At 45.0% G+C, this 110601-nt stretch overlaps 1 protein-coding gene across 1 annotated transcript; it reads left to right on the forward strand.

Annotated features, from left to right (window-relative positions):
- Window positions 1-16661: 16661 nt before the first annotated feature.
- SH3BP4 (SH3 domain binding protein 4) lies at window positions 16662-72465 on the forward strand. Its single transcript, XM_066575704.1, has 5 exons — window positions 16662-16747; window positions 57108-57311; window positions 64451-66801; window positions 67659-67847; window positions 71017-72465. Exons 2-5 carry the CDS (start codon window positions 57194-57196, stop codon window positions 71239-71241), a joined length of 2883 nt encoding a protein of 960 aa, XP_066431801.1. The 5' UTR covers window positions 16662-16747; window positions 57108-57193; the 3' UTR covers window positions 71242-72465.
- The last annotated feature ends 38136 nt before the right edge of the window (window positions 72466-110601 follow it).

Below are 110601 nucleotides of genomic sequence, written 5' to 3' on the forward strand. Positions count from 1 at the left end.
CATTACCCATTACTCAAGTGTAATATACAGAAGAAGTTAGATTTTACACGATCATCTAGGGCATAGCCCGTTTGTCAGTCCTCTCCCTAAATAGACAACTATCGCAGTCCAAACATACTGACTTTCATCCCTGTGGGAAATGCTCTTTCTGTCCACTTATCATGATGCCCCTACATTTGTCAATTCAGTGGACAGGAAAATGTATCAAATAAAGCAGGAAATAAAATCTCGCAGCACAGGCGTTATATATGGAGTAAAATGCCCCTTGCCCTAAGATATATATTGGTAAGACAATCCAAGAGCTTAGAAAAAGCATTTCCGAACACCTGAGCTCTAGGAGCACGGGAATAGACACCCCCATTGCAAGACATGTTAATGGATGTCATGTTGCATTCATAATTATATGTTATATTGTCCTAATTGTCAGGACCTATCTACGTGTCTGTGGGAAATATCAGACTTACCCCACAGGCTTAAGCTCCATTGGATTGTTCTGCATGAGTAACAGTTAAGATTGGAAGATGCAAGGAGGCACTCCATATGATTACCTTAGGGACTTGTCCTGCATCATTAGCTTTCTCTCCATTGGCCACTCAGCATGCAGTGTCTCTCATTGGTAAGTCAAATGGAAGAATCCCTCTGTCATGTTATATAACACATGTCATTCCGGTGGGTGTTTCTTCCCCTTTGGGCAAATTTGGTGTTAATTATTGTTAATAATCCAGGTGTACACCCTGGGGCACTTTTTGTATACTTCATGCATCCTATAAGACCATGGTCTGAGGCTCTCCAACTGTTGCAAAACTACAACTCCCAGCATTCCTTGACAGATAGAGGCTATCATACTTCTGCAACAGCTGGAGAGCCACAGACCACTGCTGTATAGGAAGCAGATCCTTAGGACGGTATGCTTTGCAGCCTTGGCAACAATAACTGTAACCATGCCAAAATAGCTCTACACCTCACCCTTTTCCTTTCCTTTTCCAAATTCTGTTGTTATACCTTATCAACCAGTGTTAAAACATAGTCATCTCCAGGAAATATCTGACTAACACTGCATGTTACAGACATACAGATAAGTTTATGGCTGATTAGAGATGCTTCAAATGTAACCCCAAAAAGCCACATACATAATTAAATGGGAAAAAAATCGAAAAGACTTGCCCTACAAGGCACAAGATATTTCAGAACACTCCTGGAATGTTGGCAGCACCCCAGAGACATCTCCTGTGCCAAAAAGGCAGAAAGTTTCAACATAAAATGTCAAGTATAACTTGCGTAGTTGGTAATCCTGCAGATTTACAGTCAGCACAACTGCACGTCTTTACCTTAAAAAAACCCTGCATGCTTTATCTTTCTACAACATGAAATTGAGGTTAAAGGGGTTGTCCCGCACCGAAACGGGCTTTTTTTTTCTTCAATAGCCCCCCCGTTCGGCGCGAGACAAACCCGATGCAGGGGTTTAAAAAAAAAAACAACGGATAGTACTTACCCCCGCGCTCCGGTGACTTCTTACTTACCTTGCGAAGATGGCCGCCGGGATCTTCACCCACGGTGGACCGCAGGTCTTCTCCCATGGTGCACCGTGGGCTCTGTGCGTTCCATTGCCGATTCCAGCCTCCTGATTGGCTGGAATCGGCACACGTGACGGGGCGGAGCTACGAGGAGCAGCTCTCCGGCACGAGCGGCCCCATTCAGAAGGGAGAAGACCGGACTGCGCAAGCGCGTCCAATCGGGCGATTAGACGCTGAAATTAGACGGCTCCATGGAGACGAGGACGCTAGCAACGGAACAGGTAAGTGAATAACTTCTGTTTGGCTCATATTTAATGCACGATGTATATTACAAAGTGCATTAATATGGCTATACAGAAGTGTATAACCCCACTTGCTGCAGCGGGACAACCCCTTTAAATTAACATGACTATAGAGTTTAGCACAAATGGCAGCTACAACATTGTGGATAGACATGTAGAGAAAGAAGGCTGCTGCTACAACTTGGAAAATGGAAGATCAGTTACCCTTCTGTGTTTCACGTGGTTTTCCAGGCCTAAGGTATTGATGTTCTTTGCTTTTACAGTAAAGAACCCCCTTCTATGTCGGTGTAGAAACCTTCTTTCCTCTAGATGCAGAGGGCGCCCCCTTGTTACAGTCACAGTCCTGGGGATAAACAGATGATGGGAGAGATTTCTGTATTGTCCCCTGATATATTTATACATAGTTATTAGCTCGCCCCTCAGACGTCTTTTTTTCTAAACTAAATAATCCGATTTTGATAACCTCTCTGGGTATTGTAGTCCGCTCGTTACGTTTATTAATTTAGTTGCCCGGCTTTGAACTTACTTAAGCTCTAATATGTCCTTCTTGAGTACCGGTGACCAAAACTGTATACAATATTCCATGTGTGGTCTGAACAGTGTGTTGTGAAAAAGAGCAATGTTCTTGTCTAGACCTCTTTAGATGCACCACATAATTCTATTTACCTTGGCAGCAGCTGCCTGACACTGGTTGCTCCAGTTATGTTTACAGTTAACTAAAATCACCAAATCTTTTTCCATGTCAGTTTTACTCAGTAATTTCCCATTTATTATGTAATAGTAACTAGTATTGCTCACCTTGATTGACCAGGTGATAAAATCTACCGGATCTTGGCCAAAGCGAATCAGGTAAGTCAGACCCAATTTTTGGCGAACATCTAGTTGTCGATGATGCCTTCTACAGAGGTCAGCATGCAGTCAATCAGCAGACAGGACACCTTGGTGATGTCACCAAATGTGTCCTCCATGTTGAAAATGAGCAGCAGTTTTATTGGATGTCTGCATTACATGACCTAGCCATATATAACATAGGCACAGTGTAACCAGCGTCCATTTTACAGTTGTTTTGGGGGAAGATATTCTACAGAGGATATATTGCTGCTGGTATGAAAGCTTGTATACTGGGGTTATAGTGGAGGGACCAAAGAGAGAAGCTGCATCACATTTGTATGCCTATGTAAAACATAGATTGGCTTTCTTCTCCTCACTCGCTACAATTTTTCCCTCATTTTTCAAAGTTTAATCTTTTTACTATTTATATACTTGAAGAACAGTTTAGGGTTAGTTTTATTCTCGTTGGCAATGAGCCTCTTTGTCTCTCCATCTTTGCTACTTTTATTTGCATTTTATATAATTTATGTTTTTGTCTTTTAGTTTTTTAGTTTCTTCTTCATTGCCTTCTTGTTTTAGTAGTTTAAATGCTTTTTTGTAGTTTATTGTACCCATTGCATCTTTATTTAGCCACTGTGGTTTACTCCTGTTCAAAACCCTTTTACTGCTGCTGCAAGGTATAAACCACTCACAGTGAATATTAAAGATACTTTTAAAAATGTATTTTTTATTGTCTGAACTTAAGGACATCTCTAAACTGATTGAACTTTGTCTTCCTGAAGTGTTTTTGTTTTTTAGCTCCCTGACAGAAAACTCTATTCAGTAACAAATAGAAATGTATTATATTATGGTCATTATTTCTTAGGTGTCTCCAAACCTGCACCTCTATTATTTTCTCAGGTCTGTTGATTAATGTTAAAGGGGTTGTCCCGCGAAAGCAAGTGGGGGTATACACTTCTGTATGGCCATATTAATGCACTTTGTAATGTACATTGTGCATTAATTATGAGCCATACAGAAGTTATTCAGTTACCTGTTCCGTTGCTAGCGTCCCCGTCTCCATGGTGCCGTCTAATTTTCAGCGTCTAATCCGATTAGACGCGCTTGCGCAGTCCGGTCTTCTTCTTTTCTGAATGGGGCCGCTCGTGCCGGAGAGTGGCTCCTCGTAGCTCCGCCCCGTCACGTGCCGATTCCAGCCAATCAGGAGGCTGGAATCGGCAATGGACCGCACAGAAGACCTGCGGTCCACCGAGGGTGAAGATCCCGGCGGCCATCTTCACCAGGTAAGTAAGAAGTCACCGGAGCGCGGGGATTCAGGTAAGCACTATCCAGTTTTCTTTTTTAACCCCTGCATCGGGTTTGTCTCGCGCCGAACGGGGGGGGGCTATTGAAAAAAAAAAAACCGTTTCGGCGCGGGAGAACCCCTTTAAGTCCAAATGTCTGTTCCCCTGGTTGGATCCTGCACAAATTGGGAAAGATAATTATTAGAGTTGAGCGAACATACTCTGCTGAGCTTGATGCTCGTTCGAGTATTAGCGTACTCGATGGTGCTCGTTACTCGAACGAGCATCACGCCGTGTTCGACCCCGCCCCAGTTTTTGGCTCCTCCCCGCTGTGATGTGCCTGTTTTGCCACCCCCCCCACCCCCCCACCCCTCCGCCGCTGTGCGCGTCAATGGCAAATTTTTTGTCCGGCAGGCAGGGGAGAGAGAGAGAGAGAAAAAAAAGAGCGGCACTTCTGTAGTCAATGGGGTTCGTTACTCGAGTTGAGCTCTCGAATTTTACGAAAAGCTCGACTTGAATAATGTGGACCCGAGCATTTGGGTGCTCACTCATCTCTAATAATTATCTTTAGTCATTGACAGAAACTTGTTTTCCATATGGAAGGGGTGCAAAACTAATTTTCACCAATGGCCACATCAGCATTCACGTTGTCTTCAAAAGGCGAAATAATTATTGTAAGGGTCCATTTAGACGGGACGAATGCCTGACACTCGTCCCTGTGTGTCGTCGCTCCCGTGCTGTTGCACAGGAGCTATTAGTGCTGCCTCGCTCACAGAGCAGCTAGCAGGGGAGCGGGGTGGCTGCAGGAGATTTCACTCCTCGCGTTCCCCTGCCCCTTCCCATTGACATAACATAGGGGCCGTTCAGTACTGAACGGACGCTATTTACACTGAATGATCAGCGATCAGCTAATAGGGAACTATTAGGTTCATGTGACGCTGTGTGCATGTCATATGACGCTGCCGGCGCATCATGCGCTGTACTGTGCATGCGCGCCGCTACGGAATGTGGGACATTGGGCAGCGGATCCGGAGGTGAGTATGGGGTCTCTGAGGGGGCGCCGTGATGGACTCTGCTGTGGAATTCCACTTGTGGAGCCCATCACGGCCGTGGGCACTAGGCCTAAACCAGTCCACAGACAGTTCAGGGCACAGCACAATACTACAGTATAATATACACATCAAAATAACACACAAAGAAACATTTAAAGTAATATGTACACAATTTTCATATGGAAAGCGTATGATTTACCCCTTCCCTCCTTACATACTGTATCTACCCTGTTTCCCCGAAAATAAGCCGCGTCTTATATTAAATTTTGCTCCCAAATATGCACTACGTCTTATTTTCAGGGGGTGTCTTATTTCGCCGCGGCAAATCCGTCTGTGGCCGCTAATCCCTCAATTGGCCAGCTGTGTGGACGAAATTTCGTCCACATGGGACAGCGAATCTGTCACGGCAAAGCTGGGAGAAGCCGGTGTTGTGGTGCGGATTCACCGGCCACAGAAACGGAAAAGCGTGCAGCGAGGTCGCTTCAAAACAAGCGGCTGAGTGCCATGGGTTTTGAAGCAGCACTTTCCCGGCGGAAATCTCTCTGTTTATCGCTGTGGCCAAACTGCGAGATTTCGGCTGGAAATACGCTCTGTGAGAACCCAGCCTTAACCCCTTAGTGACCAAGCCTGTTTACGCCTTAATGACCAGGCCAAATTTTGCAAATCTGACACGTGTCACTTTAGCATGGAAAAAGACCAGAAAGGTTTTGCATATCCAAGCGATTTTGACATTGTTTTTTCGCCACATATTGTACTTCATTTAGGTGGAAAAAAAAGACCGATAGAATTTGTGTTTATTTATTAAAAGCGCCAAAATTGGGAAAATTTTGAAAAAATCGTCATTTTTTCACATTTCCAACTGCAATATCTCAAATATGTGCAAACATAATATAGAAATTTTTGCTAAGATTTATATTTCCATCCGTTTACTTTATTTTGGGCGCACATTGCAAAAACTTTCGTTTTTTTTTAACCATTTAGGAGACGTACAAATGTAACATTACTTTTCAGCATTTTGAGGAACACTTTGTTTTCCTACACCAATCCAAGATTGGAAAGGCTCATAGGAGTCAAAATGATAGATACCCCCACAAGTGACCCCATTTTAAAAACTACACCCTTTAACGTATTCACTGAGGGGTGTCATGAGTATTTTAACCCCACAGTTTTTTTTCAGGAGTCAATGCAATTTAGAAGAGAAAAACAAAAATTTCATATTTTTGCAAATATGTCATTTTAAAGACAGGACTTTTTTCTATAGTACACATGAAAATTAGGATTTGCACCCCAGAATGGATACCCCTGTTTGTCCTGTGCTCAGAAACATACCCATTGTGGCCCTAATCTTACGTTTGGATGCACAATGGGGCCCAAAATGAAAGGAGCAATCGGTGGCTTTCGGAACAGAAATTTTGCTTGAAGGAGATTTAGGCCCCATTGCCCACTTGTAGAGCCATTGAGTGACCAAAACTATGGAGAACCCCCACAAGTGACCCCATTTTGAAAAGTAGACGCCTTAACGAATTTATCTAGGGGTACGATGACTTTTTTGACTTCACAGTTTTTGAATGAATCTAAGCCAAGCCGAAGGAAAAAAAATACGATTTTCATTTTTTTGGTAATTCTGTCATTTCAAAAGCAGTTTTTTTTGTACCGCACATATATGAATGAAGACTTGCACCCCAAAATGGATACCCCTGTTTGTCCTGTGCTCAGAAACATACCCATTGTGGCCCTAGTATTACGTCTATATGCACAATGGGGCCCAAAATGAAAGGAGCAACCGGTGGCTTTCGGAACAGAAATTTTGCTTGAAGGAGATTTAGTCCTCATTGCCCACTTGTAGAGCCATTGAGTGACCAAAACGATGGAGAACCCCCACAAGTGACCCTATTTTGAAAAGTAGACCCCCTAACGAATTTATCTAGGGGTATGATGTCTTTTTTGACTTCACAGTTTTTGAATGAATCTAAGCCAAGCAGAAGGAAAAAATTATGATTTTCATTTTTTTGGCAATTGTGTCAATTTAAAAACTGTTTTTTTTGGAAAGTGTACATAGGAATGAAGACTTTCACCCCAAAATGGATACCCCCATTTGTCCCGTGTTCAGAAACATACCCATTGTGGCCCTAATCTACTTAAAGGAAACATAGCTAGGCCTATAATGGAAGGAGCACCCGTTGGATTTCAGGGTACAACGGAATAAATTCCAGTCCCCATTGCCCAAATGTAGAGCCATTGAGCGTCCAAAACTATAGAGAACCCCCACAAATGACCCTATTTTAAAAACTAGACCCCTTAACAAATTCATCTAGGGGTGTACTGCATATTTTGACCCCAAAGTATTTGAATGAATCTAAGCAAAGCAAAAGGAAAAAAAATTACAATTTTCATTTTTTTGGCAATTTTGTCAATTTAAAAACTGTTTTTTTTGTACAGCGTACATAGGAATGAAGACTTTCACCCCAAAATGGATATCCCTGTTTGTCCCGTGTTCAGAAACATACCCATTGTGGCCCTAATCTACTTACAGGACACATGGCTAGGCCCATAATGGAGGGAATGCCCGCTGGATTTCAGGGCAGAACTGAATAAATTCCAGGCCCCATTGCCCACTTATACGGAAAAAAATTTGACTTCCTAAAAATAATCCCCCCCCCCCGACATCCCCATTTTTTGGCATTCCCTAAATATTAGATAAAGGTAATAATATAAACTGCGTTTTATGTCCGAAGACAGGGGTAATTACGGAGGCTGGTTGGGTTGGGCACATGGGGCAAGAAAACCGGGTATCCCCCCCCTCCTCTCATGTATTTTGGGGGGTATTTCGTAACCTCAGCGGCGGGGATGGGGTGTAGAAAGTGGCGCTGTGAGGCTTTGTAATCTTGCTGCGGTGCAGCGGTCTCACAGAGAAGGCGCTCAACAAGCTGCTCCTGGAACTGCAGGAAGACGAACGTTCCCGGGGCTTCTTGTAAATTACGGATTACAGGTAGCGGTCTGAATAACGCCGGGCTCACGTAGCCGTAGGCGGAATCCGCTTGCCAAGGCCTGCAGCGGATCCCAACTGTGAGCCCGGCTGTGACCCTGCGTACGGTTGCGTAATGTACTGCGCATAACTGCCTACTCACACAGGTGGTTTTTTGTTTGCATTTCCCGTGCCGTCGCTTAGAGATGACTCGGGTACCCGCAGCCCGTACACAATGTGTTTGCATATGGGCTGCGGGTATATCCGCGGTCATAGAGCACAAAGGGCTCTAGGTCGCAGATATTCGTGGTAAAATATAGCATGCTGTGTTCTGTTTCGGCGAGTGGATTACGTAATTCCGACCCGCTAATTGGGGGGAATTGTGTAATCCAATGCATGCGATTGATCCGTGGATTACCGCTGATCAAGCGCATGCAGAACCCGTAATTTCTCTCCGGTCATGTGTGACCGGCCTAATGTTAGTTCGCTACTTTATCACGTGACCAGGGACCGCTCAGCGAGGCCGCCGGTCACTGCTCCAAGCACTCAGCGACCATTGGTCGCTGGGAGCAAGAAGATTTAAAATTTCCTGGGCTTCCCGGCTCCTGCGAATGTGTCTGGCATTTTGCCGGCGGGCGCATGCGCAGCAGCTGGCAGGATCCATGGAGGATAATCGCATCTGGATTCAAATGTGGAAGCCTCCGAGAAGATGTTTCATCTCCCCCAACCGATCGCATCGGTGAGGGGAAATGAAACTGCCACTTTTTAAAGAAATGCATTAGATAACGGCGATCACGTGACCAGTAACCGCATACCGCGGCTCCCCGTGACATCTCCAGGCTCTTGGCTACCTTTTGTAGCCAGCAGCAGGGAGATTTTATATTTCTTGGGCAATATTTCACTTTTGCGCATGCGTCCGCCATCATGCTGACGGGTGCATGTGCCGAAGCTGGGGTAAGGTCCACGGATCAACATCCCACCAGGGAACAAATCCGGGACCTTGGGTACGTAATTTCATCCCCCCTTACGGATACGATCCATAAGGGGAGATGAAACTTTAACTTTTTAAACTTTTTTTTACTTTTAACTTTTTTTTTTTTACTTTTTAACTTTATATGATCACCGTTATCTGATGGATAACGATGATCATATGACTGGAAACCGCATACAGCGGTCCCCAGTCATATCTCCCTGCACTTGGCTATCTGTGACAGCTGGGTGCAGGGAGATTTTGAATTTGCCGGGCTCGCCGGCTTCTGCGCATGCGCGCCGCATCGGCACATCGCAGAAGCCAGCGGGGGGTCCCGACACCAGCCGGAGGACATCGGCGGACCTGAGGTGAGTATTTTCACCTCCCCTCATGGATCCGATCCATGAGGGGAGGTGAAACTTTTCTTTTTTTACACTTTTTTTTCACTTTTCCGCGATCGTCGTTATCCATTGTATAACGGCGATCGCGGTACCGGGGACCGCTCACCGCAGTCCCCGCTGACATCTCCTGCCTCCCGGCTACCTACAGGAGCCGGGAGCCAGGAGATTTTAAGTCTCCCGCGCCGCCGGGCCTTCTGCGCATGCGGCTGACGTAATGCCGCCTGGCGCGCATGCGCAGAAGGACGGCTACGGCGCCCGGAGCATCGGGACAGCTGGGAGTCGTGCGGCGGACCTCGGTGAGTAATTTCAGCTGCTCCGATGGATCCGATCCATCGGAGCAGCTGAATCTTTAACTTTTATTGCACTTTTATTTACTTTTTTGCGATCGGCGCTATCCATTGCATAGCGCCGATCGCAATGCCGGGGGGGGGCTCCGAACAGCCCAGGATGACAGCTCCATGCTGTCAGCTACCTGCGGACACCGACAGCATGGAGCTGTCACGTCCACAGCCCAAGGGGCATTATTCTCTGCAGGACACATGTTTTTACGTCCTCAGAGAATAAAGCCCACTTCGGGAGGACGTAAAAACACTATGGGCTGGTCGTTAAGGGGTTAAGAATCACACACAGGTTGCCTGACTCACACACAGAGCCATAAAAAAATAAGGGCTGTAAAATAACGTACCTGTCTGCAGACAGAAGTTCCTGTACCACTTGTAAGCAGGGATGGTATTGCAGCTTCTGGCCACCAGGGGGAGCTCATCACAGCAGACATGTACAACAGGAACAGAACGTACAGTATGGACTTTTTCAGCCAGCAAGGGGAGCTCACAACAGCACTCTCGTACAGCACAGCAGGAACAGGATAACAGCAGACTGTCTACAGATCTACCTATACATCTGGAGGTAAGAGACAACGGGGATGGCAGCAGGGGACAGGCCTCTTGACTTGCCTGCACACTTTACTATGCCTTACTATCGGGGGGTGCCTTATATTTGGGACTTCTGCAAATTTCAGGGGGTGCCTTATTTTCGGGGAAACACGGTACTACTGGATTGCCAGGAACTAGAAACACTTTATATACCCAAACCAACTGACACTGCATATGCAGTGAATGGGTATTAGTGTATCTTGACGCCATGGGAAGCTAGGGGTTTGACAGGGAAAACACCCCTCTTACAATCCTAGCTCCCCATAGGGTCAAGAGCAGAAGGTCCTGGAAGGTGCTAAAGGGCTGCTATGTGACTGAGCAGCCTTCTGCAGCGAAACGCCTGTCCCCCACCGCCTAAGGTTTTTAAAGTAACATTGCCACGACGCTGTAGGCTCCAAGTTCTGCTCCTCCTGGAGGTCTATGCGGGCGCGACCTGTAACTGTCAGTCGGCCGCCGCTGTAGGCTCCGTGCTCTCCTTAGGCAGTGTGCGGGGAAGAGGACGCATGTAAGCGACTGCTGTGCAGCGCTGGCGGCTCCCTGCGCCTGTGTGTGTGCACGGCATATTTAAGTTACTGAAGGGCCGCTGCTCTGTCCTCCCTGCTGTGCATCGCAATACTACTCATATGTGGGGCTGTGGGGCCCGCTTCACGGCAGTCTGTGTCCTGACTACTGACGACCCCGCTCTGCTGGCTTGTGGTAAGACAGCTGGGAACAGTTATTACGCTTGGCCAATCCTCCCCTGCTACCTGGCTCATTGCTTAGGACCCGAAGAGCCATAACTGCAGGCCACCAAGCCTTCAAAGGACTTTCAGCTGCAGCATAACGTTAGTGGGCTGCCAGACCCTGAGAGGACCAGAGCTCCGCAGCCAATCAGCATCAGGGGGCGTCCTGGTGGCGTCAAGATACACTAATACCCAGCGATTGCTAACAGGAATTGAAAGCAAGGCTGCAATTAATGCTCTATTACATTTTTATTAAAGGGATTGTCTGGGACTTTTACTGTTGATGACCTATCCTCAAGATAGGTCATCAACAGTTGATCAGCAGAGATCCATTTAATGCTCGGGATCCCTGCCAATCAGCTTTTTGTTGGGCTGCTGTCAGTGTGGATAGCAATGGAAGCAGATAGCTCTGTAAACAATGTAACAGTCCAGGTTGGTACAGCAGGAATAGTTCCCACTAATTCAATAGGACTTGACTGCAGTACCAACCCGAGTCACCACAATGTTGACAGAGCGATCTGCTTCCAGTGCTGTCCACACTGACAGCGGCCTGGTGAACAGCTAATGTGTAGGGATCCTGAATGGCGGACTTGATAACCTTTCTTGAGGATAGGTCATCAATAGTCTAAGTCCTGTGTTACCCCTTTAACTTTTTCTATGATTATGTTTCTAGTAAACTGAATTTTACCTGACATTGTAAGCACAAGTTTGGGACATTCTCTACACTCCTTTCTTATGAAGTCACTTTCTTCCTGGAGACAGTCCTAGTATTATGAACCTTCTTCCTGCAAGCAGTCCAGGCAATATCTGTTTCTTATTTCCTTTATCTTATCTTAGACAGTTTCTGCTACAGAAACCTTTTCTTCTGTAGTCTGACAGCTAGGACCACCTGACCTTGAAGAGTTGTCATTGTAATCCTGAGTACCACGCTTCATATATTGGTAGATATGTATGTCAGTGGATTCTGGAAGACAGGATAAGATAATGATTGTCATGTTGTTGTGTTAAAACACCCAAAACATAGTGTAGATCTCAAAACAAAAATGTTTGTTTGATTTGACTATGATTTTATTTAAAATAAATGTTACATTAAAAATCACTAATTAGTCTTGAAGATTAAAAAAAAATTGAATCAAGTAGGAGAATGGACAACATAATTTGTGTCAATGAACTAGCCACTGAAATAAAGTTATCCAAAGTGAACATTGGCATACCTAGCATACAGGCGGGGTACGTGATTGCTATGCAGTCCGTGGTGGCAGAGTGCCCAGCACTGAACTATTTGCTGCTATCATATCGGCTACCTAGGATTTATACAGCTCATTGAGAGTTTAATACTAGCTGTATAAACCCATGTGAAGTAAAGTCTCTCTAGTGAAAACTTCATGAAGTCAGAATTATGCCATTAATCAAGTCTAAAAAAAAGAGATCCCCTTTACATATGTTTTATGAAAGTATTCAGAACAGAATTTTTGCAAGTAGGAAGGGATTCTTGTGCTGCTCAGACTGGCTCACAGGTGAATCTAGCAGTGGGCCATGAGCCAGGGTGGGCCATCTGCCTTCCATCCCTTCATCCCCTACACAAGCTGAAAACAGGGTTTGCATATACTGCGTGAATGGGAGTCTACCAATTTCTGCCTGCTGCATTCTCCATGTACTTCGGTGAAAACAGGGCTGCACACAAATACAGCAACATTCCTATTAAAGTCAAAGCAGAATGCAGCGGTGAGGAATTTGTGCATGGGGATCAGGTAATATTTGCATATAGCTGTACAGGGACCCCAAGAATGAATTTTACTGGAGCGCTCTGGGCATCCCGGTCCGACACTGACTGTACCATTAGCTTACTATGTAAATGATCCATGCTGCAGTTTCTGCACTTTATCTGGCTGTATCATTTAAATGAATGGAGCAATAGTGTGCACACGTGACCATTCATTTGGGGAACACTCAGCTACCCTGTTCTTGTGATCCCAGCAGTCGGACCCCACTGAGCAGATATTTATGCCCTATATTGTGGATAGGGACTATGTTCTTTTCATGGACAAACCCTTTAAAGTATTAATCTGCTATACTAAGGATAGGTAGTTCATAGTTGATTGATGTGGATCTGCCGCTTGGGATCCCTTACCATTTAGCTGTCTGCTGGGCTGATTTCACTGTGTATGGAGACGCAAGCAGGCAGCAGCCTGCTTCCATGCCAATCAACTTCTGAGGATATGTCATGAGTACATCAAAGCTGAACAACCCCTTTAAGAGCAGGTTTCCCTTGTTACAAGCTTTTAATTTGGGTGCATAAAAGGGTTGTTACTCCACATTCCACAGTTAGGCCTTGGGTCCATGGGCGGGTCGAATTCCGCATGCAGGAGCCCGCAGTTGAATCCAATCCTGCTCGCGGCCAAGGACCCTGCGTACCTGTTTGGGTCTTTTATTTTCTGTACTGCAGACGTCTGCGGAAGTGTCAGCCGGCGCACATATGCAGTACAGTTTTTTTTCTTTCAAACTCCTGCTTTCCCGCGGAATTTGTGGCCTATCCACAATATCAATTGCAGATAGGTTGTGGATCGGACGGCTTCTATTGACTTCAATCGAAGGCGTCTGTGCGGGAGTCGCAGCAAAATGGAGCATGCTGCAATTTGTTTTCCGCTACAAAAGGTCCAAAATAAATCTGCATGCTTTAATTCAGCTGCGGACGCCCATGCTTCCCTATGGGTGGCTTGACTAGTGGATGTTCCGTGCCGATGCTCAGCGCGGATTCCGCAAACCAAATCCGCCTGTGGACATTGGGCCTTAGTAATGCGGAGCTCCTAATCATACTGAAAAGATCCATCCAGCAGGGGATTTGGGTGGCTTTACACGGGACCACCGTTGAGTGCATAAGCATCCCAAGACTTTCACACAGAAGCGATAGTCGTTCAATGAATGAAGGTGGAACGCGGGTGATCTCTTCCGACCGCCCGCATCCATGCATTGTCAACAGTCAGTTGTACAAAGATGAATGACTGTCAAAAACTAGCTTAGTTTTAGTGAGCTTAAAGTGAATAGTTACTACTAAGCGATTTCTCGCTCAGAGCCGTTCCGTTCTATATTTACATAGCACAACTGTTGCTGAAAATCGCTAATGGCAGCGATTTTTCAAGCAATCGCTGTCCTGCGTAAAGCCACCCTCAGGCTGTGTTTACACTGAATTATTATTGTTCAGGAAATCGTCCAAACAAGCAAAAGTGAACGATAATCGTTCTGTTTAAATTCACCCAAAGACGAATGAGAATCGTGAGGTTCTCACTAGAGATGAGCGAGCAGACTCGCAATTACTCGATCGAGCATTGCCCTTAGCGAGTACCTGCCCGCTCGGAAGAAAAGGTTTGGGTGCCGGCGCGGGCGAGCGGTGAGTTGCAAGAGTCAGCGGGGGGGGGGGGAAGAGGGAGAGAGAGATCTCCCCTCCATTCCCCCCTGCTCTCCCCCACCACTCCCCGCCCCCTGCCAGCACTCGAATCTTTTCTTCCGAGCGGGCAGGTCGAGTAATTGTCCTTAGCGAGTATGCTCGCTCATCTCTAGTTCTCACTCATCACTCAATTTCAGTTGGCATAAAGATCAGCGCCAGCTTGTGCACTTCCCATGCAGTTTAAACACTGATCATTTAGTGTGTCATGTAGGAATGTGAAACACTGAACGGCTAGTGCGCAAGAACTGCACGAGCACTAAACACGCTGATCACATCACCAGCTCGGTCGCTCGGGCATTATGAGATCCTCAGCCCGTGCAAAAGGGTCATTAGCTTTGGAGACTGGTGGGGTATGTCTCCAGGGTGTTTGAGTGTTAGGTGGGAGGGGGTGCCAAGAAGCCACACTGGAATAGGGATGGCATTTCAAAGGAATTGGACTGAATTGTATCATAGCCCCTAGCATTTGGGGGCTATTGTTTTTTAATGTTCATTGTTGTACTGTATAATTAGTTTTTGGTGGCTGGTAATGGTAGATTAACATTTTTTTTCACCAAATTACTTTTATGTTTTAAATTAGAAATACATACCCCTAACTATAATTATGTGTACAGTCATTTGGCATCTTGCGTCCCCTAAACAGCATATTGTAGCTGACAATGCTATTGTCAATGGGATCACAAAAGCTGATATGTTGCAACCTTACAATGTTCCACTGCATCATCATCATGCTTTCTAACATTGTGATATCAAAATAATAAATTGCCCCCACCCGAAATGTGACATGTACCTGATATAGATGCAACATTTTCTAAAACATCCTCTTTCAGTATCACCATAATAGCTATGGCAGCCATACTTTCCCCGTAAGTGTTAAAAACATTGCTGCAAATTTACTAATGTCCATGTGCCAGAATTCTGGCTTAAAATGTGCCCAAAGCTGGCATAATTGCAGCGCACTACATTCATTTTATGTTTTAGATACTTTTACGTCCAGCTGTCAGTGACAAATGTATTTAGAGGCGCAAGCATAGATTTCTAGCATAATGTATGACAGTTTCTGGCATGCATTATACTGACAGTGACAGGCTGCATGCGGCCATGCCCCCAATTGCTAGGCCCAATTTTTGAAAAAGTGCCTGGGCCCGGTGTAAATGCCTGAAAAGTCACAATTTTCGCACATGCAGCAAACATTTGCCTCCATTTAGAGAACAATGATCATTGGGCACTTAAGTACCCGACAGTCGTACTGTGTAAAAAGATTCTAACCGATGTGCGCAATCTGCTAGGTCCAAGATTAACTATGTGAGTGCACACACATTGCTGGGTATAGGAGGCCGCCAAACACGGAGGTGATGAGTGCCGAAGTACAGCAAAAAGACTAAACTACTATATGCAAATTTTAAACATCTCGGACATTTTATTGACTGCTACATTCCAGCAGGTTATGTATATACATATATATGTGTGTGTGTATCTACCTATCTATCTATATAAGGTAAAGTCCACCGAGTCAGACTGAGTCCTAAAGTGACGGTGAAGGCTGAGTCAACCTTGAGTCGGCTACCTGAACGCATACATACACACACACATATATATATATAAAAGCTCTATATGTTGGCTGTATAACCTAATTGCTGAATATGCTTCTTGTGATCCTGACAGGTCCAACTGTTGGCTGTTGTACAAATACGCCAGCTACATTGCACATTTATATGATTTATGCGATTCTTGGTGTGGTTACACATCTCACCTACAAGGGTCCCGTGGCAGTTTCAATGCAGTTACTCTGTTATTTTGGGATATTTATTTTAATTCTTTAACCTCTTTTATTAAAAATGCAATTTATCAAGACACTTGGAGAGCTGGCCGCTTTTCTTGCACATGATACATATGTTGCATTGTGAGGCAATTGTGTATCCTGACTTTAAAATACTGTGAACCAATGTGTTCTTGCAAATCATTGAGTGTTTTCTTTACTGCAAGATTGATTGCAACATTTGTTTCCACATTTCATTTTCGATCACTTTTTTGTATTAAATTCCATAGTGTATGAGCAGGTCTGCTTGTCAAACACAAGGCTGCTGGTATCAGTCTGGTAACCTGACCCTCCAGCATCAGGATTCCTGAGACAGATTGTATCTGCTCTACAGGAGTTAATAAGGATCACAAACATCCCCCACTCTGGCTCCACCCCCTGGGAGGGGTCACCATTGGCTCCTCCCACTCCCCCTCTCTAAGCAGCTGGGACTATTCCCTGGGCTAGAACACAGCGGAGAGGAGAGGATGGGGCGGCGGTGACCCGGGATTAGAGGATCCCCGGTGTAACGGAGGTGAGACCCTGATCCACTGCGGTGTACGTGATGACTCCTGTGTCTATAGTGACGGGCATGTAGTGGGCTGGCAGCTGCAGCGTAGATCTCATTGCTGACTTGTGTCTTGTTGTGCATCTGTCATGCTGCTTCTTATTGCCCCCCTGTGGGGTATCAGCCGGCTATCTGTCTCTGTAGAGGATCGTGCGTGCTTCGTATTCCACGCAGCAGAGCTAAGTTTGTCATTTGACACAATACTCTTTTTATAGATCACATGTGGAAACATTGTCTTGTCTTCCCATAAGAGTTAAATGACAAATACATCTCTGCTACATCTGTCCCCAGACTTTGCATGTGTTTAAAAAAAAATGGAGAAAGCACAAACCTGTAGATACATGTTTCTGGAGATCCCTACAACTTGGGACAAAACAGCGATCATGGGGGCAGGCATTTTTTTTTTTGACTTCCCGTCAGTGATTCCATTGAAGAATGTAACAGACATCCTCTCCCTAGGCTGATAACAGAGAACAATAGATTGCATTCAACTGCATAGTAATTGTTGATAACCTTTTGACTTGGGGTTTAATATCTCTTTAAGGCCCGTTAAAGATTTTGGCATCATACAAATTGCATGAAGGAAGTATCCGGCACGCTCATGCCATAGGAATGTCATTGTGATTCCTCCCATATGTAGATACCTTGGGGGCAGAAAGCAGTAGGGTTCTTACGTGGGTACATTAACCTGCTGGTAGCGGATGTCCGCAGAACATGGCATTCTGGAATTTTTTAATAATTTTGATTATGCAATCTGAAGAGCTGAAGTTCTGCTTAATGGTAAGTAATACAGTATATTTACAGTTAGCTGCTGCTCATAGTCCCTTCCACAATGGAAATGCAGTTATTAAAATGACTCCTGATTTATGTCCTACCTGGTTTGCAACCAATCCCTTTAACTCTACAGAACATTAGTGACCCTTCGCCCGCTGCCAAAATTAGCCTCCTCTCAGTAAATGTTTACTCTTCCTGCATTTCTTTACATTAATTGCCTTCTCCCAGTGTTTGCATGTGTGCCGCTCTCCCGCAGGGTCAGGATTATTCTGGTTGCAGTTGGATTAACTGTTATTTACAAGGTACGATATATGCATATAATGTGTGTGGTTGCTTGCTGTATTACATGTCTTCGTGCGTGCGGTGAACTTCTTCCCTGGCTTGGTCTGTGTGTCAGGTTACTTGGCCTGTAGGACTGAGCCTCTGGTTCCTGAGTGTTACACGTAGCGATACGTTCTAGCGATAATAGTATGGGAACTATAGGAGACTTGAATTGCTAGAAAAAAATATTACAGGTTATATTACTTATACTCTTGATTGCCGTTTTGACTTTAATTGAGAAGTGATTCTTATGGGCCATAACGATCATGGACAAGACCCTCCTCTATGTGACTGGCCGAGTTGGCACTTTAAAAGTAAATAACATGACAGATCAATGGATGGTATAGGACTGATGCCAGAATGCATCAGGTTCCATCAGTGCTGTCTTCACATTGGGAGACTTTTCAAACTAGTATTTTGCTTTCTGCTTTGCTGATCCGTTGTGGGAATAGCGAAACGGAAAGAAAACGCTTCCATTTTCAAGCCCACAGAAATGCATTGGTCTTCAGTTTCAATCCATTTCAGTATTTTTTTGGTCTCATTTCAGTTTTTTACACTGGATCAAAAGTGCAGACTGCTACGCTTTTGTTTCTAGAATAGAATACAGATGGATCCTTCCCTGTTTTTTTTTTTTTTGTTTTTTTTTGCATTGTCCTCAATGGGAGGTGGATGGAACTTGAAGACTGTTTTTCATTTCCAGTTTTGTGTGTGGTGGTAGATCTTCAATGAATTTCGCTCAGTAGTTAGCATTGTTGCTTTGCAATGCTGGAGTCCTAGCTTCAAAACTCATCACGGGCAACATCAACTCTACAAAACTCCGTACAGCCATGACCCTTGGCCAGATTTGAACCCGCAACTACAGCAGTGCTAACACCTGAGCCATCACACTTGTTCTTTCCGTGCCAGAGAAATAGAATAGGAAGAAGAATAAACACCAAGAGAACATTGAAAGCCAATACAGACATCACCCTTGGTCAGATTTGAACCTACAATTCCCACACTGCCAATCTGACCAGGGGTGATGGCGTAATCGAGTTTTAAAATTGATGTTGCCCTTTATGAGGTTTGAGCCTAGGACCCCAAGCACTGGAAGGTAAGGGCTTATTCACACGGGAGTATGCGTTTTTACGTTCGCCCAACGGCGACGTAGAAGCACGTAAACGGGCGCACGAATCTAACGTTTGTGCGCCCATTCAGATGGCAGGGGCCTGGCGCATATATGCTGAGGCTGCAGTGCCATTGGGCATGGGGAGACAGTTTAGCCCTGCTGAGCTGTCTCCCCTTTCCCTCCCCCTTATTGGCTCACCTCCTCTCTCCTCCCCTCCGGCTGTTTGCAATGGGAGGGGGTGGAGCTAAGCTTCTGCCCCCTCCCCTTGTCCGCAACCAGCAATGGGAGGGGCAGAGCTTAGCTCCACCCTCACTTCACCCATTGCAAACAGCTGGAGGGGAGGAGCGAAGGGGGAGGGAGTTAAGCAGTCATGCTGCTAAACTCTCTCTTACCTCCCTTCTCCGGCCGCTGTCATAGGCTCCCATTGTAGTCCATGCAGCAGCCGATGTATTCCAGGTAAAAAGATAGTTCCAGGACTATCTTTCCTGCCCGGCGCTATATTGGCCAGCCATGTAAATAAGCCCTAACTGTTAACCACTGAGTCATGTTCCCTGAAAAACCACCGCCACATTTTAAATGGTGAAAAAAGGATGTAAGTGCAAGGCCTCATTCACACGAACATATGTGTAAAACGCTGCGTGGATCCTGCAGCGTTTTATTGGCCTATGGAGCCGATTATCGCCACGTATGGCAGCAAGTGCACTGCATGGTAGTGTATCTCACCCACGGTGCCATGCGCAGTGAGACTTGGTTTTTTTTTTTGTTTTTTTTGTTTTTAATTCCCCGTTCTGCCTCATAGCGGCGTTGTGCATGCAACGTCGCCATACGCAATGTAATGTTGCATATACTACCCATAAAAGTATCGGGCTGTTTGCACATGATACGCAGTGAAATAGAGCATTCGTCCATCTTTTTTTTGCACATGTTACTCGCAATGTTTACGCGCTAATGTGAATGGATCAATGAAAATCGCCACGACAGAGTATCCATGGAATACAGGCTGTGATTGATCTCAACATGTATTATGGCTGCGGGGCAGCAGCTGCAGTCTATCATTAGGCAGAGGAGTGTTCTTCATTCATCCATATGTCTAAGGGCTCCTTCATACGAGTGTAAGTGTATTTTGGTCTGTGAATATACGGTATATGCATGGACCAAAAATTGCCTATGTATCTGAGCCCCACTTTTTAAAAAAAATTCTTTTTGCAGACGTAACTGATACATATTTACGTGCACAAGAGAGACCATTCATTTCAGGAGCAAGTATGCAGTGAATACTCGTGTATCATATATATTCACTTTATATTTGTGAAGTCCCATTGACTTCAATAGCCTATTTCAATATGTAATATTAACCAAAACTGGACACTTTTTTCCCCCACTCAACCTGAAATTGCATGCAAATTATGTACATGTAAATAAGGGAGATGGAATAAAACCTCCACAGTGCCACCTATTGGAAGGCAGCATTCCTTCAAGCCAAAGTTAGACTCTTTATACAAGCCCAGTAACAATGATTGGGAATTAAAAGCAATGCCAGGCTCCATGCACAGACAGCTGTTTCAGGTGTTACAAGGCTTGTATAAAGAATCTAACTTTGGCTTGAAGGAATGTTGCCTTCCAATAGGTGGCACTGTGGCGGTATTATTCCATATCCCTTATTTGCATATTACCCAGAGGAGCATGAATGCCCTTTTGAGTCTCCTCACTCACAGTCTAGATGCTCTCCCTAAGGAGAAAAGATAGCGTCATTTACATGTGAATAACCCCACTGAAATCAAAGGGTTTTATTCACTGCATATTACGCACGTATAAAATACACGGTGTATTAATGCCTATATAAATCCAAGAAACTTGGACCAGTATCTCGCTTGGAAACTTGCAATTCTGGATGCACGCACAATGAGTTTTTTGCTTAAACGCATTGCCCTGCATCTATGTACTTGTGATTTTTCATGTGTGTGAAAAGATCGCAAGTGCTTCCAATAGATTTTTTTTCCCCTTAAGATCCCTTAGGAGGAAAAGGCCAAAAATGCTGTGTTTTTTTTTTTTTTCTTCTTTTCTTTCTTTCTTCAATCTCCTAGCTGCGAGCGAAGAATCGCTCATGTGAATGAACGCCCTGAAATCAATATGTTACTAATATGTGCAAGTTCCATCCATATCACTATTAGATGCAACTCGCATGTGAAACTCGCCAGTGTACGTGCACCATATGGGCCCATTCAGACGGCCATATATTTGACCTGTGCGCTGTCCGTCTATTCCAAAGACAGCACATGACCCATAATTATAACTAAGGCTATTCTCAGGACCACTTTTTCACATGGAGCGATGATCAGTGCGAAAAAAGTCCCTGTATGTCCTAATCTCACCTGCTTTCATGGGTTAGAATGGCACATACAAATCGCAGGATCCGTGTGCGCTCCGATGTGAGTTGTGCACATGTTTCTCAAGTGCAACTCGTATGTTGGCCTAACGCACTTCGAACCTTTTGCAAAAAAGCGTAGACCCAAAACAAAATGGTCCGCTACCCACAGTCCGCTTCCAGCTTTAAAGCATGAATGTTGTCTGATCTTTTTGTTTGCAGTGGTTTTATGCATGAGGCTTTCGGTGTGAATAGTAAAAAATGACATTTCCTGATTTCCTCACCTGACGTTCTCCATATATCCACGTTTTTTGTTGTTAATATCCATCCTCGAAGCATTCGGTTTGAACAGTGCCTTACAGCAAAGAGCATGAGTCATGTATCTAGTACCACGGCAGGAACAGATCCTGACTTGGTAGATCAAAGGGGTTTCGGAGGTGTCAAACAGCAGCCGCTGGTATAAAACGAGCCGCTGGCTCCAAACCAAAGCTGCTCCCGTTCTCCCCTAGACTGAGCAATTAGCGTTCAAACAAGTGAAAGTGAACAATAATTATTTGTGTAAACACATGCGAACTATGACCGATTGTTCACTTTTCGTTTGTCGTTCATTTTTGGCAGGTGTAAAAATCGGCGGCTCATTCGCTTATCGCTTAAACAGCGCTCATTCGGTCCTTCTCATTGACTTGTACAGCGAATGTAAACATTTTCTCGTTTGGACGAGCAACGATGTATCTGCCTGTCTAAACAGGCTGCACGAGAGTGAACGAGCTAGCGGTGACGTCGCCCGCTCATTCAAACGGCAATCGGCTCATTTAACAGAACCCTCAGCTTAGAAGTTGCAGCGGTGACGTTGCGCATACATGTGACCGCTACAGCCAGTCGCCTATGATCAGGGCGCACAACGTGGTATATGTAGATGTGCTTGTTACCCATGCTGGGCAGTTGGTCACTGACCGATGAGTGCGTTCGCTTCCTACGTAAGACTTATATGGCATTTTTTTGTTAATATAATGGAACCGAAAGCAAAACAGTGATGTGAACGCAGGCGAAGTGGCTCGTAGAGTTGTTTCCGGCACATTCGTGTCCAACGCCTTAACTACGCTCGGACGAGCGCGATAATGGGGTCGTGAATTCCCTGCGGATGCAAGGTGTTTTTATGTCAAAACAGCCTCGCATTACTTCGAGGAAGAAGCGATCCTCTGCTGCGGACGATCGCAGAGTTTTCCCATTGAGACATCACATCATGTGCATCTATCGTGTTGTTCGATGCTGCTGCCGGCCCTATTGAATACAATGAGGGAGCATGCACAGGGAGAGAACATGCCACGAGTTGTTTCACGCAGCGCAAAGCAGGAAACCATTGCTCATGTCTATGACCACTTGCAAAAGAATGGGGCTCACATTTGTGCGTTCTTTTTTTTTTGTTTTTTTCCTGGCCCGTGTAAAGGCAGCTTTAGGCCGGCTTCACACAACTGAGCTGGATTGCTCATGTGGGATCTCACAGTGGATTCCGGCTGTGAAGCTGGCCGGTGACCACGCCGTGTACCTGTGGTTTCTGCATTGCCTATAACTGCTGCAGCTCGCCGCTGGTCATGCGCAGTACAGATCTTTTAAAAAAAAAATATTTATATGTCCTGTGCCGTCGCTTAGTGATGACGCAGAAACCTGCAGCCCACACGCAGGTTAATAGAGTATGAGCTGCGGGTCGGACAGCCTCCATTCACTTTAATGAAAGACGTCCGCGCCAAGTCCACAGCAAAATAGAGCATGCTGCAATTTATTATTATTTCCCCCCCCGGAAAACACAATTTGTGTCCACCAGTATGGGCAAAAAAACTAAAGTACATTCCTTTCAATGCGTGCGATTTGCTGCGGATCCTCCGCGCAGACGCCGATCGTGGATTCCGCAGTAGGAATCAGAATGTGAAGCTGGCCTTACGCATATGTCTACACAGGTGGCAGCAGACCTGCAGTGTAAAATCCGCATTAAGCCCGCAGCGTTTGGTGGAGAACACACCCCCTCATTTGAAGAGGTGAAATCTGCACCAAAAATTCAGAGCAATATAATTGACGAGCTGCAGTTGTAAATTCGTGTCTGCAGCACGAATGAATGAAAACAACTGGTATTTAAACCATGCGATTAGTGAATGAGTCAACAATTTTTATGCCTGCGTAAAATGAATGAAAAAGTGACCAGTGTGTCGTTCGATTGTTGGCTGCGTTTACACTGACTGGATATCGGTCATATTTGCTCGTTCGAAGGACCTTGAGGCCTTATTCACACAGGCGAGTGCGGTTTTATTTTTTGACAGCTAAAAACTGATGTTTTGGGGGTTTTTTTGACTTTTTTTTTACATCCTTTTTTTTCAACGTGCATGTGGCAACGGAATGCGATCCATTCTTTCATGTTGATGAAGAAAAACGGAAGGTGGCCCAATTGATATTTAAAACTCCTATTGAAGTCAGTGGTGCGTGAAAAATAATGCGGGTTTTCTGCTGCGGAAAATTCGCCACGTTTTTATAGTATCAACAGTGCGGATGAATTTCATCCCCACGCTACGGGAAAAATCTGCAGCATAAATTAACCTGCGTTGTGGATTCTATAAATCGGCATGGTGTCTGTTTATGCTGCAGATTTTCAGCCTTCAAATTAGGGTGTAAAATCCATGCGTTACAGAGAGATTTTGGCGCAGATTTTTTTTACGCGGATCTGCACCAAAATTTACTGTTGGTGCAAATTCACTACGCATAAATATACCCTTAGGCCAGCTTCATACGGACGAAAGCGGATTTGTGTGTGCAATAGCGCATTGGCCGTTGCATGCCTTAATGTACTTTTCATGCGTGTGTTTTAAAAAAAAAAAACCAAAAAAGCAACCATTCTTCCATTCGTTGAAATGGGCAGTTAGTGTAATTAGTTCAATATGTGCTATTTCCCTACGTAAATATACAGGAAAATGGAGCAACATTCCCGAGTCGAAATCTGCACCATTGTGCGGATTTTGATCCCAAATCACCTGCTGCTGATTTCGGCCTGTCGCTCCGTTTGCATCGCACTCGGCATCCCCTGACTGCAGCACATGGAACAGCCCTAAAATCCCTCACTTGGCAACCGCTACTATGCACTGCAATCGCCGGTCAGGTGATGCGCTTACTTCACATCACTTGACTGGCAGTTACAGCGCTTAGTAGCCGTTGCCGGGTAAGGGATGTACGCCTCAGTGAGAGGCAAGTTTGATTGCGGGTTGAAAGGAGCGTCCGGCCAAAAGACGTTGCAAATATGCAGCTGATTTCAAGTAGAAAAATCAACGCAGATGGTCCGGATTTTAACGGCTTTGGATGTAGACATGCTGCAGAAAATCCGCAGTGTTCCCGGTACGAATAAATGTACTCTTTGGAGGCCTTTTCCAAAATCTGTGTTAGGCCGGCTTCAGACGGGCGAGAAAATCGTGCGAGATTTGTATATTGTGAGATACTCAAATATAAACCCCATTTTTTTGAATGGGGTCATACACATGCGCAGTGTTTTTCCGCATTGCACTCTAATGTGGGAAACCAATCACGACATGTCCTATTTTTGGGCGCGCCCTCGCATCGCAGCTCCCCATTATTTTCAAAATCACATGTTGGTGAGGGCAAAATCGGGCCGTGAATCACTCACCCATGTGAAGTTAGCCTTGCGCCGCTGTGTCACATGGCGTCTTTAAAACGCCGCACTTCACGATTTTGATCGGTGTTTTTGATAGCATGTCACTGCATTTGACAGCTTTTTTTTTTTTTCTACGCACCCGATCATTGTGAGCAGACCGCTCTTGAAAGTGGCATAACTCAAAACACCGCATTCTGCGAGGCCTCGTTGAAATCAACGGGAGTGTTGTACCGCGATTAGCGCTGCCTTCAGAACGTCGCAGTAAAAAGCGTCCTGCGTGAGAACGGCATTAGGATTCGATCGCATCCTAGGGGATCAGGAAAGCTTTCACACAGGGTGGGATCCAAGCCATGTTTTCCTCTCAATGATAGATCCCTAATACAGTCGTGTTCCACTTGGTAGGATGCCGGGTTTATCGCATTTACCCTACTAATAGGCCTTAAAAGTTGTCTTCCCAGGTTGTAAAGCCATGGCGATGCATTTACTGCTCCAGTAAAGCTGCTGAAATTAATTACCTCCGTCTGGCTGTGGTAATTTCCTAAACCTGCAGGACATGACAAATATGGAGGCTCCTGGCCATGTAAAACTTGCTTCCACACCTGCTTGTTAGCTGCTCAGCAGAGCTGGCTCTTCATGCAGGAATTACTAGTATGTTGGATACCAGAGCCGTGTAGTAGCGCACGCCTGTGTAGTAGTAGCGCCAGCTGTGTAGTAGTTGCGCACGCCTGTGTAGGTAACTGCAGCCTTTTTTTACCTCACGGTTCATTCTTGGCTGTCCTGTGTTTTGCGTAAACGAAGCTCACAAAGCCTGAAAGGGGAGACAACAAGCGGATGTCAGGGCAGCAGCAGAAGTCTCCATGGTAATGGAAGGCCCAATATCTGGCTAGAGCAGTGAAGGGCTCTCTGGAGGCTTTATAAGGGCAAATACATGTATATTCACTGTCCCGGCTGCTCCGTGACGGTACAATAGGTAGACTTGCAGCTGTACATGGATTAACACATTCCTTGCAGTTTATGGCCTTTGGTGTATTGCAGTGTAATCTAGTTTTGCCGGTATTTGATAGGGTTAATGTGGTAACGTATTTATATAACGATGACTACGGCCTCCTGCCAGGATTGTGCTTTGTTGTACTACAGGCGCAGCTATTCTCCTCTTCTGTACTGCTTAGTCTTCGTAAATAAACCTATTTTGCCACGTCCCCGGTAGTGACATGTGAAGCTAAGCACCTGCGGGACACTGCTTCCAGACAGAAAACCAACTTTTTTTCCCCCATCCATTAATTGTTTTAATCACCAACACACCTGGTGACAGTTCAGAATTTTTTTTTCCTTTAACCATTTGGTGACCACCAATATGTCTTTTTACTGACCTCACTAATGGGCTTTAAACTGGCACAACCATCTTTACTGGCTTTACTGACAACCAAGCTCCTGCTCTAACTGCCAGTAGCAGAGAAACCTCAGATCGTGACAGGTGAACCCCGTACATGTCACAATCAATAGCAACTGCAGCATGTAAGCAGATGCCTGTTTTCATTCGGCACCCCGCCGTGCGATCACAAGGTACCAATGGGTTCACATGTTGGTCAGAGGCCTGACAAAGCCTCTATGTCTTGCCATATAATTCAGCCTATTAGACTCGACCTCTAGCAGAATCTAATGGGCTGATGTCAAGCACAATAAGGGCTAATGCCCACGGCCGGATTTCCGTCGCGTGAAACACAACGGAAATCCGCGGCGTTACACCACAGCTATTAGCTTCTATTGAACCTAAAAGCTCAATGTTCACGCTGCGGGATTCCACCGCGGAATTCCGTAGCGTGAAATAACCCGCTGTCCTATTTGCCACGGGAATTCGCGCGACTGACTTCCATTGTAGTCAGTGGAGGCCGGCTGTCACGCTTTACTTCCGCTGTAGCACAGCGCAAGTATAGCGTGAATTTCTAGGGGGCTTTTATGTCTTCTTCCCAACAAAAAATGTAGTAAAAGTTATAGAATGCATTATATGTATCCCAGAGTTGTTGCCATTAAAAAAATACAACTCGTATCACAAAAACAAGCTCTCATACAGCTATGTCAATGAATTATGGCTCTTGCAATGCAATAATGAAAATCGCTTGGTCCTTAAGGCAAAAATATAGTCTGGCCACTAAGGAGTTAATTCAGAATGTCTGAATAAGACCCCTTGCACACGGGTGGATTTGCATTGTGGAATCCGTAGCGGGCGTCCGCACCAAATACCTTCCATAGCATGCTATGGAAAAGTGATACTTCCTGCACACAAGCGGAAACCAATTGCAGTTTCCGCTCCTGGAAGAAAAATCACACCACTCTCCATTTTTGAGCAGGTTCCAAGACAATAGAAGCCGTCCAATCTGCAATTGATACTACAGAAAGGGCGTGGATTTTTTAAAGCAGGTGTTTACAAAACGGTGGTGGTGAGGATGTCACAAATCTAATGACATCAAAATCTTCCACCAAAGGTCACGTAAAGGGGTCAAACTGTGGTGCAAGAAAAAGCCTGTAGGCTAGATTACTGCAGCAGGTAAGACCGGGAGAGATGTGATAATGTGTATGACCCACTGAAGACTCCAACATGTAACCCTTAGGCCCTTTTCACATGGCAGTTTTGTGGTTAGTTTTTGTTTGGCCAAGGTGTGAGTACAGAAACATATTTCTCCATTATATTCCTTGGTGATGGTTTCACTCCTGGTTTTGGCTTACAACTACTAAGCAAAATACTGCCGTGTAAATCTAGCTTTACGGCCCTTTTACACAGATTATCATTCAAAAAAAATCGTGAAAGTGACCGCTAATTATGCAGTCCAAACGCAGCCAACAACCAACAATAAATCATTCACTTTTCATTCGTCATTCACTTTATGCAGGATTAAAAGTTGTTGGCTCGTTCACTAATCGTTTGGTTTAAATACTGATCATACAGTCGTTCTCATTCGCTTAGGCTGGGTTCACGCGTGAAGATTTGATTTGCGCATTCCAAGATCGGCACCCGTGCGGATGATACAAGGTAATTTGTGGCCATTAAAAGGCATCACCTTTTGCAGCTTCACTCAGAAGTGCGGGTAAGAGTTGTAATTGCCGAGAGCGAAATAAAAATTGCATGCTCTATTTTTGCGCAGATGAAGTCAATAGATGTGAGTGTTCAATCTCCCACAAGCAATTAACTTGAGATCGGACAGAGATCTACCGCGCAAATAATATGCAGTGCATAACGTACATCCGTGCGGAAAAATGCCTGCATCTCTGAATGTGAACGACTGAGCCGTTTCTGGTTTGAACGAGCCAACAATGTATCTGCCTGCCTAAACAGGCTGCCTGAGCGAACTGACATCACTCACTCGTTCAGACGCTAATCGTTTGGTGTAAATGAACACTTGGGCCATTCTCACACAAACGTTTGTGGAAACGCTGCCTTGTTTTAATGCGTTCTACAGTGTTAAGAGCTGTGTTTTACAAAGAAATGCTGAAAAATAGAACATACAGCACTCGATTTAGTGTGCGATACAAACTGCGCTAACGCGTTCGTCTGATAGGCTCCATTGAAATGAATGGTGGCTTAGAACGGCATTTAAACAGCACGTTAAACCTTGTTTAAAAAATAAAAGGCTGTGTGACAATTGCATTGGACCTGTTTCTCACATATTTATGTGCGTAATATGGGCATATCCTGGAACAACATGCATCAGTATTGTATTTATATTTGAATTCATTGCTATTATAATCTATTTGGCAAAAATAAGTAGTTTTTATTTTATTTTTTTTGCACATTGGGAGTTTTAATTTAGCTTAATAAAACTTTGTTTTAAACTCCGCTTGCGTACTGGACCACTTTTCCATTTTAAACTATGAATGCAAATAAGAAGACCTCTATTCAATCACTCTTCATAGACATTTATGGGTCTATTACAGCCATAAAGAAGATGCGTTCTATATTTCAAATATGTGTGAAGGTACTCTAATAAGGCTGCTTCAGGTTGAGTATATAAAACGCACGGGTGAGTGCGATATCGCGCTTGCCAATGTGCTTTTTGCACACCGATGGGAGGCTTTTTTAAAATTCAGAAGTGCCTAGCATCACTGCTCTGAAACTGCGATCCTCAGACGCGTCTTATTACAAGGGTTTCCCATTGATTTCAATGGGAAACGTTGCATTGCATTGTACTGGCATGTATATTGCAAGGCATGCGAGTGCCATATAAAGTCCCATTGAAAGCAGTGGGTGATGCGTTCCGCAGAAACGCCCAAAGATAGAAAATGCTGCAATTTTTATCATGCAAGGGAAAAAATTGCTCATGTGAATGTCTAGTAAAAAGAATTGAGTTCATATTTGGGCGTCTTGCAACACATAAAACTTGTGTGAATAAGCCCTAACAAACCTAAAAATGCAGATGGTATACTGCTAAAGTATACTCACCTGAAAACGGCATTAGGCCAATTTCCCAGGAATGTATTGTAATACGTCTGTAATTTGGACATGTTACAGACAAAATTGCAACTCCGTATTTGCATTCATTGGCATTATTTTCTATTGTGCATATACGGATCTGTAACTTTCCCTCCTTCAAAATTTAGAGGGACCGTTATGATACCAAGTGGGCTGAAGGAAGTAGCGAGCAGTCTGGCCCTGGCGGACATGAAGCCCGGGCGCGCTCTGCTAGTTTTAAAAGCCGTCCGGCTCTTGTCGGCAGCCAAATATTGGGCTCTCATACGCAATGAATGAACATATGCCAGTGTGAATGTATCAATGAAAATCAATGCACTTTCATTGACTTTATTCAGCATGTATATTGCGCATGTAATAAGCAATGAAATGATGCTTGTGTGAGCCTGCTCTTACTCTGGCTGGCTGCAATATTGCTGTGCTTCCACATCTCCCACACCACTGGTTCCTATGGTTAACCTACTGATCCCCTCGCACACATGTGGCAGGAAACCGTCCAGGAGGTGAGAACGAGCAAATATTTTAAAAAATAAAACAGTGACACTGGCTTGACACCCTTGGTGACTGTTTCCCAACAAGTCTTGATGGCACCCCAACAGGTCATGTTTTCAGGATTTCCGCAGTGTTGCACAGGTGATGTAATTATTCTCAGTGCCTCAGACATTGCCATAGGTGTTCTTATATAGTATATCCCAAAAATATGACCTGTTGGGTTGCCCTGCATTTGGGAATTGCTGCCCTAGGCACTGGCCCTCCAGTACCTAGTGGCAAATACAGCCCTAGCTCTGTGTATGAGACCTAATAGGTAACCTTGGAGCTATTAGGAAAATGTCACGTGAACAATTAGAGGTTTTGAATAAAATAAGACCGCTAGCCTAATGAGGTAGATACATGTGCAGGCCTATATTTATGCTTTTGCATCATTTGGCTGATCAGTATTGTTTAATGTTTCCTCTTTCCACTCCTAGAGCTAATGAACATTGGTTTTTCTGCAGTATTAGGAAGCCTTGTGTGCGTCTGCCAGTCTGCTTAACAGGATGGCAGAGCCTCATGCCAAATCAAGCAGCTGCTAAAGGCATATGCTTACCGTCCAAATTGTAGTTAGCTGCCTTTAATCAAAAAACTAATCTCCATGCAATGATGTATATACAGGAATTTAGAATGATGTTATTGCCCTGTTTAGGATTAGTTTGCTTTTGTATTCTTTGTCACATCTCCATCAACCAGTTTATATGGAATCTAGTCTGTATACTTTGTGCTGCTTTTTGGGATTCCTGGGTTTTACATTGTTTCAATACATCTTTGTTTTTGTTTTTTAGTATAAATGTAGGAATGTGTATGGTTTATTTTTTATTTATTTTACATTTTTCAATGCAACCTCTTTGAAAATGAGGAGAAAGTGTATCTATTTGTATTCCTTGATGTTGGGCTAATCCTCCTTTCAGGATTTACTGCAGGTTTAGGGGTAAATGGCATTCCAACAAATGTCCATACAATTGTCAACAGTCTAATATATCTTTCCCTTAATTTTATGATGGGTATGTTGTATACTCTGACATTGCCACCCATGGGCAAATACCGTAGCTTGTCTATGTAGTTCACAACTCGCTTATTGATTTCTGAACAATATGGGTGATTGCAGTCAGCCCAAATCACGAAGGCCATGTGTAGAGCTGGTTGTATTCACCCTAAATAATCATGGCCAGGGCCTTGCCGTTTTTTTTCAGCATGACCTTCCATCCAAGGTCAACAGTCATCGGGTGGTTCTGGTTTTAGAATCTCAGGGAAAATATTGCTTATGCTATATTTACACTGGTGAGAAACTTGTGTGAGTTTCAATACGGTGCATATGGGTGACGTTGCATACGCAGCTTTGCTATGAGACAGAGCAGGGAATAAAAAAAGTTGCATTGCGCATGAAAGCGTGCGTATGATACGCTGTGATGTGCAGTGAACTATCACTAACCACCGGCTCCCAGTGCAGTAAAATGCTGCGTCACCCCGAGCATCACTGGGACGAGCTGCCAGACTTAGTTTGACCAACGAATTGTCCCGTGTAAATGGGGCATTTGAAGCAAGGAGATGAGATTAGGATCTAGAATTACATGGAATACGGCGGCGGGTATCCATGTAATTGCTAAGCATCGGCGAGGGAAATACAAACAAAAAAAGGTGTACTGGGTATAGCAGCCCACGTGTATAAACGGTCATGTGCCGTACAATGTTGCAGCCGTATGTAGGGTCGCGGCCAGGCTTACGGCTGGATTTCCAATGCAGCTAGGGCTTATTTTAAAGCATTTACAGTGGGACTTCCTACTGTAAGAGTAGCATCGCACTGCACGAAAACCATGTTTTCATGTGATGCACCACATAGGAAGGCTCCATAGGAACACATGGCCTGCAAAAAAATTCCAAATTGCGGCTGTATAGAACATGCCATGATTTTGTATTCTAGCAATGTTGCCGTTTAGAAAACACTGCTCATGTGAAAGAACCCATTGAAACCATGGGCTTTTCATACACGTGCTTTATAGCGCTGTTTCATTGCTACAAGATCATGCGATTATTTATTTATTTTTTGTAGCCTGTGTGAAAGCGGCCTATGGCTGATCTTTGACATAGATTCTGTAGCGAAATCCATGTCAAATCTGACATGTGAACATACCTTACAGATTGTATTGCATTTATGTACGGTTGAGGAACGCTTAGGGACCAAGGCCTCATCGAATCTGAGCGGGAATGGGTTAAGGTCATTTAATATGAAGTCAATGGAGGTTGGGATTGATTATAAGGCTGCTTAAATCAATGTCTATCAAGTTCATTGCAGTGCCAGCTGTGAGCAGGTTGGAAGGTGCTGGAGGCTGCTGGGGAGAATTTACAGCCCTGGTGATGACAGCTGATTGGACAGGAGAAAATGGCAGGAAGAAGCTTGAGGCTGGGTTCACACCAGGCGGATTTGCCGCGGAAATTCAGTCCAGAATTTCACTGTGGCCGCAAATCCTGGGTTTAGCTGGCCATGTGGACGAGATTTATCAAAAATCTCGTCCAGATTCCCCGAATGCAGCATGTCAATCCTTTTTTTTTTTTTTTTCCCCATTGCGGCCGTGCTGCTCTCTAAGCACGGAAAAGCATGCGGCTAAGCAGCTCCAAAACCCATGACAAAGTGCCGCAGGTTTTGAAGCTGCGCTTTCCTGGTGGAAATCTCGCGGTTTTTCATTGTGGCAAAACCGCAAGATTTCTGGCGGGATTCCGCCCTGTGAGAACCCAGCCTGAAGAATCTTTCTGAAAGTCAATGACATAGCAACAAGGAGCTGATTAGTGGGAGCGTAGTGCTGGAGTGTGTGTTGAATATTATAAAGAAGTGTCAGCTGGGGGGGGGGGCCTCCGCTTTTTTCTACAGCATCACACAATTATCCCGCCCTTCCGCCCCATTTTTAGTGTTTGTCCATCCTTTTAGCGAGCATCTCTAAATGGGGGATTGCCGCCGGGTGAGCAATTAAGGTGGTTTAAAGTTTGGTGATTTGATAGTAGACCTAAGTATGTAGGACTGGGTCTACTTCGGTATATATTTATGATGAGTTGTGTTAATTGGTAACCCCCGTTTTAAAATAAATGTCACGGCCATTAAAATCCATAAGAGGCGTCCGTGTCATATATTCTAGGTATTGTTTAAATGGAGCATAAGATTCCATGTCTCTTTTCAAGCATAAACCTTTAATTTGCTTTATAGTTTCCAGTAACATTCACTCCATGTGTTATTGGCCGAGTCGCCGCCATAGCGTTCCTCCGGCTTATATGGAGTTGCCTGCTGTTGTACAGTCATGTGAGATCTCTGACTTTAGGCATCTCCCTGCAGTAGCACCTCATTAAAGGATTGTGGTGCTTGTCCAGGCAGTGTGGGATCCTGGAAGGGAGAGGGTGCGGGTACTCCTCTTTCTCTTTTGATGAGAGGATTAAGGACTGATTCCCTTGCCCTCTGAGATCTTAGATCCATCCTTTTTGCTGCTTCCGAAATAAGTTTAACCTTTTGCTGTCTGGCAGTTTTTTTACATTTTTGGCTTACTACCAGCTGCAGGATGAGACTTTTCATTTCCTCAGTACTCATGTTGTTTATATAAAGATATTCTTAACTTAGTACATTACTCATTGATGTAAACGTGTATTATGCCAGGCATTTTCTAATTCTTGCCAGCCCTTTTACTAACTGCATCTAAAAGCTCTGAAGGTTAAGCTGTCATTAAGTATTTTTATTGCAGAGTGATGTTGTATTAATATTTACCTCCTCAATGATGCATAGAATGTTCTAGAATTTCTAGCCAGTAGTCTTTGCTTTTTGGTCTCTCGCTTGCTGGCAGCTCTCTCCTGTTGGCTTGAATTGGAGTGAATTGAAATGTCAAGCACGGCCACTAATGAAAGTACTGTGCCTAGCAAACAATCAGCTGATTGGTGGAGGTCCAACTCCTGACACCCATGCCAATCATGCAACATCGCGCTTCTGTAAAACACCCTTTTAAGGTATGGTCACACCTTGCGGAACTGCTATGGATAATCGTGACCAAGCTGTTTGAACTCAAGGGCTGACAACCGCATCAAAATCCAAAGGGGTAATCTCCAGCATGAATTGGCATGCTGTAAATGTACATTTTCAGCACAGGTCAACGTATGCTATGCATATTTTTCTGCCGTATGTGGATGGGGTGTACTGAAATGCCATAGACATTCCATTTTGTACTGTAAAATGCTGCACAGCTTTCTCTCAGAAGTAAGGAAGTTGATGGAACTTGGATTCGAACCTGCACACCAGTGTGCTAGAACGGAAGGCTGCAAGATTGGGGCTGCAGAGACTTAATCCCTGTTATTTCTTCTCTGTGCAGATGGATAGCAATATTGGCATGTGTCAAGAGAGTTGGGTTAACGGCCTTTGCAATTAGGTGTGAGAATTACGAGGTGGGCAATAGACAACAGGTTGGAATTGAGAATCCCATACATACTGTCACTTGTGAAAGGTGGCAGAAGCCCTTTGTGGAAAAAAATGTCACTGAGAGTAGCACTCGAACCTCTCTGCAAAAATAGTCCAGAATTTTGGGGAGCGAGGGAGATCTCTGCCTCTGAGTCAATGACTAATGTCTAGGATTTGGCTTCCGTACGTGGAAAGTTGATGCGTCGTCATTCCAATGCTTATTGTAGAACAACCTGTATGTGTTATCCCCTCCTTGGTATTCCCAGTCCTTTTTGAAGGTTGAAGAGGACTGGGTAGATCAGATGGTTCTTGTATGTCCAGTTTGACACACTAGACCTTGGTACCATACGGTACACAGGTTAATTAAAAGGCGTTCCATTAAGATGGACAGTAACTGCTTTCAGGGGTCCGTGGACCTTCTCTCTCAACTCCCATGACTAATGTGAATAGTGGCTCTGCTTGGTTACTCTTCTTCCCAAGATTGTCAGACTATTCCTTAAAGCAAAGAACACACAGTACCGATACATATAAAGCTATAATTGCCAAGTTACAGGGTTGGTATTCTAGTAGGCAATCTGCTTTACGTGAACTCTCAGACTTGGAGGCAGCTCTGAAATTGGGGTCGGAAATTTCAATCTGGCTTGTTGTCAAACACCAGCAAGTCAATAAGTCCACTCTGAACTTCTTAATTCGTAACCAATGGGAAACAAAAGTATATTTGATATTCTTAAATGGAGCAGGCATTTTAGATCCTCTTTATCCAAGTATTTGTCTACTTGCTAGGTGCAGCCATTGTTGGTATTGCTTAGTTCTTTTTCAATGGAAGGCTTTAAGCTAGGATGTGTATTCGCCATGGCAGAAAAAGTGTCAGAGGTTACCCTGGTTCACGTGCACCAACCGTGGCTTACCAAGACCCCAGAGGATTTCATTTAGTGTCTATAGGGCAGACTGAAAACTGCCTACCTTGAGGAGACCCATATTGAACTGGACATCCTTGGCTATCTTTGAGATCCTTCATTGTGTCTGGTGAACACTGCAAAAATACGTCCTTTTTATCTAGTCTACATGGTGCATATCAAAGCTGTTTATTACTTTAGGATCACCTAGTGTGTTAAGGAGTTGGTTCCAATTTTTTATGAAGAAAGCGGGTACTGTTGTAACGCTTAACACTTGCTCCATTAGAAGTACAGCAGCTGCTTGTGCTGCAGCCAAAGGGGTATCCTTCCAACTAGACCTCCTGGATGGTCGTTTTAAGAGATCCTTTAAGTTCTACTGGCGGTCTTCTGAGGCTAAACATCTTGAGTTTGAGTCTGGGTTACCCCCTAGGTGTGTGCTGTTCTACTTACCAGTTTGTGCTTTGGCAAAACAGTCACCAAGCGCTCGGTTCGGTTTACAGGAATCTATGACCTACAAATGGTATCTGCTCTAGGGATAAGGACTGCCACCTAAGATAGCAACCCACTCTACCTCCAACCCATGGATTGGCCTTGGGTTGTCCTACGGTTTGGTGACTGTTGGTTCCTTTCATATGTTACAGGTCAGTCAGTGAGCCAGATTTGCCCAGTCTGAAGATGTACGAAAGTGGTGGAAGTTGACATCCTTGGTTTTTCCAGCCTGGGATTTAAAACTGAGGGATTTTTCTAAAAGTAGACCTAAGAGGAATATAGGCTGTATTCTCGAAGCATGAGTACTCTTCAGCAGGCTATGTAGTAGTAATGTTCTGTTTTCCTTCTTCAATAAAGTCTCCTGAGAATCTCAAGTTTTTAGTGTGCCTTCTCACTTCTAGAAATTTTCTTGTTCTTTTAGGCTGAATTCACACAGACTATTATCGCGCACGAGTTCCGTCCTATTGCGACATTATTGATTTTTCTCTTACATTGAAGCTGCAAGATTGAAAGATTGCTGCATGTGTTAGTTTTGAGGGCAATCACCCACAATGAATTGCTCATTAATTTCAATGGGATCATTTAAAAAAAAAATTGCATTGTACTCGCATGTCAAGCGCGATATGATTTCTAACATTGAAACTATTAAAATTAGAGAAGTTGATGGCCATCATGACTCATTGGGAAAAATTTTCAGGAGGCTGGGTGGTACCAGCCAATCAGCTCAGCGCAGACTACTAATGCACAGTGTGGTTCGGCTGTGTTGAAAGATAGACTAGCAGCCCCATTAAAAGATGGGTCTATGGCCCTAGGCACACAGAGAGGGGACTAGGTAATATAAACCGCCCCTCCTGCCGGTCCTCAGACAAACTTGTTCAGCTGTAAAAATACACTTCACTTTTTTTTCTTTCTTTCAAGATCAGGACTCGTTGATGAAAAGAATACTGTAGTACATTTTGTTATCTTGAACAGATGTTCCCATCCTGAAACATGAATGTTGATGGATTTTCTCTTGTGGTATGCAAATGATAGGTGGACTCTCTGATAGGCGGTGCGCTTCCAGCTCACGTCTGGGCTCTGTTGCCTTTAACCCTGCTCCCTGGAGTTTTCACTGATGCCTCCAGCTCTGGATGCTGAAAACCTCTTGCATCTTAAGTATTCTGCATCTGTGTCGCATTGAGGGATCTGGCTTGCGTGGCGTGACACAGTGAATGACATCGCGCACATGCACCATACTTGCTGTGGCATATGATACTTGAAACGCAAGACTTCTCCATAGGCCATAGGTGGAGATGGCAATCAAGACTCCAGGGGGTGTGTTCAGAGGCAAGAGATGGGAAAGAACCAGAGGTGGACGTAAACCGCCCATTAGACAGTCCATCTGTCAGTTGCATATCAGACGGGAAGCGTGTCGATATTCTGGATAGGTTCAAAATAATGAAGGTATCATTCTAATCATCAGCAAGTCCCACATCTTACAATATAATTAGTTTATACTGCCAAAATGAAGTAAGGCTTCCTTTTAAAAAGAGAAAACATTGATGATGGGTCAAGAATCTGCAGATAGTATCTTAAGGGCAGATTCACGGAACGCATTTTACCTTGATTGTGATAACTTTCTGCACCGTGATATCTCAACCCATTAGAAAGCTATTGCACTCAACATAACAAGACATATGGATAAATTAACCTCCTATTTCAAGCACAAACATGAAGCGATATATATCCGTATATAGTGGATACATTACCAGTGGATATAAGTAGCCAACTAAAGTTCAGTTACTTTCATTGGCATCAGTGGGGTGAAACGACCGGAAGTTTGTGCATTGGCGGGCCCACAGGCGCTCGCGAAGGGGAAAGGCAGAACAAGGGTGCTGGAAACTGTGCGAAAGAAGTGATCTTAGAGGGCAGACGGGCGCTTCCAGAGGCCAGAAGTGTACATAGTCATAGTTGACATTTTGATGTATGATGCCCCTAATTGTAGCCAGAAAACGCAACGTCCATGGTAGCCACAGCAAACTGCTGTGCACAGTCAAATTATAGACTTTTTTTTAGTATGTTTGGATGTATGTGTATATGTATATCATATAATCACACTGAGAGCTCATTCACACGGGCATATGAGTAAAATATGTGTGTTAATTATTTTGTTTGTTTTTTTTAAATTCACCACTCTGTTCAAAACGGGAGTTCGTATAGAAATGGTGACCATGCGCGATGTATTGCGTCTGGACAGCATATCATACGCTAGGAAACTATACATGTTCCAGCACTTTGTTTAGCACCTTTTTGGGACCAGAGTGTCAAAGTGGAAAATCTCAAACCTCTCTTGTGCGTAGTCTGGAGAATTCACTGTAGGGATTTCCTCAAGTGACGTCACATCAAAGAGGTATCTTTTTATTATAATGGTGTAAAAAATGCCCAGAGATCCTGATGTACAAAACCATTTACAATATTGGAACAATGTTTGTTTGCTCCAGTTCCAAGGGCGTTTATGGTGTGCTTCACATATTTGAGGCTGCAGGGGCATTTGAGTAAATGAGAGCTGCGGTTGAAGAAATCTCTCAAAATACGGCGTCCATTTTCATTCTCTATGAAAATCTCTTCTGTTGTGACAGATGTCTAGACAGTGTTTACAGTTGCGTTCTCCACACCGAAATGAGCCTTTAAATTGGTCCACTCATGGTAGACTGTAATCTAGCCAGTGATGGAGTCTTACGTTGGTGAAGGCGGGAGAAAGTTAACATATTTCTAAGAGTTCTATTTCTCAGAAAAGCTACTTGGGGATAAGCGGGAATATTATCTATTAGAAAGAGGTCTCGACGTAGTGTCCCCCAATGTTAAGTATTGAAACAAATGACAAACTGCATCCTGGAGCAATGGTCCCTAATTGATCCAGACCTCTGCAGGCCACTGTTTGGTCTCATGATTAGGCTCTTAGCTGAACGTACTCTTTTGGGCATCCCTTCACCCTAAAACTATGTTTAAGAATATCTGATTGTTAGCTAAACTCCTAGTGCGGTTCCTCCCAACTCTCCTGAACTATCCCTAGAGAATGTTTGGTTTCCATTTTTGTTGCCGGACAACTTGAAAACTCCAAGTAGCTATTTACATCAAAAGCTTTAAAATAGGTCTTTCATATGCATCTGGCTTTCGGATGTGTACAATTGTAGATCCAGAAAGACCATTTAGCTGGCATTAATATTCCCTGAAATTTCCAAACCCCAAGAGTTCTTATTAAGACTATTAAGACCTAAAATCTTAAAGGTCCAATTTGGGACCATCCTATATAATTAGTCATCAATAAATCTATTATAAAACCTAATGTGTGGGTCAGTGATCTATTCCTCAAAATCGCCTATGTAAAGATTTGTAGAACTAGGTGCAAATTTTGTCCCCATTGCAGTCCCTCTAGTCAGTAAATACAAAATTATAAGTAAAGTGAAGCGAATGGGGTTTAACCTAAATATTCTTTGAGTAGGCATCAAGGGAACTATTTATTGCCAAGACTCCCTTCTTGGGGATATTGGTGTAAAGCGATTTGCTATCAAGGGCAGCTTAAAGGTAGGAATTCTTCCACGGGATGGCTTCAATCATGCTCAAAAGTTGAACAGTACCCTTCAAATAGGCTGGTGGATGAATGACAAAGTGCCACAGTTGATGGTGTACATATCTTGACAAGTTGCTTATAATTGAACCTAACCCTGCTATAATCGGGCAGCCCGTAGGGTTAATAAGGGACTTGTGAATTTGGGGCAAAAAATGAAAATGAGGTTTCTGCAGTATTGCAAGTGACTTCTTAATTTCAAGTTGGATTCCCGTCAAGATTTTATAATAGTCATTGTCGCCTAAAATTATTCAAGCCTCCAAGTAAAAAAAAATCCCTATCCCCTATCCCCACAACCTGCACTCCTTTACTTTATCTGCATGTTTAATGATTTCTCTGTTTACCAAGCTTTTCATGGTTGTCATCTGGTCCTTATTTAAATTATGATTGAATTTATTTTTCCTTAAGGCTGATTTACACAACGATTATCGCTCAAATTTCGTCCAAAGGACTGCTTTTGAGTGATAGCCGTTGCGTGTAAATGTGTGCCCATCGTGCACTTACCGTGCACTCTTCGTACATCGCTGAGTTCAGCTCAGCATAAAAGCAGTCGTCCCTGATTAGAGGGACGGCATGCTGTGTTCTCTGCGGGCAGCGCTGATAGCATTGTATGCATCCTGCTGCCCACTGCAGAACAAAAGCGATGTATTTAGAGAACAGACTACCGGCTGTTCTCTAAATACATGCAAATGAAGCACGTTAGCTACTAATGGGCTGATTAGCCCATTAGTACCTAATGCAAAATATCACTCAAAACTGTCAGTTTCTGACGAACTTTGAGCGATCATCTTTGCGTCTAAATGGACCTTAAGATAAAGCTTCGCTCATAACCTTATTGTAGAAACTTTCAATGAATGGTCCTTTATTTTCCACAGGGTTACAATGGCGTAGAGGCTTTAAATTTGTGGCACTAGGCTCTTCAAGCATTAGTTCTATAGCATCCTCCAGCTTGATATGGCGAGTCATTCAATTTAACATGGTGTGTAATGATAAGGATACGATTAAGAGAATCCGCAAAGGTTTCTATAGCAAATTGTCTACGTAGAGTAAGACTTCTAATGAAACAATTCAAACAAGTCGGGCCAGCTTGAAGAACTAAATGACAATCCTACGTGGATACCCTCTTCTAACGCATAATATTCCCGCTCACCCCCAAGGAGTCTTTGGGAGAAATAGAACTCTTAGAAATCTATTAGCTCACCAACGTAAGACTCCACAACTGGCTAGATTAGCTTACCATGAGTGGCCGGTTCTGTTTTTTTGTTTTTTTTTTAAGGTACATTTTGGTGTGGAGAACCTAACTTTAAATGCTCTTTAAACATTTGTCGCAACAGATTCGCAATTTTTTTTTTTTTTCATACGTGGATGAAAACTGACTCCATGCTTTGAGAGATTCCCTCAATTGCAGCTCTAATTTATTTGCTCAAACGCATCGGTGGCCTCAAATATGTGGTCAGCACCATAAGCTCCTTTTCCAACATAAGCAAACAGTATCACTCACGGCGTGCCTGTGCTTCAGGTGGCCACGTTCTTCTGGTCACATGGGTGAGCGTGTGCAGACTCGCCGCTGCACAAACTTCAGGTCGTTTCACCCCACTAACTTTCTTTCGCTGGCTGAAGTTTACTTTCATTGGTATCCATTTATCCATGTGCCCTCTGAAACTCGTCGTACCTACTACATGCTTGGTGGTAAGGTATGGTTTACGATGTCAAGCCTGCAAGGGTAAATGTGGGATAGGAATCGCTCATATGCCACATATTTGCAGTGTAAGCTTATGTCAGCTGGGACAGATTTGGTGTAGAAAGTCCAGTGTAAAATCTACATGAAAAAGCGGAATTCCCCCTTCTTTCGAAGCAGTGGAATCTGCACGTAAAATCAGGAGTTCTAATTAACATGCTGCATGTCCAAAATCTGCTCTGCAAGCCAACTTGTTTTTTTTTTTTTCCCCCAAAGCTTGTTGACCAGCCTTTTAAAATCCCACCCATTTTGCTGCTAATGCAAATGCTGTGGATTTTCATTGTGGAAGGTCCGCATGGAAAATCCACTGCAAATCTGCCCCATGTGAATCCTAAAAGGCCATCTTAATGGCAATGGTTGAGGAGTGCAGGGGCCAATCGTAGACTGTAGGTGATTGACTGGAATAGTCATTTGTGCTGCTCACCATATACAGACATATGGAGGGGCTGGACAGTGATAACGAGGAGCCGATGTCGCTGAGTAGAAAGGGTGCAGATTCATGAAGTCCCAAATCAGACCTGGACTATAATTGCATCAAGAAGCTTTCAAAAATTGACTTCTTGTTATTGGATATGTTATTTCTCTGGTTAAACTCAGGAACTGCTTCGTGTTGAATTAGTTAAACCATCCATGTCGTGCACGCTATGTCAATAAAGTCCCTTGTTCTGACATCTGCTGCTCCTTATTATAGGATCAGGATGACGCTTGTCACCTGCTTAGGATTTGCTGACGTCCAGGTGCTCCCATTAACTCTTGCTCATCCTTCAGGGTAAGGGTGCATTCACACGGGTGACAGCCAGTTGCGCCCGATATTTTCGGACACGACTCGCATCACACAAGACACTCTGTCCGTCCGCTGTGTTAGGTGTGGGAAACCACACTTCTGCATGTTCTATTCTTGTGCGATACTCGCTCAAAAATAGAACATACTGCCATTTGAAGTTTTTATTTTTATTTTTTAAACTTTTTTCCGTCCCACGGCATCGCTGCAAGAGAAAAATGGCCCATGTAAATACAGGCTTTACAAATGGGTTGTATTTTCATGCATCTTGCAACACACAAATAGCACGATTTTCTCGCCATATGAATGCCCCCGCAGTCAGCCTTCTGAGTCTTGTGTGTAACCTGGAGGAATTCCTTTACGGTTGTCCATACCCTCTGTGTGGTGCAAGAGGTCAGTCATCGCTATTTGGTCTGCTGGGTTTCTTATCTTCACCTCTGACCAGCCATAATGAGGCCTCCAAGGTTGGTAGCGGTGGGGAGCGGATACATTGACTTTCAGCCTTTATATGGCAAGTGTACTCCTACTTCAGTTTCCAAGAACTTGCAGGTGTTCGAATACGTGGTGCAACTGAAATAATTAATCACAGTGGACTGCGCTATTACCTTAACAGGAAATTTCTGGAACAGAGCATTTTGTACCGGTTGAAAAGTTTACTTTTAACACTGGCCTGCACGCCGTTTCAATGACTTCTAAATATAGAGGTTAATGGACAGTGTTCATGGGCCAAGTAGAGTTTCTCTGCGGGACGCAGGTGACGATACTGAAAAAATCTGTACTTTATATTTTTTTATTTAGGCTGTGATCATGCGGACCTCATGGTATTCTTTTAACCCCTTAAAGACACACCCTTCCCCCCCCCCCCCCCCTTTTTTTTTTCTCACATTTTTTGTTTTTCCTCCCACCACCTCCTATTTATTTATATAATATATATATATATATATATATATATATATATATATATATATATATATTAAAACTTTTAAAATCATTTTTTACTTAAATTCCCATAATGGACAACACCTTGTGATGCTTTGTTCGCCCCTGCAGCATGATGTAATATCATAGCATTAGATTATACCGTGATCTGACCGGCGATCTATCAAGCCACACCACAGGCATAGCTTGATAAGCAATCTGCAATCGCAGCCCTGGGGCCCTTTCTGAAGCCCCCAGGCTGCCATAGCAACCACATGGCTCCCTACAATTTCATTGCGGCGGGCAATGTGGGACCCTCGGCATTCAATCATGGCATTTAAATGCTGCTGTCAGAATTAACAGTTAGAGGGTAAACAGCGGCGCTGTTTATTAGAGTTGTTGCATCCGGGGAACAGCCTGCTTCTTAACGTGGGGGGACTTACAGTGCTGCCGGCAAATAGATGTGAGTCGGCCCCACCGGCGCTCTTCAGCGCTTACATGTGCGGACCAATGCCTCTCCGCTTTCTCCTTGACGCCCGCTACAAGGGAGCGGAGACTATCATCTTCACACTGCAGCCGCTGGGGACAGTGTCACCGGGGAGAGTGACAGCGGCCCCAGTAAGGGGAGCCCCCGATAATGAGCCCTACCCGTATTTTTTGGGGAGGCTTGAAATATAAGATTTCCCCTAGTTACACTACTTGACAAAAAAACTCACCTAGCCGCCAGCGTGCGGGTCCTCGCGCTGGTCTCCTATGCTGCGGCAGATTGCCGTGTCAGCCTGACCGAGGATTCTCTTTCTGGTAATGGAGTTTTGAATTACCCCGCCTCCTGCAAGCGAGTGCTGTGATTGGATCGAGTGAAAGCCAGAGGCTGGGTAATTCAAAGGGTGTGGAGGGGATCATTATCCTGATGAAAACAAATGATGGTCACACTAAGTGCAAACCAGATGTGATGGCATGTTGGTTTAGTGTGCCTTAAATTTTGACTAAACCGCCAACCTTGTCACCAGCTAAAGCCAAACACCCCCTCACATCACAACTCCTTCTTCTCCATGCTTGATGGTGGAAACCACAGATGTAGAATCTATCCACTCAACTTTTTTGCGCCTCACAAAGACATGGCGTTTGCAAACAAAAAATCTCCAAATTTGACTCATTGGACCAAAATGCAGATTTTAACTAGTCTAATGTCCTTTCCTTGTGTTTTTTGGTTCAAGCAACTCTCTTCTCGTTGATGTTCCTCAGTAGTGGCTTCTTTGCAGCAGTTAGGCCTGATTCTCGCAGTCTCCTCTGAACAGTTATGTTGAGATGTGTCAGTATTTGATCTCTGTGAAGCATTAATGTGGGCTCTGATCTGAGATGATGGTATTTGTGGTTTCTAATGCTGGTGACTCTAATGAACTCCTTTTCTAAAACGTGAGTAACTCTTGGTTTTCCTTTCCCGTGTCGGTCCCCATGATAGCCAGTTTCGTAGTTTTTGGTTTTCATGACTACACTTGTTGATACCTTCACATTTTCTGTATTGACTGACCTTCATGTCCTAAGGTAATGGACTGTCATTTCTCCTTATTTAGTTGAATAGTTCTTGCCATAATGTAGATTATAACAGATGAATTGGGCTAAATGCTGTATGGAACTGGATACCAATCCAACCTCAATGCAACACAACCGATGGTCTCAAACACATGAAAAAGACAGGAAATTCCACAAATTAACTCTTACCAAGGCATACCTGTTAATTAAAAACCATTTCAAGTGACTAACACATGAAGCTGATTGAGTGCTAAGAGTGTGCCAAGTTGTCATCAAAGCAAAAAGGGGGCTACTTTGAAGAATCTAAAATATGAAACATGTTCTGGTTTGTATAACATTCTTTTCTTTCCGACTTCGTACTCTTCATGTATTCTTGAATGAAAAGGTGTGTCCAGACTTTTGACTGTCACTATAAATAGGCTTAATATTTAATCCTGTCGCTAGTGTTCATTACCAAGTGCCTTTGTAAAATATGGTTTGTACAATAGACTGTCCGGCAGCATTTTATGGTGAAATCTGATGTTTTGTCTGTTTCCCACAATTAGAAGGCTGAGTTACCCTGGAGACCCCCTGGAGGGGGGCTAGAATTTGGGTACTGCACACCCACCCAGTCTGACCAGACTATTGAGTATTTATAGCTTTGAGCCATTATGTGTGTGTGTGTGTGTGTGTGTGTATAAAAACCGGAAGGGAGCTAATCCTAAATGGTTACTGAGGGGGAGCAACCAGGCAAGGAGTCTAGCCAGGGGAGACATGAGTGATAAGCTGGATGTTTTTTAAAAGGAAAGGGAATAAAGACTTTCTAGATGCCTTTTCCAAGAGCTTTTCTATTAATGCAAAATAAGGATGCAGGATGACTCTGGGCAAGAGCTCTTTACCCATTTTGTGCCATGACCTAATTTGCTGTAGCCTGTGGAGCCCCCTCGGATACAGTCTGCTGGTGCCAAAGGGTAATGGCTTTTTTGCAGATATCTACAAACATTATTTATCTATAGAACTTGTAAGTATTTACTTATTACATAACAAACCTTTGAAAAAGTCAAAGTCTGGTTTAAAGGGAATTGGTGGTCAGAAAGTGACCCTATTTGTATAGACATTTTTATTTTAAATATTTAAGCACTTTTCATGTTTTTGTCCCCCCCCCCCCCTCCTATTTTCAGTCGCAATCTCTATTTAAAAAAAAAACAAACTACGATCTCGCATTTTCTTGCCACTGACTGAAGAGCCGAATAGGCTCCAGCTTCCTGTTCAATAGAGAATTTTTCAGCACGCGTCTCACTAAATGTACCCTTTACACGGCTGATTGTCACCCGAGTAATCAGTCAGACGAGCGATTGTTGGCCTGTGTACATACAGCCCCCGACAGGGCATTGAGTGAGAAGTTGCTCAGTAGTCGCTAGTCATTCCGTTTCAGAGAGCTGAAATGGACCGATTACTGAGCAACTTCTTGCTCAGTGTAAACAGGAGTCATTTAAAGGGGTTTTCCATGGAAATGCTATCGATGACCTATCCTCAGGAGAGGTCATCAAGAGTTGATTGGCCAGCGTCCATCGCTCGGGACCTCGACCGATCAGCTGCGTGGATGCATGCGGTCAGCGCCACAATAACAGAGGCTGGAGCGGAAGCCTCTGCGCCGACCTCCCATGCCGTGGCCGGCGCTTGTAACTGCAAGTATGGCTCATTGATTTCAATTAAACCCCTTTAAATCTCTGAGCAACAGTTGGTTTACAGTGAATGGAAGTGGGTTGTCAGAATAGATCTCTGGCGGGCTCCGCCTCTATTTTCTGACTATCGCTCCTGTGTAAAAGCGTATCATGTAAGGCTTCCTGCACATGGATGGATTTACCAGCGCTCAAGAACCAATCAGAGCAATCTCTTGCTGGAGGCGGGGTTTTCATTCTCGTTAGCAGTAAGAGATGCTCTGTCAGCACTAACAACCGCATGGTAGCCTGCAGGAACGCGGGAGAGCAGCGGGAGGGACCCGGACGGCGCCTGCTAGGTAAGTTGTGTTTTTTTTTTGTTTGTTTTTTTTTTTCCCCCGAGCTTCCTAGAAAACGCATGCCAACGCTGCTGAAACCGCAGTAATTCTCAGCAGCCTGTAGCTGTAATTGTATTTCCATGCACACCAGTGAAGCCTGAGAATTTTATTGAATTAGCCCTCAAGTTATATCCTTTTTCCTGTTTAATATTAGTAGGCCTTGGCAACAGTGGGATCTAGTGTAGACATACAAAGGATTTAAAGGGGTTCTTCCATTAGGTCAAGCCCTGTCTGCAAGCTTCTGCACAATTAATTGTCCACTGAAGACAAGGTCTTGCTATCTACTACCACTTTTTTCTCCTGCAGCATAGGTAAAATACTTCTGTTGTAGGGAAGAGAAGCTACTCAGGACCCTGCAGTTGGTGTGTTTTTGATTTTGGAGAACATGACTATATATTATGGGATCCTATGCGTCATGACACATGAATTATAAAATACCAATATCTCTACTAAACACACAAACCACAGCATTTGGATTATGAAAGGCCGCGGTGTTTATTTAAAGGGTTACCCAACTTTTCATCATACGAATACTAAGAAAGACCATCAAAATTACAATAAACTTCTAAAATGTCTATGTTGAAATAATCCGTAAGCACTGATTTCTGACAAAAAGGCTTGTAGTCAATTATTAAAAGATTTTCACAGGAGCTCTCCTTCGCTCCTTCTTGTCATCTACCACTTTATCGGACTTTGTTGCAAACTCTTTTTGCGGACGGCAGTAAGGACAGCAGTTTCACCAATTTACCTCTCCTATATATTTCCCTTTAAACTGAAGTATATGAAAACCCAGAGGCGGCAGCCCACAAGTTAGCGCCTCTTTCATACATGGTTAACACCTGTTCCTGTCTTGAAACTGGTCCACAGGCTGGAGATGAACCTGCATTTGACAGCCCAGAATTAGTAGATATACTGGTGGTTAACCTAGCCCCACTCCCTGGATTCCTTTGCAGCGGGTTAGAAAGGGTGAATAAAACATTGTTCAGAGCTGCAATATCTAGTTCACTCTTACTAGGTGCAGGGGAAGAATAGCGTTGCCAGCGGACAGAGACTGACTCTGACCCCCGGGGATCTCGCCATCCTTGGGGTCTTCATCCAGTCCCTGCTGTCACAGCACTTTAAAGCTTTATACCTGTGATGCTGACAGGAGTGGCACCCTCCTATGGTCTGCTTTGCTTCTTGCGGGCAGTAGTGGTGGAGTAGCACCTTGGTTCTCTGCTGACTTTTTCCAGCATGACTGGTGTAGAGGTCATCCACTTATGGTTACGGATCTCTGTGATGTCCCTGTACTTTCCGGCATCTGCTCTAGGTACTTTCCTGCAGAGGGTGGGAAGGGCGCCACTAAGCACTGCTTCGGCCATGCCTTACCCCCAGCTTCTTCAACACAGATGACAAGCTGCCTGAGGAGGTTCCCCATCGCAGTGTGAGACGTCCGATCTTCAATCAACCTCTTGATTCTGGGGTCCCACTTCTCCTCTTCTTATGCGTTCCATGTCTTCACACCAGCTGTTGGACAGCCAGTCCAGCTCTGTCACCAAGCCACCTAATTCTCCAGGCAGATGTTATGGAAAGTGCTTAAGGATTCCTCAGATAACACTGAAATGACCCGTTGACATAGGGAAGTTGCACAAGCACCCTCTTAAATGCTTAATGTGGTTGTTTTTGCCCTCTAATAAGCGGATCCCATGTGACCACTGAAAGAATGTAAGGCCAATGGGACATATAGGAGCAATCTGTGCATACCTTGGGCTGATAAAATTGGACAATCACATTTACAGGTTACATAGAATTGGGTCTATCAAGTAGGTGGTGTTTGTTCTGCCCAAACGTTTCCCTTGATACCAGACATAAACAGTGTTCAGGAGAAGAATAAGCGCATGTTTCCACATAATGTAAAACTTTAAGCGGAAAAACAGGCATTTTGGGTAGAAGATATATTACAAGTTTCTTATCTTCACTATTTGATTTATGAAAAAAAATTGAACTTCTTATCTAGAAAGCAAACCCTGAAGTGGGTCGGAGTCCAGACTTGCTGAATGTCATACAGACAGCATGTTAATCAGTGCTTCTGTCAAATACTTCAGTGCAGGAAGGTTGTGTTGACCCGGTGTCTGAAGGTCTGTGGTATCCATCCTGCTGCTTCAGCCATTGTTCTGCAGTTTCACTGTGTGCACACGCTACGGGTTTATTGTAGCCTGCAGTTTCACTCTACACTTCTGTAGTGGTTTTTTTTTTGTTATCTTGTCTTGTGGTTTTGAATTCCTGGATATCCTTCTAGATTCCTGCTCTTCTTCATTTATTGTCCCTGCTCCTCATTAGGATTTTTTAGGATTTCTCAAGCTAGAAGAAAGCCATCTGGGGTAACAATGTAGTTGTGTTACATGCCGTGTTGGTAATGTGTGATGGGCCAGCGTTATTCTCCATCCAGCAGTCTATTGTCATTGTCCAGGTCAGATTTAGTATCTCACTATTCTATTGTCCATTGTCCCCATAGCATAAATCTCTATGTACTATTGCATCTATTTATATAAAAACTTAGAGGGATGTAGTTTAGAGCTCTTTCGTGATTGGGAGAATTTGTGTTCCTTTTTTTTCCCTCCCCCTTATCATACCTTAGCATAAGGGGTCATTCATATGGGTATATTTGGCATCCATATTACATTGGTAGTTTTTACGGAAGTAATTTGAACAACATAGAACACCACTGATGTTTTCGCACAAAACTCTCACGTATGCGGGAAAAAAAAAAGGTTTTTGGGGTTTTTTGTACAAGAACCGCAATGAATACATGTGCAAAAAAATTCAGATATTTCACGCACTGAAACTGCATGCTCCTGGTCCCTAAGGCCTCCCTCACACAGACGTTTGCAGTAAACGCAGTATTTTTCAACACTGCGTTTCCTGTGATTTTAGCAGTGCTGGCACACGTTATGCCAGCATTTTGGCCAAGGAAGCTGAAAAAAATTTTTTCAAAAATTAAATCTCACCTAGTAGGCGCCGTCCCTGCGGGCTTCGAGGTACTTGTCTGTGCCTGCAGAGCATCTCTTGCTGGTAATTCGGTTTAGAGACTACGCCCCCAGCAAGAGGCAAGATTGCTCTGATTAATTAATCCAGTGCTGGCTGTGATTGGTGCTGGATTTAGCCAATCGGGGCAATCTCTTGCTGGAGGCTGGGTCTTCAAATCCCGTCACTAGCAAAATATCTTCTGACAAGTGCCCAGAGTCCCGAACACCACCTGCATCGGTGAGTATATATATATTTTTTGGTAGTGCAGCTAGCGCTGTGTTTATCGCTGCCGAAAACGCGGCACCAAGTTGTGCCGCGTTTTTAGCAGCGCTACTAACACTGCCTAGTCATTTCAATTGGTGACTCAGGGCTGAAAACGGGCAAAGACAGAGCATGCATCACTGTCGGAAAGTGCAGCATTTTGACGCTTGTGTGAACAGCCCAATTGAAATGAATGGGAGCCTTGTACAGTGTTTAGTGCTGCGCTGAAAAGAACTTATGGTTTCCTATGGGTTCTTTCAGATGAGCGTTTTGTTTTTTTTGACTGAAAAAAACTCGATAGGCTTTTTTTTTTCTTTGACGCTGAGATTTCCCATGGGAGTATATGGGGCTGGCCTGCAAAGGCAGGGGTAGGGAATTTAGCAGCGCCGAGTGCTATTAAACAAAGACAGGTCCTCCCCTGCTGCTACAATTTTTCCCGCTGGGAGAAAAAGGGAGGGGGGAGAGAGTTTAGCTGCAGGGAGTGCTAGAACAATGAAGGGAATTCCGCTTCCTGGCAGTCAAGGGATGTTGGGTGCAGAGTAGAGATGAGCGAACGTACTCGTTAAGGGCGATTTCGCAATCGAGCATCGCTATTTTCGAGTACCTGACTACTCGGGTGAAAAGATTCGGGGGGCGCCGGGGGTGAGCGGGGGGTTGCAGAGGGGAGTGGGGAGGGGGGGGGGAGAGAGAGCTCCCCCCCGTTCCCCACTGCTACCCCTCGCTCCACCACGCTGCACCCCGAATCTTTTCACCCGAGTAGGCAGGTACTCGAAAATAGCGATGCTTGATTGCGAAATCGCCCTTAACGAGTACGTTCGCTCATCTCTAGTGCAGAGCAACATGCCGCAGCTAGCCACATAAACTCATAGAGCATAGCCGACTGGGTCGCGGATATTCTTTGTATACGTGATTTAACGCTCCGATAGACACGCTAAAACAGCGTGGGTATCAAAGTGTTAAACCTGTGCGCTTCATTGTAATATCAGTGGCACAAATCTCACAAACCAGGTAGTCAATGCAACTAGGAATTTGCTGCTGAGATATATTTTTATCCTCCTTTTGAGGACTAGAGGAGTTCTTATTGCCTAATAAAAATCTTAACTGGTTTCTACAATTTACTGTAATTTGTCCAACGCTGTGCTTTAATTGCTGCCAAATTAACCTCATCCCATAAATGTTTAAAGAGTCAAAACGCCTTTCTTATCTACCTTTTTCATGCAATTAAATGTTCTCCATGGTGTGTAAGCTGTCATTTCCAGCTGGGCAGGCTGTAGCGTTCCTAAATGTAACTACTGATGGGAAGTCCAGAATGATCATGGCTTTGTCTCGCATATCTCCCACTTTGGAAAAACTCCTGAAACGGGTAATGGTGCACACACTATTGGCCCGATCGCAGTATGATGTAATGCTGCAGCATTACATCATACCGCAGAAGCAATTTAAAAAAAAAAAAGAGTAAAAATAAGATCAATAACGTTTTACTAATTATTAAAAGAAAAAAAAATAAACAAAAAGTAATAAAAGTTGAAGAAACAAAAAAAAAAAAAACCTTTTGTCATATTTATAATAAAAGAATCTGAATAAAACAGAAATACGGATGCAGCGATACCAAATATGTATAAGTCCAAGTAGAGATGAGCGAGCCTACTTGGCCACGCCCCTTTTTCACCCGAGCACCGTGATTTTCGAGTACTTTCGTACTCGGGTGAAAAGATTTGGGGGGCGCCGTGGGTGAGTGGGGGGTTGCAGCGGGTAGTGGGGGGGAGAGGGAGAGAGAGAGGGCTCCCCCTGTTCCCTGCTGCTACAACCCCCCCCCCCCCCCCCCCACCCCGGCGCCCCCCGAGTCTTTTCACCCGAGTACGGAAGTACTCGAAAATCGCGGTGCTTGATCGAGTAATTACTCGAAACGAGTATATTCGCTCATCTCTATGTCCAATCTATCAAAGTAATGCATTATTTACCCCACACGATGAACCTCTTCAGGAAAAAAAAATAAACGCCAGAAATGCGCTTTTTTTTAGTCTGTCTCCAAGAAAAAAATGCAATAAAATGCGATCAAAAAGTCATATGTATTCCAAAATTGTATCAACGCAAACTACAGGACATCCCACAAAGAAATGAGCCGTCGCACAACTATGTCGACGGAAAAATTAAGAAACTATTGTGCACAGAAGATGGCGGCAGAAAAATAGAGTAAAAAAAAAAATATACAAGTAATATAGCAAGAAAACAAACAAACAATAGTTTGGTGTCGTAGTAATCATACGGATTCATAGAATATAGTTATCTTTTTATCATTTTTGTTGCAGTTTGTCCACCGTAGAAGCAGGACGCACCGAACAATGGCGGCATTTTATTTATTTTTTTCCATTTCTCTCCACTTAAAATTTTTTAAAAGTTTTTCAGTACATTTTATGGTACATTAAATAGCACCATTGAAAAATACAACTCGTCCCATAAAAAAGAAGCCGTCATACAGCGACGTCGATGGATAAAGGAGTTATTTTTTTTAAAGGGGGGAGGGAAAAAAATGGAAAAATGAAAAAAAGAGAAAAAACTTTGTTACTAAGGGGTTAGTGTGTGTGTGTGTGTGTGTGTGTGTGTGTGTGTGTGTGTGTGTGTGTGTGTGTGTCCCATCTCAAAGTAACCTTTGAAAAACAAAGATGACTGCAGTGCTTCTTTGACTACCTGATGCACACTGTGCATTAGTATACATCTCTAGTCTAAGATACTACATGAGGCTCTCACTGGCCAGTGCTGCCCCTGTGAGTAGTACTGGCCAATCAAAGCAGTGTATAGTGTCTTAGACTACTGATACATCCTAAGGGCTTATTCAGACGACCGTATATCGGCCGGGTATTCACACTGGCCGATATACAGCGTGTCTCTCTGCAGGGGGAGGAGGCTGGAAGAGCCGGGAGCAGCGCACTGAGCTCCCACCCCCTCTCCGCCTTCCCTCCACCCCCTCTCCGCCACTCTGCACTATTTGCAATGAGACTGGGCGGGGTGGGGCTAAGTTTTCGGAATTAGCTCCGACCTGTCCCACCTCACCTCATTGCGAATAGTGTAGAGGGGCGAAGAGTTGCGGAGAGGGGGCGGGAGCTCGGAGCACTGCTCCCGGCTCTTCCAGCCTCCTTCTCCCAGAGAGGGACGCCGTGTATCGCTGGCGTGAATACGCGGCCGATATACAGTCGTCTGAATAAGCCCTAATACAGTTTTCATCAGATTATCTAGAAGCGGTGCGACCATGTTTGTCCAGGACCAGAGGATCCTGGAGTTTTATGGTGGAGCCACACGAAGACTTGTGTATACATGTTTTTTGTTTTTTTTGCCACTCCATGTGTATGATATTAATGAATACTTTGTATGAAAGTCACATGTAAATCTCATGCAGATTAATTGTACCTACAACATCAAATATTTCTAGGAACTCAGACGATGGCACAGCAGTTGCTTTCAAAGTTGCAGAGCTACAAAGTCTGTATGTCGCTACACTGTGGCCAACACCGGACCAATCCTCTTTTTTGCAAATTGACTACAGCTAAAAGCAGTCATTGCTAATGGACACATGGTAAACTGTTGTTCAGCTGCATGGTAATTAACAACAGAACTTCTTAAGCTTAAGTCAGTTTGAAAACTGCTCTGATCTTCATGTTGGTGCAATTTTTGACTGCACTGCAAAAATGCCTTGACCACAGTACAGCCACAACGTGTGAACTTTGCCTCCATGTCTACCAATAACATACATTCTTATTAACCCTTTGCAATCCAATTACTACAAGGGTTTCCTAGAGGGCTCTCTCTTCCTGCCATTATACAATGGCGCCATCTGCTGGCTAGAGCCAGTACTGCTGTATGGGACATGCTGGACAGGCCCCTGACAACAGAGTGGGCAGTAATACAGTGTAAGAATACCCTGCCGGATGTCTTCGAAGTTGTACAGCCTTCAATCAGAATGTCTTCAGAAGTGGATTGGAAAGGGTTAAATAAAATACAAGCTTTCCAATTCCAATGAATTTTGACAACCTATTCAATAAGTGGAGAATTGCATGCTAGTCCACAGAACTGTAAACTTGATCAGTGCTTGTCACCATCCCACATCTCTCCTTTTTAGTAACCAATGTACAGTTTCTTTCCCCAGAGACTCAATGTTGCAAGAGTTCAGATTTAGAATAGTACAAGTGTTCTTTTCTGTTGCTTAGCCTCCTTGTCCTAGACGAATCCCATTATCACCTGCCTGGGTGTTAAGAAAATTAATAGTCAGTGTTTTGGCACATGCGACATCTCGGGAAGTTTGCAACTTGCAAACCTCCCAATTTTCTTCAGTTTATTCCTGCTATAAACATCCTTTCGGATGAAAGAATACTGCTTACATTTGTGTATTAACCAACTTGTATCCAGCCAGCACAAAATATGCATTTACACACCACAGCTATAACAAAGCACATTCCATCTGCCTGACATTGCAAAATGATGGGGCCCATGGGCAAGCAACCGCAGCGAGTCCTGCCAAAATACTGCTTTTCCCGAACCACCTGGACACTAGAATATAACCTGCTTACCACTTCAATTAATTCTCTAAAATGCTGAAAATGACTTTGAGATTCTTCCTTAAAAAAATACAAAAACATAAAACTTCTTGATCCCCACAATCTTTGTGATTTAGGATGTGTGGAAGAAGTGTTTTTGCTTTTGGGGAGCCAGATTTCCTATATGACCTGCTACTTGTGTTTGTTAGTGGAGAACAGATATGTGTCTGATTGTGGGTAACATAATATGTGTCACCCATCACATTCAGAGGATACATCATCATCATCGCAACATCATCATCATCGCAACATCATCATCATTTTTGAATTAAAGGGAGGGTTTGCTTTCAACATGAGGGATAAAGAATTCCTTAATATTTCCTAATATCCAAAATCCTATCCTTTTTTGTGTTCAATTTTCCTTCATTTTCCAGTACATTGCGGAGTCTGTATGATGCTTTTGCATGGATTTATCACATGAAGTGTGTTGTGGGGAGACCTGCACTCCTGTAAGGTACTGATGATGATCTCTCAGCTCCTGCCACACAGGAATAATAGAGGAGATCCTCCTAAATGTATGCTTATGGTATGTAGGTGAATATAGAAGGTAACTATGATTAAACTGTTCACCCTATAGCCCTAGCTAATGCTGGGCTAATTGCATCATGGGATAGATGTGAAACTGCATGTACAGAATCTAACTCTCAAGATGATGGCTGATAGAGGGCTATATTGGATGGAAGTGTCTGGAGTACACTCATTCCCAACTTGTGCTTTTTGTAGTGGCCCAGAGTTGGGGTGTCTTTTGATTAGGTGTATGTCTGTCTTGTGTAAACTGTCTTGTGTGGATCTGTGTTCTATGTAAGTGCTAACGAGCTTTGTTGTGGCAAATCTGTCTTGCCTGATAGCATTGTTTCCCCATGGAGAACAAAGGATCTGAGCTCAGATAATAGCCTCAGGCTTTTAGCTGCATTCAAGGAAGGCTTCATTGTCATACATAATTGGCATTTAAGTAGCTGAGAAGCCAATTATTTTTTATGCAAAATAATCCCTCAAAGCTGTCCTTTGAGGGATCTTTGAGCGATTATCTGCTAGTGTAAATGGGCCTTAACAAAGTTGAATCAGAAGAAAGCCTGCCAGAAGTGTTGTGTCTGAGACTGACAACTTGCTTTTTACTTGTAAAATCAAAGTTGGACTAGTTGAGTAATGCAAAACCACGTACCTCTGGTTTGAAAACTATTCCCTTGTCTGTGGCCTTTTTTTTTTTTTTTTCTAACAAGCAACCGTTTGCTTGAAAAGAAATACTGGCGTCATGTGACAACACTATTAGGACTGATTATCATCGTTTACAGTTGCCCGTTCTTTTTTAGCGCGACCGAGCTGGGCCATGTTTTCCGCCATTGTTGGGGAGAGATCACAGAGCCACCTGTGACAACCATCTTGAGGGCTCTGTGGTCTGACCCACAACGACCAGCCTCCGCCTGGACGGAGCACTTTCACTTGCTTATTATGAAAAATGTATACAGCTATTTTCTGGGGAAAAACCTGTTTGTTGCTATGGCTTCTCTGAACCAAGCATTTCTACAAAAAGTTAGCAAAACTCCTCTTGTGAGAATACTAGTATGTAGTAGTGCATGGTAAGGAAAAACACATGCTCTTACTTTTCCTATTGAAGTCAATGGTCAGCTGCGAACTACTATAGCAGTACTATCGATGAGTGGAGCATGTCAGAGGTTCTTCTCCTAGCAATGTTGCCAGGAGATCACTTGGTAAACTTTACGGAGGAGTTGCCTTGAAGCGCACTCAGACCCATATGGGCACTTTTTTGATTCCCTTCTATAAAGCAGGGCAATGATTGTAATCCATCTACCAGTGGAATACTTATCTGCTGTTTTGTCAATGAGGCTATTTACCTTACAGGTGTGAAGGTTATATCAATATTGTACTTTCTCGGTACATCATAAAGATAAATGAATATTGCCGTGAAATGATTACCTGTCATATGTTTACATAGCTTTGAGTGTTAGCAGATTACTAGACTGTACACTGATGTACAGTAGCATCCCTTTACGCTAGAGATAAAATACATTACTAATGAAGTTTTGGGTTGGAGCCACCTGAATTGATATAAGCAAATTTATTTAATTTGTCATCATATAATCCAGGGTGTTTGCAGCCGAGAGCGGCAATATGATCTGCACTGGAAAGGGAGGCTTCTTGACTGGCTTTATAGGACTATGTGTATGAGGACTAACGTATGGTGAGAAGATAAAACAGTTACCATGACCGGTGAAGTAGTGGAAGTGGCTGAGTGGGTAGGATTTATTGCAGTTGTTAAGATCTAGAGATGAGCGAGCACCCAAATGCTGGGGTCCGCGTTATTCGAGTCGAGCTTTTCGTAAAATTCGAAAGCTCTACTCGAGTAATGAACCCCATTGACTACAATGGGAGACTCGAGCATTTTTGTATGTGTGACGCCGGGTGCAGAGCATTTTTTTTTCTCCCTCTCCCTCTCACAAGCCGCCGACTTACCGATGCTCATGCGCTTATTCTCTTCCAGTTTCTGCAGGACTAAAAATCATTGTTGGCTCGTTCTCTTATTGTTCCGTTTAAACATTTATGTTCAGTGTTTCACATAGGAGAGTGAACAGTGAATGATTCCCGTTGAATGAATCCATGATGAATCTGCCTGTCTAAGCAGGCTGCAGGAGCGCGAAAGAGCTGGTAATGACGTCACCAGCGCGTTCGCTTGTGCAAATGAGAATTGTGCAGTGTCAAAACGCCCTTACTATTGAAATCAGTCTCTTCAGCAAAACTGTGATTGTGTGTAAAACGCAATTTGAAAAACTTTAAATTACTTAACGAGCTTTACCTTTTTCACTTTTTCTTCAGCTGCCTCCCATTTCTACGCTGGGTATTGTGAAAGTTAACTAAGAGGAGGATATGTTGTCCTGAGCGAGGAGAAGAGAATCAGAAAGATGGCTGCGCAAAAGATTCGGTCTGCTAATGCTAATGGCCTGCCACGCTGCAAGTCAGAGGGAGCGCTCATTGATATTGGTGGTAGCGTACCTGATCAAAGCCTTAGTGATGTCAAAGGTGAGCTACATAATGTATATTGTATGTCTGCATTGGTATAAAACATATGCGAAATATAAAACTGAAGTGGACCTGACATGGTTGTATGATCAAGTTCTTAATTCCCTAAGGCCGCTTTCACATGAATATGGCAAAGCACCACGATTTCAAATGCCGCGTTTTTACTTTCGTTTCCAGACGCAGCTCCCTGCGGCCAACAGTTTGTTTTAGTGCACCCAATCATTGTGATGGGTGATAAGGTATGCCAAACGGGCTGGAACCCCCCCTCCCCTCGTTCCCCGCGGCAGAATATTGCTGGCAATATTCCGTCACGGCCGTGGACAGGGTCCTTTCTCTGAAAACTCTATATGTAGCAGTCAAAGTGGAAATGTAATAACTGATTGATAGAGGGAGTTGATAACATGAGGAAAAATTCATGCCACCCCTCCCCTGTGACAGGGAGATATACATAACAATCTCAGATCTTCTCTGCTGCCGCTGATCTCCCTTCTCTCTCTCATCGCGCACAACTGATAAATAACAGCTGTAAATTCAGTTTTCCCTGCTCCACTTCAAATGGCTGTAGCTCCGATTCTGGAAGGGCTATGAAGTTGCCTTTGTGTCATTTCAAAGCCAAGAATCTTAGCTTTAAAATGACACCAAAAAACATGATGATAGCCCCGATAGAACCGGAGCTCCAGCTGTTTAAACTAGAATGAGTTCTTTCAAGTCCAAAACTGTAATGTTCTTTTTCCTCAGAACGAACTGAGCTCATCCAAAACTGCTCGGGGTTAGAGTGCATCTCATTACAAAATCTACACACCTGCTGCATTTTCCTGCATGTGAGGATTGCAAGAAAGTTGTTTTTTTTTTTTTCCTTATTAAAGTGTTATTCCCTTAGCGCACATGTGTCAAACACAAGGCCCGCGGGCCGAATCCGGCCCGCTGCCTCGTTTCATGTGGCCCGCGGCGTGCCGACGCTGCTCACCACTAAGCTATTACCAGCTGGAGTGCTGCAGCTCCCCGCTGGCATATTAACATTTTTCACAACACTTCTGCCCTATTCAGCAATTCCAGCAACCTGATTGGTTGCTTGGTGAATCAGCCAACCCAAACAACCAATCAGGCTGCTGGAACTGCTGAATAAGCAGAAGTGATGTGGAAAATGTTAATATGTGAGCGGAGGGGAAGCAGCGCAGACAGCAAGGAGGAGGTAAGTATGTGGTTTAGGGGGGCTAATGGTGGCTGCTGGGGGGGGGGGGGGGATTTAGTGGTTGCTGCCGAGGGGGGTGTTAATGGTATTAATGGTTGCTGCTGGGGGGGGGGGGTTAATGGTGGCTGCTGAGAGGGGGGGTTAATGGTGGCTGCTGAGAGGGGGGGTTAATGGTGGCTGCTGAGAGGGGGGGTTAATGGTGGCTGCTGAGAGGGGGGGTTAATGGTGACTGCTGAGAGGGGGGGGGTTAATGGTGACTGCTGAGAGGGGGGGGGTTAATGGTGACTGCTGAGAGGGGGGGGATTAATGGTGGCTGCTGAGGGGGGGGGGGTTAATGGTGGCTGCTGAGAGGGGGGGGTTAATGGTGGCTGCTGAGAGGGGGGGGTTAATGGTGGCTGCTGAGAGGGGGGGGTTAATGGTGGCTGCTGAGAGAGGGGGGTTAATGGTGGCTGCTGAGAGGGGGGGGTTAATGGTGGCTGCTGAGAGGGGGGGGGTTAATGGTGGCTGCTGAGAGGGGGGGTTAATGGTGGCTGCTGAGAGGGGGGGTTAATGGTGGCTGCTGAGAGGGGGGGGTTAATGGTGGCTGCTGAGAGGGGGGGGTTAATGGTGGCTGCTGAGAGGGGGGGTTAATGGTGGCTGCTGAGAGGGGGGGTTAATGGTGGCTGCTGAGGGGGGGGGTTAATGGTGGCTGCTGAGGGGGGGGGTTAATGGTGGCTGCTGGAGGGGGGGGGTTAATGGTGGCTGCTGGAGGAGGGGGGTTAATGGTGGCTGCTGGAGGAGGGGGGGTTAATGGTGGCTGAGGGGGGGGGTTAATGGTGGCTGAGGGGGGGGGTTAATGGTGGCTGAGGGGGGGGGGTTAATGGTGGCTGCTGAGAGGGGGGGGTTAATGGTGGCTGCTGAGGGGGGGGGGGATAATGGTGGCTGCTGGGGGGGTCACTATTAGGGCTTGTTCACATGGGTATTTCGGTAGCACAAATACGCTGTGTATTTGCGCAATCAAAAATTGCTAATGCCTGCATATTTAGGCACGGAAAAAAGAACGCAGATGGGCCCACTGAGATGGTGCCCAAATATGCAGTGAATACATCGGTTTCCTGCGCATTCACCACATATTTGCACGGCCCATTCACTTCAATGGCCTATTGGGGTGCGTAGTACGCAACAAAATAGGTCATGCTGTGTGAAAATGTACATCATGTGACTGAACTCACTGAAATCAATGGCTTCTATTCACTGCATATTATGTACGCAAATACGCTTGTGTGAACGAGCCCTTACTATACTGTCTTACAATCGGCCCTTTGAAGGTCACCATAAGCCCGATGTGGCCCTCAGTGAAAATGAGTTTGACACCCCTGCCTTAGCGGGTTATTAAACTATTACGCGGTTTCCATAATTTCCATTAACTTCTCTGGATGGATTTGATCCAGTTTGGTCAAATGGCTGAATTAAAGGAATGTTGGAAGAAAAAAAAAATATTCAAATCAAATTTTTTTTTTTTTACTTTTCGTATATAAATACCCCCAAAAGAATATCCTGATTCACAAAGTTTTGGAGGGATGACTTGTTGGTGTATGATTATTAATTTGTTAGGGTTTGTCTTAGCAATATCTTTAAAATGTGATCCAGATAGTCCACTCTATCCTAGCCAAATTCTGAATCTCAAATCTAAGCATACTACATAGTTTGATGAAGCCAACTACTTTCTACAAAGCTCTTTCAGGTTGGTTAGTCCTTGCATTGTGTTTTTGCTCAAAGCGCTAATGTAATTTCTGCAGTGTGCAAAAACGTCTTGAAATCCAAAATCGTCTATTTGGTGATCATTTTAATACAAATAATCTAACTGCCATCTAGATTATAAATGTAAGATTTCCAGATCGTCCTTGACAAAGCACTATAAATACCTTGCCTTCTCTTCTTGCCGAGTTGCGACCCGTGGTGTGCAAAAACTTTGCTTCCTTATACAGTAATAAAGCTAAAGGTCCATTTAGGCGTGACGAATGTCGGGCAAATGATGCCCGACACTTGTCCCAGCAAGTACCCGCTCACGTGCTTTTGCACAGGAGCGGGTATTGCTTCACAGCAGGTTGGCTGGAGGAAATTTCTCTTCGCACTTCCCCGCCCCTCCCCATTCACTTAACATAGCGGCCGCTCAATACTGAACAGCTGCTATTTACACTCACCGCTCATTGTTCAGGATTTTATGCAGCTTATTATTCTGAATGATCATCGTTCAGTGTAAATAGCATCTGTTAGTACTGAACGGCCACTATGTTAAGTGAATGGAGAGGAGCAAGGGAGCGCGAGGAGAGAAATCTCCTTCAGCCACCCCGCTGTGAAGCAACAATACTTACTCCTGTGCAAAAACACGTGAGCGGGTACTTGCGGGGATGACTGTTGGGCATAGTGTGGCCGACATTCGTCCCATCTAAATGGGCCTTAATGCTTCCTAAAGGGTGTGAAAAAGATGGAAAGTCCATGGAATGCTATTGAAATCTTTTAGGGTGGAAAAATAGAAATGACCAAACTAAAATGTGGTTGCATAAATGTGAACACCCTCTTATATTTGGGGATGTAGTTGTGTTCAGATTTAGCCAATCACATTTAAACTCATGTTAAATAGTCAGTTCCCAGCTGCCATTACTTACAGTGGTTCTGATTTACCCACATATAACCTTCAGTTGTTCTAGTAGGATTTTTCTAACATTTTCTTAGTTACATTTCTCAGCAAAAGCCATGGTCTGTAAAGGCTTTACAGCACATCAAAGGGATCTGATTGCTGAAAGGTATCAGTAAGGAGGAGGATAAATAAAAATTTCCAATGCATTACATATACCATGAAACACAGTGAAGACAGTCATCAAGAAGTGGATTAAATTTGGCACAACGGTGACATTACAAAGAACTGGACTTCCCTCAAAAACTGATGGCAGCCCTCAAAACAATTTTCTTCAGTTTTTTTCAAGTGGCCTACAGCAACATGAAGGAAGCTGCAGACATTTCTGGCAAGTACTGCATGTGACCACTATCTCCCATATTCTTCATATGTCTGGGCTGAGGGATAGGGTAGCAATGGTGGCCTGGCTATCTTTTGCCAAAACCTACATCAAGTCTGCCAAGTGTGTGGGAGATCGTGTTATGGATTGAGACCAGAGTTAAACTTTTTGACCACAATTCCAAAAGGTGTGTTTGGTATAAAGTCAACACTGCACACCACCAAAAGAACACCATACCTACAATCAAGTATTATGCTTTGGGTTTGTGTTTCTGCTGCTGGAACTGGGACTTTATAATCAAGGTGGAGGGAGTTCTGAACAGTTCCAAATATCAGTCCATTTTGGCCCCAAACCTTCAGGCCTCTGCTAAAAAGTTGAAGAGGAATTTTACCTTTTAGGCTGCTTGCAGACGGCCGGGTCGGATCCGGCAGCGAGAATTCTCACGGCAGGACCCGACCCCGAGCGCTTGCAGAGAGCAGCGCGTACTCACCCGCACCCTGCAGCGCCATATCTTCCATGTGCCGGCAGCCGGCACATGGGCAGACCGGAGCCCTGCACAGAAATAGAACATGCCGCGGTTTGTCGTTGCCGTCTGCATAGTATTGCGCATGTTAACGCAATCCTATGCAGGCTTCCAGCGGCGGAAATCGGATTTCCACCCGCCTGCAGGCGGCCTTAAGCACGTCAACCACCCAAAACATACCTCCAAATCAACAAAACAATGGCTTTGCCAGAAGACTTGGATTGGCCCAGACTTCAATCCCATTGAAGATCTCTACATTGACCTTAAGAGGGCGGTACACAGAAGATGCCTTTGCAATCTGACAGATTTGGAGCGCATTTGCAAGGAAAAGAGGGCAAAGACTGAATACTGTTATAAAGTAAAAGGTTACATCAACAAAGTATTAGTTTTAGGATGTGCATATTTATTAAACCACATTATTTCAGTTTTCTCTTTCAAATCCTCCATTCTAAAAGATTTCAGTTTATTTTTCAGTGGAATTGCACAGATAACGGCTCACATCGATGTTGGAAATAAATCTTAAATGATTTGTCTTGGTCATATTTTTTAACATGACAAAAACATGTCATTTTAACACGGGTGTTTTTAGACTTCTTTTTTTTTAAATAATCTATGTGTATATACAATGCTATTTGTAAAAAAAATTAACATGTATTTAGGACTAGAGATGAGCGAGCACCCAAATGCTCGGGTCCGCGTTATTCGAGTCGAGCCTTTCGTAAAATTCGAGAGCTCTACTCGAGTAACGAACCCTGTTGACTACAATGGGAGACTCGAGAATTTTTGTACGTGGGACGCCGGGTGCCGAGCTTTTTTTTTTTTTTTTTCTTCTCCCTCTCCCATCTCCCCCCCCCCCCCCCCCCAAATTTGCATTGACATTCTTTGCAATTTATCCAGTTATGACTTGCCTATATGATAAACACTACAGTGATTACAGGAAACATGATTCCTGCTTTTGAAGTGTCTTGTGTTCTCCATGTGTGCCATTAATGCATGTGTCTGTGTTCACACTACAGTTTTTTGTTTCCGTCCAGTTATTCCATTGCAAGAGCAGCTGAGTTGAATGGAAAATGGAAGCAAGCGGAAAGCTTGCTTCAGTTTTTAGTTTCCAATTTCTAATGACAGCAATGTTAAAAAAAAATAATCTGTTTTTGGTTCTGTTTTTTTGAACTGAAAACAAAAGCACAGCAGTCTGCACTTTTGCTTCATTTTTGTCAATTTTCTGTCACCATTCAGCTCTTTTTTGTTTTTTTTCTTTTTTTTTTATCATATTTCTTTTTATTGAAAAGTTTTTCCAAATGTAGCAAAAATAATATGATACACAATATACATATGTTTTATACTGAACTATAACATTAAGGTAATTCTGCTTTTTAAACTGATTGAAACTGAAGGTGTTCCGCTTCGATGCATGTCTATGAGCACACAAACTGAAGCTTTTTATCTCCCTTTAGCTACACGAATGAAGAAACTGCTAGATGGAAACAAAGAAATGCTAGTATGAACTTGGCCTTAAATTGTGCTTATTGATTTATGCAAATAAAATATAATACATGTGAATACATGAAACTTTATAATTCACTTCCTCACCTTTCAGCAGTTTCTCGTTTTACTTTTCCATCTGACAGTCGGGCTCAGAACCCAAACAAATTTAATTAAGTTTTTATACAGAAGTTGGAAAATAAGGGAGATGCAACTGCAATCTCTCTTAGTGGTTAAACAGAGGTACTGACACACTTTCTTCTTGTGGAGAACGGCAGCTGGTGTAGGGAGTCTTGCAGGCAATGCTCCTTGGGAAAAGGTATGCAAACTAGCGCCCCTCCAGAAGGAACACTCGTGCTAACTATTGGAGATAGCTACCTATATGTCGGTGCCTGACTCTTTAGGAAGCCTTGAAACATGATCATGAATTTTAGCAAAACCAGAGTCTCCTCCAGGAGGAAGAGACACCCATCTGTAGATAGTTGGTTTTAAGGTACTTTCCTCTCTTCAGTACAGAGCAGGGTACTGGTTGGCTGAACTGCTGTCCACAGATGAGTGTCTACTGAAATCCATATGTGGAATCCTTGCACAATCCGTGGTGGGTTTTCTGCTGTGGAGAATATGTTGTGTGAATGTAGCTTCATGAAAAACAAATTGACACCTATTTCCTAGGGATCTCTGGCATCTTGGTTTTGCCTAGGTGTAGGGGTGCATTGATGGCCTGTGTGATCAGTCTTGGTCCAACCCAAAGTATTTTCATAAACTCCTTTGAAAGTAATCCTAATAGTGATACTGTTTTATATGCAGTAGGCATGAAAAATAGCTTGATGGTATCCAAGAAAAATAATTATGGATATTTGGACTAAAGTTGGTGAATAGAGTCTTAGTTTCTCTAAACTTGCTCCCTGTACTTTTATTGATCCACATTTTTTTCTTGTTCTTCCAGTGTTGTCACCTAGTTCTTTGCGTATTGATGTTCCTACATCCCTGGAGAATGTAAAGGAGGTGGTGGCGATTAAAGATTATTGTCCCAGTAACTTTACCACCCTGAAATTTTCTAAAGGAGAACACTTATATGTGCTGGACACTTCTGGAGGTGAATGGTGGTATGCGCACAATACAACAGAAATGGGCTACATACCCTCTGCCTATGTACAACCTGTCAACTATCGGGACTCCTGTCTTAGTGACAGTGGTATGATAGATGGATTGATGGAAAGTGTTGATGAAGGTGTAAAAGAGCTGGATCTCTTAGGAGACTGGACTGATATACTCAGTCAGAACTCTGTCAAAACAAATAACCCCTTCTTACGGCCAACTGTTTCAAACCCTTTTCTGAATGGACCAGTGAATGCTCCGCAGAAAATGGACCCAGATTCTAACAATGTGGTGGACTTACTGATGTTTGATCCATTAGCACCTTCTTCTGCTGACTCTACAGATACCAACACTGATGTATTCTTGGAGTTTTTTCCACGTGCCAACCAAATGAATACAATGGAAGAGCCAGCTCCTGTAAAACGAGACAATCCATTTTTCCGGAGCAAGCGTTCCTACAGCCTCTCTGAGCTGTCCATTCTCCAGGCAAAGTCTGATAGTCCAGCCACGGGCAGCTTTTTTGCTGGTCTCAAGTCCCCAGCTCCTGAGCAGTTCCAGAGCAGGGAAGATTTCAGAACTGCATGGCTTAATCACCGCAAGCTGGCCCGGTCCTGCCATGATCTGGACTTGCTGGGCCAGAATCCTGGCTGGGGTCAGACTCAGCCTGTGGAAACTAGCATTGTCTGCAGGCTGGACAGCTCTGGGGGTGCCGTGCAGCTGCCGGATACAAATATTAGTATTCTTGTCCCAGAAGGACATGTAGCTTCTGGGGAAACGCAACAAATTTCACTCAAAGCCTTGCTTGATCCTCCACTGGAACTCAACAATGATAGGTGCACAACAGTAAGCCCTGTGCTGGAAATCAAACTTAGCAATATGGAGGTGCAGACTTCTCTGACATTAGAGGTGAAAGTCTCTGTAGAGATACGAAGTAATATACCTGCTCCAAGCGTCGCCATATCGTGCTTGCGGAGTGATGCTAAAGAAGGTCCTTACAACTTGTTGCCTCATTCTTACTCTTATGGAGACACAGTTCAAGTTAAACTGGAAAACTTAGAACCAATTATGTATGTTGTGATGGTTGTTCAAGCACAGAGCATGATACCTCCTTCTAGTGTTTGGGAATATGTTAACAAGAAGGTAACTGTTGGACTATATGGTCCCAAACATATTCATCCTTCATTTAAGGCTGTACTTGCTATATTTGGCCATGATTGTGCCCCTAAAACCCTTTTGGTCAATGAGGTAAGCCAGCAAGCCCATGGGTTAGCACCAGTAACTTTACAGTTGTGGGGGAAACAACAGTTTATTCTTTCTAAGCCTCAGGATCTTAAACTTTGCCTTTACTCCAACATGACAAATTATAGGGTAGAAGCTGGTGACCAGGGCAAGATTGTGAGAGGATTTCAAATTAAACTTGGCAAAGTTAGCCGGTTAATATTTCCAATTAATTGCCATGACCCTGCACAGCTTTCTGATTTCACTCTTAGGGTGCAGGTCAGAGATGAAGTAGGCAATATCTTATCACAGTATTGTGTACAGACCCCAAGGCCACCTCCAAAAACTGGTCTTAAATCTACGGGGCCAAGAAGATTTCTTAAGAAAAAAGAAATTGGGAAAATAGTCTTGTCCCCTCTTGCTGTTACGTGTAAGTATCCAACATTCCAGGAACGGCCAATAAACAACCTAAAATATGGCAAACTAATAAAGACTGTCGTGCGACAAAGTAAAAACCCATATCTGTTGGAGTACAAGAAGGGAGATGTGGTAGCTCTTCTGAGTGAAGAGAAGATCCGACTAAAGGGACAGCTGTGGACTAAAGAATGGTACATTGGTTATTACCAAGGGAAGATAGGCCTCATTCATGCCAAGAATGTACTTGTTATAGGAAAAGCAAAACCAAACTTTTTCTCAGGATCGGAGTTGACTACAAGTACCCTTTTAGAGCAGATCCTGCGACCTTGCAAGTTCTTAACCTATATATATGCCTCTGTTCGGACCCTGTTGATGGAGAACATTGGTAGCTGGAGATCCTTTGCTGATGCCCTTGGTTATGGAAATCTACCCCTCTCCTACTTTTGTCGTGTGGAATTGGAGAGTGAGACTGAAAGGGTGGCATCTGTATTGGAGAAACTGAAAGAGGAGTGCAATAACAATGAGGGCAAGGAAAGGAAATCATTCCAAAAGGAGCTGATTTCGGTAAGTTCTATCCTAACCCTCTTTTGTGTCCCCTTCACATCTGATTACTTGGTACAATGTTTCCAGTCTATACACATTAACAGCACAGGTCTTTCTTGCCTTGAAGATTCTTAACATGCATCGGTGTATGTAAGAGCAATTCTGAATGTCTTGCTTATACGTAATCCATAGCTATGGCAAATATTAGGTTTGCATGTGCTTCCTGTCTGTGACTGTGAACACAAACACAGTGATGCCTTGGGTTAAAAGTTTAATTCGTTCCATGACAGAGCTCTTAACCCAAAACACTCGTAAGTCAAATCAATCTTCCCCATTGAAATGAATTGAAATGCCATTAATGCATCCCGGACCTCCCCAAAGCCCTAACTACACTACGTGTAAAAAAAACAAACATCACTCGCCTACCTCCAGCGTTCCGGTCGTCTTGCGGGTCTCCGTCGCTGCTGCAGCCTGCCCTGTCCTCCTTTACGCCGACAGAGCATTTCTTCCTGGAAGCGGGGCTTGAATTTCCTGCCTCCAGCAAGCTAATGCTTTGATTGGTTAATCCAGCGCCACGTCAGCTAATGAAAGCCGGTGCTGGGTTAACCAATCACAGCCATTCAATGACATCATTGTATAAACTTGCGAGCTTCTCGACTTGCGAGCAGGCTCGTAACCTGAGCTTTTGGTCTTAAATCGCAGCAAAAATATCAGAGAGTCTGCTCGCAAGCTGAGGCCGTCGCAAGCCAAGGCACCACTGTATATAGATATCTAATGTGCTTACGGTTCATCACAATTTTGAGACGTTTTCATTGCATTATTATGCAGTGACTACGCTTTACAAATGGAATAACCCATTACTCTTCTGCTTTTTATAGGCCTTACTGAAAATGGACTGCCAAGGGCTGGTGGTTCGCCTTATTCAGGACTTTGTATTGCTTACTACTGCAGTTGAGGTCGCCCAACGCTGGAGAGAACTGGCCGAGAAATTGGCGAAGGTATCAAAACAGCAGATGGAAGGCTATGAAGCTCCACACCGGGACAAAAACGGACTCCTGGATAGTGAGGTAAGAGGGTTTAAAGAGTGAAGATGGGGGTGCATGCACAGGACCAACTCTGTTATATTTATTTTGTTACATCACACTCCTATGTTAAGGGTATGCAAAAATGGAACAAAAACTGTAAATATTGTACAGAATTAGAAAAACGGTTTCTTTCAGTGCCACAGCTCATGTGAGCAGTGTTGACCAATCTAAAAGTAGCGTGAAATGCCTTAGACCAGGGGTGTCAAACTCATTTTCACAGAGGGCCACATCAGCCTTATGGTTGCCTTCAAAGGGCCGATTCTAATTGTAAGAGAGTATAGTAAAAGTGAACCCCATAGTGGCCCGATTGGTAATAAGGTTCCCCATAGTGGCCAGTGGTGCATATATATATATATATATATATATATATATATATATATATATATATATATATATATATATATATATATATATATATATATATATGTATGTATGTGTATATATATATATATGTATATATGTATATGTATATGTGTGTATGACATACACATATACGCACACTATTATACGCATATATAGCACACAAGGACACTTCTGCATTTTTATACTTGCCTGCATCCAATATGGTCCCACTGGCAGGTGTACTGGCTGCTCTCTGTCCTTCTTGGGGCCCTCCTGCGTACTTGAGCCCCTGATCCCTCCCCAGGCCTGATGCCATGAACAGAGGGAGGGCCGGTGACAGAAGGTCACCCTGCAGCTGCTCCTCCTCAGTGCCGCTCTCCTTGCTCTAGAGATCATGTTCTCTGCAGTCATCTTCCCTCCTCCGTGGCCGCTGTAGTGTGCTATCGGCACTTCTCTATTACTGTCTGCTCTACTGAGACAAAACAAGCCGATAGAAGATCGCCTACTGACAACAGCACGGAGGGTGAGGGAACTTTGTGCACAGCCGGCGGGCCACAGGAAATGAGGTGGCGGGCTGGATTCGGCCTGCGGGCCTTGTGTTTAACACCTGTGTCTTAGACTATCCATGTATCTGGTAGTGAGAGAAGCTCTGAAGCCATCTTGCAAGACGAAAGAGTGGCCTAGGAATTAATGGCTCATGAAAAGTGACAGGCAACCTTAAACTCCCCTTCAACCCCAGGCCAAATTGTGTCTCTGAAACTGGATGGTCACTTTAATTAATAAAGCCAGCGAACATAGCTGGTGATGTCACCCACGATTTACCCATCTACTCCATACGGAAGTAGCGAGTACATCATGGAATATTGTCTATGGCTGTCCTATGACTGTCCAGAGAAACTTTAAATGGTCTGTCTTCCTCTCCACAAATATTGGATATAATAAACTCAACTAATTCCACCGGTACAGATTTAACCGTGGTACTGGGGTTGAGAGCAAGATGCACTAGATGTTAATGTTCTTTTATATGTCAAAATATAGAAATGTTGGCAGAAGTCACACCATGCCACTACCCTTCTGCAGTATTAACCCATTGTAATCCAAACTGTATCCTGGTTTTCCTAGGGGGGCTTACTCTTTTTCTGCCGTTATACAACAGCGCTATCTGCTGGCTAAAGCCAGTATTGCATGAGGTGACATGTTGGATAGGCTCTGACAGCAGAGAGACTGGCAATATACAGTAAGAGAACCCCCGGCAGTCGTTTTCCAACATTGGAGCGGTACAGCCTTAAATCATAATGTCTTCAGACCTCAGACAGTGGATTGGAAAGAGTAAATGGGAATATTCTAGGAATACATTATGATGGACAGCCTCCTTAAAGGGGTTGTGCCAAGTAATAAAGTTATCCCCTTTCCACAGGTCGGTCCCTGAGTGAATAAAGCAAAGATTTCATAGGCACACCGCTGCTCCATTCACTTCACAGACAGCGATGCCGGTGTTCTTGAGCATAGTAATTTCCCCGGTTTTGTTATTAACCCTTTCCAATTCAATGTCGGGCCTGCCCCGACATCATCATTTCCCTCCACAGCTCCGATGTCGGGACAGGCCCGACACTGCAGTGCAGGAGTGCATCTGCACCCAATCATCAGACACATCGGGTGCAGATGCACTCCTGCACTGATCCTCATCAAGGACCCCCGAGGAGAAGGCAGAAAGGGTTTTTAACTAGAGATGAGCGAGTATACTCGCTAAGGCAAATTACTCGAGCGAGTAGTGCCTTAGCCGAGTATCTCCCCGCTCGTCTCTAAAGATTCGGGGGGCAGGGAGGAACGGAGGGGAGGTCTCTCTCTCCCCCCTGCTCCCCGCCACAACTCACCTGTCACCGGCGCCAGCCCCCAAATCTTTAGAGACGAGCGGGGAGATACTCGGCTAAGGCACTACTCACTCGAGTAATGTGCCTTAGCGAGTATACTCGCTCATCTCTACTTTTAACCCTTTCTGCCTTCTCCACGCATTACATGGCGCTCAATTAGTGCTATGTAATGCAGAGAGATTCCGGCCGGCGATCATGTGACCGCCAGTGTTACCTGACCCCCAGCGGTCACATGAACACCAAATCGGGAGGCCGAAGGGAGAATGCGAAAGTATTACTTCTGCATTCCTCCCACGGTGCAGTGAGCACCTGCACCCTCCTGAACTCTGTCAGTTCAGGAGGGTGAAGGGAAAATGTATTTTTTCTCATCCATGGATGAGAAGAAAAAAAATAAATTGGAAAGGGTTAAAGTGAATGGAGCAGCAGCACGCCTGCATGACCTTCTTTTATTCCATACCATCAGGGACTGCCTGGAACCCAGTTCTCCAGATCAGTCAAGGTCCCAGCATTGATCATAAAGTTATTCCCTATGCTGTGGGTAGAGGATAACTTTAGAACTTAGTACAACCTCTTTAAAATAACAGATCCCTAACTGGTAAAATTAGCACACCCGGGAAAGTTGTTCAGGAAACCTCTAATCCATCTCAAACTTTATGGAATTTACGTGATAATATTTCAAAAATGATATAAAAAAATGTTCCAGTGGGCCATAACAATCTAGTTTCAAAAATATGAAATCCTAATCCTTTTTACAATGGTACAACCTTTATCCTGTGGCTGAACATTTCTTCAGATCCATATAATACCGTACAGATCTGTTCCAATCCCTAGTACTTTTATTTATTGACACAGTAAAGCTGGTAAGTACTTCTAAAAGTCAGCGATGTAACCTAAAGACCTAATAATGCTATGTAACAATCTGATTTTCTTTTTTTCAGGCCATGTGGAAGCCAGCCTATGATTTTCTTCTTACATGGAGTGCACAGATTGGGGACAGTTACCGAGACGTCATCCAGGAGCTCCATACGGGCCTAGATAAAATGCGCAGTCCAATCACGAAGAGATGGAAGCATCTCACCGGGACTCTGATTCTTGTGAATTCTTTGGACATTTTGAGAGCAAATGCATTTAGCACACAAGAACAGGAGGACTGCGTAATCTGAACGTCCCATTTTTGATGGCCGGATTGGACACAACTTCCTTGTCTTAATGCATTGATAGTCAGGTTTGCACTAATGCAGTCTGTTGCAAGTTTCGATATTGTGCATTTTGGACTATTTTTGGCACCTTTTTAATACCAGTGAACTGTTGTATATTAGCAAAACAGATTAACTCTTTGGTCGTCAAGGGTGACATCTGCAACTTCTCTATTTAATTTTTTAATCCATGCAGAAATCTCTTTGTTAAAGTCTGTACACTGGATGACCCTGGCTTTATGTCACCGGTTCTCTCTTGTTTGTTATATCCGTAGGGCATGTGTACAGTGTAAATAAGCGGGGATGATCTAAAAACACGGAGTGGTTTCGAGCCAGACACTATTTAATCCTTCTGGTTCCACGTCTTGTTGGTTTCTGGAAGAGCACAAATGCATTCTATTCATTGTATGTCTAGCCTACTTTTTGTCCCAATAGTTGTTTATGGCCTTCTTGTACACGGTCATTTGTGACTGCTAGTTCATGTTCTGTGTGGAACATTTTATATGACTTTCCCTTATGGGTTTTTTGTTACCATGTGATTTTATTTCCCATTTTGGCTAAATGTAGCCATGTAAATATGTAATTCTAGCCCAAACCCCCAACCCCTAACTATATGTAGGACATTTCCTGACAATCTTTTGTCACACGTGCCTGTTTTACAGCAATAAATGAAGTGTGTTTAACGTAGGTTAAGGCAGACACTTAGTGGAAATTGATGCTATTAATCAATGTCCTGCAATGCAGTCTAACCAGGTTAGCACTTCCACCGCCTTTCCCGGAATTGATAATAGTACGCCAGATTTTATGGGCGGTGAGTTGACGTTTCCAATCTCAATCTGACACTAACTGGTCTGCAGGTCCCTAGGACTTGTTTAGTGTTTTCGCAGTGCCTTATACCTGTTGTATTAATGTAATGACAGCACTGCTCCCAATAGGCAGATGGGCTTTACAATTCCCCCTCGTACCATAGAGTGAGTGTCTCATTGTCAGAGTCCTTCATTGCATGTCCGCATAGTCTACTAGAAGGTTGGTGGATACCAGGAGATGGACTTCAACTGCTGGAAAATGAGTACTAGGAGCAGACATGACTTTTTTTTTTTGTGTGTGTGTCTTGAGTTTTTATTTCTGACAGACTTCTAACTACCTCGCATTCACTTCACATGAGTCTAATAAAAGTCTAAGGTCAAAGAATCAAAATGTGCAATGTCTTTTTGGTTTTTTTTCTTTGCAACCTTTGGAATACAGCAGTCAAGTGGATGATTTATATACAAACCGATCAAAGTTGTAGTGAAAAAGGTGAGGACTTATGAAAATGGTTAATTTTTGGATATATCTAACCCTTCTACACTGTTTGCAGCACTGTTTGCTAAACTTATCAGTTTTGGTGTCACAATTTTAGTTAACTTTTTTTTAAAGGTTGTCTTATGATGACTACTTACATAGCCATGATAGAGGAGGTCCTTAACTTGCAGTTTTTCCCTTAAGTCATTCATTTATTGGCAGAATGGCCACCCACTATAATGGCCACCGTTATAATGCTTTATTTCCCCTCGTCATCCTGACAGCATACACCTGGAGGTTGTCTGCTGGACACCTGTTGGGACAGGAAGCGAAAATACAAAAGGCAACTCCCACCACCGGCTCACCAGTGTCTTCCTGTCCCTACAGGACAGTCCAAGCGGAGCCTCCAGGTGTATGCTGGAGGTGAATGAAGAAAGAAGACTCCCATGCAGCCTGTCCGCCCGTGGGGGGACGACTCTCTGTTCGGGCTGGCAGGGCTTGCGCGGGTGAGACCCTACGTGGGGACCCTCACCCGCAGGATCTACCCAGCACTGTTCCCCCAGTGGGGTTGTCGAACCGGGAGGAAGCAGCCCCGGTACCTGCAGGCTCGGACTCCGGTGTCTCCAGGGATCCACGTCTAGAGAGGTATGCCAGCAGCGCTCGGTGCGGTCCGTTCGGCGCGAGCGCGGCGCCATGTGTCTCTCCTAGGCGGCGGGTCCGGTCGGCGTCCCCACGTGTGTGCTGGTCGGCGTGCGTCCCCACGGGCGTGCTGGTCGGCGGCATCCCAGTGTATGCGGCGTATCCCCCGGGTCCGACGCGGCGGCGTGACGTCAGCGCGGCCGCGTCACGGGGCGCGGGGCCTCACTTAAAGGGGCCGTGTCGGCGCCAAATTTGAAAATTTAAAAGGACTGGATTCCTCTGCATCTCTCCTGTCTGCACCTTACGGAAGATGTCAGCCAGAGAGGACACTGAAAGCAGCCTGCAGGTGAGTAGACTGCTTTGGGAGTACCGGGGAGGGAGGATTGAGACATCAGGATCTGGTGCTGGATGTCCTTTTTGCTGTCTCCGTCTCTTAGGACAGAGATGCACAAAAGGTTAGAGAGGCCAAAAAGCGAGTGCTTGCGGCGGCTAGAAGAGGGCAACACCAAGCCACTATGCGCGGACGGTACGGAGAGGTGATCCGCGAAGAGGGCTCCTCGGGCATGTCGGACATCCGATCCATGGTCCGCGAGGAGATTAAAGCCTCGCTCTCATCTCTTTCTCTGCCGCCCCCCACGAAGGGTAAGGCGGGCACGAATGGGAGAGTCAGACTCTGGGGAGGTCCTAGAAGATTCTCCTTCAGAATCCATGCCGCCCATGGAGGATGCAAGGAAGCATTTCTTTTCATCGGCGGACTTGGGTCAGCTGTTAACTGCAGTCCGGCTTAAAAGGCCAGTGCCTTATCCAGAAAAGAAGCCTGTCTGGATCTAAGGCACAGTATGCTGATGAAAGGTGGGCAACCGCCCCAGATGGGACTCGAACCCACAATCCCTGGCGCACCATGCAGGTGGAGGAAGAGGTGCCGCAGCAGCCATCCTTTCAGGATAGCCTGTTCCGGGGACTCCTACCACAGCCAAAACCGTCATTTCCAGTTAATGACCTTTTTAAACAGCTGATCCTGACAGAGTGGAAACAGGCAGATCAGAAATTCTTCCTGTCCAAGGAATTCAAGGATCGGATGGTCTTTACACCAGAAGATATCGAGTTCCTAGAAACCGTCCCTATGGTGGATCTGGCGGTCGCCAGGGTCTCAGAAAAAGAAGCCCTCACCGTTGAGGACATTTTCCAACTGCGGGATCCACTAGATACCAGAGTGGATTCTGCGATGAAAAAGGCCTGGGAGACCGCGGCCCTGACCGTCAAAGCCAACAGCACGGCCACATCTGGGGCGAGATCTATGTCTGTCTGGTTAGACCAACTCCAGATGCTGATTTCTCAGAGGGGCTCTAGGGAGGACATCTCCAGCTGCCTTCCCCTCCTCCAGCAGGCAACCGGCTTCCTGGCAGACGCCTCTATGGAGTCAGTGAGGTTCGGGGCCCGTTCAGCAGCCCTCTCGAACACAGCCAGGAGGGCTGTCTGGGTTAAGGCCTGGACAGGAGATAACGCCTCCAAGACTCTGTTCCCTGCCCTTCGAAGGACACAGAATCTTCGGGCCTTCCTTGGATACTCTCCTAGAGAAGGCATCGAATAAGAGCCAGGGACTACCATCGGAGAAATCGTTTAAGCGGCCTTCCTCCCCTTACCCTCCTCCCTTTGTTCCCTCTAAAGCATACAAGGGGAAAGGGAAAACCGGACACGGGTCCTATCCCAAAGGCAGAAAGGGTGAGAATCCGCCTTCCCGGATCCTACAAGTAGGGGGTAGACTGAAGGGGTTCGCCCTTAGATGGAACAAGGTGACCTCCAATCCCTGGGCCTTGCACCTAGTCTCGGATGGCTACAAAATTGAAATTTCCTCCCCTCCTCCCCGGAGGTTCGTGGTCACCCCCTGCCAGTCACCTGCGTCTGCTCAGGCCCTCCAGTTGGGGGTGCAAGAGCTGTTGTCCCTAGGGGCCATCACTCAGGTTCCCGCAGAAGAACTATTCAAGGGGTGCTACTCCTCCTTGTTCCTAATCAAAAAACCCAACGGATCCTATAGAACTATAATTAATCTGAAATTCCTGAATAAATCTATCGCGTATCAAAAATTTAAAATGGAATCGGCGCGGTCAGCAATCCCCTTAATTGCGCCGGATAGTGGCATGGCCACCGTGGACTTAAAGGACGCATATTACCATGTCCCTATATACATAGATTCCCAGCGGTTTCTGCGGTTTGCCCTGGTGATAGATGGCTCTGTCTCTCACTTTCAATTTACGGCCTGCCGTTCGGGATTTCCTCCCCACCCTGGGTGTTCTCCAAACTGGTGTTAGAGATGGTGGCGGCACTAAGGACTGACAAGGTGTTGATTGTCCCATACCTCGACGATTTCCTGATTATAGCAGGATCGGCTTCAGAACTCCAGTTCCAGGTCAACCTCACACTCTGTCTGTTCGAGTCGTTAGGCTGGATCATCAACTCCTCTAAATCCAGTCTTCTGCCCGAGCAGAAGAAGAGAAAAATAAAAATAAAAATTTTCTGGGAGTGATTCTGGACTCACACCATCAGTGCTCATCCCTTCCCCTAGAAAGGAGAGAGGGAAAAAAAGAAAAAAAACAAAAAAAAAAAACGATCCAGGATGAGTGTCGGGCACTTTCGCTAACCACTGAAGTCTCCCTTAGGAGAGGCATGAGGGTCCTCGGCCTCATGACATCTGGCATCAGGGTAGTCCCTTGGGCACAGTTACATTGTAGAACCCTCCAAGACTTTATCCTAAACAACTAAGATAAATCCCCCGCCTCCCTGGATTGGAAAGTCGTCCTTACCTACAAGATAAAATCCTCCTTGGAATGGTGGATGTCTATCTCCAACCTGGCCATAGCCACGGCTTGGTACCCCGCATCCCCAGTATCCATCTTTACTGACGCAAGTGCAACTGGTTGGGGGGCCCACTTAGGCCGTCATTATGTCCAAGGGGGCTGGAACCGGGAGGAAGCTGCTCAATCCTCCAACTACAAAGAACTTTGCGCTGTCTGAAAGGCCATTCGGGGCCTCGGGACAGAGATCAGGGGTAGACACATTAAGATCTTTTCGGATAACATAACAACTGTGTCCCTCATCCGCCACCAGGGATCCACGCGGGACCCCCAACTCCAAGACCTGGCGGCGAAAGTTCTCGGGTGGATAGAGCAGCGGACGCCTTCCGTCACAGCGTACCACGTAAGGGGCCCAGAGAACTCCATGGCTGACCATCTTAGCTGCAGGAAGATAGACCCCGGGGAGTGGACTCTACATCCACACGCGTTCCAGCTAATTTTAGAGAGATGGGGGACACCCAAGGTGGACTTGTTCGCCTCTCGGGAGAACACAAAGTGTCCCCGGTTTTTCTCCAGGGGAGCAGACGGGGGCTCCCTGGGAATAGATGCACTATCCCAGGCCTGGGATTGGGACCGTGCATACGCCTTCCCACCTATCCCCCTGATTCCTCGGGTCCTAAGGAAAATTCAGGAGTCCCCAGGCTCCGTTATCCTGGTGGCCCCATTCTGACCCAAGAGACCCTGGTTCCCACTCCTAGCCGCTCTCTCGACACAGGAGCCTCTACATCTGCCGCAGAGAGACGACCTCCTTCAGCAGGGTCCCCTGATATGCCCAAAGGTCCGACAGTTCAGACTGGCGGCCTGGAAGCTGAGCGGGTAAAATACCAGAGCCAGTGCCTATCAGGGAGGGGGACCACTACTTTATGTGAGAGCCTCAAGAAATCCACCAGAATTATATACACTAGGGTGTGGGATACCGTCTCTAGGTGGTTGGGGCATAGTATTCATGACCTCCAACAGCCTGACATTAACAAGATATTGGAGTTCCTACAGGTTGGATTAGATATGGGGCTAAGACCTAGTACCCTTAAGGTCCAGGTGGCCGCCCTTGGAGCCTTCTTTGACTCCCCCCCCCCCTCCCCCCCCCCCCCCTTAGGCGACCATAGGCTAATTAGGAAATATCTTAAAGGGGCAGTCAGACTCCACCCCTTTGTAAGGGAAACCATGCCCCCATGGGACCTGAACCTAGTTTTACAGGCCCTCTGCGCACACCCCTTTAAGCCCCTGGAAGATCTATCAGTTAAGATCCTCTCCTATAAGGTTGCTTTTCTAGTTGCCATCACATCCGCTAGACGGATCGGGGAGATCCAATCCCTCTCTATTAGGACTCCGTATATGACCATCTTCCCAGATAAAATAGAGTTCAGGCCTGACCCCCTTTTTCCAACTGAAAGTTCTCACAGACTTTCACAGGGAACAGCGAATAGTACTTCCCTCCTTCTGCCAGGAACCCCGTAACACCATGGAACAGACGTTCCATAATCTAGATGTTAGACGAGCAATCCTGAAGTATTTGGTGGTCACATATTCCTTCAGGAAGTCTAACAAACCTCTTTATTCAATTTCAGGGTCCACGCAGAGGAGGGGCCGCTACTAAGGACTCCTTAGCGCGTTGGGTCAGGAGGGCCATAGAAGAGGCGTACAGATCCCAGGGGATCCCACTCCCAGGCGACGTTAGAGCCCATTCCACTAGGGCGGTCGCCTGTTCCTGGGCGGAGAGAGCCCAGGCCACAACCGACCAGATCTGCAGAGCTGCCACATGGTCGAGCACTCATACCTTCACTAAACACTATCGCCTGGACCTGGGGGCCAGCCGTGATATGGCCTTTGGGCAGAAGGTGCTACAGGCAGTGGTCCCTCCCTAAAGCCCTTGGTTGTTGGCATTCCTCCAGGTGTATGCTGTCAGGATGACGAGGGGAAGACAGGAATTAGGTCCTACCTGTTAATTCCTTTTCCTGAAGTCATCCTGACAGCATAGGGGCTTTTCCCTCCCCTTGAGTTAATTTTACGTGAAGTAACGTATGGTACTATGATGGCTGTATTAAAGATGATTGGTTAAGCAAAGCCGGGTCACTGTAGTTATTTGGTACACACTGGTGAGCCGGTGGTGGGAGTTGCCTTTTGTATTTTCCGCTTCCTGTCCCAACAGGTGTCCAGCAGACAACCTCCAGGTGTATGCTGTCAGGATGACTTCAGGAAAAGGAATTAACAGGTCGGACCTAATTCCTGTCTTTCAATGCAGCAGCTGCGATATTAAAGGGTTAGTTTTGAAAGGGGTTGACTCATCACAAATTCCCCCACCAAATCCTAAGCCTTACACTCAACAATTGCCGTTTAGCTTCTTGCTGGATCGCAGGAATCATTGATCATTCGATGTAAATACTGCCAGCGACTGAATGCCGAATGATAATTGCTTCGACGTTCAGTTTTTGTAGACATAAAAATCAAACAATGATTGGCCTGTATAAACGGAACATTCATCCATAGGCGGCCTATTTACTGTAAATGGAGGCAAGCGGCCAAAAGTGATCTCCAGCTGCTCCACCTCAACTCAGAGCGATCATTCCTCCTGTGTGAAAGCACAGGAGCGATAATCACTGGGACGACTCTTAGGCGCTTAGATGCCCAACTGTCATCTCATGTAAAAGGACCCCAACACAGCACTTCTACCACTCATACACCCATCGCTCTATTCGCATTACCACATTTTTTACTTCTTGACATTCCATTTCTGCGGCAGGAGCTGCTATACCCATAAGTGTATTATGGGCACATTTATGTGTCTGTAGTATGAGTGTCCTGGCCTGACCGCAAATCTGCTTATCTGAAGTCACAGCATCATAGATTACTATGATACCGGGAGTTTGGGTCTATAGACTTGAGGTCAGGCCGGGACAATGGTCTATATTATAAGTGCACCTGTATTAGCCTCATCTGAAATAGCCTTACACAGAATTTTGCATAGGAGAAATGTGAACGTTATTTTAGGAGGACCGAAACGCTACAGCTGTTCCCATATGAATAAAAGGGATTATTTCTGTAATCCATAATCCAAGGTGCTGTAATTCTAGAGTATAGGGAAAAGGGGTTGTTAAGTAAATGCATAAAGCACTCCGAGGCCTCATCGTCGCTGTCCTAACTCATGGCATCAGCACTCACATCCTGGGCGCCATGATGCCAGGAGTTTGGAATGCAGTCGCTGCGGCCTCTGAGTGGCTGCAACGGTCACATGACATCCACCAGGTCGTACACATGGAAGCCATGCTGCGTTGCAAAGGAAAGGAGCGAGAGTATGCTTTTTTTTTTTTCTCTCTCTTTAACGGCAGGCACAGCTGCTGGCAGATTTTTCAGGTTAAAGGGGCTCTATTACTACCATATGAGCTGCCAAATACATTTGAGTTCATGTAGCTTCATGCAAATTCAGTGACAGTGTAGTAGTACTGCAGGTTTATATGTGGCACAAATAAGGTGTTTAACCAGGAAGTTAACTTGATAACATCATGTAACTGATTCTCTTTGACACCTGTAAAAATGTCCTGCTGCTGCATAAGGTGCCATTCTGCACATTGCTATTTCCGCTCTACTTCCTCTCTGAAGCTCACATCTTGCCTGGCTGCAATTGCGTTATTTTACCTGTGCTCTCAACAATAGGTGGCGCTGTAGAGGCATGTTTTTCACTCTTCAATTTGCATATTTTCCAGAGGAGCATTGCATGGGATAGCATCTCCTCACACCTAGGTGTTCTCCCTAAGGAGAAACTATACCCTACCTAACCCATGTCCATGAGCTTCTCACTAGCTAAGCAAGAAACATACTGCATGCTGGTGAGGGGCAAAAGCCCTGAAACAGTCTGTCTGTACATGGTTATTTATTTCTTGTGGAGAAGACTCAGGCTTTGACTCAAATTCCCAGTCATTGCTAAAAGGCTTTTTAAAAGGACTGACATTGACTTGCAGGAGTGCTGCATTCCAATTGGTGGCACTGTATAGAGACATTGTTGCATCTTTTCATTTACTTACTTCCCAAAGGAGCATACATGGCTTTATATACGGGGAAGAGACGTCCCGATTTAGGCAGGACAGTCACACTTTGGGACCCTGTGTCATGCTTTCCCCAGGTTCCCTAAGCAGGCAGCCTTTTGTCCTGCTTTCGGGACGTCGGGGTCACCATTAAAGTGATTACCAGCCAGGGGGCTGCGGCTCCCCGGCTGAAAATCACTGTGGGATGCACACACTGACGGCAGTATATGCACCCAGGATCTTCCTCCTCTGACCTCTCCTCCTTGGTTCCGCAGGAGGAGAGCCGAAGTGAGGAGGAGTCCAGGTGCACACACTTCCACTGTAGGGTGGGGGGCACTATTACTACTAAGGCCACTGTGGGTGATCACTATTACTGAGGCCACTGTGTGTGTGTGTGTGTGTGTGTGGGGGGGGGGGGGGGGTCACTATTACTACTGAGGCCACTCTGCACGTGGCAGCATATCTCAAGTTGACTTAAGCATGAAGGGTTGCACATAAGTGCAAAAAAGGATATCAGCGCTGCTTACAGGTGACTGTAATAGCACAAAGAATCCACAGAGTGGTAATATCAAAAAGAGGATTCTTTATTGGGACGCACAGGTCCTAAGTGCAAGTGGCACTTAGGACCTGTGCGTCCCAATAAAGAATCCTCTTTTTGATATTACCACTCTGTGGATTCTTTGTGCTATTACAGTCACCTGTAAGCAGCGCTGATATCCTTTTTTGCACTTATGTGCAACCCTTCATGCTTATCCACAGTGGGTACTATTAGTCAATAGTACCCACCATTATCAGCAGCTCTCCGGACCTAGCCCCCCTGGATTGGCGCAATGGATCCCTACCACCTATTTATATATAAAATATATATATATATATATATATATATATATATATATATATATATATATATATATATATATATATATATATATATATATACAGGAGTATATATAAATTACTACAGGCCCACTTGGATTTGGAGGTGAAAGTGAGGCTATCTCAGACCTCTCTTGTCACCGGGTAAGTAACATTCATTTACCGGTTCACCTACCCTTCTCTTTGTGCATTGGTTTCCGGCTGGAGCGCCTTCCTAATCTTCATTTTCTTCAAGTTGACTTAAGGTATGTTTACACATGGCCGAAATGCTACAGAAAGTCCGCAGCATTTCTCCATCCAAAAAAATAGTCAAAATCTGTACCATGGCTGCGGATTTTGACTGGCAATCGGCTGCATACCGACAGCTGATTTCGTACTATGCAGCGCTCCCCCTCACCACCTCTGAAGGCTTCTTGCTGTCAGTGCTCGCCGGTGGTGCTAGTCAAGTGAAGCTTCCACAGGCCGCTGTGAATCAAAAGTCGGGGAGCGCTGACAGCAGGAAGCATTTGGAAGAGGTGAGGCGGAGTGCCACATAGTATGAAATCTGCTGCAGGTACGCAGTGCATCTCCAGTCAAAATCCTCACCAATGGTATGGATTTTGATTGTTTGGTTGCAGAAATGCTGCGGAATTTGCCCTGCTTTTTTTTTTTTTTTATATTTATATAAACGGTCCTGTACATTTTAGAATGATGGAGGTAAAATTATACGGTGTGATAAGCCCCGCCTCCTGACCACACCTCTCCGACTGGCTTTGACCCTAAGAAAATCTGGTCACCTTACCTTATAAGTCTCCTCACACCTTCTAGATGCTCTCCCCAAGGTGAAACTATACCCTCCCTGACCCTCTGCCGCTCCTGTTACATTACACAGTGGTATTGGTAACACAACACCTTGCAAAATGTTGCAAAATTCCCATGATATTTTTCCTGTTTGCAGGGCATTTTGGTTTGGCTGCAGCGTGGTTTCCTGTAATCGTGGGGGGCACAGACGAGGCCCTGCTGGAGGAGGAAGGGAGATTTGTAAACAAGGTGACAGCAGAACAATGTATCAAAGTACATCAGCTTGGTGAGAGACTGCAGGCTTCCTCCTGCTGCTGCCTTCAGTGCAAGAACATGGCTTGGCGCCATCTAATGTTACAAAGGCATTCTGTCCTCCCATGGTCACTCTGCTACTTTACTGAACTGATATGAACCCTTTTACAGTCAGATTGTGCTTAAAGGCATTACACAGGGGATATATGTTGACATAATTGATGCCAGTGTAATGATATTGACAGGCCCTTCAGCTAATGCAGCTATATTTACTAATCTCTACCAGGAGACCAATTTCTACAAATCTCATCAATGTTAAACAGATTTGCCATGTTGCATTATCTATAACTATAGCCAAAAGTTATGGGATTACCCGACATGAGTCCAATTGAGCATTTATGGGATGTGATGGAACGGTTTATTCACACCTGACATCCTGCACCTACAAATACTATGGAGCTGTGGGGGGTGATGGCGTAGCATCCCGCCCGAACTACGCATACTTTGTGTTCTCCGTGCTTATGTATATCATATATGACTTGGGCCTCATTCATACAACCGTATGTGTAAAAGATTGTGGGAGTCCCGCACCGCTTTATCGGTCGGTGTGAGCTTGCAAAGAATGCATATGGCAGCGAGTGCACTGCGCATGACTGCGTATCTCACTATGAAACAGAGCATATGTATTGCATATGGACAGAGTTGCATATACTGTATTGCATATGTGCTGGCCCCCGGGACCATCACACCAGCAGTGGAGACAGTGTATTGCTCCACAGCTAAGGCAGGATTGAGGCGCTCAACCCTAGGTCTCCAGACATAAACATGGCCATCATTTGTGCCCAAACTAAACCTGGATTCGTTGCTGAAGACAACATGGTTCCATTCTGTAGCAGTATAGTTTTGTTCACGATACTTCTACGGAGGCAACTGTGGGTGTGAAAGGTAGTAAACGTAACGAGTGACATAATACCAAATGTCCTTCAGCCAAGCACCTGGAAATGATTCCAACAGATGCAGGGACCTGTAATGATTGTGCCAACAGTCCTCTGGATGGCAGACAACGTAACAGTTGGAGCTGCTTATGCTTGTGGAAAGATCATCTGATCCTCTCTACAGGTGGTCTATAAAGGGTGTTGTGAGCCCGGTCCCCTTGTGTGTCCCTTCAAGCATCCACTGGTCCAAACATCTCCTAACAGTCTGATCAGAACCGCCCAGGTGGTGGACATTTATTGCTATGACCATCCAGCTTCTCACATTCCAATAATGCACCCTCTCTCAAAGTGTTAACTGGACGAAATCTCTTTGATTGTGTTGTAGAAGCGTATCGTAGTCAAAAAGCTCTACAAAAGCGGAAAGATGGGTCCACTAGAAACAAGTAGCCTCTGGGAGCCCTTTTTATAGGCCACGGGTGGAACCACTTTTAGGGTCTCAGGTAGCAAGACCTTTCATCTTTCATGCCACAACTCTAAACATTTGCATATCTGCCTGAGATGTAACTACAGGCCGAGTTTTGCAGCAAAATGTTACTGAGGTAAGTTGGGGGTCACTTGCCTACATGCTCGCCATCTTTCACACAAGATAGTTGCCAACACCTTAAAGGAGATGTCCCGAGGCAGCAAGTGGGGTTATACACTTCTGTATGGCCATAATAATGCACTTTGTAATATACATTGTGCATTAATTATGAGCCATACAGAAGTTATAAAAAGTTTTTTACTTACCTGCTCCGTTGCTAGCGTCCTGGTCTCCATGGTGCCGACTAATTTTTGGCCTCCGATGGCCAAATTAGCCGCGCTTGCGCAGTCCGGGTCTTCTGCTGTTCTCTATGGGGCTCCGTGTAGCTCCGTGTAGCTCCGCCCCGTCACGTGCCGATTCCAGCCAATCAGGAGGCTGGAATCGGCAGTGGACCGCACAGAAGAGCTGCGGTCCACGAAGATAGAGGATCCCGGCGGCCATCTTCAGCGGTAAGTATTGAAGTCACCGGACCGCCGGGATTCAGGTAAGCGCTGTGCGGGTGGTTTTTTTAACCCCTGCATCGGGGTTGTCTCGCGCCGAACGGGGGGGGGGGGTTTAAAAAAAAAAAAACCCGTTTCGGCGCGGGACATCTCCTTTAAGAACTTCACCTCGATACTGTTAACTTAAAGGAATCTCTGGATTTGCCAGCCTTTTATTTCCACATCACAGCAAACGTATACAGTATAGAACACAGTTCATTATACACACTCCACCTGGGTGTGAGTCTAGGGTCATCCTCACTGTCAGACTTAGGGCCTTCACTATGGGGTAAGAGTCTAGGGTTGTCCTAACTGTCAGACTCGAGGCCTCAGGCTTGTAGCCCTTCCAGCTCTACTAAGCTGTCAACTTTCCCCCTGAGTGCAGTAGTAACTGATCTTTTTACCTTGTTCATGCCACATCCACAGGTGGTTTCTCTCTCTCTCTCTCAGGTTCCAGAATGCCTGTATCGCCCTCTGCAGGCCTTTCTGTATACTGCACTCCTACAGTTGCATTAGGAAATTCTGGTGCTGATGTGTGTGACATATTGTTATTAAAAGGTTACCCAGCTGATCATTGCTAAACAGTCCCTATTAAAGGGACTGTCCTAAGCTAGAAGCTAAATCTGTTGTAGAGATTGCGCTTTTTTTTTTCCCTTCTATCTTTGGAAAATATCTTTAACGCACTTTCTGGGCAAAGGATGCCATGCGTGCCTTTTGGGCTGTTCAACATTGCAGTTCAGCCCCTTTAACTTTAATGCAAGTAAGATGCAATACTGCACATAGTCCTTAAGCAAGAGTGGCAATGTTTTATAGCAAACACTTTTTTTTTTACCCAAGTCTTGGACAATTTTTGTGCAAAGAGCTGAAAAAATTCTCTCCCTGCTCTGACTCAACGTTTGTAGCTGTATGTTGATAACATGTTCTACAGACGTGACCAAAAGTAATAGAATCACAGAGTTTTAAGAGACCTCCAGGGTTATTGGGTCCAACCCCCTGCTCAATGCAGAATTCACTTAATCATTCCAGACAGATGTCTGTCCAGCCTCTGTTTGAACGAGCACCGAGACCCGTGGAGACATTTGCAGATCAAACCTCACCATTTCCAAGATTCAGCCATGCTGCAGACTAAAACATCTAGCAACTTATAAACCAGCACTACAGTCCATAAGGAAAGAAAAGTTCTGTATCAAACGCTAGAGATCATATATTGAACATTGTGCTAATTTGGTCTGAAATTCTTGACCGTTTACTGCACTACACACTAAGCTTACATGACCTCTCAGGGCAGGCTCTGAAGATACAGCTTATACACCGTCTTAGTTTGTAGAGTTTAGTGTTGAGCGATGTTCTCCTATTTTGTGTCTGGTGAGCAGATGTGTCACGTACTTCCATGTTCATATGAGTTTTATTGTTTTTAGAAATTCCTGAAATTTTTCTATACAAATACATAATTTGGTTCCTGGCAAAAAAAAAATAGACAAATATTTTAGCATTGTATATCTGCTCTTCCTATGCCAGAAGTGTACAGCTTGACTATACACAAAGCGGCTATAATATTAAAACCACTTACAGGTGACATGAATAACAGTAATTTTCTTATTACAATGGCACATCTAGGGTATGTATTAGGCAGCAAGTGACGCTTCTTGAAATTGTAAAGTGGGGAAAAGTGGGTAAGCGCACGCATCTGAGCGACTTTGTGATGGCTTGATGAATGCATCAGAGCATCTCCAAAACAGTAGGTCTTGTGAAGTTTCTGGTATGCAGTGATTAGTACATACCAAAAATGGTCCAAAGGAGGACCACTGGGACAGGATCGTGGGTGCTCAAGGCTAGTTATGAATTAAGAGAAAAGAGTAGCCCATCTGGTCTGGTCCCACAGACGTTACTGTAGCACAAATTGCTTTAAAAAGTTATTGCTGGCTATGATAGAAAGATGTCAGAACACGTAGGGCATCATAGCTTGCTGTGTATGGGATTGCCTAGCCATAGACCAGTCTGTGTCCATGCAGTGCTTGCAAAGGGTATGTAAGCATCAGAACTGCTCTATGGGACAATGGAAAAAAGTGGCCTGATGTGATGAATCACATTTTTATTCTTACATCATGTGCACGGCCAGGTACATGTACGTAACTTACCTAGGGAAGAGATGGTACCAGGACACACTGGACAATGGGCTGCTGGAAACCTTGGGTCCTGGCATTCATGTGGAAGTTGTTTTGGTCTGCAACAATAGGTTTATAAGTGTTACGAGTCTTCATGGCAATGGTATTCCATAACGGCAGTGGCTTCCTTCAGCAGAATGTGTCCTACCACTGCAAAAATTGTTGAAGAATGATTGAAGAAACATGACAAAGAGCTTAAGGTGGAGAGTTAACCCTCAAATTCACCAGATTTCGATTTGATCAAGAACCTTTGGGACGTGCTGCAAAACATGTCTAATTCATGGAGGCGTCCCTGTGCATCTTGATGCTGGATACCAAAGGACGCTTTTGTACTGGTTTAAAGTTGATCTGTGGAGTGCATGGCCCAATGTAGGAGTGAGGACACATGCTTTAGTTTCCATACCAGGTGTAGGACTTTAGCCCCTAAACCTTTCGGGCTCTGCTCAGAACAGCATAACCAATGGGTAAAAGAATACAAGCAGACACGCCTTAGCTTCTACAGGAAGTTTGTCTCCATTGGGCATCCAGTTCTTCTTTGCTAGTTTTCTTCTCTCGGGGTCCTAGTAGGCCACATCCAACATGAACGACTGAGCACAGATTCGTTCAGGTCATTCAGCAGGGAGTGATATGAGTCATCTAGAGATGAGCGAACGTACTCGGATAGGCACTACTCGTCCGAGTAATGTGCCTTATCCGAGTACCGCTGTGTTCGTGCTGAAAGATTCGGGGCGCTCCGCTGCTGACAGGTGAGTCGCAGCGGGGAGCGGGGCAGAGCGGCCGGGAGAGAAGGAGAGAAAGATCTCCCCTCCGTTCCTCCCCGCTCTCCCCTGCAGCTCCCCGCTCCGCAGCGCGTGCCGAATCTTTCAGCACGAGTACAGCGGTACTCGGATAAGGCACATTACTCGGACGAGTAGTGCCTATCCGAGTACGTTCGCTCATCTCTAGATATGACCTCTCCCAGTCCACAATGCTAACCAGTGTAGGCTCCCTGTCTTCAGTGCCCGTCCTAGGCCATTATTGGAGCCCTCCACATAGAGAGGGTTGGTGTCTGGCTCACAAATTCACCACAGCACTAGCTGAAGGAGTACACTTAGCCACGGGTGATACAGTGGCAAGAACACCATTGATACTACCTACAGGTAAGCAGATCTAGCCCTGACTCAGTTGTTGCACCCCAGAACAGATGTTGGCTTTAGTCCCCAGATCAAAAATCCTGACTGGATAAATTTTCATGATGCTGTACACATATTAAAGGTTTTCCAATTGCACTACCCAGGTCTGTATAATATAATAACCACAGTATTTGAATATGGCTTCAGGTCCTTGAAGGACAGAATATGCACATATGTAAATGAAACTCCCCTTTCTACTCTACATAATACTGATAGAGTCCCTTGGGAGGTTAGTCTGACAATTGGATCCTTGTTTGTCAGTAAAAAAAAAGCTCAGGGCCTAATGGTTTCTACAAAATTTTTAAAGCTCACTCCCTTTTTAAAGGAGATGTCCCGCGCCGAAACGGGTTTTTTTTTTTTTAAACCCCCCCCCCGTTCGGCGCGAGACAACCCCGATGCAGGGGTTAAAAAAACCACCCGCACAGCGCTTACCTGAATCCCGGCGGTCCGGTGACTTCAATACTTACCGCTGAAGATGGCCGCCGGGAACCTCTTGCTTCGTGGACCGCAGCTCTTCTGTGCGGTCCACTGCCGATTCCAGCCTCCTGATTGGCTGGAATCGGCACGTGACGGGGCGGAGCTACACGGAGCCCCATAGAGAACAGCAGAAGACCCGGACTGCGCAAGCGCGGCTAATTTGGCCATCGGAGGCCAAAAATTAGTCGGCACCATGGAGACCAGGACGCTAGCAACGGAGCAGGTAAGTATAAAACTTTTTATAACTTCTGTATGGCTCATAATTAATGCACAATGTATATTACAAAGTGCATTATTATGGCCATACAGAAGTGTATAGACCCACTTGCTGCCTCGGGACATCTCCTTTAACCAAAGTATTTAGCTCTGTATCTAATGAATCCCTGTTTGTGGACTGGTCTCTGGAGATGCACATCAGTGTCCTTCTAAAGCCTGGAAAAGATTCTTCCATCTGCCCATATTACCGACCTCAGGAATAAGGTACCATTCTACATATTTGGTGGAGTTGCAGAGCACTGGTACCCTTGTGGGACTCTGTTGCTAATCATTTGGTGAGTAGAGAAAAGCGTGGTTCTCCACTACCTACAGGCAGCCTTATTGTCTATTCTGCCTTGATCTATTGGACTAGAGAAAAACAGTTACTGAGACACTGCTTGACAGCTAGCTGCCAGGTCGGTGATGTCTCTTCACTGACAATCCTCCCAGGTGCCTATTTTGGCAGAATGCTTTCAAGAGATGTCCCATCTTTATCTGATGAAGGACCTGACTGCTGAGTTATGATGGTGCCACAGAGAGGTTTCTGCAGGTCTAGCAGCTATGGATTTTGTTTCAGGATTCTCCTGAGTTTTAGAGGCTGTTCGCTTAAGCCTGTAGGATTTATTGGGGGGGAGAGGAGGTTGGGGGCTGTGCATGGGGAGGAAGGGTTTGAGTTTCTCAATCCCCTGCCCCCACTTTTTTTTTTGTGCCCTCTTCCTATCACCACCATACCCCCCTTCTTGACCTGTTCATTCATCATATTTTTTCTACAATTTCTCTTATTTTCCGTTACTCTTCTTCCTCCCCTATTTTCCCTTGTCTTGCTTCAGTAAGGGTCATGTCATACCTCTCGAGACTTCTGCATTGCCTAGTTTCCAGTGTACAAGGCCTTTCATGGTTATAATGAACACAGAACCGGTCCAGAAGAGGCAAGTTCTCTGTTCTGTTAATCAATGACCCAATATAATGAAATGTTGTAATATCAGATTTCTGTTCTTGCTTGAATGGATATTGTACCGGAGGGCTGATGACAAACTGCTCTGCTATGCTTTTTCGTATAGTGTTTAATAGGCCATGAAACCTCACCTTTTCTTTTGTTGTCTTTTCTTCTTTGTACATTTTTTTTTTATTGTATTAAACTTTAAAAATGTCATTAAAACTGATTTTAAACACAAAATTGATCTGTGCTCCTAAGTTTTACATTTACATGCTGCAATTATTGTCTGCCAATTTTTACAAACTACCGTTTGGGTTATTGACTGTACATACCAGGTTTATACTGTTGTTGGTAGCACATCCCTACTTATATCAGAGAATGTCCTACAGAGAAATAATTTATATTCCCTCAAAAAAAATACCATGAATGACAAATTAACGTTCTGACACTTGTTCAATCACTGAGTATTTTCCTACTGGTCAACAGTATGAATGAGCATTCTCTGTATGTCTTATATGCAGACTTGTTGCAGACCTCATTCCTTTTATCTGGTGGCGTGAAATCAATCTGCTGTGATAATTCACAGCATAAATTGGCATGCTGTGGATTTAAAATAAAGGTCAATTTACACCGCCGATGAGATTTCTTGTACTCTCATCCACTTGAATTCACAGACTGATGTTAAAATAAAGCTTTTATTAATAATAATAAACGTTATTTGTATAGCGCCAACATATTCCGCAGCGCTTACATAGACGGGGATTACAGAAAGAAAAAAATACAAAAATTACAGAACCACGGTTACATAGTAGCTTACATACTACAGTTAGTGGGGTGATACAGAAGGTAAAGGGGCTAGAGATGTGCACGGTATGGTGAGGTGGAGAGTGAGCAATGTTATACACATAGACAATGGTTGGATATTTAGCCGTGTGACGGCAGAAACAGTATGACTGAAGGAGCTGTTTATGACGGCTAGCAGGGATTGCAGTCAGTAGGTCAGGGAGCATGTTATCAGGCGGAGTACAGAGGGGTTTGTTTATGGAATGTGGTATGCCTCTCTGAAGAGGTGCATTTTTAGAGCACACCTGAAGTTCTGCGAGTCCTGGATTGCTCGGGTAGCCCTTTAGTGACAAAGCTTTTGTTTTTTTCTATTTTCGTCCCCCCCCTCCCCCCTTTTAAAAATTAGTAACTCTTATTTATCCATTAATCTAGCTTAATGAGGGCTTGTTTTTTTTGCGGGATGAGTTGTATTTTTCAATGGTACTATTTAATGTACCATATAATGTACTAAAAAACTTTCCAAAAATTCTAAGTGGAGAGAAATGGGAAAAAAAAAGACATTCCACCATCTTTCGGAGTGTCTTGTTTCTACGATGCACAAACTGCAGTACGATTACTACGATACCAAACACGTATATATTTTTTTAAAGATATTACATTTTTTAAAATTATTTTCTGCTGCCATCTTTTGTGCACAATGACTTTTATTTTTCCATCTATGTAGTTGTGTAAGGGCTCATTTTCTGCCGTACAGCCTGTAGTTTCCGATGCTACCATTATTGAATACATATGACTTTTTGATCACTTTTTATAACTTTTTTTTCTTAGAGATGGTGACCAAAAAAAAGCACATTTCTGGCGTGTTTTTTTTTTTGTTTGTTTTCTGGACAACGTTCACCGAGCAGGTAAATAATACATTACTTTGTTCAGACTTTTACGGTTGCAGCAATTCCAGAACACAGATGCAGAATTGACAGCTGCATTTAAAGGGTTAACAGCCCCTGGCCGTGCAGCTTATCGCCGCTGTTGTCCGCTGTTGTCCTGTAAGAAACTGACACTCGCGATGTATAGAGGGAGGTTGCAGCGCGATCTCCCTCCATACACGTCCTGCAACCGCAGGACGTAAAAACACTATGGGGCCATCCCTAAGGGGTTAAATAGGCCTAAAAACCTCTTTATAAGTCAAATGTAAAAACCAAAATACTGACAGAATGATCTATGTGGATAATAAGTACAAGGAGATGTGAGGTTTTGACTAGAGATGAGCGAGCACCAAAATGCTCGGGTGCTCGTTACTCGGGACGAAATTATCGTGATGCTCAAGGGTTCGTTTCGAGTAAGGAACCCCATTGAAGTCAATGGGCGACCCGAGCATTTTTGTATATCGCCGATGCTCGCTAAGGTTTTCATTTGTGAAAATCTGGGCAATTCAAGAAAGTGATGGGAACGACAAAGCAACGGATAGGGCAGGCGAGGGGCTACATGTTGGGCTGCATCTCAAGTTCCCAGGTCCCACTATTAAGCCACAATAGCGGCAAGAGTGCCCCCCCCCTCCCAACAACTTTTACTTCTGAAAAGCCCTCATTAGCAATGCATACCTTAGCTAAGCACCACACTACCTCCAACAAAGCACAATCACTGCCTGCATGACACTCCGCTGCCACTTCTCCTGGGTTACATGCTGCCCAACCCCCCAGCACGACCCAGTGTCCACAGCGCATACCAAAGTGTCCCTGCGCAGCCTTCAGCTGCACTCATGCCACACCACCCTCATGTCTATTTATAAGTGCGTCTGCCATGAGGAGGAACCACAGGCACACACTGCAGAGGGTTGGCATGGCTAGGCAGCGTCCCTCTTTAAAAGGGGCGGGGCGATAGCCCACAATGCTGTACAGTAGCAATGAGAAATATAATCCTGTGCCACCGCCATCAGGAGCTGCACACGTGGGCATAGCTATGGGGAACCTATGTGCCACACACTATTCATTCTGTCAAGGTGTCTGCATGCCCATTCAGACCGCGGTTTTTTATAAATAGTCACAGGCAGGTACAACTCCGCAATGGGAATTCCGTGTGCACCCACAGCATGGTGGCTCCCTGGAACACACCGGCTGTACATAAATGTATCCCATTGAAGTGCCCTGGACAGCAGAGCTAACGTCAGATTAAATGCAGGTGGGCTTCGGCCCACACTGCATGCCCCAACCTGACCGGGGTTTTTAATTCATAGACACAGGCAGGTACAACTCCCTATTGTGAAGTCCCTGTGGACCCACAGCATGGGTGGCTCCCTGGAACCCACCGGCGGTACATAAATATATCCCATTGCAGTGCCCAGCACAGCTGAGGTAATGTCATGCTTAATGCAGGTGGGCTTCGGCCCACACTGCATGCCCCAGTCAGACTGGGGCTATTTAGAAGTGGACACATGCAGTTACAACTCCGTGTGGACCGACAGCATGGGTGGGTGCCAGGAACCCACCGGCGGTACATAAATATATCCCATTGCAGTGCCCAACACAGCTGATGTAATGTCAGCTTTAATGCAGGTGGGCAAAAAATTAATTGGATTACACTGTAGGCGAGGGCCCCAAAAAATTGGTGTACCAACAGTACTAATGTACCTCAGAAAAATTGGCCATGCCCAACCAAGAGGGCAGGTGAAACCCATTAATCGCTTTGGTTAATGTGGCTTAATTTGTAACTAGGCCTGGAGGCAGCCCAGTTAAAATAAAAATTGGTTCAGGTGCAAGTTTCAACGCTTTAATGAGCATTGAAATGTATAAAAATTGTTTACAAAAATTATATGACTGAGCCTTGTGGGCCTAAGAAAAATTGCCCATTCGGCGTGATTACGTCAGGTTTCAGGAGGAGGAGGATGAATATTATACACAGATTGATGAAGCTAAAAGGTCCACATTTTTGATGGTGATAGAGAACAATGCTTCCATCCGCAGGTGCAGCCTACGTATTGCTTACGTATCGCTGCTGTCCGCTGGTGGAGAAGAGAAGTCTGGGGAAATCCAGGCTTTGTTCATCTTGATGAGTGTAAGCCTGTCGGCACTGTCGGTTGACAGGCGGGTACGCTTATCTGTGATGATTCCCCCAGCCGCACTAAACACCCTCTCTGACAAGACGCTAGCCGCAGGACAAGCAAGCACCTCCAGGGCATAGAGCGCGAGTTCAGGCCACGTGTCCAGCTTCGACACCCAGTAGTTGTAGGGGGCAGAGGCGTCACGGAGGACGGTCGTGCGATCGGCTACGTACTCCCTCACCATCCTTTTACAGTGCTCCCGCCGACTCAGCCTTGACTGGGGAGCAGTGACACAGTCTTGCTGGGGAGCAAGAAAGCTGTCAAAGGCCTTAGAGAGTGTTCCCCTGCCTGTGCTGTACATGCTGCCTGACCTCTGCGCCTCCCCTGCTACCTGGCCCTCGGAACTGCGCCTTCGGCCACTAGCGCTGTCGGATGGGAATTTTACCATCAGTTTGTCCGCCAGGGTCCTGTGGTATAGCATCACTCTCCAACCCCTTTCCTCTTCGGGTATGAGAGTGGAAAGGTTCTCCTTTATAGCGTGGGTCGAGCAGTGTGTACACCCAGTAATCCGTAGTGGCCAGAATGCGTGTAACGCGAGGGTCACGAGAAAGGCATCCTAACATGAAGTCAGCCATGTGTGCCAGGGTACCTGTACGCAACACATGGCTGTCCTCACTAGGAAGATCACTTTCAGGATCCTCCTCCTCCTCCTCAGGCCATACACGCTGAAAGGATGACAGGCAAGCAGCATGGGTACCCTCAGCAGTGGGCCAAGCTGTCTCTTCCCCCTCCTTCTCATCCTCCTCATGCTCCTCCTCCTCCTCCTCAACGCGCTGAGATATAGACAGGAGGGTGCTCTGACTATCCAGCGACATACTGTCTTCCCCCGCCTCTGTTTCCGAGCGCAAAGCGTCTGCCTTTATGCTTTGCAGGGAACTTCTCAAGAGGCATAGCAGAGGAATGGTGACGCTAATGATTGCAGCATCGTCGCTCACCATCTGGGTAGACTCCTCAAAGTTTCCAAGGACCTGGCAGATGTCTGCCAACCAGGCCCACTCTTCTGTAAAGAATTGAGGAGGCTGACTCCCACTGCGCCGCCCATGTTGGAGTTGGTATTCCACTATAACTCTACGCTGCTCATAGAGCCTGGCCAACATGTGGAGCGTAGAGTTCCACCGTGTGGGCACGTCGCACAGCAGTCGGTGCACTGGCAGATGAAACCGATGTTGCAGGGTGGCATCGTCCGTCTTGGAGTTGCGGAAATGTGCGCTGACCCGGCGCACCTTTCCGAGCAGGTCTTACAAGCATGGGTAGCTTTTCAGAAAGCGCTGAACCACCAAATTAAAGACGTGGGCACGTGCGTGAGGCTGCCGAGCTGCAGAGCAGCCACCAGGTTACGGCCGTTGTCACACACGACCATGCCTGGTTGGAGGCTCAGCGGCGCAAGCCAGCGGTCGGTTTGCTCTGTCAGACCTTGCAGCAGTTCGTGGGCCGTGTGCCTCTTCTCTCCTAAGCTGAGTAGTTTCAGCACGGCCTGCTGACGCTTGCCCACCGCTGTGCTGCCACGCCGCGCGACACCGACTGCTGACGACGGGCTGCTGCTGACACATCTTGATTGCGAGACAGAGGTTGCGTAGGAGGAGGAGGAGGAGGGTGGTTGAGTGGAGGAAGCATACACTGCCGCAGATACCACCACCGAGCTGGGGCCCGCAATTCTGGGGGTGGGTAGGACGTGAGCGGTCCCAGGCTCTGACTCTGTCCCAGCCTCCCCTAAATTCACCCAATGTGCCGTCAGGGAGATATAGTGGCCCTGCCCGCCTGTGCTTGTCCACGTGTCCGTTGTTAAGTGGACCTTGGCAGTAACCGCGATGGTGAGGGCGCGTACAATGTTGCGGGAGACGTGGTCGTGCAGGGCTGGAACGGCACATCGGGAAAAGTAGTGGCGACTAGGAACTAAGTAGCGCGGGGCCGCCGCCGCCATCATACCTTTGAAAGCCTCCGTTTCCACAACCCTATACGGCAGCATCTCCAGGCTGATAAATTTGGCTATGTGCACGTTTAACGCTTGAGTGTGCGGGTGCGTGGCGGCGTACTTGTGCTTGCGCTCCAACACTTGGGCTAGCGACGGCTGGACAGTGTGCTGAGAGACATTGGTGGATGGGGCCGAGCACAGCGGAGGTGAGGGTGTGGGTGCAGGCCAGGAGACGGTAGTGCCTGTGTCCTGAGAGGGGGGTTGGATCTCGGTGGCAGGTTGGGGCACGGGGAGAGGCAGCGGTGCAAACCGGAGGTGGTGAACGGCCTTCGTCCCACCTTGTGGGGTGCTTGGCCATCATATGTCTGCGCATGCTGGTGGTGGTGAGGCTGGTGGTGGTGTCTCATCGTCATCGTCCTCCTCACCCACTGAAAGCTCTTGAGACAGTTGCCGGAAGTCCCCAGCCTCATCCCCCGGACCCCGGGAACTTTCCAAAGGTTGGGCATCGGTCACGACAAACTCCTCCAGTGGGAGAGGAACCATTGCTGGTCATTCTGGGCAGGGGCACGGGAACAGTTCCTGGGAGTCTGCCTGCTCCTCAGAATGTGTCATTGTAATGGAGTGAGGAGCCTGGGAGGAAGGAGGAGCAGCAGCCAGAGGATTCAGAGTTGCAGCAGTGGACGGCGCAGAACTCTGGGAGGTCAATAGATTGCTGGATGCACTTTCTGCCATCCACGACAGGACCTGCTCACACTGCTCATTTTCTAATAAAGGTCTACCGCGTGGACCCATTAATTGTGAGATGAATGTGGGGATGCCAGAAACGTGCCTCTCTCCTAATCCCGCAGCAGTCGGCTGCGATACACCTGGATCAGGAGCTCAACCTGCGCCCACACCCTGACTTGGGCCTCCGCGTCCTCGGCCGCGTCCACGTCCTCTAGGCCTACCCCTACCCCTCAGCATGGTGTATTACCAGTAGTGCAGAAATAGAATGCTGTAATTAAATGTGCCGCTTATTGGCCTGTGGTTGGAGGCTGACTTCGCTTACGGAGCGCACAGCAGAGGCAGGAAAGAATTTTGCGCAAGCCTGCTGTAACACTTAGCTGGCTGCGTATGAATTAGGACAACTACCCCCAGCAGAGACCCAGTACACTTGTGGACAGGAATACAGCGGTGATGTAAGAGGCAACACAGAGGCAGAAAAGAATTTTGCGCAAGCCTGCTGTAACACTTAGCTGGCTGCGTATGAATTAGGACAACTACCGCCAGCAGAGACCCAGTACACTTGTGGACAGGAATACAGCGGTGATGTAAGAGGCAACACAGAGGCAGAAAAGAATTTTGCGCAAGCCTGCTGTAACACTTAGCTGGCTGCGTAGGAATTAGGACAACTACCCCCAGCAGAGACCCAGTACACTTGTGGACAGGAATACAGCGGTGATGTAAGAGGCAGCACAGAGGCAGAAAAGAATTTTGCGCAAGCCTGCTGTAACACTTAGCTGGCTGCGTATGAATTAGGACAACTACCCCCAGCAGAGACCCAGTACACTGAGGACGGTCACAGGCAGCCCAAATAGATTTTTTTCCCCAAATGTTTTTGGAAAGGCCCACTGCCCATATACACTAAATATGTCTTCTGTCCCTGCCTCACCACTACTGGCCCTGGACAATGTAAAATTACTGCAGGACGCAATGCTCTGCACGGACGATATACAAAAAAAAAAAAAGTGCAACACTGCAAAAAGCAGCCTCCACACTACTGCACACAGTTAGATGTGGCCCTAAGAAGGACCGTTGGGGTTCTTGAAGCCTAAAATAACTCCTTACGCTCTCTCTATAGCAGCTCCAGCACCAGCAGCACTGTCCCTGATCTCTGTCAGAACGCATCTGTGGTGAGCCGCGGGAGGGGCCGATTTATATACTCGGGTGACACCTGATCTCGCCAGCCACTCACTGCAGGGGGGTGGTATAGGGCTTGAACGTCGCAGGGGGAAGTTGTAATGCCTTCCCTGTCTTTCTATTGGCCAGAAAAGCGCGCTAACGTCTCAGAGATGAAAGTGAAAGTAACTCGAACATCGCGTGGTACTCGCCTCTAGTAACGAGCATCTCGAACACGCTAATACTCGAACGTTCGCTCATCTCTAGATATGATACTTTCCCTTTTTATCACCCTATATTTACAGGGTGGCCCTGTAGTGGAACCTCCTCAAGATACCTTTATTGAACCCTGTATAAGGTAGGGGAAAATTGTGTTTTAAATCACCAATGCAGACCATAAAGTAGTATCAGTCACAATAAAACGCACAAAGATGGCATATAAAATGACAAATAATTTTTAGTTTTATAAAGCACAACCCAGAATAGGTTCTGTTATATAATTTATGCATACAGTGCGGCCCATAAATAATACAGTAGCTGCCAACCATAGATCAATAGCCAGGGTTCAAGAAAACCATTTATGCCTCCTGGAAAAGAAGCCTCCAATGTGTTTTCCCATGGTGATATGAAAACCACAGTTCATCAGTGAGGCTTCAACTCAAATACATGCAGTGTGCGATTCAAGTCATGGCAAGAGAGACAAAACAAAACACAAACTCAAGATAACTTTGGTATTCTGAAGTACTGCAACCGGTAGCAGCTATCCATATTGGGATGGGACAAAGCACATCTGATAGTTTGTCTGTTGGCGATTCCCCAATCTCCTCCGCTTGACCTGTACAGTAATATTTTGCTAATTTTCCATGCACAAATCCATGGCGGAAAATACGCAACTTATATACTACATGGTAACCTCCCCTAAGAGTATCAGAAATTTGGCAAAGGTCTCAACTGATGGACCACCACTCATCTACTATTGATGACCAATCTCGAATGGGCCACCAATGGTTTACAACTGGTCAACCCGTTTTAATTTGAGAATTAGAGGTCAGTTAAAGCTGTACTGTATCCCCAAAATAGCTTTCCTTTGGAGGGTCTGTGTATTCTAGAAGCTAAATGTGCAGCTGTTTCATAATTAATGTTTCTATGATGCTACTGGAGTTACTTTTTCTTATGACAGTGTAATATAAAACCCTGAAACTACTTATTACAGAGTCTGATTCCTTAATGGCAGCCTTGATGTGTGGATTGCAGACAGCGTTTCCGCCCATATATTTCCTGTTTTTTTGCTGCCATTCAGTGTCTAGGAAAATTCTTTTAGAAGTGAAAACTGTTTATACAGGAAGTGTTACTTTTTAACGCCATACCTCCCCTTTGTTGAGACCCTGGGACTTACAGCCAGTTATTACAAGTGATTTACTACATGTGATGACCTCCCAAAATTTACCAATATTTTATTTTTCCAATTTTAGAATGTTGATTGTAGTTTTCAACTAGCATAGAATGGCCTCGAACTTCACTTGTACCAGCATTATGTCACTGCCGTTTGACATGCAAGCTTTTGGCCATTTAGCTGTAACAATAATGTAGCAGCAAATTATCCAGGACCCATAATTTTTGAGCCCATGAAACTGAGGTTAGAGCAAAGCTATGCACCAATTAGGTTGTCAGAAGACTAGATACACCAGTGTTCAGTGCAGCTTTTAACCCTCTCAGGCTTTTGACTCTTTAGGGTATATATATAATACAAGGATACCTTTTATATTATTTTTTAAAGCAAATTTATGTACCAGCAGGCAAAACAAAATCTCAACAAAGTGCAACACCAGCTAATGGAGTGGTCTACTGTACTCCTGCAACAGTGTATCATCTGGTGTCTGGAACTGTATAATAACATATGGGACAACCCGTTAAACTGTAGCACAAGTTTATTCCAAATCCTATAACTAATTTATACACTGACTACCACTGCAAACCTATGACAGAGCTAGAGCGATTAGGCTGCTGTAGAAAACCATCAGCAACCTGTGATCATAGGGTGCCAAGAGCCTGATCGGAGTTTCTTCCCACTCTTGAATGTGTAGGCCAATCGCCGGTCTCGCCATGACTTTGCTTCCTCTCCAGCTCTGCTTATCCTGCACTCCTACCCATCTGTTTAGTATGCTGTGCAGCCCCTTTCACCCACATGACCATCAATTCACAAAATGCCAAGCCTCTTTCCCCCATGTGACCACTGACACACCCACATACAAGGAAGAGCGAAGCAGCTGCATGTGATGATGCATCGCTACTTTCTAAAAAGAAAAAAAGAATTAAATTTTCAGGATCACATGACCTCATCATTTGGGCAATCCGGACATCTTTGCTAGTGGAAACTAATTAGTAAGTTCTTTACTTTGGTATTACAAGAGCCAATAGTCATGTTTTCTGTGGCTCTAGGCAATCCCTTTAAGGGGAATCGGTCTCCATGGAAATTATATTGAATCTACTCTACTGGCAGCATGTTATAGAGCAGGAAGAGCCAAGCAGATTGATATATGGTTCTATGAGAAAAGCTTCAGTATAACTTGTAATTTTATTGGTTTTAATCCCTGATCTTTCTATGGCTTACAAGTCTCATGGATGATGGGCTTCCCTTCGTGAGCATGCATTCAGATGTAAAAGGTGTACTGGGCTTCACAATGGAGCACTAAGATGGCTGCTCCAAAGAGAACTGAGCATGCTCCCTGGGAACTTTCTCGTGAAATGTCAGCACTTTAAAATGTTTTTTTTTTTTGCTGCACCACAGAGTGCAGAGCCTGTGTTAGTGAGTGAAGGTAAATAGCCTGCACAGGAGCTGCTGCCAAGGAGGAATGGAAGCTGAAGCCTCATGTGAGAGGGGTTGTTTTGAATTGCTTCTGCTGTACTGACTGAGTGGATACCAGGATCCAGGGAGAAAACCTGTCTGGAGGAGAGAGTGCAGGGCTACGTGGCAGAGCAATGGGTCAAGACTAATCGGTACTCAGAGGAGTTCTTTGCAAACTAGTCATAAGTGAGGCTAGCCTCAGTAAAGTCATTAGGGGACCACACTGATAGGAACTAAATTGTTAAAACGTCGCTTGCAATCAGTGACAGGAGAACTTTAATGAGCAATTTGACAATTGTTCAAATGGTTGTTACCTATTCCGGGATCAGTTATTTGGAAACAGATTGAGCAAAGACCTTTAAGCAGAGTTGAGCCTTACCTATCCCGTCCACATGTATGCCAGGGAGAGGAAAGTGGCCAACCACTAGGCTGTTGATGCTCATCAAGTTCTATTTTTCATGATCCCAGAGCAGGACCAAGATGGCGTGGACGGACGCATGCGGGGAAGCTCTTCTGCATCAGAGCCTGTGGAGCGCTTACCCGAGCATGAAAATTCTGCGGAGCTGTGACAGCAGTTCTGTTCCTTCAGACAACGGGGACTTGGATCCAAGCCTCGCAATTTTTCTCTCTACTTCACCTCGCAGGTCAAAGGAGAGTCCTGTGGAAACCATGCAGGAGCCTCCAGAACAGCATCATCATCTACGTGGCCACAAGGCGGCTGTGGCTTCTTCTCCCTCCGTCAGCCCAGCAAAACAAAAGCAGAAATTAGACTCAACTAAGCATTAGTCCTATGTAAGGGTGAGTGATCAACCACCTCCTAATGCTACATTCTCTCATATGGCAGACATTTTTGTCGTCATTCCTGTAACTGATGTATCTGTTATGGATTCCTCCATGAAATCCATGCTGACAGCCCTGCAAATTTCCTTAGTCTAACTTAGCTAAATTAATAGGTTGGATAAATTGAGCAATTAATGAGGCAGAGAAAAGCATTAACTATGTAGAGGCTAAAATAGCAGAATTTGCAATGTTGCATAATCTCATTGATGTACATTATACTTTGGCTTTAGGCCTCATATCCACGGGCGGGTTTGATTTGTGGAATCCGTGCAGAGCACCCGCAAATAAAGCTGCCCATAGGGAAATATGGGTCCACAAATTAAATAAAGCATGTGAATTTGTTTTGCGGACCTTTCGGTCCGGAAAACAAATCTTTGCATGCTCCATTTTTGCACACTTCCCTCACAGACGGCTGCCATTGAAGATGTGCCGCAGACCCCATGGAAAAACAGGGGTTTAAAGGAAAAAAAACTTGTACTGTGCATGTCCGACAGCGAGCCGTGAGGACCATGCACAGTACAGTGAACCCGGAAGTGGAGAGATCCACGCGGATGCAGTTGCTGGAAAAATACAGGTATGCAGGGTTCATTGGATGCGGGCAGGGTTGGATTCCATGCAGGATTTCCCACACGGAATCCAACCCACCCGTGAACATGAGGTCTCATGGCAGTCTAGCCCCGATTCCAAAGTGGCGGACTTGGGGGACAGATCATCCTTGGCATTGATGAGCATTGGCTCTTACACAATTCCTCTGAAACTTTGAATATTGGGATGCAAAGCACTGGCATTATCGAATTGTATCATACTGAGTCATTGGAGAAGTGTAGACCTCTCCAATATAGGAGAAACTATTACTTTGTTCAACCAGGCAGACGTTTTTGAGTAAATACTGACATGCAAGTCCTTCATGCTCTCTAAATTTCACTCTGTATTGAAAAGCTTGGACGTCTAGTAGTCATTGCGTACTGCAATGACTGAACATTCTCTTTCCACTGTAGGCCCTGCTGCTACCGCTATCTAGTTAACAAATATTTGGAGCGTTGACTGTAGTCCTTCCCTTCTACCTGGTAACTATAATAATGATTATTTGTATAGCGCCAACTTATTCTGCGGTGCTTTCAAGCACTGGGGAATACAAACAATACAACAATTACATATGGTGTGCAATTTTTTTGTAACAATCTGGGTGAGGGTCACATGGGAGGTGTGAGGGCAGGAGATGAGGCAAGGGGGAACACAAGCAGCACGATAATTACATGTGATATTCAGTAATTTGAGTACAATCGGGGAGGGGGTGAGAAGGAGGTACAGGGGCAGGAGATGTATGCGATAGGTGAAGTTGAAAGTTTGGCGAGCCAGTAGGGAGGGGCAGGAGGCATATAGCAAGTGGCAGTGGGATAGGGGGATAAGATCAAGAAATTTGTGTATGTATTCTTTGAAGAGGTGCGCTTTTAAGGCGCTTCTGAACCTCTATGCGTCAGGGATAGTCCAGATGTTTTGGGTTAGTGTGTTCCAGAGGACTGGTGTTGCTCTGTAGAGGTCCTGGAGTTGACCGTTGGAGGTTCGTATTAGAGGGGAGTTTAGTCTGAGTGTGTTAGCGAATCGGAGTGTGTGGGCTGGGTGGTGTATGGACAGGAGGGAAGCGATGTACAGTGGAGCGGCAGCATGGAGAGCTTTGTGAATGATGGTGATGAGTTTGAATTGAGTTCTGTAATGGATTGGCAGCCAATGCAGCGACTGGCATAGTGCAGAGGCGTCTGGATAGGAAGAGGAGTCTAGCTGCTGCATTTAGTATGGATTGGAGAGGGGAAAATCTGGTGTGGGGGAGGCCGATGAGCAGCTAGTTGAGTCGGGAGTGGATGAGGGCGACAACGAGTGTTTACCACTTGTTTATCTACTTACCATTTATAGGTAAAATGGTTTTTAGATATTTCTATCACACAACTCAAACCATTTCTGAGCTGTTTTGTAAGACATTTGATGAGCAAATAAACTATTTTGTTCATGAAAGATCACTACTTAGCATGTTGTCATATGTTTTTGAAAAAGAAAAATTTAATACCATTGAAACAATACAAAAAAGTTAGGCAGCACAGAGTAAATGCAATATCAAACACAAAAACATTTTTCTTGTCAATGGTTCAAATTGAATATTTTATTTTTCATAATCTAACAAAGTAAATTTCATGCGACAACCTCCTATAGCAACTTTTTTTTCTTGGTAATCATTATTTTTTTGTATTAGCTTCACATAGGTCAGGGGTAATCCATATACTCATGGCTCGTATGAATTGACTTTTCGGTAAACTTTTCGATTTTCCTATCCAGTTTTTCTTACATAACATGTAAAGAGTTATTCTATATCGTTATATGTATAGATCAAGAAAAGGATTGCCTCTGGAGTGAACTTTATTGCATCATGCAATGAATTTAAACAGTCCAATGAATACAAGCTCCTTTTCAGTCCCTGTCCAGGTCAAGAAAATTTGCCAACAAACCTAAGCTATTTTTTAACATTTGACCATGAATTTTGAAATTAGTATAAGTCATCTCAATAATCATCATAAAGACATTAGCAAAACTTGAAGCTGCAGAGGACCCCAGCTAAAAAGTCATCAGATAAGTTTTAATGCTGAAGTTTATAATACCAGGTATAGCATATATGTTACATTAAATTTGGGAAAATTAAAGAAATCTCATATAAGTAAGGTCGCCAGCAGACGGCCGGGTCGGGTCCCCCCGTGCCACTGCAGAGATCTGCGGCTCACCCGCTCCCGGCGTCTTCAGTCTCCTGCTATGCGCTGTGCATGTGCAGAGCGAAGCCGACCCGTCACTGCTGACATTTCTGTGTAGGCCTCTGCGGGACCCACACAGAAACAGAACATGCCGCGATTTGTTTTCCATGCGCGTTTTCACGCGGGCAAATCGCTGCCGTCTGCATAGGATTGCGTTTTGTAATGCAATCCTATGCAGGGGGGCACAGGCGGAAATTCTGCAGGGAAATCCCGCCACGGAATTTCCGCCCGTGTGCAGGGGGCTTACTGCATAGATAAAATATACTGTTTGAACTTTCTCATGACAAATACATATTCTTACAGCTTGGATAATAATTTGATGAAGGGGTCGTTATTTAAGAGTGGCTTTACGTGGGACAACTATCTGCTGTAAAATTACTAAAACAAGTGATTTTTAGTGATATTTGTCCCGTGTAAACATGAGACCTGACAGTACTGAGCAAGAAATCGTTCAGCAGTCACTAGTTGCTTTGTTTCAGCTCACACAGAGCACCTAGTGAGCAGGTCCTCAGCGAAAACAGGTAGTCATTGATCTTTGAATGACTGCCTGTTCATAGCGAATAAAGGGGGGCGGCTTGATGAGATCCCTGGTGCCCTCCACATCTATTAATTAACCCTTTCCAATCCATTGTCTGACCTCTGAAGACATTATGATTTAGGGCTGTACAGCTCCGATGTTAGAAGACATCCAGTGGGGTTCTCTTACTGTATATTGCCAGCCTCTCTGCTGTCGGAGCCTATCCAATATGTCACCTCATGCAGTACTGGCTTTAGCCAGCATATAGCGCTGCTGTATAACAGCAGAAAAAGAGTAAGCTCCCTAGGAAAACCAGGATACAAATTGGATTGGAAAGGGTTAAATGACTATCGCTTCTGTGTGAAAGCACAGAAGCGATAAGTCTTGGGACTACAGTCAGGCACTTATGCACTCAACATTCGTCCTGTGTAAAGCCACCCTAAGCCATATCTTTTTGCTTCATGTAGTTACTCTGCAGATATGCCAACTTTTTTGTTTCAGTGATCCTAATTTCCTTGCCTGTGATCACTGAAAGTAGCACTAATTATAAAATTATAGTAATTGGCTCTTTGGCGCTTCATAGAAGAAGAATAGAAGTGGCTGCTGTTAAGTGACATTTGTAAAGGTACATTTACATGGTATGACTGTAGGGTGCATTGGTGCCTAACAGCCCTCCCAGTGACGACTACTTCTGTGCTTTAACACAGGAGCGATAGTCTATCAGAGATCTCTTCAGGCCATCCACCTCTATTCACTGCAAAGAGGCAATCGCTCAGAGATTGAGTGACTCCTGTTTACACTTGGCAAGAAGTCACTCAGTAGTCCATCTGTTTCAGCTAACTAAAACAGAACAAACTACTACAGAGCGATTTCTCAGTGGCCGTGTGTACATGAGCCGACCGTCACTAATGATCTCTTGTTTAAAGAGGTTCCGCCATTAGAAAAATGACCATTTTGACCTGCAGGAAGCAGAATGACAAGAATGTATGTCCTTTACCGGAAGAAGAGGATCTGGCCGCATATTAGCCTTTTACTCCCCACTTCTACACGAGCCAACCTAAACAACCAATCACCATGAACCAGCCAAACCAAATAACAAATCGCCGTGAATCAACCAACTCAAATAACCAATCACCGGGAATGAGGAAATCCAAACAACCAATCAGGTTGGGAATGGTGTGGATTTGAAGAGTAATATAGATGTATGCGATCTGGCTGGCTGGAGGTGAGGGGGCCCCGGGGGACAGGAGGAGACGGGAGAAGATCGGCGAGGAGAAGATGCAGTAAGAAGACTGCCTGGGGAGGAATAGGTAAGTATCAATTTTTGTTTTTTTTTCTAATGACAGAACCCCTTTAAGTAATTATTTAAGTAACAATCGGGCCATGTAATGCATCAATAGCTCATGTTGTAATGAAGCTTATCCACTCTTGCAAATATATACATATGTATGTTCATTTACTTATGAGATGAGATCTGAGTTTATAGTAACTGGCATCAAATGAGTCTTGTAATAGGAAGACAGGAATCTGTGTAAATTTCAGTTTTACAGCAGTTTTTCTGCATTTCTACAGTACCGTCTGGGGAAAATTGGCTATATTGCAGGATGATTCAGCAGTTCTCATTCAGTGGGCAATGTGTGATTGCATCACCACTTCTTCCTGACACTGGGATATAACCCAAGAGCGAAGTGTGGAGTCAGTTCAATGGGTCTGAGGAGTAGAAGTAGTGATGACTCAGGCGCAGCTATTTGAGCAGAGAGAGAACAAGAGCAGAAGGGACTGACCGCTGAGAGGCAGTGAAGAGGAGTCTGCCATGATCACAAAATAACCACCAGTATCCTTAGTTTGATCGTCGTTGGACAAAGCCAACCAGCTAGCCAAGAGCAAGTTCAAGCACACCTGTGCCATGATTCAGTTAGGTGCTAATTAGAGATAAGCGAACGTACTCGTTTAGGGCGATTTCGCAATCGAGCACCGCTTTTTCCGAGTAACTGACTACAAGGGCGAAAAGATTCGGGGGGCGCCGGCGGTGAGTGGGGGGGTTGCAGAGGGGAGTGGGGGGGGGAGGTCTACCCCCTGTTCCCCACTGCTACCCCCCGGCTCCACCACGTCGCCCCCTGAATCTTTTCGCCCGAGTAGTCACTCGAAGAAAGTGGTGCTCGATTGCGAAATCGCCCTAAACGAGTACGTTCGTTCATCTCTAGTGCTAATCTGAGGGGAGAGTGAATATGATAATGCTAACCGAACCCCAATGCAATTCCCCCACTTAACATACAAATTGTTACATAGTCCGGTTAGCGATTACAGTTCCCGCCTCTATTATTTGGCTGTTAAAATCAGAGACTTATCGAACCTAGTACAGGTTTTCAGATTTAGTTAAACAATGCTAATACTGCAAGAAAGCGTAGCTAAAGGAAAATTCATTACTGAGTCACTAAACATTCTGCATACTATTTTTGGATTATGCCTAGTTATCTTAGTGGTTTTAGAAGACCTCACTAAGGACAAGCTAGGGTAATGGAGGACTGTAATTCTGAGCAAGATTAGAGGTTTGTGATGACTTTTGGACATTTAGACAGGACGCGTGTTGGGCCAACGATGCCCGACACTCTTTCCCACACATACCCTCTTTTGTGCTGCTGCATAGGAGCTAGTGTCGCTTGCTCACAGTGGGGCGGCAGGAGGAGATTTCACTCCTCAATCTCTCCCGCCCCTCTCTATTGACTTAACATTATTTACACTGAACGATGATCATTGAGTTCATCGTCCATTGTTTATCCTGCATAAACGATAGACTATGATCGCTCAGTGTAAATAGCAGCTGTTTAGTATTGAACGGCCGCTATGTTAAGTCAATGGAGAGAGGTGGGGGAGAGCAAGGAGTGAAATCTCTTGCAGCATCCCTGGCCACTCTGCAACAGCACGGGAGCGAGTGTATGCGGGGACAAATGTCGGGCATCGTTTTCCCGACATTCATCCTATCTAATTAGGCCTTTAGAGTTCAATGAGATTGCAATGTAAGGTTCTTTTACACGGGCCAAGAATCACACGATTCTAGTCTGCCCAAGCGAATGATCTGGTGATGTCATTACCAGCTTACTCGAGCTCGTGTAGCTTGTTTGCAGTTCTCATGCACGAGTCGTTCAGTGTTTCACATTCCTATGGAACAATGAATGATCAGTGTTTAAACAGCACTATAAGTGCACGAGCCGGCGCTGGTTTTTATGCCGGATGAAGCTGAACGATGAGTAAGAGAACCTCACAAACCTTGAGGCTTGAGAAAGATCACATGGCGTAATCGAAACTTCACTGCTATACGTATCTATGAAGGAATAAAGAAGTTTTTTTCTACATCTGTTTGGCACTCGTATATGCTGCTGCGGATCGATTTATGGACATATTGCTACTTGAGGGGAATGGTTCGGGCTCCCCACACTGCAGCTGTTGCATCATTGTGCTTGCTTAGTCCCATCCGGATGAGGGTTCTATTGAGGGCTCCTGGTGACAGCATTTGTCGAGTTTATATCTGATTTCTAGTTCAATAAAACTTTGTGCGAACAACATTACTTTGCAACATGATACTGTAGTGGCCCAGTATATGCTTTCCTGGCCCCCTCCATAATGTCATACACGCGTGTCTTATGTTGATGCTCTGTGCAAATCTATCTAGTTATTCTGTTATATGTATTGCACAGCTGCTGCGTGTGATAGGTTAAGTGTTTGCAAAAGTCTGCAGATTGCCTGCGACTGTATCAATCTATGTCCTGTCACGTGGTATGAGTGAGATTATAAATGTGAGTGCTTGAGAGCGGGAAGGTTGGTTGGCTTCCATCTGAAATTCTTCTGGGTTCCCGTTCAAGAGTGCCAGGTGCATTGGGGTACCTTCAACCCTCATGTAGTGAAGAATGGAAGAGGAGGAGAGGTTCCCTGGATTGATTGATCTTGCATGGGAGAGAAGTGAGCCCCAACTGGAGAGAGAGCATGAGAGAGATGTAAGTGGAGTTTTCCCCAAGGCCCAGTGCAGAGGTACTCTTATCCATTGCTCATGCCCAAGTATCCTGAAATCTGGGACTGCTGGGTGGAGGTACGCGTCTTCAATTGTCACACATGGGTGTCCTGAAGCCTTGGATCGCCGTGTGGAGGTACTCCTAATCAAGCCTGTCTAACTGCCTGCTCTTGGAATATTGTCTACTTTGCCTTGTATTGTTGAAGTTATATTCAAGTAAAGTTGTTCCAGGCCCTGACCGTTCCCAGGGACCTGAGGTACGTTGTATCTGTCTGCGGCTTCTTTATTCTCTGCCGTAGTTCATTCCGGTGCATAGCAGAACGGTTGCGTCACCCGTGACCATCCCTGTTCGCATGTTTATTGGGCGTTCCTCTCCAAGGGGTGTCCAGAAGAGGCCCAGCATTGCCCATGGCCGAGGCTACGTGCGTCCCTCTGAGAAGGAGCCTGTAAGTGCCGCCGTGACAAGCCAGCATCTCCGCTCAACATATGCCCTGTGTCCGGGGTCACCCTACAGGATGCTGAAATACTGTCAGATATTTTTGCAGTCAAGATAATTAATAGGATTAATAGTTCTTTCTAAAAAGAAGGCTAAAAAATTCTGTTTTCACAAGGTGTCCTATTTCTTGACCTGCCATCAATCAGTCCTCTTCTTACATCGGCATGAAATGTCACATCAGATTAAGAGAAAAGCAGAAATACGCACAACCCAAAAACATATTGCCAGCCTTCAGCAGCAAGTGTGCTAAGGGGGGCATTCTGTATGAACGGTGGTCTTAAGGGGACTTCGGTACCATACAAGGAAACAGACTGCTTACTGAATCTAAATTTAAATCTGTAAGTTAAGACTTCCTCTTGGTGTACAGGGAGACATAACCTCCATTTAGATGGGACAAATGTTGGGCAAACGATGTCCGACACTCATCCCCGCACATAGATGCTCCCGTGCTCCTGTATCGCTGGCTCATAGCGGGGCGGCAGGGGCAGATTTCAGTTCGCGCTCCCCCCCCCCATCTCTCTCCATTCAGTTAACGTAGTGGCCATTCAATACTGAACAGCTGCTATTTACACTGCACTGTCATAGTTAAACGCATTGTCCATCGTTTATGCTGCATAAACATATGAAGTCTACATACTGATCTGGTCCCACCACCAGATGGCTTGTTTGGTTCATTTGGCATAAAGACCTTTCACACTTATGTTTTTTCTGTGCATCTTTACTGCTTTTGAGCCGAAAGCAGGAATAGATCCTGCAGAGAGGAAAAGTACAAATGAATGTCTAGTTTTTATAACATACAAAGTGTTAATTGGCCTTAGGTTTTGTTACTTGCATGTTCCTCATTTAGTTTTGTTTCATGATCTGGAACCAATTTTAATCTGTTTTTATGGCAATATTTCAATAAAGTCTACATAAATCAATATGCAGCATGCAGAATGTTGGCTATAATCTCCACAGCTAACAATGGGGCTTGATCCATAATACTGATGCATATTTTATATTTGGATTATTTTTTTTAGATTTGCTTTTGGAAGTAAATCAGCTGCTCAAAGTATGACTTGCAGCTTCTTCCCTAGAAGTTAGCAGGATTAACATTGTGTTCTTATTTGCAGATTATGGACCACTTACAGTTGCCTGTTTCTTCAAACGGATTACATCTGCTGCTGAGTGACAATTTGAATATTATTTGTACCATTTACTATACATCTACGTACATGAATATAGTCAGATACCAGTTCTACACAGTAATAGTGATTACAATGCAGCTACCTCTAGTGATTACAGGTGATGTCATTTTTGATTGGTTCATCTTTTTTTTGGTTTTCTTTTCCTCTGAGCCCTGATCACCATGAAGATTCATGATATTCAAGAAAATTAAATGTTTTTAGATATGAAAATGTCCATCAATGCTATGGGCCACCTCTAAACTAACATTGTTTTGTAAACCAACATTCACAAATGTGCTTCATTGGACTGGTTGGCATCTTGTACTACTGTAGTGGCCCAGTACATCATCCTGGTCCCCTCCATAAATGTCATACAGGTTGGTCTTATGTGGATGCACCGTGCAAGCTGTCTTGTCATTTTCAGTCTGTGTGTTGCACAGCTTGGAAGGTTAACTTTAATACAATCCAAGCTTGCCTGTAAATGTATCAAGTCTGTCATGTCACGTGGTATGAGAGAAGGTATAAATAGAAGTGATTGAGAGCAGGAAAGGAGTTCCATCTTCTGGAGTTGAGTGGTCTTCCATCTTGTCTGCTACCGGAGTTCCACCTAACACAGAGCCACATGGAAGCACCTTCAGCTTCCTTGTGGTGAAGATGGAAGAGGAGGAGAGATATCCCGTTATGTCTGAATTCTGGATGTGAGTGGAGTGAGTTCCCAATAGTGGGAGAGCAATTGTTATTACTACTTTTGACAAGGCCAGTGCAGAGGTACTACTCGGCCTAATTTTCCTACACAGCTGTCCAGAGCCAGGATCCCTGCATAGAGGTACACCCTTTAACTGTCACATCCACGCATCTCTGAGTCAGGGTGGACGTACTGAAAGAGAAATAATCTTTACTACGTTTTGAAAGTCATTTGCCTGCACTGTAAAGTCTTAAAGTGAACTGCCTTGTATAATCTGTTCAAGTTTTCAAGTAAAAGTTTTCACTGGGCCCTAACCATTCCTCAGGACCTGTGGTACTCAAAGACTGCCTCTGTCTGTATGTATTGTCGGTCGAGGGTCATTCCAATGTGTAGGAACCCGTGACAACCACAACCCCCATCTTCCTGTCTATTGGCATTCCCTATCATTGGGATGTCTACAGTGGCCTGCAGTAATACTCTGGCCTTGAATGCGTGTATCTCTCTCGGAAAGGAGTTCGGTAAGTGCCGCCGTGACAAGCAATCACTTTACCCTCTCAACTCCCCACGTATGTCAGGTGTCTGAGGTCTCCCTACGGGACACTGCACTA

The sequence above is a fragment of the Eleutherodactylus coqui genome, chromosome 8, assembly GCF_035609145.1.
Source record: "Eleutherodactylus coqui strain aEleCoq1 chromosome 8, aEleCoq1.hap1, whole genome shotgun sequence".
NCBI lineage: Eukaryota > Metazoa > Chordata > Amphibia > Anura > Eleutherodactylidae > Eleutherodactylus > Eleutherodactylus coqui.

What these genes read in the sequence shown, in the direction of transcription:
- SH3BP4 (XM_066575704.1), top strand. Translation starts at nt 57,194, where the DNA reads ATGGCTGCGCAAAAGATTCGGTCTGCTAATGCTAATGGCCTGCCACGC. An exon ending in TCCAAAAGGAGCTGATTTCG is followed by an intron (nt 66,802 to 67,658) that starts GTAAGTTCTATC and finishes TGCTTTTTATAG; the next exon opens with GCCTTACTGAAAATGGACTG. An exon ending in ACGGACTCCTGGATAGTGAG is followed by an intron (nt 67,848 to 71,016) that starts GTAAGAGGGTTT and finishes TCTTTTTTTCAG; the next exon opens with GCCATGTGGAAGCCAGCCTA.